Source organism: Myxocyprinus asiaticus, chromosome 35, assembly GCF_019703515.2.
Source record: "Myxocyprinus asiaticus isolate MX2 ecotype Aquarium Trade chromosome 35, UBuf_Myxa_2, whole genome shotgun sequence".
NCBI classification, from domain to species: Eukaryota; Metazoa; Chordata; class Actinopteri; order Cypriniformes; family Catostomidae; genus Myxocyprinus; species Myxocyprinus asiaticus.
The window spans coordinates 35,735,126-35,879,304 of record NC_059378.1 but is presented as its reverse complement, the minus strand read 5'-3'; the positions used below and the strand labels follow the sequence as shown (position 1 = coordinate 35,879,304).

The window sequence follows — 144,179 nt, the reverse complement described above, 5'->3', positions numbered from 1 at the left end:
TCCAAAGAACCCTTTATGCCAAAAAGGTTCTATTTACAAAGATTTACAGAAAAAAGTGTTCTTTGGGTTGACGGTTGCTTAATGTGAGTATGTACGTATGATTGTATGTATGTGTATGCATAAATTACATCATTGGAAGTTTTGTTTATAAATAGTTTTGAAAACTTCACTACATTACTTTTGCATTTGCATTTGATACTGCAGAAAAAAATACTTTTATAATGTACTTATACAGCTTTGGGTTTGATTAGAAAAGCATAAATGACATGATCAGATCCAATGTCCTTTCTCTTTTAGACAACAGAATTTATCTTAGTATTAATATACCGTCTATGGAAGGCTATAGTCTATTCTTGACTCATAATCCAAGAAAAGATGCAAAAACTTTCAAGTTTAGTGCTGTTTTTCCCCTCCTATCAACATTTAAGGTGTATTGCAGACGTGTAACTTGCGCAAGTGATCAAAACGCGCGAATATCCTATTTCAAATTTTAACGGTCACAGAAATTCGGTTGAGCTGAAAGCTTGAGGGTGACATTACCCAAGTAAGAGAAATACATTTATTTTTTGATTAATTTTGTGTTATATTATTTATTATTTTTATTTATATGAACTCCTTGTCATTTATGACTTACACGTTTTTTTCAGCAAGCACAAAGAATAAATGTCGACAAAACAATTTCGTCCAGGCCTGCGATATTCTTCGCCAGGAGGTTAGTAATTTCAAACTTGAATCACTAAAATCTCTGTTGTGGATTTACTACTAATCCTGATACCAGGTTATGTTATAGTTTAATTTTCTTTGCATCTAGAAAACATGGGGGAAAAAGTTTGTAGTTTTATTGTCATGTACAAAAATATGATTTTTATTTTATTTTATTTTTATTTTTTTGTTTATTGAATATGCCAGCTGTTTAACAGCTTGTCATAGTCATTTGTTTTTATTTATTTTTACTTCGTTTTTTACTTGTTTATTAATCTTACTTATGGTTATAATGTTAACTTATAGTTAATGTTAAATGATTTTATGTTTATGATTTTTATATAAATAATATTACTACTAATTAACTTTTAGCTTATTATTACAAACCTGTGGATTTATTAAGTCGATTCTCAACTGTTTCATTATGAATTGTGTTAAGTTATTAAAAATACTTTACTTAATAATACTTAAATGTCTTTTATATGGTTATTTCACTTTCTTAGTGAGTAGTATATGAACTATTCAGTTTGCATATCTATTCAACATTCTCCTGGTAATAAAACCAAAAATAAATTTAAAAACTAAACAAAAAACAAACATTACGGTTGCATGTTGGGAACCCCTAAAAGGTTCTACATAGAACCTTTCCACCTGGCTCAAAGAACCCTTTAGGGTTATTTTGATAGAAACCTTAAAAAGGACTCTACATAGAACCGTTTAGGGGTTCCAAATATGAAGTGAGTGATAGAACCCTTTAGGGTTCTGTATGGAACCTTTTCTTCTAAGATTGCACAGTTCTAAAAAAATTCAAAAGAATCACAAAGTGAAATATGATTTCTGTAAGTCATCAAATACAAACGTTACTATTATGCGATGATCACTGCTAATATAAGCCCCAAATAGCTAAAAATGTTATATCTGCTGTTCCCTTAGGCAGTTTTTTTTTATATATATATAAAAATAAGCAATTTTTTACTTGTCTTAGAGCATGCTTCGCTGAACAATCTAATGTTATATCTTAGATGTCCAGAAACAAAAAAATGCCATCCAGCAAGAAAAGCATGCTAAACAAATTTCAGGAAAATATGTTTGACTACATAAATGTTAAATATGTAATCACAAAAGGGAGGATCTCCGCTTTCTAATGACACTTTGATTGAGCTTCTAGCCCACTCAGAGGCCGAGATATTCGATTAAATACGAGTTTGGTGCATTAACTGAAAATTAGACTGAATGTCTATGGACAAGCACATCTTTGAGGGCTAAAATGCATTATAGCGCAAAATGTACAAAATACATTATATTTTCTAGTGCTTGCTGACATCTAGGGGAATGAATTAAGACTTTTCAATGTGATGTAGAGTGAACAGAACCAGAATTACATGTTTACAAATTTAGGACAACAAACATTTTTTTTATTTATTTTTTTTATTCAAGAAAACTTTCTGTTAATCATAAGGTTATAAACACATGCAATATTATTTATGAATAATTGGAGTCTTGTTTATTTGGAGGGATTTCTGAAAAAAAATTAAACCATTTTTTTTTTTTTTTTTGCAATTAGTCCATAGCATGTGTCAAAATGAACCTTGCTTTCTCTTAAAAAATATAAGCAGCTCGTTTAGTCTCCACTCTGAGGAATAGCAAACATCTCACATCCAAAAATCTATGTTAAATATTACCTAAAACTTGTTTATCTTCCTTTGGTAGTAAGAAGACTCCACCACCTCAAATATGTTAATTGTATTCCTTTCGTGTTTGGAAATAGATTTGAGGATACATTTAGTTGGCTGGGATTTTATTACTGCCACGAGCTGTCGAGATAAGCACAATCTAAACAAAATACAAAAGAAGGTCGCAAACAGACCGAATGAGTGATGATTGTGCATTTACAAGAACAGTAATGTTTCTCTCAGAATAAATCCCCTCAATGTGCTTCTTAATGATGCGTGAAATCTGTGTCATTTATAGTATTTTGACAGATTATTCTCAGACTAATGTTTTTCAGATTACAATGATTTTCAAGGGCCTTGGGCAGTCCTTGAGCAAATGAGTTTGTATTGCTGTGCATGAAAAATGAAACATCTCAGATCAATAGAGGATCACAATGAGCCATTCACAAAAGCCACACTCAGGTTGGCAGCTGCTCTTTTAAAAGCTGTTTACTTTACTGGAAAGGATCTTATTTGAAACTGAAAGGGTTTGCGAGCTCACAGCAGTCTCATTGTAAGGGGATTGGTGGTGTCTGGGGTCATAAGGTCACATGGAGATAGTACAGACCCTGCTGTTGTCCAGTGCAAGTAGGTAATTGCTCTATTGATGGGTTTGGGATCTTTGTTTTTGTTTAGTCCATATGTGCTACTGTGGTTTAAAATTAATTCAGGTTAGAGGCACGTGGGTATATGAGCAGGCATGGACAAACACAGTAACACTCATAAACATTCACATAAACACATGTTTTGCCTTGACCTAGATTTGGTCATTGAGAACATAATCTACCTTGACAAGAGGTATCCTCTTGTCTTGTCAATATCAAGCCAGCCCTTTGTCTCAGATGTTTCACCTAAAATTCCTAAGGAAAAATAGAAATTGACAAATGAGATAACTGCTGACATACAGTAAGAGTATAGAGCTATAAAATCATTTTGGATAGCATGGCTTAGATAATTGGAAGAATTTGATGAGAAATGTTTGAGTTCATATTGAAATCTCTGAATTTTAAATGTTGTGCATATTGAGACATTGTTGAGATCTCTTCTGAAACTCTAGAGGAGACCCATGAGGAGATTACTAGGGTCTTTTCCTCAAGAGAAAAATCAGAGAAGCAAAAGTATTAATTTGCTCATTGCTGTATAAGAAACTACTATTCAGCTATATTAACTCTGTAATATTTTCTCTGATTGGATCAACTCCCTATTTACCCAACATGATCAAACGTGAAAGTTCCTGTACCTTGAAATCAACCCCATTCTGCCGAATTATTGACAAGCGCCATCCCTCATCAGTTTTATGCATCAATTCAGACGTGATCAGATTTCCTCCGAGACACAGGTTCTGGTCCCATGGAAACCAGGAAGTAATAGCGTTTACATAAAGAATGGTTGGCACATTTCAGAGGTTGCATTTTCACTCTAAAAGAATAAATTTTGGACTCAAGATGGCGCCGAGTATGGCTGCTGCGTTGCGAGCTCCGACACAACATAGCAATGGTTTGTCTGTTTTGTTTACAATTCTTATGTTTTTTGTCTTGGATGTTGTCTGCCTTATTGTCTACGACAGACAAACACTTTTGGACATTGGCTCAGCGATCTCACACCGTAAACCGGACTTCACATTCCTCAATGCCGACCCGCTGTTTACAAACACGCAAGCGGAGCCCTTTGTCTGGGCAGCACGGCCGCGGAAACGCAGGAGGAAAAGGGGAAACAGAGCCGGCGTTCTCATCAGAGTAAGACGCCGCGCAAATCGACCCCCGCTACCCACTGTTCTACTGGCAAATGTTCAGTCTCTGGATAACAAGCTCTGCGAGCTGAAAGCGCGGATCTCTTTCCAACGAGAGACGAGGGACTGCTGCGTTATCTGCCTTACGGAAACTTGGATGTCTGCGGAGATTCCAGACTCAGCCATTGAACCCGCGGGGTTCTCCATGCTCCGAGCGGACAGAGCGAAAGACCTCTCAGGTAAAACTAGAGGAGGTGGTGTATGTTTTATGATCAACAAATCCTGGTGTGATCAGAGGAACGTACATTCCATCAAGTCTTTCTGTTCTCCTGATCTGGAATTTCTTATGCTTCTGTGTCGACCATTCTGGCTACCGAGGGAATTCACAGCGGTCATTATCACTGCTGTGTACATCCCACCACAAGCCGAAACAGACCGGGCACTCAAGGAACTGTATGGGAGTATAAGTGAGCAGGAAACCGCGCACCCTGAGGCCGCGTTCATTGTGACCGGGGACTTTAATAAAGCCAGTTTAAAATCAGTCGCACCAAAATATCACCAGCACATTAGTTTCAACACACGAGGGGACCGGGTTTTGGACCATTGCTACTCTCCGTTCCGGGATGGCTACAAATCCCTCCCCCGCCCACCATTTGGCAAATCGGACCACTCTTCCATTCTGCTTCTGCCCGCTTACAGGCAGAAACTGAAACAGGAAGCACCCACCCTCAGAACGATCCAGTGCTGGTCGGACCAATCAGACTCTACGCTACAGGATTGTTTTGATCGCACGGACTGGGAGATGTTCCGGTCCGCCTCTGATGACGACATCGAGCTTTACGCTGATAGCGTAATGTGCTTCATCAGAACGTGTGTAGAGGAAGTGATTCCGACCAGAACTGTGCGAATCTATCCGAATCAGAAGCCGTGGATCAACAGCGATGTTCGCGCGGCACTTAATGTGCGGACCTCCGCTTTTAATTCCGGGGACGCGGAGGAGCATAAACAAGCCAGTTATGCCCTCCGAAAAACTATCAAAACAGCAAAACGCCAGTACAGGAGTAAGATTGAGGGACAGTTTAACACCACCAACTCTAGAAGCATGTGGCAGGGAATTAACATCATCACGAACTTTAAAGGGAATAAAAACTCCGCCATGAACACCGCTGCCTCTCTCCCGGATGAGCTAAATACTTTTTATGCTCGTTTCGAGGGAAATAACACCGCCCTCGCGGAGAGAGCTCTCGCGGCCGAAGCTACAGAGGTTAGTTCACTCTCCGTCTCTGTAGCGGATGTAACCCGATCCTTCCGACGGGTGAATATCCGCAAAGCCGCGGGTCCAGACGGCATTCCGGGCCGCGTCATCAGAGCGTGCGCGAACCAGCTGGCTGGTGTTTTTACGGACATTTTCAACCTTTCCCTCTCTTTGTCTGTAGTCCCCACATGCTTTAAAACATCCACCATTGTGCCTGTTCCAAAACAATCGAAAATAACTTGTTTAAATGACTGGCGTCCTGTTGCTCTGACCCCCATCATCAGCAAATGTTTTGAGAGACTAATCAGAGATTACATCTGCTCTGTATTACCACTCAATCTTGACCCGCTGCAGTTTGCTTACCGCAACAACCGCTCCACTGATGATGCCATTGCATCTACAATACACACTGCTCTCTCCCACCTGGAAAAAAAGAACACTTATGTGAGAATGCTGTTTGTAGACTAGAGCTCAGCATTCAACACCATAGTGCCCTCCAAGCTAGATGAGAAACTCCGGGCTCTGGGCTTAAACAGCTCGCTGTGCAGCTGGATCCTGGACTTCCTGTCAAGCAGACGCCAGGTGGTTAGAATAGGCAGCAACATCTCCTCATCACTGACCCTCAACACTGGAGCCCCGCAGGGCTGTGTTCTCAGCCCACTACTGTATTCCCTGTACACACATGTCTGTGTGGCAACACATAACTCCAATGCCATCATTAAGTTTGCTGATGACACGACGGTGGTAGGTCTGATCACTGACAATGATGAAACAGCCTACAGAGAGGAGGTGCACACTCTGACACACTGGTGTCAGGAGCACAACCTCTCCCTCAACGTCAGTAAGACAAAGGAGCTTGTGGTGGACTTCAGGAGAAAAGACAGAGAACACAGTCCAATCATCATCAATGGAGCACCAGTGGAGAGAGTCAGCAGCTTCAAGTTCCTGTGTGTCCACATCACTGAGGAACTCACATGGTCCGTCCACACTGAAGTCGTTGTGAAGAAGGCTCATCAGCGCCTTTTCTTCCTGAGACGGCTGAGGAAGTTTGGAATGAACCGCCACATCCTCACACGGTTCTACACCTGCACTGTAGAGAGCATCCTGACTGGCTGTATCTCCGCCTGGTACGGCAATAGCACTGCCCACAACCGCAAAGCACTGCAAAGGGTGGTGCGAACTGCCAAACACATCATCGGAGGTGAGCTTCCCTCCCTCCAGGAAATATATACAAGGCGGTGTGTGAAAAAAGCTCGGAGGATCATCAGAGACTCCAGCCACCCGAGCCATGGGCTGTTCTCACTGCTACCATCAGGTAGGCGGTATCGCAGCATCAGGACCCGCACCAGCCGACTCCATGATAGCTTCTTCCCCCAAGCAATCAGACTTCTGAACTCTTGATCTCCCACGATCAAAATACATCAGCACTGCACTTTATTACCCTTACTCTTATATCTCACACCGGACTGTCATAAATTATATTATTATTATATTATGTTCTCTCTTAACAACTGACTATCAACCGACAGCCTGAATGTCAATACAGTACAATACTGTACATTCTATATATATACTTTTTTCATATATATTTTAATTTTTATTGAATAATGTGTATCTATATAGTATCTATATAGTAAAAAAAAAAAAAACAGCATATTGTATACTGTACAATGTATGTTATTATTGTATATTGTTGAGTGTAATTGTGTATAACAGATGTTTAAATTGTGTTGTGTTAATCTGATGTTTTAAGTTGTGTAATTATGTATAACAGATGTTTAAATTGTGTTGTGTTAATTTGATGTTTTAAGTTGAGTGTAATTATGTATAACAGATGTTTAAATTGTGTTGTGTTAATTTGATGTTTTAAGTCGAGTTTAATTTTGTATAACAGATGTTTAAATTGCGTTGTGTTAATTTGATGTTATTGTAAATTGGTATATGTCTCATCACTGTCACGACTGCTATGTTGATCGGAACTGCACCCAAGAATTTCACACACCATTGCACTTGTGTATATGGCTGTGTGACAATAAAGTGATTTGATTTGATTTGATTTGATTTGATTTGATAAATTAAAATTCTACTGATGGTTAGTTTTAGGGTTAGGTGGTATGGTTAGTAAAATATGCATTCTTATTGACTGTATCACATAATTTACAACTAAAAATTCAACTCGGTTTTGGTGCCACTCTGTGGACATTTCACATACGTTCAACGATTCCAGTTTTGGCCACTGGGGACATTCAACTTTTGGGAAGTGTAGACCAGTTGCTGCAGTAAAACTTTTGACGTACTGTTGCCGAATTCACAATGTGATCAGTCTGATTTACTTGGAAATCAGATAAATGGTAAGAGGCGACTTTGTCAGGTGACATTTTATCGTATTTACTCATTCAACTGATTAAATCTTTCACAGATTTAGATAGCAAACCTTTTTTTATTTCAGAACACCTTTAGCATATATGTTTGAAGCATTCCATTGCAGTGGCTCATTTCCCAAGAAGTTATGAAATTTCTTCAATAAACATTCCATATCATAGTGTTTACAGCAGCCTATAAAAAACCTGACACTACATTCATGTTTATATTTCAACACAGTGTAAACTTTGTCAGGTTAAACAGTTTTACTGCTCCAGGAATAAAGAGAAACATCTAAACATGACAGGAATTTTTTAGATTATGGTGTTAAATTGTATGATAAGGACTGTTTTTTTTAGGAATTTGGCAGAAAATAATCAATGACATAGGTTATGTTTCAGCCCCAAATAATATATATATATATATATATATATATATACAGTTGCAATCAAAATAATTCAACCCCCCTGACCAGCAATACATTCTGGTTATGTGAATTAAAACACATCAACTAAAACCTCAGTAACTAGTCAAAGTAAGTTTTTAATACATATGAGTGATTTTGAGAACAAAGAGTTCAGTTTACCCAAATTTTAAAATAAAAAATTACTAATTCTCTCCACAAATGATATGTCAAAAATATTCAACCCCCAAAGTCAATCATTTGTGGAGCATCCTTTACCCTTAATAACATAAAATAAATGTTTCAGGTAAGTGTTCTCAGGCTTCGAACACCTCTCTATTGGAATCTTTAAACATTTCTCATGAGCAAAAGCTTCCAGCTCATTGACATTCTTTGGTTTCTGTGCTGCCACTGCTTCCTTGAAATCCCAACAAAGATTTTCAATGGGATTTTAATGACGGACTGAAAGAGCCATTCAAGGACATTCCACAACACATGCCTGAACCAGATTTTGGACAACTTGGATGTATCCTTGGTGTTATTGTCTTGCTGGAAAGTCCAGTGATCACCGAGCTTCAGTTTACACACTGAAGGCATCACATCTTTACCAAAATGGCCTGATACCTGAAAGAATCCATGGCGTCAGTCACATAGTCAGTATAGCCGTTTCCTGCAGCCGCTTGTCTCATCATTTACTCACACTCATGCCATCCCAGATATGTATGACTTTCTTTCTTTTGCTGAACACAAACAAAGATTTTTAGAAGAATATTTCATCTCTGTTGGTCCACACAATGCAAGTGAATGGGTACCAATATTTTGAAGCTCCAGAAGCACCTAAAGGCAACATAAAAGTAATAAGACTCCAGTGGTTAAATCCATGTTTTCAGAAGTGTAGAGTGGAAATACATCACATGGACTTACCGAGTCTTGTCGGAAGTATGTAATGTGGAGAAGTCCCATGGTAGGTCCTACCCAACAGGGGAGGAGTTCTACAAACACGGTGACCGGGGGTGTGCCTCTGCCCAAGGAAGATGCAGTTTACAAACAGGGAAACGATTTAGCAGAAGATATATCACATGAGGTCACCTATGGGGAACCAGCGCATGTGGAGCACCTACCCCAGTACAGGGCCTCGTTTCCGCTGTCCACCAAAGCAGACAAAGAACTGCTTGGAGCTTCTAAAGCTCTGCATGTGATCCAAATAGATGCGTAAAGCACACACCGGACACAGCAATGCCAAAGCTGGGTCTGCCTCCTCCTAGGGCAGCGCTTGCAGGTTCACCACCTGATACCTAAAAGGGGTCGTGAGAACCTTGGGCACATAGCCCGGTCGGGGTCTCAGGATCAAGTGAGAGTAACCCGGACCTAACTCCAGGCATGATTGGCTGACAGAGAACGCCTGCAGGTCCCCTACCCTCTTGATGCAAGTGAGCACAGTTAGGAGGGCAGTCTTCAAAGAGAGTTCTTTAAGCTCAACTGACTCCAGGGGCTCAAAGGGAGCTCCCCGTAGACCCCGAAGGACTACAGAGAGGTCCCACGAGGGGATGAGGTGCAGTCTGGAGGGATTCAACCTCCTAGCGCCTCTCAGGAACCTGATGATCAAGTTGTGCTTCCCAAAATACTTACCATCCACTGGATTGTGATGTGCCGAAATGGCGGCTACATACACCTTCAAGGTGGCTCCAGCCTCTCCTGCAGGAAGGAAAGCACCGATCGGACTGCACATCTCTGGGGGCCTTCGCATCGGGAAGAACACCACTTAGCGAACAGATGCCACTTCAAGACATACAGGTGCCCCATAGAGAGAGCCCTAGCCTGAGTAATCATGTCTACCACTGTGGGTGGTAGGCCACTTAGGTCTTCCGCATCCCGTCCAAGGGCCAGATGTGGAGATTCCAGAGGTCTGGTAACGGGTGCCAGATGGTGCCCCATCCCTGAGAAAGAAGGTCCTTCCAGGGGGGAGCTGTCGCGAGGAGCGTGAGGTCCGAGAACCATGTCTGGGTGGGCCAGTAGGGTGCTACTAGGACGACCAGCTTCTTGTCCTCCCTGACCTTGCACAGGGTCTGTGCAAGTAGGCTCACTGGGGGCATCTATACTGAGGGGTGCCTCGGTTAAGGCTTACCAAAGTGGGCAGTGGGAGGATTCCCGGGAAGCAAACAGGTCTACCTGTGCTCAACCGAATCGACTCCAAATCAGCTGGACCACCTGGGGGAGGAGTCTTCACTCTCCCCTGAGCGTAACCTGTTGTGACAGCGCATCCGCTGCGGTGTTGAGGTCACCCGGGATGTGAGTGGCTCGTAGCGACTTGAGGTGCTGCTGACTACAGAGGAGGAGACGGCGGGCAAGTTGTGACATGCAACGGGAGCGTAGACCGCCTTGATGGTTGATGTACGCTACCGTCGCCGTGTTGTCCATCCAGACCAACACGTGCTTTCCCTGGATCAATGGCCAGAACCTCCGCAGGGTGAGCAGTACTGCCAACAACTCGAGGCAGTTGATGTGCCAACGCAAGGTCGGTCCAAGGGCTGAAGAGGCGGTGACAGATCGGCGTGATGACCACACGATGTGTCCCGCAGTGCCATGCCCATCTCGGGACTCAAGTATTAAGTCAGTGCTGAAGCGGTTTCATATGCATCAACCCGAGTGGTGTGGCTACTGCTGAGGATGCCATATGCCCCAGGAGCCTCTGAAAAAGTTTCAGTGGAATCGTTGTCTTCTGTCTGAATGCCTTCAGACAGTTCAGCACCGATTGTGCGTGCTCGTTCGTGAGGCGCGCTGTCATCGAGACTGAGTCCAACTCCAAGCCGAGAAAAGAGATGCTCTGAACCAGGGAGAGCTTGCTCTTTTCCCAGTTGACCCGAAGCCCCAGTCGGCTGAGGTGCGTAAGCACCACGTCCCTGTGCGCACACAACACATCCCGAGAGTGAGCTAGGATTAGCCAGTCATTGAGATAATTGAGGATGCGGATGCCCACTTCCCTTAGCGGGGCAAGGGTTACCTCTGCGACCTTCGTGAAGAGGCGAGGGGACAAAGACAGGCCGAAGGGGAGGACCTTGTACTGCTACACCCGGCCCTCGAAAGCAAACCGCAGGAAGGGTCTGTGTCGAGGTAAGATCGAGACATGGAAGTACGCATCATTCAGGTCTACCACCGCGAACCAATCTTGATGCCGGACACTCGCTAAAATGCGTTTTTGCTTCAGCATCTTGAACGAGAGTCTGTGCAAGGCCTGGTTCAGTACTCGCAGGTCCGAGATTGGCCACAACCCACTGCTTTTTTTCGGTATGATGAAGTAGAGGCTGTAAAACCCCTTCTTCATCTCGGCTGGAGGGACAGGCTCTATCTCCGCATGCAAGATAGTGGCGTTCTTGCCCTTCACCGAGGTGAAGCGGACGCCGCTGAACCTGAGCGGGCGCCTGGGGAACTGAATCGCGTAGCCGATGGGACAGTGGACGGCGGTCATGACGACGGCCATGCGTACCTGACATGTGACCAAGGGAACAAGAAAATCACTCTTTTGTTGAAGTTTTGGGTACCACAGCCTCTTGGGCGTGCGGCGAAAAATGAAACAAAAGATTCTCCTCCCGGCCCTCCATCGGGGGATGGAGTGGGCTGTCTACCAGCTCCATAGAAGCGGGTCTCCTCGTCCCTGGGTTGCACATCTCAGGGGCACTTCGATGCCTTCCTTGGGTTCTTGGCGGCCGGCCGTGAGATGGGTGGTGTCTGCTTCCTGCAGTGGGCTCCACACCGGGGCCAGGCCACGGGGGCGGGCTGCGGCGGAGCCGGTGCTGTTGTTGCAGGAGGACGCCCTTGGCGACGAGCAGACGGGGTGCGGGGTCTTGAGCCGAGCCGGGGCAGGATGTGTTGAATAGCCTCCATCTGCTGCTTCACCGCCGAGAACTGCTGGGCAAAGTCCTTGACGGTTTCGCTGAACAGGCCAACATGGGAAATGGGGGCATCAAGGAACCGTGCCTTGTCAGCCTCTCTCATCTCAACCAGGTTGAACCAAAGGTGGCACTCCTGGACCACCAGGGTGGACATCGCCTGCCCGAGAGACCGCGCCATGACCTTGGTCGCCCAGAGCGAGGTCGGTCGCCAAGCGCAATTCCTGCATCAATCCCGGATCAGAACTACCCTCATGCAGCTCTTTTAGCGCCTTGGCTTGGTGTACCTGCAGGAGAGCCATGGCGTGCAGGGCGGAGGTGGCTTGTCCAGTGGCACCATAGGCCTTAGCTGTCAGAGACGATGTAAACCTGCAGGCCCTGGATGGGAGCTTTGGGTGCCCGCGCCAGGTGGTGGCGCTCTGCGGGCACAAGTGCACCACGAGTGCCTTATCCACCTGGGGAATCACCAAATACCCCTTGGCTGCCCTACCATCGAAGGTAGTGAGAGCGGGGGAGCTGAAAGATCGGGATCAGGTAGTAAAAGGTGCCCCCCACGATCTTGTCAGCTCCTTATGCACTTCCGGGAAGAAAGGGACCGGGGCGGGGCACGGCCGTGAGCGGCACTCTGGGCCCAGGAACCAATCATCGAGCCGCGAGTGTTCAAGGGAGAGTGGAGGGTTCCACTCTAGCCCGACGTTCACGGCTGCCCAGGAAAGCATGTCCGTCATCTCCGCGTCGGCCTGAGACTGGGCGACCATACCCGAAGGAGGAAGCCCAGCTGAAGCCTCTGCATCACACTGGATGAGACCGCTCTCTGATGCTGCTCTTGATAACTCATCGTCTTCCCGGGCCCTGAATAAGAGGTTGAACTCGCCCTGAGATGAGCCAGCAGTCTCATCCGAGAGCTCGACCGGGGCAAGCGAGCATGCTGAGGAATGGGAGGTCCGTGGGGGGTTACCCAGCGGAGGAGCTCCCATTGAAGTCCCCAAATCGTCCCCAGTGCTTACCGACGCAGCCTCATACCCGTAGGTAGAAGGACCGAGGCGGGGAGCCATTGGGGTGGCTTGCTTTCTTACGAAGGCAAGACGCGACCGCAATGTTGCCATGGTCATGTTCTCACAATGAGGACAAGACCCATCCATGAACGATGTCTCCGCGTGGGCAGCGCCCAGACACGTAAGGCAGCGATCGTGGCCGTCAGAATCGGAGAGATAACGACCGCAACCAGGAATAACACACAAATGGAAAGGCATCTTTAAAAAGACATTCCGTGTGTGCCGCTCTTTTAGTATTAAAAATCTACTCATTTTTTTAGAATATACTCTTTTGTTTTGCTCTGCCGAAGCGCCCAAGGGCGTTCTCTGTACTCCACGGGTGCAGAGGGGGAGAAGCCACTGAAGTGCACTGTAAAATCCAGCAGTTTGAGTTGAATTTAATTCAGTGCACTGAATGCAATTGCTCGGCTCCGAAGAGAAAATCTGAATGAGTGGTTGCATGCCAGCTCCTTTTATACCCATATGTCCGGGGGAGTGACATGCAAATTCCACTCGCCAATTTCCATTGGCCTTTTTTCAAAAAGTAGAGGTGTTTAGGGCTCCCAAGAGTGACCCCTAGTGTCACTACATCAACACAACGTCGAGTGAGTGACAGATAGGGAACTATTGACAACTCGTTTACACTACATTTGCATTGTGACTTTTCACTCTGAATGGAAACAAAAAGCAGTAAAGCAAACATTCCACTGAAGCTCTATTCTTTCTTACATAATTCATGGCCTATGTATTTCCGCCACCTGTTTAGTGAGCTTGTCCTTTCTTTCAAAAAAGAACGCATTCTCTTGAACACCCTTTAATGCAATTGTCTACCTTTGGCTTTGCAGGCAACAGATGCCACAGGCAAAAATATCTGTACCAGAAAAAGGTAAAGTCCCTGAGCTTTAAATCAAGCATTGTTCCCTCTGTAAAGCAGGAGACCTGCAGGAGACTGGAGGAATAGCAGGTCTGGCAGATTTACAAGGGACTCAGAGGGCCGTTTAAAGTGGGACGTGTGTGGCCATACATTCTGGGTTTTAAGGAATCCAGAGGTGGTTAAAATTACAAGGGCTCGTCCATGTCAAGAAAGAGGGTGAGACACATAAAGGACGATATAAACACCCAGTGCAGATGGCCTCCGGAACTTTGTGTCCATTGAATACAGAGAGAATGAAGCTTTTATGAGCTCTGTCACTTCCTGGAAAGCAAACTGACCTTCAGTGAAATAAACTGGGAAAGTACATGGTGAAATATGGGCTAGAGTGCTTTGTAACAATGTTAAAATAAAAAATTATTCCAGGATTTAAAATCTCAAAAAAGACCTTGAATTAGTTTAATAAATAAAAAATTATTAAACACTAAATCCAAATGTAGCTGAGTTTCCTGATAGGGTTAAGGCTCTGATACACTCACGTGAAGTTTGTCTTTGTTCTTCTCTCAGAGCTAGAAATAAGGTTGAAACAGCTCAAGAATGCTGTACTGTTTGCAATCGTTCGGACAATGCCCATGTCGCTGGGGCCAGCGTCAGGGCCGGACTGGGACATAATTTCAGGCCGGGAGTCTCACACTAATCCAGGCCACCCAGTAAACCCACAACAAATTTTAAAACCATAGCTCACATTGGCAATAATTATTTAACAACACACTTTATGCTAAGGTTGTATACGTTAATGCATGAACATGTAATATTCTAGGTTTAAAGACATAACAATGAATATTTTTGAATGCATTTGTTCATCTTAGTTCATGTTAATTTATACATATTGTTCATTGTTAGTTCATGTTAGTTTTTAATGATGTTTCCATTACCAATTTTAAATATTAAAAGGATAGTTCACCCAAAAATGAAAATTCTCATCACTCACCCTCATGCCATCCCAGATGTGTATGACTTTCTTCTGCTGAACAAATTAAGATTTTTAGAATTTCTCAGCTCTTTTGGTCCATACAATGCAAGTGAATGTGTGCCAACATTTGAAGCTCCAAAAATCACATAGGTCAGCATTAAAGTAATCCATATGACTCCAGTGGTTAAATCCATGTCTTCAGAAGAAATCTGGTATGTGTGAGTGAGAAACAGATCCATATTTTAGTCAATTTTTACTATAAATTCTCCTCCCTGTTCAGTCAACCTTCACTTTAACTTTCACATTCTTCTTCTTGGGTTTTTGGTGATTCACATTCTTCATGCATAAGCCTCCTACTGGGCAGGGAGTAGAATTTCTAGCAAATATGTATTTAAATATTGATCAAATCACTTCTGAAGATTTAACCACTGAAGTATTATGGGCAGGGTTGTGAGGGTTACTTTTAAAATGTATTCCACTACAGATTACAGAATACATGCTGTAAAATGTAATTTGTAATGTATTCCGTTCGATTACTCAAGGCCAGTAACGTAATCTAAATACTTTGGATTACTTCTGCACTGATAGATCTTTTCACTTGTTTTGACTATAAAAAATCTGCCAGTACAGTAAGACAAAATACATCTGTTAAAAATACTTTCTCTGAAAAACCTAAATATCTTATGCAGTGTTGCTTTTAAAACAAGATAAATCAAATTGATCTTGTTTTAAACATTTAGATATTTTAAAAAAATATATTCTTATCAAGAATAAGATTTAATTTCAAAGGTCTTACTAAAGAAAAGAACGTGGATCATCTTGATAAAAAAAAATATGATAATGCCTTGTAACAGGTGCATGAAAAATGGCTAGAAATAGCATTTTAGCTTAGCATAAAGCTAAATGTTCACATGACAATTTACACAAGGTTTATTTCTTTTTCTTTTGCTCCAAACTTACTTCAATTATACTTCTCTGTCTGCTCGTATAAATGTAACACATCATAAGAAAGTGTTTCACCGCTGTTCAAGTGCACTTTGGATCGCATTATTTATATGGATAAATGTTTTCCAATTGAATAGACTAAATATTAAATGGAACAAATGACAATAAATTGAAAAGTAATCTCTTCAGTAATCAAAATCCTGTTACATGTCTTCCATTCAACCCTGCTTATGGGTTACTTTTGTTGCCTTTATGTGCTTTTTGGAGTGTCAAAATGTTGGCACCCATTCACTTGCATTGTATGGACCTGCAGAGCTGAGATATTCTTATAAAAATCTTAATTTGTGTTCTGCAGAAGAAAGAAAGTCATAGACATCTGGGATAGCATAAGGGTGAGTAAATGCTGAGAGAATATTCATTTTTGGGTGAACTATTCCTTTAAACTGTATTAGTATGTGTAGAGATTAACATAAAACAAGATTACACATTCTGTAAAACTATTGTTCATTTTTCATGTTGATTCATTGTGTAATGTTAATGGATACACAACCTTATTTCAACATGTTACCGATATATGAAAAGCAATAAAGCAACTTCCACGCACATCTGATTGACAGGTAAAACACGCTCTCTCATTTCAGTTAATTTTGTGGTTACTTTTCGTTATTTCTGCAGTTAGCATGCTACATACATTCGGATCAATGGCATTAAGTTAAAGAGGGTAATCTTTATCATTCAACTGAACTGTGCACAAGCATTTAGACACTTACGTTAGCTGCGATGTCTATGTACTGAATGAATGCGTGTCCTTGAATGAGCAGGGTTTTCCACTCATTTACTTGAACCGCTCACACAAAGGTATGACCCATTTTAGGGGTGGCCCAGATTAGTCAAAACTAGCGGATTTGTGATTTACTATCGAATGCCAAATTCAGAAATCACTTGGCTGGCAATAATATAAAAAAATTATGAATAAGTAAATAAACAAATACAAGCGGGGCAGCGGGCCAAATCAGTTGCCAGGCCAGGCCTGGCCAGCGTTTAGAGGGCCATTTAAAAAAATAAGATGCACGCTGTCCTGTCAACAGACTATATGTAAAACATTAACCAATGTGACATTAAAATGTGTTATAAATGACTGCATGCCTAATTCTTTGAATAGAATCTACACGAAATGGGTACAAGAAGCTATTTTAACCACTCTGTGATGATTTAAAGTTAAATATATGCAACAGCCTAATGTGTAATTTGTCATGTTTACATTCTGCATTCAAGGCGCTAATGCTAATGCTAACATGCTATACTTGGCCATAATATGCACTGGCTACCCTCTGTTATAGTTCTGTATAGACGTTTGTCAATAAAAAAAAAATAATAATACATGACATGGTGTTGGAAAAATGTTTGTACATGAACGATCGTACACACGTAGTTACGTTTGCACCAGCTCGGCAACTCTGGACTTCATTGTGTTTACGTTGACTGATCTCGACTGAGAGAAGATATCAAATGGAAAAAGATGTTGGCCTCAAAGTAGGTGGAGCCCTACTTGATGTGGACCAATGACAGTAAAAAATTTGTTTAACAGCCAGTTCAAAGTTTTCCTGAAAGTTTGCACTGTCAAGCTGTTTTGAACCAATGCAACAAACTCAAAAACACCTTATTTTGGGCCAGATTTTAGCAAGAACACCCATTCTTTTTTTATTTCTCTAGAAGTATATTGGGGCCTTTATGCCTTTAAGATTATCTGAACTAACTTTGTATGTTATTTTGTGATCGAGTAAAGCCTGTTTCCCCCAAACCAAAATGTAGATTGCTCATTATTTGGTAGAATAAAATGTTTTGTTACAGTACTTTTAACTGCAGGGTCACAAAGCCTATGTCTTCTTGTGAAATGAACATGATTAATTAAGGGATAACGTATACAGACAGCCAGTTGTTAATAAAACACGACAGTGTGATCAGGATCCCGACGCGAAGCTTAGGGGTCTTTTATCACCCTGAAGAGGTTTATTTTAACAACCGGCTGACTGTACATTATCCCGCTTATTACACGGCTTATCAAATAAATAAATACATTGTCATGAAATATTGAGTTGTGAGAAAATGATGTTAGAAGAATGAAATCGCTGAACAGCTGAATTCCACCTCCGGCTTGCGCAAGAGTTCTGTTGGTGTTTATTTTGTGAAAATTACTGCCTGACTGCTTATTATCCAGCTTATTACAAGACTACTTGAGGAATAAATAAATGGTCACAAAACTAAAATAAGAGATGAAATTATTTTATCAGCTTACTTATAAATATTGCAGAGTGATACAAGAAGTAGGAAAGATGACTCGCAATAACTGGTTGACCGGCCTGATACATTATGCCTTAATCCCCGTATGTGCAGTTGTTACTCAGAAATATTAGACCACTAGATGGCGCCATTGACCAATCAAAATGGAGTATTCCAGAGACCCTTGTAATAATATTATATCATCTCTATATTGCCATTATAGTAATGCTTATCAAAGAAAGCCAAAATTATGTTATACTGTGTTATTCGTCATGTAAATTTAGGCCTATCACGTCACAAAGGCTTTCCAATGTCACTTTGTCTCTGATAAACTTTGAAAGATAGAAAAAAGATGATTAGGTAGCAGTGGCACATAGATGATTATGAGTGGTCCCTGGCTCTCGTCAATTTACAAACGTTTTAACATGCTACTTAGGCATGCTAAAAGTTTAAAAACTCTGTTTTCAAATTCCTAATGTCTTCATTTTTCAGAATATGTGGTTAGGGAGAATGTTTTTGAAACGCTTCAGTTTCAGTGGGGAAAATGACGTTCTAGTGTTGATGAGAGGAGCAAACGTAACGTAATCAACATCCACACTAATATGTTTTAGTTTGAAAATGCATTGATTTCGCTACTTTACGTCTCTTATCCACACTGGAATGGCAATGAAAACGGAGACTTTCAAAAACGCTCTCTATAACCTCATATTTTGGAAACAATGTTGTTAGGAAAGTGAAAACTTAAACAGATAAGTGTGGAAGTTATGTGGCCTTAGATAACAATTTCCAAAGAAAATGTGACTTTAGGATAGTAGAATTAAATTAATTACATGAATTTATCATGTAAATAGTTTATGCAGTAGTCCCAAAAAGTATTTGGGCATGCCAAGAAGTCCCAAGTGATGCCAACTGGCATTTCCTTTAAACGAAGCTAGCACAAGCACACTTTTCAGCAATTAATTTCTTACAACAACAACAAAAATGTGATACTTTCTGGTTGTTGAACATTAGTAGAACATGTCCACATTTTGTATGATAAACTACACCTATGGTTACTCTGCTAGCACACCTGTGTGAACTTGAGGAGAACTGACTTCATTAATCCACTAAAAATCACCTTGACACCAGTTGATTAAAGTTAATGCAAAATTGAAAAGGGAAATTTCTTTTGAGAAAATGTCTAGTGTTTGTTGACACACTGTGTGGAGAGATAGAGAGAATGCATGTAAATATTGGTAAACTAAGATGTAAAGTGCACTTGTATGCATGTATATTTGTACGTGTGTGAGATAAGTTAGGGCAAACTGTAGTGCACAAGAAAGTGTCAACATGAACTTTAAAAGGGAATTTGTCTTGGGTGTGGAGATCTTTGGGTCACCAGGAAAGAATAACCTTTTTATAGATGAGCGAACAGGTAATTCATCATGTGTTTAGTGTTTAAAAAAGCACAGTTGGAGGGCAAACATTTCTTGAAGGAGCAACTCTAACAGCAATTTATACACAAACTTTTGCAGCAACAAGTTCAGTTTCCAGGATACACTGACAGACGACCAACCCCCTCAGAAAAATCACTCTTAAAACAACATTCCAGTCCTCAGGAACAATCGAAGATCCCTGACTAAAGAGGAAATAGTAGACAGAGACATGTATCAGCAAGTGTGAAAGCATGATATCAGTGTTTGTGTGTGAGTGAATGTGTACAGTGGCCTACTCTCTGATATGCTTAGTAAAGCATTTAACCTATAATATGATTCCTGAGAGGGATTGTTTTGCTGTTAGAAATGTCAGATTAATTATGATGCATGCAAAATATTGCTCAGCGAAACAAGAATACACTCACTGGTCACTTGTGTGTTGTGCGTGAAAATCCCAGGAGATCAGCAGTTACAGAAATAATTAAACCAGCCCATCTGGCACCAACAATCATGCCACGGTCTAAATGACTGTGATCACATTTTTCCCCATTCTGATGGTTGATGTGAACATTAACTGAAGTTCCTGACCCATATCTGCATGATTGTATATATAACACTGCTGCCACATGATTGGCTGATTAGATAATCGCATGAATAAGTAGATGTACACGTGTACCTAATAAAGTGGCCGGTGAGTTTATATTAATGAAGCTTTTGGTTGTAATCAGTAGCAGTGAGTGCTGAGAAGTAATGGATTACATGTAATCCGGGTTACATAATCAGATTACAAGAATATACACTAGTACTTATAATTGGATTACATTACATTTTATAATGTGTGTAATCAGATTATAGTTACATTTTTATGGATTACATGATTACATTATTGATTACATCATCAATCAGCCAAAAGCAATAACTAGTGCGCACTTTACCAGTTATGCTCCTAAATTTTAAAAGAGCAGTCTGTATTTCATCTGGCCATGTGTGCATAGCAACCGAAATTTAAACACTGCATTGAAAGTATTTAATACAATCCAGGAATAGAGACAGGAATACACACAGGGCATTTGGTTTCTGTTTTAAATTTAATAAATGCCAAACTCTTTGTATTTGTATCCTTCATCAAAAACAATGTATTTTAAACAAACCCTCGTCCAGCTGTCCATAATTCTAGACACTCTTCTATAAAAACACGTTGCAAACAAACATTTCCCAGGTGCCACAACTTTGTGCTTTAGCACCATGCAATTGCACTTCAGCCAGTGCTTCAGAATAGCAGAAAAAGCACCTGTCTTAGGTTAAGGCCACATCTTCTCACAAATTGTACAGTCTCAGTCATATCTAGAGACATTCTCTAATTATTGATTTAAAAACTGGAAAATTAAAAGTCCAGTCTCTATTCCTAATTTCCTAAATAACAGCAATTCCTTTAAAATTAAAAATACAAGAATGTTCTCATTATCTTTTATCTTGAGTAACATTATATTTTATGACCCTTAAAGCAGCATTTTTTTTTTTTTTTTTATCAGTACCACATTACATTACGAAAGTAATCTACCCCGCACTGGTAACAGTGTACTTGGGAAATCTGTAATTCATTCCACAAGGAAATAAATTGAATTTAGAAAGTTAAAAACATTTTCCCCATGCTAGCATCTTTTGAACATTTGGAAAACATTTTAAATAGAGAAAATGCAATGTGAGCTGAATCTTTTGCAGTTAATGTGTCAACTAGGGCTTTGTTCAGAATAGCGCACTACCACGCCATTCCTACTGTAGGGTATGTAATATTTATACTGTGCAAAGTATTACATTTTATGTATGCATGCATGCAAAATGTGCATCTCTTTCAAGACTAACTATCAGTGTCAGAAATGAACTTTTACATTAAGGTAGATTTGATTTTCAGGGGTATTTTTACCTTTATGAGGGCATATGTTTTTCCCACCATTTAAAACATAATCTGTTTTATTCGCATATGTCAAAAACATCAGTTTAATCAATTCATTAATAAAAATTATGAAAACCCTTGCATACTGCATACTGTTTCACATAATATAAAAAATAAAAAAATAAAAAAAAAACCATAGGTAGTATAAGTGTACACTGCACAGTATGCAATAAGAAGTACGCTAATATTCCACTCAGAACAGAGCGTACGAGATAAGGACTCCACATTGAAGAGGTTCAAATTGGTGTGATGACTAAAGGGGGACATCTAGTGGCCAAATGTTGCCTGCAACACTTATATGGACACTTATTTACACTTTACACAACACTTGTAGGGACAATCCTTGCTCAAGGGTACAGTGATGGAATTTGCCCCTTTTGTAATAATATTTATCTCTTTTTATGCATTTTAAATATGTTTTTCACTTTACTAAATATGAATATGTTGTTTGAATAATATAAATGTGTTCTCTGAAAATATTTCAGTTATTGAAAGGGGAAAAAAATTAGTTGTTTCAGCTGAGCTGTGGTTGGGGGAGAGTCCATAGGCTCTTGCACACTAATTTTTAATTATGTACAGAAGGCCTGGGCAAGGTATGGGGGCTTTTTTGGAGTGTAAATAGTTGTTGTTGGTAAGTAAAAGGATAGTTCACCCAAAATTAAAAGTCATGCCATCCGAGATGTGTATGACTTTTTTCTTCTGCTGAACACAAATGAAGATTTTTGAAGAATATTTAAGCTCTGTTGGTCCATACAATGCAAGTGAATGGTGATCAGAAATGTGAAGGTCCAAAAAGCACATAAAGGCAGCATAAATGTAATCCATAAGACTCCAGTGGTATAATCCATGTCTTCTGAAGAGATATGATAGGTGTGGGTGAGAAATAGATCAATATTTAAGTCAATCTACATTTTCACATGCATCTTCTTTTATTTTTGGTGATTCACATTCTTTGTGTATATTGCCACCTATTGGGCAGGGAGGAGAATTTATAATAAAAAATGACTTAAATATTGATCTGTTTCTCACCCACAACTATCACATAGCTTCTGAAGATATATATATTTAACCCCTGGATTCGTATAGATTGCTTTTATGCTGCCCTTATGTGCTTTTCTGAGCATAACATTTTTGGTACCCATTCACTAACCTTGTGAGGACCAACAGAGCTGGAATATTCTTTTAAAAATCTTTGTTTGTGTTCAGCAGAAGAAAAAAGTCATACACATCTGGGATGGCATAATCGTGAATAAATGATGAAAGAATTTTCAATTCGGGTGAACTATCCCTTTAATAAGGGTTGTAGTTCTGTTTACAGTTCTGTTTAGTGTTACCCCTGCTGCATTGTGTTAAATTATTATGCTTTATTTGAAGTCACCATCATGGAGATTAGTGTTCCTTCAAACTAAGATAAACCTTGTTCTCAATGAATTAATATACTTAAATTGAACATGTGGACAGTATGGAAGAGTAGAGACTATAGATCTTATAATATATGACAAATGGAAGTGAGATGATTACCATTCATGTTAAACTATAGTTCAGCCTTGCAAGTTAATGCACTTAAGTTGCACTAAAAAAATACAGAGTTAACCTGAATTACATGAAGATTCATAAATGTAGATAAATCAATTTCTTACAAACGCTTACCTTAAAAAAATATTGGGAAATTCAAAAAAACATTTTTAGTGCAGAGTGCACCCCTGATTAAAGACTGCGTTGCAAACTTTTACAAACTTGAGTGTGTATATTATTCACAGGTTATTTTGTTCTCTAATCTGTTGATATACAGTATAATTCATCATATTTACACATTCTTACCATGAAGCATGAACTTTCAAAGATTGCCACAGAAATGTATGATCTGTGGTTGGCATGGAAGTCTTGAGCCACTAGAGGGCACTATTACTTTTGTAAAAATAAATTACTTGGGACTTGATTTAAATAATTAAAGTGGTAAGTGAGTCTAAGTAGCTTGAAAATGTCTAGATCTGATCAAAAGATAATGATGTATTATTACAAGCAATAGTACTTTTTATTTTTTATTTTTAACCGCCTAATTTGTACAGTACATTGTACACTGCACAGAATTTCCACAGGTTGAATTTTAAATCTTTAATTTTCAGTGTGCATGTGATGTAAAAAGTACCATATCAGATGGTAATAATAGCATGGCACTTTGGGACATACCATGGTATTGAATGATATATTCATATACCATGAATTGTACTTCAAGGTACTTCAAGAAGTACATGGTATTAATATGGAGTATGATAATAAATAAATAAATAAATAAATAACCAAGCATTACTATGGTACCCTGTCCAAATAATATGGAAATACAATGGTACTTTTAAAATATAATGTTTGTATATATTAACTGCACATTTGCACACAAAATAAAAGCTGCATGCAGTGTCCTAAACAAACGAACAAGGTTTAAGGAATCAACATTAAATAATTAATATATAATAATTAAAAATCTTAAATAAGACTAAATACAACAAGAAATCGAAAGAGTAATAAGAGGCCAGCAAGATTATTCTCTCACTCCCAGGCCGGGAATTCATTAAGAATCCTATTATGCCGAAGGTTTGTGTGTTAATATTCATAAGCCAAACGTTCACCTTTGGAAGGCTTCCCATAACGTCAGTATCACCTAATCAATATTAACAAGTCAATGCTTCGCGATAGGAGGGTTATCAAGCAACGTCAGCCTAACCTCATTAATATAAACGAGCTCTCCGGTTATCGGATGATTTCTTGTGGGCGGCGCCTGTGGAAGGAAGAGATGACAGAAACCAACGGCACCGGCACATGAGCCGCTCCTCTCTTCTCTGCATACACCAAAACCGGGCTGGACCATCAGGGCATGTTCTGATAAAATATTTGAATCCCCCAAATACTTGAAATACAAAATTAATACTTATATAGCAGGAAACGTTCATGTCGGGCATTAATAGGCAAATAAACCATATAATGGAGACGGAGATCCTCGTGCCGATCGGGTCGCCGACGATCAGAAAATTCCCGATATTCGTGGATGAACATAATGTGATGGAAGGTGCGATGAAGCTGATTAAAGAGCTCAGACCGGGTTGGGAACCGAACCTGGTCCAGACTAAGGTAGGTGTGACTGTCTTTAGCTTGAGCTAATACACTCCCGGCGTGTTTAGGGCCTTTCAACGTCTAATTGTTACGTTTTTTGTTTATTTCAGTCACGCAAATATTGCTTAATTTTGCGTAGATTTCATTGAACGTTTATTGCTTTATGATGTCAGATAGCGGAATTATGACGGCATGAGTGACGTTTGAAACTAGCCTTGCTAACTTAACCAGTTGTTGGCGAGTTTACCGTTAGCCGCACATAATTGTATTTCCTTGTGCGCTAAAACAGTTTAAAGAAGTTATTTAACTATTTTAAAAGAATTGATAAGTAACATAGTGGTTGAAATTAGCAAGATAAGAAAGGTTTTTAATTATCTGACGTGAGAAGCGACTCCTGTCTACTGTACGTCACTGGCCAGCTGGCAATGATATCATAGCAATGTAGAGCATAAAGCATAAATAAATAAAATCTGTAAACCTGTTTAGTGTAGTATTGTATGATTGATTTAAAAATGTCAGTAATGTGTTAAGGTGTTTTCTGAATTTGACTTTTTATAGAGCAACAGAACAAAGCTAAAGTTGTAGGTAGGAGCTAAAAATGTGTCACTGAGCGGAAAAAAATACTTTATATTTTATATTTATAAAACTGATAGTTCCGGTGCTGGATGCTGATTGGTCAACAGCCGTGCTTTATTCATGATAAAGCACAGCTCTGACCTCTTCATGGAACTTCTTTTTGTATCACTCTACTGCACACATAGCTGACGTTGATTCTTGTTGCCTAGCAACGTTCTGTTTACTCTCTACTGCCAGGGACTATATTTTTCTGGCGGAAGGATGACATTTAATGATTTGACTTACAAAATATAACATTATTTTAATGAACATTTGTGTCCTTAATATTTGATTATGTGGTGACTGTTTTATTAAAGCAATAAGGCACTCAAGGCTGTACCATTTTGTGAATATATATGCCTATATATTCACACTATAGCACTGCCTCTCATGCTTTACTGCTTAAATAATGACAGAAAATATGTACTTTTAATATAAAGATAGCCCATATTTAAATAAGTATATATTAAATTACCTCGCCCTTAACACCAATTGCAATATTATGCATCTTTAATATGTAATATAAAGATATGTAATTTTATAAACAAATAAAAAATGTCAGGGTGTTAAAAGAGTTTAGGTTATGATGATGTGTTATAAGGGCATCTTCTGTACTTCTCTATTATAGTACCAACACAGTTGTGTTTGCATATTCCAGTTCAACCACATGTTGACACTTCAGTGAATCTATGTAAGTATGAAGAAATGAGTTTGCTTAGTGAGGTGCATATTTGCCATCATACTTGTCTAGTATTTGAATAAATATATACATACACCTTATTTAAATAAAGCCAAATATATTTTGGCACATAGGTGGTGTCATGGCATTTAGTAAATGACTGTTTATCTCTTAAAGGGTTAGTTCACCCAAAAATGAAAATTCTCTCATCAGCCATCTCAGATGTGTACGACTTTCTTTCTTCTGCAGAACACAAATTAAGATTTTTAGAAGAATATCTCAGCTTTGTAGGTCCATACAATGCAAGTGTATGGGGTCCAAAAATTTTGAGCTCCAAAAAGCACATAAAGGCAGCCTAAAAGTAATCAATAAGACTCCAGTGGTTTAATCAATGTCCTCTGAAGCTATTCCAATCAGTTTTGGGTGAGAACAGACCAAAATATAACTCATTTTTCACAGAACATCTTGCCATTGGAGTCTCTAAGAACAATCATGATTTCAAGCTCGATTACTCATCCTAGTGCTCAAAGCATACACAAAGCGCTAGATGGCACTAGGAAGTGTAATCGAGCTTGAAATGGCATGGAGTCTCTAAGGACAATCATGATTTCAAGTTCAATTACACTTCCTAGTGCTTGAAGCATACGTAAAGCGCTAGATGGCACTAGGAAGTGTAATCGAGTTTGAAATCACGATCGCCAAGGGGACTGCTGATGTCAAGATTTAGAGTGAAAAAAGAGTTATATTTTACTCTGTTCTCACCCAAAGCCGATTAGACCACTTCAGAAGACATGGAGTAAACCACTGGAGTCTTATAGATTACCTTTATGTGCTTTTTGATCCTTCAGAATGTTGGTCATCATTCACTTGCATTGTATGGACCTGCTGAGCTGAAATATTCTTCTAAAAATCTTTGTGTTCTGCAGAAAAAAGAAAGTTATACACATCTGGGATGGCATGAGGGTGAGTAAATAATGATAGAATTTTCATTTTTGGGTGAACTATCCCTTTAATGTATACATTTTGGTTGAAAATGCTGAATACACTGTCTCATAAAAGCATTTGGACAATAATCCACACTTTGTTTTGTATGAATTTCATTGCTTTTTGATAACAAAGTATCGAGCCATGAGGCATTTATTTTAAAGAAAGATAGCACATACGAGTCATCTAAAATATTCATAAATTTTTTAAGTGTAGCTTAAGTGACCAAATACTTTTTGGGGTCATTGTATGCACATAATTAAAGCAGTGCCTGTTTTGCTATGCACTGGCTCAGTATGCACACATTTTCCTTGTTTTGTCCTTGGCACAGGTCAGTTGTTATTTATTGCCTGTGAATAAGATAACTTTGTGTGTTATCTCGGAAATAGAGCAGCTGTCTTCTGGCGTTCTGGCTTGAAACTATTTTATATGATTAGATTTACATATTCCCAAACTATTTTTGATAACATAATAAGCACAGATGGATTTCTTGATGACTTAATCGGAAAAAGAATGATCTTTTATCACTCATTTATTCATTCATTATACATTTTATCAGGGGTTCACATTTCTAACTTAATAACAGTTAGCCTTATAATAGTTGGATAGCAAGCCTTCCTCACTGTGGCCCATGAGATAATTTGTCCTGATGTAGTTACCTGGTCAGTCAAGTTGAGTCACAAGGACTGACTTGAAGTGCACTGGGTTGACGTCCCTGCCCTCCGCCATGCAAGCTGCATGTTTCGAAACATTCTTTTATTTCACCTATTATCAGCCTCAAATGTTCCATTGCTTATATCTGTCTCCGTGTTATCAGGTGTATGCCTAGGCGCGAAGGTTACTAAAGAACACCGTGTTATTATTGTTATTTTATGTCTTATAGCAGAGACAGTGTGTCCTAGCTAGGCCTTTTTCACGCATCGATAATCGGAAGATTTTCCCGATTGATTATCGATATATATCAGGATTTTTTCAGATATAAATAGGGCTGCTTGTTGCACAATAATCTTTGTCTTTTCAAACATATTTCTCAACACAGCTTTGGGAAAGTGTGAGTGGTAGGGTAAATAAAAGGGGGTCACACACTGGCACGTTCTAAAATTCAAAACAATTATTTTCTACGAAGGTACGAACACAACGCTCAACGTCAAAATTCTGCAGTACCACGGAGCAAAACTCGCATAGTTTTCCATTTAAATTCAACCCAAATCATTATTTAATTATTATTTGTGTGGTTTGACAGCTTGAATGAAAGACCCATTCAATGCTACATACAGGGAAATTGCACAATAAACATCGCCATTTCTAATCGTTTAGTTTGCACAGTTACACCAGTTTCATACACTAACCTGCAAACTCATCAACGTCAATTTGTTAATTCTTGAAGAAGTACAAAAATCTTTGTAACTGGGGGCCTGGGTAGCTCAGTGGTAAAATATGCTGGCTACCACTCCTGGAGTTCGCTAGCTCAAATCCCAGGGCGTGCTGAGTAACTCCAGCCAGGTCTCCTAAGCAACCAAATTGGCCCGGTTGCTAGGGAGGGTAGAGTCACATGGGGTAACCTCCTCGTGGTCACTGTAATGTAGTTCGTTCTCGGTGGGGCGTGTGGTGAGTTGAGCGTGGATGGCGTGAAGCCTCCACATGCGCTATGTCTCCGTGGCAACGCGCTCAACAAGCCATGTGATAAGATGCGCGGGTTGACGGTCTCTGACGCGGATTTCTAAATTTAAACATCCAGAAGCATTACAGAAGTTTTTGGTGATAATTTTCTTAAAGCTGAAGTATGCTTCTTTTTCAGTGTTAAAATAATTTCTTCTATCCCCTTAATATGCGGAGACAACTATTAGTAAGCCATTCATAAGTCTTTTTTTTTTTCTCCGAAAACTGTAAACACTGTCTATGTGTCACTATACAAATTCCTGTGTTTGTTTTGAATGACCCACTTAGACCCGCCCCAACAACGTTACTCAACCAGTGGCGTGAGTTGGGGCGTATTCCGAAAGCTGCTTTGAAAACATTGTTTAATTTTGCAGTTCCATTCAGTGGCGCTATTGTCTCAGAAATTACATACTTGTATGTCTCCATACAAAAAATCTTAATGTGCCTGAAAAAGGATTAGCATTCATTTTCTTTATGCAAAATATAGTTGTTGTTTTTTTCTTATGATTTTGGGGTGAAATATGACTTTGACATGTTTTCGTGAGATTTACACCCATCCTGTTGAATCATAACATGAATGCGACCATAAAATATTTTCGGATGAATGAACTAAATCCTGTTCTACCTTCACACGAATGTTTACAGATAGCCAGCATAGTTTTCATCAATGAAAAACATGCATTGTCCCCAAACGTATTGTCCACAGCTGCTTTGGTACAATCATTTGAATGAAGCCAAAATACTCCAAATAAAGCTTCTGTTTGCACGTGGCATACTGATGCCATTCATGTGACATAAAAAACACACAACCAAGGCTCAATTGTAAACATTTACAATTCAGGCTATTTATAAAATCTCAAAAAATCAATCATAATAGGCTGTGTGCTTCAGAAACCAAACTTTATTATACCTACTATTAAATCCACAGTCTTGGCTGATTAACAAAAGTGTTACCTTCCCCTGGTGGAGTTCTAAAATCTTCTAACAGCCTTGGCAATGGATTATACAATTCTATTTTTATTAATTTCTTTCGTGAATTGTGAGTAAATATTGTGTAAAAACAGTCTTTGTTTAATTTCAATGTGTGTGTGTGTGTATATATATATATATATATATATATAAATCCCATTTGATATAATTAATTAGTATTAGCATGGGCTATATCACATATATATATTTGCATTAAAATTGCCATCGGCCACTCCATTCTGTAGTTACTGGTACTGGCACTGCATGGCCAATGGGAATTTATCAGCCCACCACTAATGGAGATTAGAATGGAGATTATTTGCCATCAGCAGTTATAGCTCGAACCATGTTACTGTTTGTATCACATAACAGGTCCAAACTTTAGGTGTGTAACCGGTTGACTGATGTGAACCTGTTTTTCCCAATACATCATATATTATTGGTTTCCACAAGTTACTGCATGATAAAGGTGGGCCTAGCTGGCACTATTTACAGTATGATCACAATTTTCTGTGTGGATCTATCAAAATAAACACAAAATAGTCTTGTACAATCATAAACGACACCTGGTCAGAGTTTAATTCATCCTCTGCATGTCCATCAGCTTGGTGCTGTTTGTATGTTAACCATTTCAGGAATCTGAGAAATGCGTTGGTGGGCGGTGAGGCCGTTGTAATGAATTGTGAAATACGTTGCCCCAAAGACAAAGCATATTTTAACATCTAGCCAATTTATGATACAGTATGCTCCAGCATTATTGGCATTTAACAGACAACAAATAAAGTACAAATACTGTAATTAAAATTACAGGTTAACATTAATCTATTAAAGGCTGCTGTAAAAAAAAAAAAAAAATGTTGAGCAAACTTAAAAAATCGAGCCAACATGATGAGGACAGATTTGAGTTCACTCAACAACTACATTAATAATTGTCCTCCATTACATTGCTTTGTTTAGTCAATGTGAATTTGTTTGTTCACTAAATGCAAAAATTCTTGTTGAGAGAACTACTAATTTCTTATTCAGCCAATTATACATTTTCAATACGAGAACTTTAATTTTATCACCATTTCAATTTTACTACAAAGTTAACTACAATCTTTGCCTCCTGAAGAGAAGTATGTCTTTCAAGTCAAGGCAGGGTGTACAGTTGTTTGACATAAACACACAAAAGACCTCAATCCTTAACACACAAACCTCAATAACAGTGACAATCAATAAACCTCATTAAGTTAAAAGTTGAGCTTTTAACATCACCACACAACAATGAACTAACAGTGGCAACAAAAAAAGACAATAACAGCATAAAGTCAGCATACAGCAAAATAATAAGCCTATAACACTAACCACATACACTCACGATACACCTACTTGTTCATGCGATTATCTAATCAGCCAATTGTGTAGCAGTAGCGCAAGGCATAAAATCATGCAGATACAGGTCAGGACCTTCAGTGAATGTTCACATCAACCATCAGAAAGGATTTTTCATTTTGACCAAGGCATGATTGTTGGTGCCAGACAGGCTGGTTTGATTATTTCTGTAGCTGCTGATCTCCTGGGATTTTTACACATAACAGTCTCTAGAGTTTACTCAGAATGGTGCCAAAAACAAAAAAACATCCAATGAGTGGCAGTTTTGCGGACGGAAACGCCTTGATGAGAGAGGTCAACGGAGAATGGCCAGACTAGTTCGAGCTGACAGAAAGGTTACGGTAACTCCGATAACCCCTCTGTACAATTGTAAAAGCGAATGGGCTACAACAGTAGATGACCACATCGGGTTCCACTTTTGTCAGCCAAGAACAGAAAGCTGAGGCTGCAGTGGTCACAAGCTCACCAAAACTGGACAGTTAAAGATTAGAAAAACATAGCTTGGTCTGATGAATCTCAAATTCTGCTGAGGTACATGGATGGTAGGCCCACTGCAGCTTCAGCTTTCTGTTCTTGGCTGACAGAAGTGGAACCTGATGTGGTCATCTACTGTTGTAGCCCATCCGCTTTAAGGTTCGACTAGTTGTGCATTCTAAAATGCTATTCTGCTCACTACAATTGTATAGAGTGGTTATCTGAGTTACCACCTTTCTGTCCTGGTCAAAAAGCCTTCTTAAAAATATCCACTGCAAACTAGCATTCAGGTGTGGCACCATTATGACATGGGACCCTCACTTTTCACAGTCCCAGCAATTTCCACTTAATAAAATGTCATTTCTGGATTATATTAATCGGGAATAGATTGGATTATGAAAAATGGGTCCGTCTCACTTGGAAATACATTAGGTTGTTGAAGCAAAATGGATTGAAAATGCCATTTCATGCTGACTTTAATGTTTATTCATGAATGCAAAAAAACCCAAAAAAACATAGCATTTAGCAGCAGAGAAATTGTAATCGCCATCCATATGTTTAATCTGTTTTGTCTCTCCACCAGCTTTTCACAGATGGCACGACTAACAAACTTATGGGCTTTTATATGGAGGACCACCCCGAGGACGTGGTGCTGGTGAGGGTGTACGGCAACAAGACAGAGCTGATCGTGGACAGAGACAATGAACTGAAGAGCTTCCAGGTTCTACACGCCAACGGTTGCGCGCCCAGGCTGTACTGCACCTTCCAGAATGGCATCTGCTACGAGTTCATGCAGGGACATGCTCTCGATACTGAAGACGTCAGGGACCCTGTGTTACTCAGGTGGGTCCATACGGTACAGAGCACAAAATAGAGGAATCCAAATGACTGATCTAGGGCTGCAACTAACGATGATTTTGATAATCAATTAATCCTTGATTATTTCTTTGATTAATTGATTAATCAGATAAATAACGGAATTTCCTGTATTTTATTAAAATTGTATTTTTTAGAAACAGAAATTACAAAGTGCGTAAGGATTTGGTTTGGTTTACTGTGCTGAACGATTCTATACTCTCACAAAACTTTGAACAAAGCCTGAATAGTTATGTTTGATTTGTATTGGGGTCCAAGCACTGAAAGTGCAGAGGCCCTATTGTTCTTCTAAGGATTATAAGGGCCCAAGCACTGAAAGTGTGGAGGACCTATTGTTCTTCTAAGGATTCTTCTTCTTCTTTTCAAGGTTTTCGGTACTTTTGGGGTACTTAACATGCGTGAAAACTCTTGAAAGTTTGCACACACATCAGAGTCGTCAGCCATTAGGGCTGGGCAAAGTTGCAGGGGGCATGCAGAGGAGGCTTTGTAGCACCACCTAGAAGATGGGCATGTTCAGGGGGCTCTGTAGCACATCCCTTTTGAGCTACCATCACCAAACTTTGTACACATATAGATCTCATCAAGCCGGACAACTTTCACACTGACAGTCATAAGATCCACCCAACAGGAAGTCTACCATTTTGGATTATTTGAAAAATGCATGCTCTGGAATTTGAAATACTTCTCCTAGGTATTTCATGTTACAGGTACCAAATATGGGCGACATCATGCCAAGACATTGACAATGCTAAATTGCGAGCGGATTTTTGATATATCGAACGGTGTTGCCATAGCAACACGGTAAAATAACGTCACAAAATTGGAAAAAGGAATTGTCTTATCTTTCGCGTGCATCGTGTGATTTACATGAAAATTGAGCCAAATGTTTGGCATTGCAGGCTGATCACATTAATATGGCTATTGTGGGTCACATTCGTAGCGCCACCAACAGTTGAATGCCACTTTCGTGAATAAAAGTACCAATTTCTTTCCATAAGAGCAAAATCTGTACAATTCTAAACTTTTGGCTGCCAGTGTGTATTTATTATTATTATTATTATTATTATTACTTTCAGGACATATGCAAAACAGTTCCTTTCCTTTACTTGTAAAACTTAAAAAGTACTGTTTATTAAAGAGTAAAATGTTCCATCAGTGATGGAGTGGGACAAAAAATCAGCCTAGCAGAGGGCAATGATGTTACTAGAATAGAAATATTATTAATTCTGCCTAGCTGAAAAATACATAATTATGTTAGATACATATGCTTGTACACTGTCACTGATTACATACATTTTAAGTATTTTATATTAATTGTAAGTTATAAAAGCATGTTGTCACTGATTACATATTTCTAAAGTATTCTTTTCAAAAATAAATTTTTAAGGGTTGTGCATGCTTATCCAGTAAAATAATATTTGTCATAGTATAAATTTATTGGTGAAATCAGGACTATCAAATATCAGGCCCTTAGCATTATTATACATTATATTCAGTATTATATACAGTTTAACATAGTACAATCATCTGCAAACGCAGTGCAGATTCACTCTTGTGCTGACAAGTCCCATCCTGGTGCTCATTGTATTACATGTGGTTACATGATGCGAAACGATCTAAAACACTTCAAAAACCGGCACACATGATCATGACATCCATGAAAGCTGCACGATTGATTACATTGAAACTGAAAGCATGGTATGATGTTGCACTAGTTTAATCAAAATGATGGCGCTCCCTTTCTCCACTGTGATCGGTTTGATTGACGCGAATGCACACGCTCGTTTGCTCATTGAAGTTTAACAGAGACTCGCATGTGGTAAAAACATACAGTTTTGCAAAATACGTGCCTGATTTTGAATTCATAACATGTATACATTATTGTGGCTCTCGTTCATCGGGAAAGGAAGAAGCAGGAACGGGACTAGCAATCAAAAAGGTTTTAATTCAACATAAAACACAGAACTGAAACATAACAAAAGTGCACACAAAACACTGCTGCGTGCGTGTCTCTCTCTCTCTCTCTCTCTCTCTCTCTCTCTGGCGTCCCTGGCTCCTTTTATCATCTCCTGCTCATTGGGCAACTCAGCGCCATGCGTGAATCCTCTCGTCCCGGCCATGCCCTCCTCCTCGTCACAATTATAAAACATAGAACATAACAGTAAATTGTAAGTTATGCGCTGAAGAGAAACAACTCTTAAGCGCATCCAACAGCACACGCCTTCTTTCAATGCACCTGATGCAGCAACAGCTCCACATTAAACTGTATGCTTACTATGATTTCTTTGAAGTGTTTATATAGTGCTCTCATGCGCTGGACAACTTGGGTTGTGTTTTTTCTGCATCAACTTGTCTCCGTCATTTTTCAAATGAGTTTCATCATGCAACACATTTTCACTGGGCTGTAAAGTGACGTCACTGGCGGAGCTTCTCCATGCTGGCTGCATATATTCAACGAATCGATAATTAAATTAGGTGTCAATGATTGTCATTATCGATAATTATCGATTGTATCGATTAGTTGTTGCAGCCCTAGAGTGTTCATTCTAAAAATAACACTTTAAGAGGGTCCTTTGGCTTCAAAATTTAGGTTAGAACAAGTAGAGTACTTCATTGTATTTTAGCTTAAAGACGCTGTTTTGGTTCTTCCTTTTTGGGTTGTTCATACGTTTTAACCAATTCCAATCTTGTCCGTGTTTTAAAGGACACTCGGTACGCTTACATGCACAGTTATAATAATAATAATTTTTACGCAGTCAAGCTACTCAATCAAAAAAATTAACCTTCTGTATCGTTAAGTTTACTGAATCTTCCTTTGTTCATAGTACTCCAAAATACATGTAACCACATAAACTTAATTTAACTTGTTTCTATGAAAAAAGTTAACTTTAATCCATTTGTGTTGGGACAACAGGAATATTTTTTGTTTGGATAACTGAAACTGGGCAGGTGATTTCTAGTTCCCAGCATGCTTTGCATGGGACTTGAAAGGGAGAGTAAATGTTGAAATTAAGTGTTATTTTATGTGTTTTTGTGCAATATTGTTTGTTTAATGTTTGGTTATGTTGAGATTTAGAAGAGTTTCTGTTGTGTTGGTGTTTTGGGAGTTACCAATAGCTTAAGCTAACGATGAGAACAGATGCATGTGGTGCACGATACTTATTGCACTCTTTATTTAACAATTACTGTGCTAATCATAGCATAGTTACCAAGCTGCACTCTGAAGTGCTTCCCACCAGCATGTATTTAGTGTGCTAACATTCATTGTCACTTGTTAGTGTATAAAGAAATAGAAAATGTCTCTTGAGTTACTTTTGGCATATCTAAGTTTGTTGGGTTTTCCCAATTCAATTTGGTTCTCTCTTCACAAAGTATTTGAGTTGAGATTATTCACTTCAAACATGTGGAACCAGTATTCACGATTGAATCAAGTTCAGCCAAAGAGTCCTGTTTTTTGAGTGCAGTCCTCATTTGTCTGTCCAAATATACACATCTAGTATTTGATGTAAAATACGCTGAGGCCAGCTGTGGTCCAGTTAAAAGTTGGATGAAGCCGAGCTACAATCACATTATCTAGGGCTGTTAGTCCGACTTGGCAAAAAGTGGATCGTACGTTTTCAGTCGGACTGAAGCTTTTACATGATATTAAAAAAACAACATATTATTGTTTAAATCTGATGTAAACATACTGAATATGGTGTATGTTGTAGGATAGTTTTCGATCCCATTTTATGCCATTTGTTTTCACTGTGGTAAAATCACCTACTTCAGTGTTTTCTTAAAGGAATAGTTCACCCAAAAGTCACTCTAACCCTATATATTTATTTATGTTTCTTACGGTTTGTTGCATTCTTCCCCTAGTAAATGGGTAATGGAACTGTTGAGCTCCAAAAAGTAGTCCATAAAGCCATACAATAGTTTTGTGTGAGTAACAGAAAATATTCCACTCTACCAATGCTTAAAGACCTTATTCACGGGAGCGCCATCTTTGATTTTTAATGGGAATGACAATGAGGCTGTGAGGGATAAACTTACATCTCTTCAATGGCACGCACGCCATAAAGCTGTAAAAAGCTCCTAGATCACATCTGATTTTCCACAACTCATGTTGTCTGGAGTTTTTGGTCTACTGAATGTTCTTGAAAATATATTTTTTTCAATGTTTTGTCCGCAGAACGATCCAAAAACACTTTAAAATGAAGTAGAACCCATTGAAGAGACTGTACGTCTATCCCTCACATCCTCGTTGTCATTCCCATCAAAAATAAAAAATGGTCGCTGCTTTGAATTTCTATAAACTAGCTTTTATAGCAGTAGTATAATGGAAATTACATTTTTGGACTCCTTTTAAGATCAAAAGCATTCAGTCATTCTTTCATTATGCAATAGAAGATATGTTTGTATAAGTTTGAGTATCGCTACCTGAAATCAACTAAATAGTCAAACAGAATTAGCAAAAACGTCATTTAAACCTTGACCATTATAATAATAAATTATACTACATTATATATTACGTTGTAAAATGTATATTTGATTTGAAGTGTTTTTAAGAATTTGTGAGACTGTGCTTTAAATATTGAAGTAGAAACATTCCTTTTAAAGTCTAAAGCTAACTAAAAATGTCGAGTAAAGTTCAAATGCACCTGATGTGTTCATTCTCTTTGTGAGGGTCATGTAATCTCAGTGAACCATATCAAAACCACACCAGTGACCTTGGGATAATGTCCATTTTTCCACACACACCGCTTTTTCTAGGTATTGTTTTTAAAGGAATAGATCACACAAAAATGAAAAATCTGTCATCATTTACTCACCCTCATGCTATTTCAAACCTGCATGATTTTCTTTCTGATGTGGAAGACAAAATGTTGAATGTTAGGGATTAACAGCCTCAGTCACCATTCACTTTCAGTGTAATGTAGAAAAAAGATGCCATGAAAGTGAATGGTGACTGAGGAAGAAAGTCATACGGATTTATACAACATGAGGGTAAGTAAATTATGATATTTTTTGGTGAACTTTCCTTAGTATACCAGCCTCCTTGTCTTGAAAAGTATTACTTTTTGTTTTTATTTGTAGACTGATTGCCGGAGAAATGGCCCGCATTCATGCCATCCATGCCCACAACGGCTGCATTCCCAAACCCAACCTGTGGATCAAAATGCGCAAGTACTTCTCGCTAGTCGCCACGGAGTTCACCGACCAAGCCTCCAACCTCAGGTAACCCTCTCAGAGTACAGAGTACAGCATGCAGGGCTCCAGACTGCGACTAAAATGGTCGCAAATGCGACCAAAAATAAATGATTGCTACAATAATTTAAAATCAAGTCGCCATTGTGAGCCATGATGTCCAAATTGTGAACAAATGACTCTTGAACCGGATCTTTATAATGAATCACCCGACAAGAGCTTGTTTGAACTCAGGAGCTCAGGTTAGCTTGAATCAGATTAACTTTCTCAGCAAATCAGCCGTCAGTGAGTTCACAACTGGGAGTGCAGACATTTCAAAATATTAGTCCCATGTGTATTTCTGGCTTGTCAATATTTAAGTCCCATGTTATGTACCAAATCTTTTTTTCTCCTGGTAATTATTGATTGGGATTGGAGTAGCACAATAAACTGCATCTGGGATTTCATTCAGTTTGCACTCTTGTAGTCTCTGTGTCTGGGCCATCTAGTCACAGAAAAGAAAGACTAAGATTTTTTTATTTTATTTTTTTTATTATATACAGTACTGTGCAAAAGTCTGCACATAAGAAGTTTCACAAAAGCATTTGTCTTAAGATGGTTATTTATATCTTCAGCTTTAGTGTGTCAGTAGGAAATACAAATGTTAGACTCCCAAACATTACTTTGCAAATAGAAAAGATTAGAATAGAAGAACAGGGTGTAAAAAGGAAAAGGGTATTGCCCAAACTATTTTTCCGATGTCAGATTCCAATAGAATGGCCCCTGAAGGTTTCTGTGTTGTTCTGTCTTTTCTGAGCGCTGAACTTATTATTAATTGACTCTGTTATCAATTTTATCTGACTCCAATTTTATATTTTTCTGACTCCAATATTAGTTGACCTCTAATTTAGATAACAACTCTAATTCATTTCTGATCATTCTTTTAATTTGGTCTTTTTAAGTTATTGATTACTCTGAATCATCTTAATTTTAATTTGTCCTTTCGATCAATACTTGAATGTCGCTTAGAGTCTCACGCCGGCTGTTACTTCAATTATGTGGATCTCACGTCACAAGATAGCCAGCTAAGTTCATAGTCAGAGGTTGCAGGGTAATCTAAATATCATCTGATTTGGCTTCTCTCATAATCAGATGATACCATCGCTTTAGACACGTGCACACAACTTGCTATGACGGACGATAAGCAGTGACTGAAATCTTACATGGATTCTCCTATCATTAAGCTTCAGTAATGGTCTTATCCTGGTCTCATACATGTGGTAACAAACAGTATCTTAACACAATCTACTGGTCACAAATGATTTTGCAAGAATTCAGAATAAATCAAATAATAATTTATTTGCCAGGTAGGATATAAAACATTGTTACAAGAATTCAATCAAACCCAATTTCACATATGATCAGAATATATAAGTCAGAGGAACATAGCTGGCAATAAAACTAACACACAGCGGGAGATCTGATTACAGACTGCTGGTACACAAAACTACACACAACAATTGTGTGGGATATCTGACTACAGACTCCCCGAGCTCTTGGCCAACCTTCCTTAAATATCCAGACAGAAAACATTGTGTACCAAATGGTATTATCCTTTGAACAATGAGAATTTGGGGGTGAATCGGTTCTTGGCTTCTTGGGGTTTAACCTTATAAACACACAAGAGATCATTTAAATTGTAGGTCAAGGAGGGGGATAGACCTCCAGAATTATGCAGTATTTGGCAAAGACCTTATAACTTTGTCACCATTAGTTTTACCAACATGGGAAAGAGACCATTATACCAGTCGCACAGAGACCTCTAAAATGATATCAAACACATACAGTTGTTTTCATGGTATTTGGTTTTACATATAAATCTTATGTCTTTGTATTGGTCCTGAGCTGTTGAAGGGGGAGAGAGAGAAGAGGGGGCAGCAAGGTGATTTGCAATTTATTACACTGTGGTGATATTCAGGTGAAGATTTCAGCTTTGTAAAACAATGCAAAGGCGATTTGCAATTTATCACACGTGGTGATATTCAGGTGTAGATTTCAGCTTTTGTGAGAGAGTTCTATGACGTTTTGATTTTTACCGGAAATGGCGCCTTTTGTGTGTAGACATCCTTGTGCCAGCCTTACAAGGGAGCCCTGCAACAGATGTCATGGCCCCCACAAAGCCCCCCACTGAACATCATGTCAGTCTGAGATTAAATAAAGAGACAGAAGCAACTGAGACAGCCTAAATAGATAGAAGCTAGGGCTGCACAATTAATCGAAAAACTAATTTCGATTACGATTACGGCTGCCTCGATTATGTAATCGTGAAAACTGACGATTACAGCGTTCAGTGTAAGTCTGCTCGTGTTGCTTCAATTGTTTCTATTTACAGCGTGTTTTTGCAGCGGTTGAGTATTCTAAGCAATCACTAACATGTCCATTGAGCAAAGGATCTCTTTCCAACGAGATACAAGGGACTGCTGCATTATCTGCCTTACAGAAACTTGGATGTCTGCAGAGAATCCAGACTCAGCCATTGAACCCGCGGGGTTCTCCGTGCACCGAGCGAAAGACCTCTCAGGTAAAAGTAGAGGTGGTGGAGTATGTTTTATGATCAACAAATCCTGGTGTGATCAGAGGAACGTACATTCTATCAAGTCCTTCTGCTCTCCTGATTTCTCATGCTTCTGTGTCGACCATTCTGGCTACCGAGGGAGTTCACAGCGGTCATTATCACAGCTGTGTACATTCCCACACAAGCCGACACAGACCGGGCACTCAAGGAACTGTATGGGATTATAAGTGAGCAGGAAACCACGCACCCTGAGGCCGCGTTCATTGTGACCGGGGACTTTAATAAAGCCAGTTTAAAATCAGTCGCACCAAAATACCACCAGCACATTAGTTTCAACACACGACGGGACCGGGTTTTGGACCATTGCTACTCTCCCTTCCGGGATGGCTACAAATCCCTCCCCTGCCCACCATTTGGCAAATCGGATCACTCTTCCGTTCTGCTTCTGCCCGCTTACAGGCAGAAACTGAAACAGGAAGCACCCACCCTCAGAACGATCCAGTGTTGGTCGGACCAATCAGATTCCATGCTACAAGACTGTTTTGATCACACGGACTTGGAGATGTTCCGGTCCGCCTCTGATGACGACATCGAGCTTTACGCTGATAGCATAATGTGTTTCATCAAAAAGTGTGTGGAGGACGTGGTTCCAACCAGAACAATAAGGATCTATCCGAATCAGAAACCTTGGATTAATAGCGATGTTCGCACGGCACTTAATGTGCGGACCTCCGCTTTTAATTCCGGGAACGCGGAGGAGCATAAACAAGCCAGTTATGCCCTCCGAAATACTATCAGAACAGCAAAACGTCAGTACAGGAGCAAGATTGAAGGACAGTTTAACACCACCAACTCTAGAAGCATGTGGCAGGGAATTAACATCATCACGGACTTTAAAGGGAATAAAAACTCTGCCATGAACACCGCTGCCTCTCTCCCGGATGAGCTAAATACTTTTTATGCTCGTTTTGAGGGAAATAACACCGCCCTTGTGGAGAGAGCTCTCGCGGCCGAAGCTACAGAGGTTAGTTCACTCTCCGTCTCTGTAGCGGATGTAACACGATCCTTCCGACGGGGGAATATCCGCAAAGCCGCGGGCCCAGATGGCATTCCGGGCCACGTCATCAGAGCGTGCGCGAACCACCTGGCTGATGTTTTTACGGACATTTTCAACCTTTCCCTCTCTTTGTCTGTAGTCCCCACATGCTTTAAAACATCCACCATTGTGCCTGTTCCAAAACAATCAAAAATAACTTGCTTAAATGACTGGAGTCCTGTTGCTCTGACCCCCATCATCAGCAAAAGCTTTGAGAGACTAATCAGAGATTACATCTGCTCTGTGCTGCCTCTATCTCTAGACCCATTGCAGTTTGCTTACCGCAACAACCACTCCACTGATGATGCCATTGCATCTGCAATACACACTGCTCTCTCCCACCTGGAAAAAAAGAACACTTATGTGAGAATGCTGTTTGTAGACTACAGCTCAGCATTCAACACCATAGTGCCCTCCAAGCTAGATGAGAAACTCCAGGCTCTGGGCTTAAACAGCTCGCTGTGCAGCTGGATCCTGGACTTCCTGTCAAGCAGACGCCAGGTGGTTAGAATGGGCAGCAACATCTCCTCATCACTGACCCTCAACACTGGAGCCCCGCAGGGCTGTGTTCTCAGCCCACTCCTGTATTCCCTGTACACACATGACTGTGTGGCAACACATAGCTCCAATGCCATCATTAAGTTTGCTGATGACACGACGGTGGTAGGTCTGATCACTGACAATGATGAAACAGCCTACAGAGAGGAGGTGCACACTCTGACACACTGGTGCCAGGAGCACAACCTCTCCCTCAACGTCAGTAAGACAAAGGAGCTTGTGGTGGACTTCAGAAGAAAAGACAGAGAACACAGCCCCATCACCATCAATGGAGCACCGGTGGAGAGAGTCAGCAGCTTCAAGTTCCTGGGTGTCCACATCACTGAGGAACTCACATGGTCCATCCACACTGAAGTCGTTGTGAAGAAGGCTCATCACCGCCTCTTCTTCCTGAGATGGCTGAGGAAGTTTGGAATGAACCGCCACATCCTCACACGGTTCTACACCTGCACTGTAGAGAGCATCCTGACTGGCTGTATCTCCGCCTGGTATGGCAATAGCACTGCCCACAACCGCAAAGCACTGCAAAGGGCGGTGCGAACTGCCAGACACATCATCGGAGGTGAGCTTCCCTCCCTCCAGGAAATATATACAAGGTGGTGTGTGAAAAAAGCTCGGAGGATCATCAGAGACTCCAGCCACCCGAGCCATCTCACTGCTACCATCAGGCAGGCGGTATCGCAGCATCAGGACCCGCACCAGCCGACTCCATGATAGCTTCTTCCCCCAAGCAATCAGACTTCTGAACTCTTGATCTCCCACGATCAAAATACATCAGCACTGCACTTTATTACCCTTACTCTTATATCTCACACCGGACGGTCATAAATTATATTATTATTATTATATTATATTCTCTCTTAACAACTGACTATCAACCGACAGCCTGAATGTCAATACAGTACAATACTGTACATTCTATATATACTATATATACTTTTTTATATATTTTTATTTTTTATTTTTATTGAATAATGTGTATCTATATAGTGCGTATTGTATACTGTACAGTGTATGTTATTATTTGTATATTGTTGAGTGTAATTATGTGTATATCAGATGTTTAAATTGTGTTGTGTTAATTTGATGTTATTGTAAATTGGTATTTGTCTCATCACTGTCACGACTGCTATGATGATCAGAACTGCACCCAAAAATTTCACACACCATTGCACTTGTGTATATGCCTGTGTGACAATAAAGTGATTTGATTTTTTTTTTTTTGAAACGACAATGGCCAATCAGAGCTTCTTAAATTAATCCTCAGTCCTGTCAGTAATGACAACTGATCCTAATGTGCAGGTTTTAAACCGTCTGAATGCCCAGATGCTTACTTTATGTTCCACCTCTGTTTGTGGTGGCACACGAAAATTAATACTGAAGAAACATCACCTGACACTTGAAAAAAAGCTGTAGAACGAGCGAAAAGCACTTTGGAATTATTTTGGATTCATTGCATATTGCACAGCCCGCTTTGAACATAGATGTTAAATACACTGCAAATGAGCAACACGACAAAACTAAAATTCTCCCGTTCTAATCAAGGCATAGACGTGGTGTAAATAATTTATTTATTATGCTGAATGGACAGCTTTGTTTTTAATGAGCGCATTCGCGAGAGTGCAGAACTTTGTGCGGAGCGTCACTGAGCTCGCGTTGAAATGCAGATCTCAAACAGTGTAAACCTGCAGTGAGTGACAGCAGTCATTGTAATGGGAGAGTTTGTCATGTTGCTGGATTTCTGTGTACAATTTATTAAAAATCTTATACCAGTTTTTTTTTTTTTTTTTTTTTTTTTACATTTTTTTTCTCACCCAATTTGGAATGCCCAATTCCCAATGTGCTCTAAGTCCTTGTGGTTGCATAGTGATTTACCTCAATCCGGGTGGTGGAGGACGAATCCCAGTTGCCTCCGCATCTGAGACCGTCAACCCGCGCATCTTATCACGTGGCTTGTTGAGTGCGTTGCCACGGAGACATAGCGCGTGTGGAGGCTTCACGCCATCCACTGCTCAACTCATCACGTGCCCCACCGAGAACGAACCACATTATAGCAACCACGAGGAGGTTACCTCATGTGACTATACCCTCCCTAGCAACCGGGCCAATTTGGATGCTTAGGATACCTGGTTGGAGTCACTCAGCACGCCCTGAGATTTGAACTAGCAAACTCCAAGGGTGGTAGCCAGCGTCTTTACCACTGAGCTACCCAGGCCCCCCTAATACCAGTTTTGTTTTGTCTTGTCTTGTCATGTTAGTAACTAGGCCAATGTGAATTTGATTTGTACAAAATAGCAATAAAGTCATTCAGCTTAACTGTTCTAAGTTTGTTTTGGAGGTGTAGCCAACATAAAGAATATGGCATGAATAGCATATTCAGGAATCACCATCATTGTTATCGCATCTGCTCTAATAAGACCCATTTGCCACGCAGCTGGTATTAGTAGATTTAACATTTTCACGAATTGCACAAACTCCGATCACAAATGACTGTTTTTAATTTCCAAAATGCACCCACTGAGACTAAAAATTATCTAACGATGATCTTACATGAACAAGATCACCATTGAAGATCTAACAGGATGAATGGTACCCTGTCTCGCCACTAAAGGGCTTACTGAACGCAGTAAGTAACTTGGTCAATTTAAATTGGCTGTTAATAAGTTTGAAAATGGAATATGTGTCTTTATTTACAGTATGTGGACTAATAATTTAAGAAGTAATTTAGCAGTAATTTAATTTATTTTATACCATAGATATCCATTTAAAATAAGTTTTATATGCCCTAACATTAACAAATATTATTACAATATTTAATGCTTAAAAGATGCTTAAAAGAAACTGGAGTGCAGCTCATATCCACCATTGAAATCTGCTACTTTGCTTACTTTGTGACGTCACGGTAATTTAATATTTTAATCGACATTAATAATTGCGATTACAATATCAAGGGCAATAATCGACAATTATGATTTTTGCTATAATCGTGCAGCCCTAATAGAAGAACTGTGGTGAATTCTCCAAGATGCTTGGAACATCCTATCCTGCCAACAACCAAGAAAAGCTGTGTCCAGGTGTACCTAGGAGAATTGGTGCTGTTTTAAAGGCCAAGGTGGTCACACCAAATATTGATTTAGCTTTTTTTATGTTTACTGGACTTTGTATGACATTAAATGATAAATGAAAACTATTTATGTCATTATTTTTGAAGACATCCTCACTATGCAACACTTTTCACAAGTGCCTAAAACTTTTGCACAGTACTGTGTGTGTATATATATATATATATATATATATATATATATATAATTTATTTATTTGTGATGTGAGATCCAGCTTTTGATACTTAAGACCATTTAGGGACTCGTACACAACTATTACACAAGGTGCAAACATTCACTGATGCTCAAGAAGGCAACACTATTATATGCAAATATTTTGTGTAAATACCTGTTATGTAGATTCTGAAGGGCAGTACTAATATATATATATATATATATATATATATATATATATATATATATATATATATATATATATATATCTTTTATCTCTTATATTTGTATAAATTCTGAAAGGGTTTTGAAAACTTATGAGACAAAAGGGGAATGCACATTTGTGCACTCAACTATACAGTATATACATTAAACACCCGATTAATTAAAGTCTTTTCTTTGGCTTTCTATCTTGTTTTTGAACAACAATCTGAATTGAGCAATTCTGTGATGTGGCAACTAAAACAGCCATTTGGCTCCAACTTGTTTCAATTTAGGAGCCATTGGCTCCTTAGTCATTTTTTTTTGTCTGGAGCCCTGGCATGGGAACACTTTATATCATAAATACTTCAATGAAGGTCAAGCAAAAAGTTTCATGTGGCCAGGTTGTTGGGCAATATTCATAGAAATCTTTATAGAAGACATGTGCTTGCATGCTTATCAACCAAACACAATAAAACATAGAAAGGGGGCACAGTCTTTTTAATCATATAATAATATTAATTGTTGCACATTAAATTGGTAACACTTTACAATAAGGTTGTATTTGTTAACATATACTGTACATAACTTTTAATAAAAAATAAATATTAGTATATATTACAATTAACAATAGCCAAGATTAATGAGTTATTATATTTATAAAATGTAATATTTAGAAGTCTGTTTTTCCACCGTTGAAAATTTCCCCTGAACTTGTATAGCAGAATATGGTGTAACACCGCTGCTTATCTGTTTATCTTGACTTGGCAGTATTAATATAGTCAGCATTTGACTGATAATAAACAGTAATACTGATGTTTATTTAACTATTTATTGTATTTTTATTTATTCTTTATTTTAATGGTCAGCATTTGACTGATACTAAACGTACAGTACTGATTTTTATTTAGCTATTTGTTTTATTTTTATTTATTCTTTGTTTAAATGGTCAGCAATATTTGAGCGCTACTCAAGAACAGCATCTCAGATGTAGATGCTCAATAGTTCGGTTCACTTATGATATGCATTTAGAATGGCACCGGAGGTGCATTTTACCAGAATTTGAATAAGAAATGAATTAAACTGCTGTGAACTTGCCCACAAACAGACACATACAGGACTTCCTGGAGAGTTCAGAATGTCAAAATAAAAGCATGAGGGTTTAAAAAATGCACGATTTCAATATATTACTGTTGTATTTCAAATTAAACGTCAATAATAATAATATTAATAACAATTTATTATTATTATTGTCATCATTAGTATTTGTTTACAATTTATAACAATATTTGAGTTGAATGGGTTCCAAAAATAACTGTGTGAATGAAAAGTGGACTGATGTCTTACAACTAAATTGAACAAAAAAGAGATCTGAATCCTTTAAAGTCCAGATGCAAGTTGAAACATTTAAAAAAAAAAAAAAAAAAAAAAGGCAAAAATAAAACACTTTTCTTTTCTACTGAAGACTTGAAGACTGGAATTCCTGTTAATTTTGCTGCTACATTATCCAGTATACTAGTTAATAATAAAGTGTTTCTTAATAAGCTATACATTTATATTGAAATAATGTGTAGTTAGAGGTTTGTGTTTCTTTGCATATTAAAGAGTACTCCCAATTAGTTCCACACAATAATGTAAACATATTCTAAACTGATTATGCAAAAAACAACAACACTGGTATCGGCTTGGGATCGGTATCGGCCGATGCTGAGATTTCCGATATCGGAATCGGATTGAAAGAGAAAAAGTGGTATCGGTGCATCCCTAGTTGTGTCTGTAAGCATTAGGTACGTACATACAACTGTATTTAATGAAAACACTGTGATACCGGTGTTATTATGAAGCTTGAGTCCGTGGTAGTACTATGGCACCGGTATAGGCAACTGTGCAATGCTAATTTAACATAGAACCGTCTATTGAAGCGTTTCTTTTTTCGTTTTACTTTACTAAATATTTGAAAATAAGAATTGGCTAAATCTTTTATCTTTATCGTTTTACGCACATTTGTTAACAGATAGATATGTTCTTTACAATAAACAATCACTATAACACTGTGCTGATTGGTTTATATTGATTTATTGCACCCTCTAGTGGATGTAGGAGACATTGTTGATTTAAAAAAAAATCGGATGTCTTGTAGATTTTCCCCCTACCTGAAACGATGTCTTTAAAATTCAAATACAATTAGAATTTTGTTAATATTTCAGTGGAAATTTCGAATTTAGTTTCTCAGCCCTCTTGACAGCCCATTTCTCATAAAACTAAGTTTCTTGACTAAGAGCACTTGTCAAGATAACATGCTTTTGCAATGAAATGCTGAAAGTAAAATTAGTCTTTAAAAAACTTTATCACATAACCCCGATTGCATTCGTTTTTCTAATTTCGTACACTAAGCTGCGATGTACTGTAATCAGCTTCATTGTCAACGTTACCATGCTGCTTGCCTTTACGAGCTGCTGAGTGTTTGCATTCTGCCATTTATCACAAACCACAGATCAGACACAGGCAAAGTGATTTACGTCATGTGGCTGTGGCGCTATCAGCCATTAGAACATCTGTGTCACAAGGCTCACTGGCTAGCGTCTAACAGGGTGATTTAAATCCATTGTGTTCTGTTACTCTATCCTTGTTATAAATGTATGCAAAAAAGTATGCAACAAATCACAGATCGGTTTGCAGAGTTGTAACTGAGCCGCTGCAAGTTAAAAGAAGATTGTAGTAATAGCACTTTAAGCCCATTACCAGGAGAGAGTGGTCACACAGATGGACTGGCCCACATTATCAGCCATCTTAATTTCTCTTTGTTAATCTCTCCTTTGTTAAGTTAAAAGCCTGACGAAGCGTTTAGTTACATTTGTTTTATTGGAAAGTGTATTAAAGCATTTAACTGGATGAACTATCATTACAATCAAATAATTTCATTGAAATAGCTTGTGCAAAAATAAGTGATGTTTGCAAGGGTAAGATCATTTTGTGTTGGTGAGATTTGAAGTGAAATATATTTGCTGATTTGTAATTTCATTTTGACATGTGAGAAAGTAATTTTTACTTTCCTAGCACTATTGATCTTTTCTAAAAAATTTCTTTAGCTTTATGCTTTAATGATTTTACAGCATTTATTAGTCTTGGTTTGTTAATTTACAAGATAACACTTTACAAAAAGGTTCCATTCGTTAACATTAGTTAATAGGGATGCAATGATATGAAATGTTTTTGGCCGATATTGATACCGATTTTAACAAAAAACAATAGGCCGATACCGATATATTGCCACTTACCTTATTTTGTCATCAGATCACCGTTTTACTTTGGAATTATGCTTTAAAAATGTAAAAAGTGTTTTAAAAAAGTTTTCACATTGTTCTAACAATAATTAATTTCAGTTGAACATCGATTGGATCTGTTGAACATATGACAGGCCAAAATTAAGAGAGCCACAATGATAAATAGATAAATGGAAGATAAATAGAAGATAAAAAGAAAAATACCTATATATGATAACAAGTTTATTTTGTACTTCTAAAACATTTTTGCACTTCGGTTTTTGCAGTTCAAAACAACAGAACTCACATTTTACTTGTATGTACTGTATATGATAGAACATTACAAATTCATACTATGCATATGCAACCACATCATGGAAATTAAAAAGTTTTAACCAAAGGAACAAAACCTTCTTTTAAATTCTGTATTATAGTGGTATAATAGGCAATGAATAATGCCATGCAGACCGCTAGAGTGCACCGCTTGCTCATACAGTGCTGAGTGATGCGCTGAATGCAGAAATGCAGCCTTCTAAGGTTTAGTTATCGCGCAAGGCCATATTGCGATTTCAATCATAATTCAATCAATCATGCAACATTAATGGGTATCATGCCATCAGAAGTCAAAGTCTGTTGGTTTCAAGCATTTTGAATGGTTTCCCTCATCATGTAGACTATAGGTTTTCACAGCTGTCACATCCGTTTATTCATGTTAATTTTCTGTATTAACATGAGAACGAGAAAGAATATGAATATTTTCTCAGGAGCGCCAACCCTTCTACATCTTGTGGCTGTTATTATTTCTGGATTGTTCATTTAAATTCACAGAGTTTTAACAAAGTGTTACTAATTAAAGGTGCACTCAGCAACTTTTGTCTTTGTGTCATCTTGGACTTCCACTGACACCTAGTGGCTTGGCTGCAGCATCATTTAAAATCAATAGTTTTCAGTTTCAGATGCCATTGTAGAAATTTAGTATTCACTGTCAGCCATGATTACTTTAATCAATGAGTGAAAGTGTCAAATAACAGGATGGTTACTGAGATTAAGCGAATAGTATTCGGCCGGTCATGTGATTCTAAAATGGCAGCCCCCATGTGCGGACCCTCTCCATGTAGAATAGAACAGCTTTTATAAGGTTACTGATATGACTGGAGTCTTTATTTTAATGTGAGTGGTCATGATTTCCTTCATATAATGCAAAATTACAATTCATGTCTTTAGGAGTTAAAGTTTTTTAATGAGGAAAAAATTACTGAGTGCACCTTTAATTATAAGTCAACCATTAGTTTTTCATATCTGCATTTTTATGCTTAAAACCGATATACTGATGGTTTTAATTTGGTCAATAACTGGCCGATAAATATTGGCAGCTGATACAATGGTGCATCCCTATTAGTTAATGCATTAGGAACCATGAACTAACAATGAACAATATATTTTTACAGAATTTATTATGTTAGTTAATAAAAATACAATTGTTCATTGTTAGTTCATGTTAGTTCATAGTACATTAACTAATGTTAACATATACAACATTTGATTTTAAAAATGTGTTACTATATTTTGAAATTAACCAAGATTAATAAATGCTGTAACAGAATTGTTCATTGTTAGTTCATGTAAATTAATGTTATGTCCGAGGAGCTTTTTAAATGTGGTTGCGTTGCGTTTCACTTGTTTTCAGCGTCTCATGCCATAAATGGCGTGTTTTAAGTTGTGTAGTTTGAAACTTTCAAAAACTAAACTTTAAAACATCTCAAGACCACTGCATTCTGTTTGGCGTCGTGCAGCTGTGAGTTTGTTGCATGTGCAGCAGGAGTTGCACTAACTGCCCTCTGCTGACTGCGACTTGCAAAAACATGAATGTTTCAAGCTTGAATCAGGTAGCATATGAATTTCTTCATTCATAGGAAAATCTCTTATTATGGAATCAAGGGCATGATAAATTGCATTAAATTCTTTTGAGGAGTTATTTTTTAATATAATTAATCGCACTGAATTCTTATAATGTAAAAAATGTTAGTATATGCACAAATTAGCCAGCATTAATAAATACTGTACAAGTTATGTTTCTTATTAGTTCATCTAAACTGTTGTGTTAACTATTGGTAACATATGCAATGTTATTGTAAAGTGTTACCAAAATCTTGTTTATTTATTATCATATTTCCCTGCTGGCAAAATCAAACTTCCCATAGTACATTTTTTTTTATGTTAATCTGTTTGTGTCTTTGTTTTTCCACAATGTGCTTGAATCTAACAGATCTGGGGGTTTTTTTACATTCTCTCAGAATTCAACAGGAAGTGCCCAGTCAGGAAGTTCTGGAACAGGAAATGGCATGGATGAAGGAGCACCTGTCGCAGCTGGGCTCTCCTGTTGTGCTCTGCCACAACGACCTGCTCTGCAAGAACATCATTCACAACGAAGAAGAAGGTGAGTTTTGCTCGAAGTATACACTATTTACTTTCGTCAAATGTCCCTGGATTCATTGTGCACAATTCATTAGGGCACAGTACAAGGGGGATACAAATCTATTAACAGAATGTACACATTTTTATTTTTAGCTTAAAGACGTTAAGTTTCTGCTGATGAAATCAAAGCCACATGAGAAGGGAAAAGGAATATTAACCAATAATATCAAGACTTATTACACAGCTTTCTGGAATACTTGATACTGATTGGTTAATCACTGCATTCTGCATCAAATATTTTTGTATAACGACCGTTTAACAGTACTTAACTGTGCTAGTTTCATGTATCACACTTTCTTCTCACGTAAATGAAGTTCCTAAACGTATGTTCGGGAGGAGCGAGTCCATCTAATCTTTCAATTAACAGCTGTTAATTGAAATGATTCTTCAGTCTCAGCTGTTTCCAGCATTCCTCCACCTCCCCAACTCCACCTTTACCCTAGGCATCTTGCCCCACGTAATCATCTCCTATTAATAGTCCCGGGGGGATACTTCAGAGCTCGAGTTGAAGCTGCTTCATCGAGCCCCTCCTCCGTGGACAGCAAGCCAAACAGGTTTAACCTTAATAGCTTAAAGATTATATGGGCAAACAAACTCGTGAATAAAATATTTTATATCCATTTATTTATTCATTCATTTATTTGGTAAATAGCAGTGTAATAAGCAGGATAATGTACAGTCAACCTCTTCATGTCATATGCAGATCACATTTCTCCCCTAATGGGCCGTTTACACGACAACGTTTTCAACTAAAAACTGAAAACTTTTTATGCGTTTTGGCTGTTCGTTTACACGACAAAGGCGTTTTGGGGCCTGAAAACGCAAACTTTTGAAAACGGGTTTCAAAGTGCAAGTTTTTGAAAATGATGCCGTTATCGTCTCCGTGTAAACATACAAAAACGCGAATTTGTGAAAACGATGACGTCATGCGCGCGTATTACGTGTTCAGTCTATAGGCATGCGCGCAAGACATTCAAATCTACAATGGACTGTGTTTGTGCTGCTCAAGACTTGTAGTAATAAAGCAACATCATCGTATGTCCAGACAAAATTGCTCGATGCTTTTGCCATCTTCATGGTTGTATTCACCGCTCTGTGGAAGAATGCTTATGTGCGCAGGCGCGTAGTGTTTCTTTACAAAGTGACATCAGCAACTACTGGCCTGGCATGCATAATACAGCGTTTTTAGTCGTTTTCACAGATCCGTGTGAACGGGGATCATTTTGACAACGTTGTCGTCTGTACGTGAAACATTTCAAAAACGCAAAGGAAAAACTTTTCAGTTTTTAGTACATCGTTGTCGTGTAAACGTATCCTAAGGCGTAAAAGTTTAGGGTTCGCTTTCACAAAAACAACTAATATTTTGTATTGTTACTGCAAATCAACTTGGCCACACTTGTTTCTTTTTTCAGGTCATGTTCGGTTTATCGATTATGAATACTCAAGTTACAACTACCAAGCATTTGACATTGGAAATCATTTCAATGAGTTTGCAGGTGAGCAGAACCATAGTCGTGGAAATATCAACCTTATAAACAAATATCCTCTATGGGATTTGTTTTGCATTACATTGTGTTTAGCTAACACTACCTGTGTGTGTGTGTGTGTGTGTGTGTGTGTGTGTGTGTGTGTGTTCGTTCTTTAGGCATGAGTGAACCAGACTTTAACCTGTATCCCAGTCGAGAAATGCAGTTGGACTGGCTACACACTTACCTGCAGGCCTACAAACTCTTTACTAAGAAAGGTGAGGAGGTGAGCCAGCTTGAACTCGAGACACTCTACGTGCAGGTCAACAAATTTGCTCTGGTAAGTGATGCATGGGTACAGGATCATTGGGGAAGTATTTTACAAAAACATATCCAGGTCATTTACATTTCACCCCATAATCATAAGTAGACAATATTAATTGTGGGCTGTTAAGATTTGTTTTTATTGCAACATTATTTTCATGATAATTAAACCCATTTCTACCCAAACTCTCATAACTGTAATGCATTTGTACATTTTCTGTACTTTTTAGGTTATTTTGTAATTCCAGTATTCTCATTACTGTAGTACAGTTCTTTTTACAGTATTACAGTAAATCAATCATTTAAAATAATGTTTTTATTTTTATTCAAATCAGCATAGATTAAAAGCAGTACAACAAATGCTGTATACAAGTGCTGTATATGTTATATTTTATAATATATTTTATTTCGCATTACAGATTTTTTTTAAGATTGTGGGGGAATGTGCTTCACTTTCATGAAAATAATGTCACTATACAAGAAAAATCTTGGTCCTAAAAATAGGCTTTAATTTTTTTTCACGGGAAAACCACCTAAATATTTTGATAATACTGGATTTATGTAGTTGATTTATGGCTATTTAGTTAAGTGCTCGGATTACAAGCTTTTTGCAAAGTGATCGTGTCAGTGATATGTTTGTGTGTTTTGAGTGAGCTTGAAGGCTTTGCCGTTAAGTTCTTATTCTTTTGCTTTGGCAGGCCTCACATTTCTTCTGGGGTTTCTGGGCCCTGATCCAAGCCAAGTACTCCTCCATCGAGTTTGACTTCCTCGGGTAAGCAGCCTACCAACACAACAAACCTTTCATCTCTGTGATGGGGGAGTATCTATTTACAGACATAAAGATCATTGTCAATTTTAACTCCCACTGTGTTAAGAGATATGGGTGTTAAATGCAGATAAAGAGTGTACTATCACATGCTGATAATTAATTGAATAGCTAATACAGACAATAAACGGGCAAGTTTTGGTTCCAGAAGATGTTAAGATTTTGTAACTTAGCATAAGTTTTGTGATATTATATTGTTCCAATATCAACCAAATCAGACCTTTCCTGATTAAAAACAAAACAAAAAAACTCTAATGCTGTTCAGTTCTAATATGCTGACCAACATATTGTGCAATTTAAGGTAAGAGAAAATAACGCTTATTAATACCCTGGAAAGAAGATTGTTAAAATGTCAGTTTTACATATTACACATTACAATAATGATAAAACAAAGATTTATTATTTTAATTGTTTAAATTGTTCCAAAATGTACATTTTGAAATATATAACAAAAATTATTAGTTTATATATATATATATATATATATATATATATATATATATATATATATATATATATATATATATATATATATGTATATATATATGTATATACACACACACACACACACAACCTTAAACACTCTCTTAATTGTCCTCTTCAAGTTGCTCTTGATTTGGCATTTAGAGGGGAAGAATAAAGGTTACGTCATCCGTAGGCTGAGGATATTTTAGTAGGCATCATGTTTCACTCTATGAAACTGGCTTAAAGTAATGTATTCTGTAAACTTCCTACATCGCCAGTTTCCAAGCAACAGGTCATGCTTGCTCTCAGGCTGCACCTTTCAGTAACAAATCACTTCCTGCGCATCTCAGATAAGAAGTGCACTTACATTCTTTCCAAAAAACATGCATGCGTTTAGAAAAAGATGAACAAAAGGATATATATTTTGCATGTCATCCAGAAAAAGGGAACAAACTGCCACAGATATTTAAAATGATGTGGCATAAAATGGCCCTGTACTGCCCACTTTTGTATCTGTCATCTAAAATTGTATTATATTTTTGTTTATTTAATACATGAGAAATGGCACACGGAGACTTCAATGAACATTTTTGAGTAATGACGAATCGTTAAATCAGAGTTGAGAATCGATTAATTAAAACAGTGTTTTAGTTTAAATCTGAGACACTATTAAAGTAATGTAGGTGCCAAATCATACTTTTTTAATCTCCTTACAAATAACCAAAAGTGCAATTTTAAACAATAATGAAAAGAGGTATTTTATTTAACTTTTATTTTATTTAACTTAAAATTTCCTCAGCATTTTAAACGGGTTCAAATATGCATTTTTATTTTTTATTTTATTTGATCAAGTGGTACCTCCATAGCTACCGCTCACCCTATGTCTAACGACGTTGCTCTGGCAGTCACATGACAAAAATGGTCAGAGGGGCAATGTGTTCTGGTCTGGGGCGCAGAACAGAAAAAATAAGATGGAAAATGAAAAACAGTGCATTAAAATGAAGAAAATAATGTCCAAGTGGATAAAGAGAGATTGGTAGGCTTAACTAATCACTTTATCACTGAAAATCTTGAAGAAAGGCGTGAAGTTAACTGACATTTAAGGTTGCAGAGAGGTGCAAATGGCCAGTATCTTTTCCTGCCATGTGTTTGGGAATGAGCATTCAATGGCTTTACATTTAGAGAGAAAAGCTTGTTAAAAAAGTTGTTAACTGACCCTCCGCCCTGTCCAACTTATACTTGGGCTCTTCTTATTAACCATAACTAATGTTGCTGCACTTTGATACCTCGCCTGTTGTTGTCTCGCTGTCAAACACAACGTGAGAAACCACTGAATGTGGTGTGAGTAAATTACCTCAGGAATGATTAAACAACACCTGGATTAATTATTGACTAAATCCAAAAAAAAATGGGCAAAGAAATGTGTGATGGAGAGGCTTGCTTCAGAATCAGTCATGTTTGACAGTTAAGCCTCTATTTTCTTTCTTTTTCTGTTGAGATGGAAAAAACAATTGCAGATTAAATTAAATAATCGTTTTTTTATATAACTTAACTGTTTCATTGCTATGTACATGATTGTTCATAGTTAAATTCTAAATATAAATTTTTTAATTAAATAATTGGCTTCAAATATTATTGGAAAAAAAAAATGTATACATTTTTTTTTTCATATGTACCAAACTGTAATATTTGTTACATTTTGAAGCAGTCTGAAAAGTGTTGAGTTAACACTGATTTTGCATACCCCTCAACAAATGTTTAGTTGCGCCCCTGACTACAAGTTAAAGTCAATCAACAGCATATGTGGCATAATGTTGATTACCACCTAAAAATGATTTTAACTTGTCATTTTGTTTATATATATATATATATATATATATATATATATAGCAGATTACAGTAAGGAGCTTACAGTGAAAGTGAATGGGGCCAGTCCATAAACATTAAAATATACATTGTTTTAAAAGTATAGCCACAAGACCTAAACATTATACATGTTAACGTAATTTTAGTGTGATAAATTCGCTTTCTAGCCTTATGTGTAAAGTTATATACAATATATCATGATTATATTATTATGCAAGAAGAATGAAACTGCAGAATAGGGTGGGGTGATATACTGAATTAAGTCAAAACAAAATTTCATATCCATATGTTATAAGTAGCAGTGGTATAATGTAAAATCAGACAGTCATTATCACACAATGTTAAGGGTGATACAAGATTCCTTAAATTCAGAACCCCTTTATGAAGGAGTTCATTTCTGAAACTGTTGTCTACTAATTATATCCCATTCTAAATCTGATTCTGTTGTATTCTTTTTGCTAGGTATGCCGTGCTACGTTTCAATCAGTACTTCAAGACCAAACCTGCTGTAATGGCCCTGGAGATCCCCAAATGAGAAGACCAGACTGAGGGAGCGGAGATGGGATCTTCTGGCCTCTCCGTTGGTTGTTTGAATGTGGAATCAGAGGCCTTTTCAGACAGGGGAGGGTATGGGGTACAGCAAGGGCAGGTACTGGGCCCTCTTACATTTGACTGACAGCATGTCTGCCAAGTCTCAGTTCCACAAATTCTTTATTCCTTTCTCAAATACATGATTCATCTTTTGGGAGTCCACTTTTAGTTGATCAAGTTTCCCATCAAATGAGTGTGTTTTGATGTTTTAGTTACACTTTATTTATTAATTGTTATAGGGCACTTTGCACCAAAGCAGTCCTTGTGTTCTTGGAGCTGGGACTTTTGTGGAAATTCTTGTTTTGGGTTTTGCAGTGTAAGTGTAGATTGTCAAAAAGGAGGCCTATTGTGATGTTTAGCAAGGGGATATGTTGATACTGCAGGCTTTGGTTAAAACAATATAAATACAGAATGCTGATTCTGTCCTGCTGTGGTTTCATAATGCTTTTGTTAGACTGATTCGGCCCACCAAATGGCCCACAAATGCTCAAAATCAGATTTATTTTAGAGTACTGTAGACAAGAGTGAATTGGGTTAATGGGTAAAAATCTGGGTTGCTAATGCAAAGGTTTTGATTTAGAGCCAGTTAGGGGTCACTCTGGAACTAGACAGTTACTGAGGTCAAAATCCTGCCCCTATCCTGCACTATTAAGCACTTGAGCAAGTTACTAAACCCACAATTAGTGTCCCATAAGTAACTTTGGATAAGGTCGCTCCTAAATGGCAAGTAACCAAGTAACCAGTGATGTAAATCTGAGTTCAATCTAGACATTCCCAAGAAGTCAGGACCACGAGATCCCTCGCTGTCTGCAGGACCATGTTTCTGCCTCTTTAGCTTTTATGGCTGTGAGGAGTTCTGTTGAATTTTCCATTCATCACAGGCTGTGGAATATTACCACCTGCTGTCACCCCCTCCTTTTCTAAATGTGTGTTTGCATTACCTGGCAGAGCTTAAACTGAGATTTAAAAGTCATTATCTGCTCAATAATCATCTCTAATGTCAAAATACCCAGAAGACGGGACAAAATTATGTGACAGTGTTGCGTAGTTTGATTCAGGTCATCAGATGTGCAAACTTCAGTAGGGACTTTTTATTTTTTATTTTTTATAATAGTTCACTCAAAAATGTAAATTGTGTAATTATTTACTCTGAACCTATTTGACTTTCTTTCTTCTTTGGAACACAAAAGATGATTTAAAAAAAAGTTTGTTTCCATATAATGGAACAAGCTCAGAAAAGTACAAAACACATAATAAACCATAGTAAAAGTTAAAGAATGAAAACTATACTCGTGAACTATATTCTAAGCCTTTAGAAGTGGTACAGTTACTTTTACAGTTATTCACTCTCAAATCAAATCATTAATAGAGCGTTTATTACATATTTATACAGCTTCATCAATAACATCAAACCTTTTCATTCCGTCTCGTGATCAAATGTACAACATCATGTCATGAAGGCAAATAACCAAAGAAAGTCATACTGGTTTAGAGCGACATGAAGGATAATAAATACATATAAAATTTTTATTTTGGGTGAACTATTTCTTCAAGCAGAAAGAACAAGATTTTTGTATTTAAATTCAAAATATTGATTGCGGACTAGAATTGAATAGGCGTCTCACTGACAAAAATCACCCATTTTAAAACATGTTGAATTTCATCTTCTAGTTTCAATACTGTCAGTCTAGAATTCTGTTCCCTAATAGACCATTTCACATTTACCAGTCTCGTGTTGTTTTATTTCTTTGTTGGAAATATTATGCTATTTCCAGAATTTTTTTTCTGAATAAAACATTCCGGTAGAAACTTGCTAGAGCCACACAGTCATTTTTTTTATTTTATTTATTTATTTTTTGTTTTTTGTTTTTTTTTTTACCAAAGATGTTCACAAATATATCATTTAAGTCACTCCTGCTGTCATGTTGTACTGTATATTTAGAGGATATACATTTGAGTCTGTAAAGAACATGTCTGGGTCATATATCAAATAATTAATATTTTACTTAAAGAAAACAAAGCCTATTTTTTTTTTTTTTTTTTTTTTTGTGACACTAGTTCAACAATTCAGCACATTTTCCCTCAAATTCTCATTTCCGTAATGCAAACATTTCTCATTCCCTTTACTGTTATGTGAAAAAAAGATTTTCTTTAAAATGTAGTTTTTATACATCACTGTAGTTTTTGTTGTACTGAATTTAATATGTTGATTTAAAAATGAAAAAGTAAAAAAAAATGTCGTATTAAAGTAATGAGAATCTAGCAAGAATCACCATTGAGAATAATGGGAATTATGAAAAAAACTCTCAAGTAAAACTTCCAGAACATTTGGGAGGAAATGTGCTTAACTGTCCAAAAAAATATTCTTAATGGTCCTAAAGTAGACTTATGGTGGGGGGGAGGGGGGTTTGGGGGTTCTGTATAACCGAAAACACTATCTGTCTGGCAGCTTTCTGAACCCACAAGTGTCCTTTTCTGTGGTCAGTTAGTATAGCAGATGAAACTGTAACTGGTCGTTGTGTTTGAGCAGTTGGGGTCACATTGTAATCTCTGAGGTGTCTCTGGCTCTGTGTCAGGTGCATGTTAATAATGAAACCGTTTGAGCTGTAGGTGACGACTGAAAGCAGGAGAGGCCCCTCAACAATACTATGAATAATTCTGTAGCCAATGTTTCTCAAATGAGGTTGGACTGACTGATCTGTGCTGCTGGTTGTTTCCTTGTCTGATCCAAAATGAACTGATTTGCAGTTTTAAGTTGAATCTCATAAGGAAATGTCCTCACAATAAAAGGGAAAAAATAAGAAGTTATATTTGCATATGAAAATTAAGCCTATTTTTAGGACCATAAAAAAAGTGATGCTTCACAAATTTTTTTATATTTAAATCTTGATAAATTCAGTAGTCTACAACAAACACTACAATGACATATAATTAAAATTGTACTTTTATGAAAGTACTTTACAATTTGAATATATATATATATACACACATTACTAAAAGTAATGGTCCTAAAATATGTTTTTTTTTTTTTTTTTTTTTCCTCCATTTAGCAAAAAATATAGTTTCATATTTTTCTCTTGTGATTTTGGGGGAAATATGACCTGGACATTTCTACCCACAGTTTCCATGAGATTCACCTCAATTTATGTGTATGTCACTGTGTGGTCCTGCTTGTAAATGAGAAAAGAAGTGAAAAATATTCACATAGGTTGCATATTGCATGAAGAATGCTATGAATTTGAACGACATGTTCAGAGTGCAATGGCAAGCTATCTGTGTAGATGTACATATGTGAATGTTTCCACCAAAAAAAAAAAAGGCAAGACAACCACTTCGATTTGAAAATATGATGTAATTTATCAGTTATTTTTTCTTTGTTATGATGTGAAGGATTTGTAATGTGAAGGGGGAAGTGTTAACAAGCACAATTCCTGTTTCCTGTACAGTTTAACTTTGTTGATCTGAGATTATCATGTTTTCCACTTTAATATCAAGATCCAACATTTCAATGTGGCCACATCTTTTATTCCCTTTGGAATAGATGTTTATCATGGAACCATTAAAGCAAAGTTTAAAATCCTGTAGATTTTGGAGCACCAACACTGTATATTATCGTATATACATTAGTTATCTCTTTGATTTGAAATAACCTTTTTCAACATCTTACTCTTAAGGGGAATGTTTACAGGAAGCATCTTGGGGATTTTTTTGTTTTTTTTTGTTCCTGTTGCAAACATACCAAATAAGTCGGCTTCGCGCTTTGAGATTTTTTCTTTTGTGAATTTACTAAAAAGCTGAACAGAACCTTTTATTTATTATACTGTATCTTTAATATTTCTGCTTTTATTTTGTATATTTAACTGAACTGGGAGTTTGATAGGCTGTTAGGTTGACATGGACCAGCAGGGGGCGCTACTGTAGTGCAGTGATGCTTATATGGCAACAATGAGGAGTTTGTAAATACTGTGAAATTGTGGGGAAAAAGAAGAAGAAAAAAAATACTGTACAATGTTTTCAATTCTATTCAAATGTGGGGGAGAATATTTAACAATTGTTAAATTTTTTTTTTCAATAAAAATGTCAGTTGAATATGTTGCACGTCTGTCGTTGTAAACAAATTTGCTGATTAAAAATAGATTTGACATGCTAGGAATAACAATGAATAAATCTGTGCGCTTCAAAGTTTGTATGATTAAGAAAAACACTTTACGAAAACCTTCAAAAACATCGCCTACAATCAATATAAATTGTGTTTGTGTGTGTGTGTCTTTCGTAAAACCCGGTCAAACACTTTCGTTTCCTCCTCAACCTGTTGCTTGTCTCCAGACCTGCATTCTGTCCCATGATTCGGAAGGTGAACACAGGAAGTCTACTGTTGAGGATATCCTGAAGCACGCACATTCACACCCTTCTTAGGGTCAATGTACAGGAATCAGATTTCCGCAAGTCTCCCATTAGGGTACATGAATAAAGGGGGTTTTTGCAAATATATTTAGTAAGCTGACCTTTTAACCTCACCATAAATGATAACCTGCCTAAATGCATGCTTGAGCAATCAGATATTCAGCAACATTTTATATTTAATACAATAAATATAACAGATCATTCAGTTCATGAACAAATAAACCATTACAAATGCCATAGAAATCTTGATTAATAATTTTGAGGATTAATATACAGTGGGTTCCAAAAGTCTGAGACTTCAGCGATAATCCGGGATTTTTTCTATTGAAAAAATAATATACATATTATATATATATATTTGTTTAAACACTATAAAAATATAATCTTAAATCAAATTTGTTTCGTTAAAATATATATATATATATATATATATATATATATTTTATATACACATACACAGGATATATGTGAAAATTGTTTCATGAAAAATACAATTATATTATTTAAATATAAAAATATTTATAAATGCATATATTTATACATTTATATTGGAAAAAAGTTTATACCTAAAAAAATAAATATTTATTCCTATATTTTAATCATATGTATAAACACTTTTTAATAAAATATTATTTTTCATTAAATATAACAAAGTATATATAAAAATATTTATATTCATATATATATATATAGATAGATAAATAATAGTTTTTAATATATAATAGTTTTTAAAAGTTTTAAGATTAAAAACTATATTGAAATATTGACAATTTTTAAAACAAAAGTATTTGAGGGAAAAGAATGTATCAAATTAGAGAAGGATGCAAAACAGAGGCATTTTTAATATGTAATATGTAAAGTTTTATGAACTGCTGATCAGTTATTATATTATGTTACCAGATATTAATGGACTGTGTTCATACCAAATTGTATAAACTCTTAAAATATAATAAACCTGAACTGCAAATGTACACATACATTTTATTATGCTTCAAAAAACAAACCACAAAACTTACTTGGAAAAATGCAACATACAGCCAAAAAAAAAAAAAAAAAAAAAAAAAAAACCACATGTACACCTTTAAATTATACACTTTTTATAGACAAAAAAAAAATAGTCTATATCTATATTTTACAACAGCTGGTTTTGCAACAGTTGTCCAAATGATAAATCTCATTTTTCCCACCTGGTTCATTCTACAGATAAAATACAAACTGTATATCCAGTTATATACATAATTTCCTTTAACACATTAGCTTATCGTAAAAGTCCATTTGCTGGCAAATTTTGTTTAAAAATTCCTCTTTAAAATATAAATTTTCATAATTTTTTAAGAAAATGTTTACATTTCAGCTTAACTGTAAATTGACAAGTAGTGGCCCAATAATATGGACCCAGTCAAGAAAACTGGAATGATAACTCAAAATCTTCTCTTAAGCATCTATGAACACACACTAAAAATAAAAGTAAACCAAGACTTAAAAAAGGGAGTACATTCCAGAAAAGGGCATTGTTATTTTCCACAACTCCTTTCACAAAATGAATAGTAGAAATTGTTTGCATATGTACATTAAGTGCAAAATTCTACTTTGAAAATTTTTTCTATTTTGAGTAATGAGTACTGTGGCCCAGGGGTGCACAACACAAGAAAATTAGCGAAGCAAACAAAAGTTGAAAACACAACGGAAATAAGCCACAACAAAATTAACAGAAAATAAATATTTGTTCACATTGCATTTTAATTAGTGTGGCAGTTCTGACTAAATGCAGGCAAGATCATGATTTGTTCGAAATTAATTCCGATGTGTTGGGCCACCAAACTGAAGAATGACTGCAGTTGCCTTCGCGGTCTTTAACAACAGTCGACAGCATAAGAACGCCATTATCTAGATATAATAAAATGGACAAGGAGTTCAGGAATGTTCCTTCCCTTGTCAAAGTCCACTTGTTTTTTGTTTTGTTTTTCTTTTCTTTGCTCAGCCCTGGAGCTCGGGAAAGTACTTTGGCACAGTCTTAACAGGAACTTATGCAGGAAAAACCCTCAAGAGGTATAACGAACAGACACTACATGAACGGTTGTTTTTGCCGTATCTGTATACATATGGTAGTATTTGATTCCGAATTCAGTTTTTTTTTTTCCCTCTCAGAGCTTTCCGTGCATTGGCTATGTAAAGGTATATTTCACCCAAAAACGAAAATTCTGTAATTATTTACTCACCCTCACGTAATTTCAAACATGTACACTTATGTTTTCAGTGGAACACGTTTTCTTTACGTAGACATAAGATGGAGACAGCGTTTGTCAAAAAGGAAACAGAAACACCATAAAAGCACCATAAATGAATAAATATGATAACTTTGTGTGAGGATTGGACCGATATGTTAATTATTCATTTCAAACCTTCCCCTCAGCCGCAGCTTGCAGGACTGAAATGACATAAGAGTAAATAAGGACAGAAAATTCATTTTTGGATGAACTCTTCCTTTAATACATCCTATTATTGCCAATTCATTGACAAAATGTAAAAGTTGGATTGTTGAACCAACATTCAAAACACTTATCTGTACCATTTCTACATAGCAAAGGTTATTTAAGTGCACTTTTTCTTAAGCACGTCTCAGATAACAGTTATTTCATTGTAATATCTGATTTTTCAGATCAGAAATTTGATAATGCGAAATTTGCAGAACAATTTTTGCATACTGGCTACACAGCACCTTCAAAAGACTGAAGATAACATTGGAGACTGAAAACCAAGCCTTGCTTTTTCCATACTGAGGTCAGTTTATTAGATGTATCCTGGATACCCAGAGTAAACCAGTGAAAAAATATAAAAAGTGAAGATCTGACCTATGTTTATCCATCTTAAAACTGCACATCACCACAAAAACACCTCTGCTGCCTAAATCACCAACCATAGAGGACTGTCTAATCGAACTGCCTGGTTTGAAACCACTTTGCCAGGTCTCTCTTACAGCTGGATCGGAAAACATTGACCTATACCATTTTAGGACACCATCAGATTGTAGGGATTCCAAAATGTGCCTCTAATTTTCTCCAACTCATTGCCTCTCTCATTTCTTGCTCTTAACATCTCCCTCTATCTTTCCATCAGTCTCCATCTTAGTCGGTGAGGACAACCAACTCTCCCTCACTGCGTTCCCCTGCGTCGCTCTCCTCCCCTTCGCTGTAGGGTTGTCTGGGTTGCGTCTCGCCGCCTCTGCCTTGCGGGGGCTCCAGAGTGCGGGGGAGGTAGTGCTCCAGCAGGGCGGGGTGTACGGGCAAGGTCGCCATGGACATGGCCGTGGTTGGGTAATGTCCTTCACTGGAGGGGTACGGTAGCTGCTGTTCTGATTGTCTGTGGGGATAAATGTCGAGTGTAAATGTCGAGGCTTTGACGAAATGCTGAACGAAACATCCAGTTGCCAGAAAGCATTTTAGAGAAGGTGAGTGATTATTTTGTGGTCCTTTTACTAAAATGACTGTCATTGTGTGATTTTGGTATTTCTGGAAATAGCCTTAAAATGGGTATTGATGGATTCAAGTACAGATAAGTTGTCAAATAAGGCAAAAAACTGCAGCTGAAATTTCTTTGGCTTCATTCGAGTTGAAATTTTGGACTAAAGTGTGAAGAATCAAAATAGTTTCTCCAAATGGCACGTGCAGGTGCATGTTGCAGTTGAAACATATGAGAATCAAATGAAGACTATCCCTGTGATCCCAATCCACACCCTATTCGCTAAATAGGATCACGAGAATGGAATTAGAAGGTGTCCCAAATCATAGTATGTTGAAATGAGTATCCCAAAGTTGCCCGGATTGTCGAAGTATAGGTCTCTGCGGAACAATAATGGGCGGTCCCAATCTGTGGGTGTTTTCAAACCGGGATGGGAGTTTCAACTATCCAATAAAAGTAGGGTACCTCAATGTAGTAGGCAAATCATGTGAAGTGGTTGAAATATGCCCATCCTGGTTTGAAAATGCCCACTGATTGGGAAATGCCCATTTTTTTTTCCTGCAGAGACACAAGTCTCGGATGGTCTACCATTTCTGTTAGATTTTTGAAGTGTGAATCTGTGAAAATATTTTCACTTACTTATGGGAATGACAACCACATTCTTCTATCACTGAATTCACATCTCAAAAAGTCAGGTAGTGGTAACATGATTTACTGTACATAAAATCTGTGTAGTATGTACAGATCTTAACTGAACAACAAGCCTAATGCAGTGACGGCAAAAAAAATGCAATTTGGTGGTGACTCCTGTATTCCGTCCACATAGAATGATAATTTAATGGATTCACTCCCATATTTAAATGAGGCTGTCACTCCAAAAACTTTGCGGAGTGTACATAGTCTGTAAAAACTACAATGTAATAATTTAAAATACAGTATGAAAATAAAGATTTATATACAATCACTGTGCACTTTATTAGGAACACCTGTACACCTACTTATTCATGCGATTATCTAATCAGCCAATCGTGTGGCACCAGTGCAATGAATTAAATCATGCAGATACGGGTCAGGAGCTTCAGTTAATGTTCACATCAACCATCAGAATGGGGAAAAAAAATGTGATCAGTGATTTCGACCATGGTATGATTGTTGGTGCCAGACGGGCTGGTTTGAGTATTTCTGTAACTGCTGATCTCCTGGGATTATTATGCACAACAGTCTCAAGACTTTACTCAGAATGATGCCAAAAACAAAAAACATTCAGTGAGTGGCAGTTCTGTCGACGGAAATGCCTTGTTGATAAGAAAGGTCAATGGAAAATGGCCAGACTGGTTCGAGCTGACAGAAAGTGAGCAGAATGTCATCTCAGAATGCACAACATGTCGAACCTTGAGGCGGATGGGCTACAACAGCAGAAAACCATGCCAGGTATTTTATTAGGACCATAGTGTTCCTAAAAGTGCTCAGTGAGTGTGCATCATTTTATATATATCAAAAAAATAAAAGATTAATTATTTTAATCTATTAATACTCCTAGTTTCTGGGGCAGAGAGGCCTACAAATACAGTTTTGGACCCATGGAGTCAAAAAGGTTGAGAACCACTGATGTAGAAGACATTGTGTCTGCGAGTGTTACCTTGGAGGGTAAGGAACTCTCTGTTCTTGTCGTCTACTCTTCATCATGGCTTTGTACTCTCCCACCCGGAGTCTTCTGCCCTCTACGATACAGGTGCGCTTTGGCCGTGGTTTGTACTTGTAGTCAGGGTAACGCTCCAGGTGCTGGCGGCTGAGTCTGGCCTGCTCTTCATAGTACGGCTGCTTCTCCTGATTGGACATGGACTTCCAGCGGGATCCTGACAGGGGTGACAAACAGGTGTAACAGAGATTCGAAAAATGAGAAAAGGCAGAGCTTCAAAAAGGTAAGTGTAAAGGCCTATTGAGCTGGTCAAATTGTAGACCAAAACTCAGAAGAGAATTTGCCATGGGTTCCCTCGGGATTTTCCTGTGTGTTTTTATAATGAGATTTTGAACTTTTGAGTAAAATGAGGTCTGTGGTAAACATTACTTGACAATATGTGGACATTTTGTTCTACAACATAAATTACACACCGTCATACCTCAAATGTGAATTTTGAAGCTGTATTGAATTACATCGTTTTTTTTTTTTTTTTAAATACATGGCAGCTTCAAAATTCGCATTTGAGGTATGACGGTGTGTAATTTATGTTGTAGAACAAAATGTCAACGTATCATCAAGTAATGTTTACCACAGACCTTACTGAAAAGTTCAAAAACCCCATTATAAAAACCCATAGGAAAATCTCAGTGGAACATTTCTCTGATAAGCGTTTACTTTTTTCCTATGAGAGCCTATGGGAGTAATGTGTGGTTTAAAGCTGAATTTTATAGAAATTATCCCCCCCAAAAAAAAAAACTTTTAAAAAGCATTGTTGCTGGTTAACTTGTAATAGTGACATGAGGTACCTAGAGACGATACATGCAGTGCTTTAAATAAATCTCAAGAAGAGCATGCTATGGATTAAACTGTGTCAGCCCTCATTCCCATATGAACATGTATAACATCAGCAAGGACACCTACATTTCCTCCACGGTAAATTAAAGCGAATAACTTAACATTCATGTTTTGATTCAGGTCGAAGATAATGACATCATAGTGAGTGTGTTATGAGACGTTATGAGCAGTTATGTTCACTTATACTGATGTTATCAGGTGTGTAATCGCTATTGAATGACGCTTTTCTGTGAAGTGACTGTGAATCAAAATTGCGGCAAAGTTTTCAATCAAATTACTGCATAGCTTAATTTCTTTTACACAAAAAAGGTCAGATAAAATGTTACTTTATTCCAGCTTTATTCCGTTTGTGAGAATATTTTGCCAAAAACTGCACCGTTCACGGCACTCTCTCATTCATTCCTATGGGAAGCCTGTCAGAGCAAGCAATTTTCGAATTTTCGGTGCAAATGTTCGTAGCAAACAAGCTATTAAATAAGAACAATGGATTTCTATGCCGATATTTACACCTGGTCTGACAAATCGTCTGGTGGGAATCCAAAGGTTTTTTTTATGGAGAGTAGTCCACAGAGAGGAAGGAGTTATTATGGCAAGGAATTGCAGAAAAAAAAAAATAGATGGGAGAGTTTTTAAAAAATATTTATTTTAATTTAAGTAGTCTTGCTATTATGAAATTGTACGCAGGCTTTTTACTAATGTTTTCATTAACATTTGTGTGTTGTGCAGTTAAAGACATGAAATTAAAAAGGAGAAACTTATTGTTCATCTGATTTGGAGTGAATAGGCCTTAAATCTGTAGCTATAAGCAACTGATACATTTAAAGTAGTTACTACTGTAAATCTACCCTTTTAACAACACTGAATCTATTTAAGAGGGCAGTATCTTTTTTTAAATATACCACTATGATTAGATAAATACATCTGTGATTGCAAAGATAAATATTATCTGGCACAAAAACACAAAATATCTACATTAGAGTTAGTCTAAATTAAACTTGAACAGAAAAGTTTAAATTAGTGGGGCTTTTGAGTCATCCTATTAACTTTAATCTTTTTATTCATTTTACCAAAAAGAATTGTTCAGATTTTTTTCTATTTTCTAAACTGGTAACACCCCAACTGATATAACTTTTTGAACAACAAAAAAAAAAAAAAAAAAACACACACAAAACAAAAAGCCACTTGAATGAATCGGTGAATCATTTTAAATCAGAAAAAGTTCAATGAGTCAAATTTCCCAACAGTACTTCAAAGAGAGAACGGTTTAGGAGAGCGCATTTGATCACACCGTCAGCTTACTTGACTGTAAAACTTCTTGCACAATATAATGTGACAAAAACTAGCGATTTGTCTTACTCGACCACCACTTATTGGAAAAGGTAGCTTGTTACTGGAGGGTCTATACATATTGTTACAAGGGTCTATACACTACTTTGAAAACAGCTGAGCTACTGTTACACTACTAAAAAAATGTAGTTAAGTTAGTAGCATTGTTACTTTCAGTACAACACTGAAAGCAAGGTATTTGGAACAGGTTTTTCATCGGTATTTTTGAGCTTTCCACAATCTTTGGCGTCAGTGAGGGTTTAAATTCCACTACTTACAGGAAGTGAGAGATAATTCAGAATGAAAAGTACAATGCAGTACAAATAGAAAAACCAACCATTGACCTAATTTTGTTAGTCGTTGGGAATGTTTGACATTGCAAGATTTTGGTTTATTGACTTCATGCATGCAACGCTCCTGTCACTTAAAAGTGTGCTCTGCAGGCAACGATGGTGGGAACTGACACATGTAGGTGTGTGCAATGCATAGCCATGAGGAGCCCTGCAGGCCATGTTGGTTAGAAGAAAAAAAGCTTATATCACGCTGGTGTCGATGTCACCACAACGGAATGGAATGCGCATGTTTTGTAAAAGGAAAGAATTGAGGAAGATAAAGGTGAACCAAGGAATGGGGGAGTGGTCAGTGGCAGCTGTTGTTGTGGGTGTTGTTTTCCTGTCACCCCCAGAGCCAGATGGGAATTTGCGCCCTACTGTGACCCATTTCTCTATCCTCCTAACCCCTTCTGCCTTTCCCTATGCTCCAGAGGGCGATGGCAAGTGACACACCCGAAAACAGATACCCGTTTCCACAACGGCCTTGGTTGCTCTTGCCCCCTTTAGATTTTTGAGACAAGCTGATGATTTTGAATGCTTCAAAAACTTCTAAAAAAAAAAAAAAATATATATATATATATATATATATATATATATATATATATATATATATATATATATATATATATATTTTATTTTCCTCCCCAGAATTAGGACGCGTGATTATGTTAAATTATTTATTTATTAAGTGTTCTAAAATGGTCTATAAATGTGATTGAGTCCAATCAAGTCTCTCCTTCTGCGGTTCATCCGCTTTAAATAGAAAATTCTGTAATCGTCTAGCAACCCTTTTTGCTCAATCCCTCAAAGCTCTTGACTTTTCTCTTGGAATGCAAAAATAATTAAAAATGTCAAGGCTGATCTTTTCCATACAATGAAAGGCATATTTGTCTGGTAGTTAGTAAACAAAAAGAGAACAAAAAACACAAAACTAAAACAGAAAAAGAAAAAAAGAAAAAAAAAATACGTTTTGGATTTGAACCCAGGTCCCTTTGCACACGAATTGAATGGCCATGATGCCCTTGCTTGGTTGATTGTAGGATTAGCTACGATCAGGACAAACCCACCAACAATTAAGAACAGCTGATATCACTGGGGCCTGGGTAGCTCGGTGAGTAAAGACGCTGACTACCACCCCTGGAGTTCGCGAGTTCGAATCCCAGGGTGTGCTGAGTGACTCCAGCCAGGCCTCCTAAGCAACCAAATTGGCCCGGTTGCTAGGGAGGGTAGAGTCACATGGGGTAACCTCCTTGTGGTCGCTATAATGTGGGGCGCGTGGTGAGTTGCGCGTGGATGGAGTGAAGCCTCCACACTCGCTATGTCTCCGCGGTAACGTGCTCAAAAAGCCACGTGATAAGATGCGCGGGTTGACGGTCTCAGACGCGGAGGCAACAGAGATTCGTACTCCACCACCCGGATTGCGGCGAGTCAACACGCCAACACAGAATACAAACGAGGGAGGGTTAGAGACACTACAGCGTTAATTTTGTTTATGGAAACTGTAATGAAAAATATTTTGACAGCAACTTTTTTTCTTTGACAAGAAAAAACAATGCCTAAAGCTATTTTTTTTTAACTTATTTTATCATTAAATAAAGACAATTGAAAAAACAGCATAAGCTGATGATTGGACTATTAGGGAGATGTTTACTGTGTTACTTGTCAACACATTTCCAATCGTTAACGTGCATCTAACATGCAAAATTTGCAAGCTGTGCATTAAAGGTTTTAATTCGATAATGTTCTGATCATGAAAACTATGGCAGTCATGCAGCTAAGTGGACCTAATTTCAAAAATCTGTAATACAAATTAAGGCTAAGGTATACTTCGTTTTTGCATGTGCCATTCCAACTCGTTCATGTTTAAGGATTCTTTTGACCGCATGCCTGTATGGACGTGTTTGATGCAAGCACACCATGACTGCTTTGTGATCCTCCTTAGGACGTGGACTGTCCACATGTCTAGAAATATTGGGCTGCACACCACCAGTACGCCTGGACTGTGCTCCACATAAAAATTTTACAATTAAGCGAGCAACCGCAGAATACTTTAGACTTTAGGTTTATCCTCTGTCTTTTTAAATCAACAAAAAATTCGAACTTTGTTGCGAAAACAAACTTCGATAACAATAGCACCCCCTATCTCTCTCACCGAGGATCTTGCTGATGCTGGAGTTGTGCATGTCAGGGAATGCCTGCAGAATTCGTCGTCTCTCGTCTTTGGCCCACACCATGAAGGCATTCATGGGGCGTTTAATGTGGCCAGAGGAGGGAGTCCGGGTCTCACCATAGCTTCCCACTCCAGAGATTGCCATCTGCCCAGCTGAGAACAACAAGATTAAAAACAAACAAAACATTTTAGGAACATAACTTCCTTTTGTTTGATGAAACACCCTGCAGCAAACTGCAACTACCCAGGCAAGTGAAGTGCAGTACATTGCACAACAAAGGTTTAAAAAAAAATAAATAAATAAAAAAAAAAAAAAAGAATATATATATATATATTTATATATATTTATATTAGAAAAGAGTCATACACAGTCAGTCAATAGCAGACACGTACCCTCAGAATCACTGCTAAGATGATCCTCATTCGTCCGTAAGGAGTGTCCATCATCTGTCCGGTCTCGAGACACCTCCTTATAATTAATCAATAGAAAGCTTGTGTAAGACATACATGTACATGTTGTATATGATATACTAACCTCCATCATTCTTGCTTTCAAGGAGGTCTATAGTACAAAGAGAAAGCCCTCCATTAGCATTCCCAATTATCACAATGGCAGTTGCTCGGCTGGTACGAAACCCACCAGAAGTACATGATTTGAAATGTTGTTTGCAAAAAACACAGCTACTTTTGAATGGCCATCAAAGGAGAAAGATTGTTTTTGGTCCCATATGTTATAGTTACAGGAACTACTACCAGGGGCTAACAGGACCATGCCAACCAGCCAAATTTTAACCACTTGATTGTGTTCAGGCTGCACTCAATTGTCTGCAATTAGTTTACTGCATTAGCACTGTTGCTACAAATGCAAGTCAATGTTACAAAAGTATCTCGTCCACACCTGCTGGAAAACACAAAAGGCCTTGGGGACATTTCTGATCATCAACTATAATTTTGAAATAGAAAAAAAATAAAAAAGGTATACACTTCCCCCTTCCAGCTACCTCTGCATTGTTGTCAGTCTACCTGCATAAGACTGTCTTTAAAAAGTGCAAGTGTCAAGCTGCAACAACAGGTTTGAGTGGAATGCTTAAAAATCTCACTGACAACAAAGGCGAAATCACTGTCATATTTCCTTGCAATTAAACTGAACTCTAAAGGAGCAAAAAAAGTGGCTGTCGAACAGGTGCCTACAAAGACTTGAGGTCATATCACAATTGCTGCATTCAAACAATGGGACAAAAACAGTTGCGGTGTGACTCCAAGAGCAGCTGTTCTTGCCTAAAAGGAGAATGAGCCCCATGTTTAACTGATAACATTAACGACTGTAAAACAATATCCATCGCCGACCCTGAAACCCCCTTCTCCCGTAACTCGGTGGGTGTTCTAAAAGAGGGCCGTTTCAAGTGTAAGGAGTTAATGGAGTCTTGCCCCAATTCTCCGGCCTTGAAGCATGACCGATGGTGACAAACAACAGGGCCCAGGTGTCACCGAGGAACCTTGAAGAACTAGGGTGTGAAGTATGTGAGAGTGTGTTAAATGTGCGTGTTAAGACATTGAGGGGGGAATTCTCCAAGAATAAATTGCACCCGCTGAAAGCAGCGTTTATTTGCCCACGTTGTTTTAGGGACCGATGCATTGAAGGAAATATGCAAATCAAACAACAGCGCAAACATGCCCAGAAAATCTGTGCTGAACACGATTTGCATAGTGCAATTCCTGATCCTGCAGGCCGGTTCTGATCGCTATATACATGCAGAAGACAACCGCGATCTGGCACACACTCTGACGGGACTGTACAGCATCACTCCACTACTGTGATCTGAATTGGCAGAACGCCTGAATCTGCACTTTAAAATGACGAAAGTGTGCTTAACTACTGGGGATCCTGGATAAATGCCCGGTTATAATGCTTTTCTCCATCATTTGACTAATTACTACTGCTATGATCAACTCAACCTGTATACAAACGTCTCTTTTAAATGAAATTCCATTTAACGCCTATGTTCCACGGGTGGCAATAGAGTGATGTTAATTGCGCCTGGGCAAACTGGACAGAGTTTTAAAGTACAATCTGTAATAAGCTAAATTTACATAGAAAGGAGGCGTGTTTACACAGAATAACTTAATTTAAATACGGTGCAGCACGGATTTTGGGTGGTTAGTGAATATGTTGTAGTTTTTTGCGTTCAAATACTGCGAACAAAAATAGTGCAACTGTTTAGAGCAGGGCTTTTCAAATTGGGGCCGCAAGGGGGTGCTAGGGGGTCCACAGAAAAGTTCAAATGAAATAATTAAAAAAAAAAAAAAAAAGTTAATTTACTTGCACTTTTGAATTTTTGTCAATTTTGTAAATTTAATCAAATGCTTCTTTTTAGCTTTAACAGTCTAACATTACACCAAATTGCTGGTAGTCACCCGTGTCAACTTATTACAAAAGTAAATAGATTCTAGATTATATTTGAATCATTTCTTTTGGCTTTAGTACATTACAAATATAATTGGTCTTTATACATGACACTATATAACTGCCTTCATATTTCAGGAGAGAGGTCTCTTACAAGGAAATCACTATATATAGAGGTCCTTGGCATATTAAAAAAAGTTTAAAAAAAATAAATAAAAAAAAAACCAGATTTAGGGAATTCGCCTGACTCACCAGCCTTGCGTTGTTGTCCCTCTCTCGCCCTGTTGGGCCTTGTCCTCCACGCAACAGCTGCTGGGCATCATGAATGGCTTGTGTGACCACGTCACCCTCTCCCAAGAAGCCTGGAGAAGGAGAGAGTGAGAAAGAAAGGAAACTTTAGACAAGGTCAAGGGAGATACATTTATCCCTCTCTGTCTTATGAGGCACAAATAAAGCACTTGGCTTCGTGTCAAGTATATGATGCCCAGGACAAGTCCTCGATCTTCAGTCCAAAGGCTTAAGACAAACAGTCATGTCCAAGGTGCTGACGCATTCTCAGGGGCTTCATGGCGAAGGGGGAACAGGTTTTCTGAACTGCTGACAACTGCCATTAATACTTGGGATAGAGGCATGTTGGCAGTCAGGACACTAACAAGAGTCCTTTCTAAGAGGGTGCAGAGAGTCCATCTTTCTGAACATGAGCCAAACTCTCAAGGACTTCCTTTTCAAACAAGAACATGAGACCACAACAGGTTCCACTGTGGGGGGAATATTCAGAAAGAGGTGGATTTCTAACCTTGTCACAGCACAACACAAAGTCTTACTTCCGTAGAACACAAAAGAAGAAATCAATACCTAATAGTAATTATATTACAAGGAATGGGGACTGAAGCTTACAAGCTTCAAAGAGGACACAAATGCACAAGAAAAGTCCTAATTTTTGGATGAACAATTATTTGGGTTGGACAAAGGAGGAGGAACTTCCACAACTTTCATGTACCACCAGGACAATGTAACAATCACAATGATGCCAATGTAAAAATCACTAGATGCCAATAAAGGAGAGTGCAATTGCTTGTGGAATAAAAGGGACCAAAAGAAGAAAAATCAATGCTGATGACACAGTCTAAATCTACTAAACAATTCTGTAGTTGATCTTGCAGGGATACAAGATCAATTCTAACAAAACCACAAAAAATAGAAGTCAAATCAGCTTAAAGCATAATCCACACAGCAACCTTTTTTAACCTTCCAAGCGCAATGTTACTATTGAAGACTGGATGTGTTGGTGCAGTGTCACATACTCAGGCTGAGGGCAGATCGAGAGGGGCTGTGGGGCAGATTTCTGGGCCGATACGCTGTCTGCAGGTGGGCCGTGGCCAGTTCCATTGCCTGGGGACTTGGGGTCTTTGGTTTAGCCGTGAGGTTGAGTGGCTGACTGGTGTCCTGGAGAACAAAGACACTGTGATGTTTATGAATATAGACAACAAAGTGAAACACCTTAAATGAACTGCAGAGTGGCGCTAGAGGAAGGAGATTTCGCACTACCTGCCGATAGACTGTCCCACTGGACCTTTTGACAGGAGTGGAGTGTGGATTGGGAAGCAACTGCATGGGATATTCCACTAAAAATGAGGAAACAACAAAATTACGCTCAGAGGATTGCAACTTAAAGCGAACTTAAATCAAAATCAACCCTATTTACTTTCCTAATACACACTCTGGGTCTTTTTGTGAACAATTCATTGATGCACATTAATGCAATTAGAAAAGAAAATGTTTGAAATGTTTTTGTAATCATCTATATTTAAGAACTTGCTCTACCTCTATATGACAGGTGGATGAAGGAAAGTCATTTCAGAGACCACTTTTTAAGAACCAATTAGTTCCCGCTCGACATTTTAGGATATCCTGTTTCACTCGGAAATACATCACATTATGGAAGTCATTATTTTCACAATGACTTTAGAGACTTACAAGCATAAACGGAAATATGTTCATTCAACAAATCATTCACTATCAAATGTTTTCAATGTTGAGGAACAATGAAGTTGTTCGCAAGTACAAAAAAAGTAAGAATAATATTGTACATTTTCTTGGTGTTCAATGTTCCTAAGAAAGAAACATGTTTGTCTTCATAATTGTAAATAAAAATGTCCTAACTTGCTCTGCCTCTTGAAACAACTTTTCTCCAACCACTTCTCATATAAAGACCACTTTTCACAATCCAATCAATTCCCAGTAAATAAAATAAAGTTCCACCCTAAAATTTTTTTCCTCACTGAATATCTCGTTTTACTCGGAAATGCATTATATTATGGAAGAAAATGGGTTGAGAACACCATTTTATGTTGACTTTAAACATAGTTGTACGTATACCCTAAAAATTGCTTATACAACAAATTGTTTGGCATCAAATTTTGTGAATGTTAAGGAACAAGTAGTTCGTGAGTACTAAAAAAGTAATAAAAAAAAAATAATATTGATGGTGATTATTTCTTGTCATTTTTTTGAAACTATGGAGAAGGGGAAACGGTAAAGAAATGACGCAAGTCAAACTCAAACTTTTATTGCCGCATTGAGCACCATGGCTGAATGCATCTGCTAGGCCATAGCTCCAACCTTTAAAAAACATTAAAGACTTAAAAGAATAAAAGAAAAATCTCTGCTATTTATTCCAGTGCCCACCAGTCAATATGGTTGGTACATCTAATGATGTTAGAATATAAGACAAAGCATTGCAAAGCATGTTTGTTGTTTGAGAGTGCCTCTAATTCACCAGTCAGATAAACTCTTTGAGCTCAGATTCACATGTGTCCTTGGCCCTCTGCTCCAGGTTTCTGTCCAAAGACGGCTTGATTGTGTTAAGCACGCTGTTAGTTGACTAGCTCATACACTTGTTCTATTGTTTTCTGTTCTTTCCATCTACCCTTCATCTTCTATATTCTTTTCATTGAGAGAGCATGCAGTGCTATACAGTGCAGACGACAATGCAAAGAACCTGCTCTGGATTTTACCGGATCAATCTGCACTCTAAATCAATGGTCAACCCTGAGTCTTTAGAAGCTGTTATTCATTGTATGTATGTTTGAGGAAATCAATCTACACTGGCCTTTCGATGAGTCTCTCCTTAAGAAGTATTTGTAAGTGGACCAAAGAAGTGCACAAAACCTTCAGGACATCAATTCAGAGAATAACCACTTATATTATAGAACAGACCTTCAGACAAGCATTAATGCACATGGAGAAGAAAAGTCCTTGGAGGACAGTTAACATGTTCAATGTCTGGGGCAGTTCTAGGGTCAGTGGATATTCAGGGCTTAGCCCAGACTTCTGTGGATGCTTATGGGGCCATCCTTTGATGAAATATCAGAATATAACTTTACAATTAAAGTTTAAATGTTACATTTGTGAGGAGTCATTTAATAGTATCTGTTTTCAGGGTTATATATCTAAATATTTGGTACTTGCTGTATCTGGATGGACCAACTCAACACAGTTTCCAATATCGCCAAGCCAGGCATTTAGACCATACACCGATTAGCTACAACATTAAAACCACCTGCCTAATATTGTGTAGGTCCCCCTCGTGCCGCCAAAACAGTGCCAACCCGCATCTCAGAATTGCATTCTGAGATTATATTCTTCTCACCGCAATTGTACAGAGCGGTGGTTATCTGAGTTACCGTAGACTTTGTCAGTTCAAACCAGTCTGGCCATTCTCTGTTGACCTCTCTCATCAACAAGGCATTTCCATCCACAGAAGAATGGCCAGACTGGTTCGAACTGACAAAGTCTACGGTAACTCAGATAACCACTCTGATCATCTCAGAATGCTATTCTGAAAAGAATACTATACATTGTTTACAGCATTTATTAATCTTTTATAATATTAGTTAATAAAAATGCAGTTGTTGATTGTTAGTTCATGTTAGTTCATAGTGAATTAACTAATGTTAAACACTTTGATTTGAGAAATGTATTTGTTGAAATTAACATTAACTAAGATTAATAAAAGCTGTAAAAGTATTATGCATTGTTAGTTCATGATAACTAATGTTAACAAATGGAACCCTACTGTAAAGTGTTACCATCTTTTTTTAATGATTTATTCGTGTGCCACAATGATGTAATGCAATTTAGTTATCTATATTACTATTTTTTATATTAGATATAAATAGTTATATTTAATAATTATAAATAAAATATAAGTATTTAATCATTATATATTGAATTATTGTTATATTAGGGGCTTTCTTAGCAAATATTTATATATGCGATTAATTTGATTAATTAATCGGCATACTATGTATAATTAATTCGATTAAAAATATTAATCGATTGACAGCCCTAATTAAAATACGAATATTTAATAATCAACTTGATACCAAAGCACTGGTAATTTTGACTCTCTACAAGAAGATAAAATATTCAGGGTTTTACTGAAAACATTTGGGGCTTAAGACCTGGAAACCCAGCCCTAGCACCACCCATGATCAATTTTACAAACGTAATTATTTGATTAGTGACCAAGAAATAGCATAGAATCTCATGTATAATATTTTTTTTTCTTCTTTTTTTTTTTTTTTTTAAATCCACTCTTTCTGGGTCACTAATTAAAATGTAAGCAAATGTGTGACATTAGTCAGGTTTGCAAATTAAGTAGTGTTTCCATCTCATGAGTTAAAGAGAACAAACTTCCCAACAAAACTGGTGCAAAATAGAAATGTAAATGGAAGTTGCAGCCACTGGGAAAGCCACTGTGGCTCTTTTATTAAATGTAATAATACTTTCGGTTTAGAGCGCGCATAAAAATTGCTTTGACGAACTTCACGTTTGTGATCAGCAGAATTTCAGAATGACCAGACCACCATTTGCGATGCTATACGATGATATTGGTCCGTTGGTTAGTGCTATTATGTGCGAATTATTCAGTCACATTACATTTTTTGATGCACATCTATGAATTAATTCAGTATATGTGCAAAATGCGTGTATGGAAACCCAGGTTATGACCATGTTAACTCCTTTGCACAAAAGGTCAGATTTCTTTGCTTCCATAAAAGCACACAAGAAGCTCTTTGGAGCATTCTCAAATCATACTGGGATGGCATGGATCATCAGGTTAACAACAACTTTTGGAGGCCATGTCAGCTTGAAGTATGTATAAGTGGTTATTAAACCACAAAGGGAACAAACCAAACACTATGAAATTCTGAAATACATATATATTTTTCCACCTTTTACTCATTGTTATGCTGGCAATTGAGATTGCATTTACTGCAAAATAGAAGCATTAGTGGACTTTTGCACCTGACTGTACACTTCTGGAAGAGCAAGTTTTTGTTTCCTTTGTATAGAACGGCACATTAACTCTTTCAGATCGGCTTTGCAATGTGCTACTCATTAACTAAAAATACAAACCACAGCTGATAAGCTCGAATGGCAAGGCACAAGAGCAAACAAGGATTTCAATGGACAGACAAAGGATAATATTTGAAGTAAATTATTTAGAGATTTTTGACAGATGTCATTTGATCAATCTGAAGATAACCGATTGCTGAATCCTGTGTCTTGACAGACTTTTATTGTAAAGGCTGAGAGTTGCTCAATGTGGCAATACGTAGGTCTTTTATACTGTTATCAGGATATGCCAATTCACTCCATTGGCCAAGGGGAGGGGAGTTAACTAAGGTGTAGGGCTGGGTTTGATTTGGCTTACCTGGTTTGCAGGGGATTGGCTGCAGTGGTAAACCCATCTGGGCCTCAGAGGTGAGCTGTTGGGCATTGGGATGAAATGCGGGGATCATAACATACGGCATGTTTACCTGCTGGGTAAAGAGTCAAATGTTAAAGAGAATTCAGCTTATTTGTTGTATTTTTCTCTGTCATAACCATTTCGTTCCAACCCAGTATTATTTTCTTTCTTTCATGAAAAACAAAAGGAGATAATAGGCAGAATTTCCAAGCTTCTATTTTTCGTACAACAAAAGTAAGCGGTGATTTTTAATTGCAAGCTCCAAAAAGGACAAAAGAAAACACCATAAAAGTAGTCCAGACTTAAATTCAAGTCATTATTCACTCATAACCTTCCCCTCTGCTTTTGCCTTAATGGAAGAAAATAATACTGGGTTGGAATTTTTGGCTCTGGTAATTCACACAGGAAATAAAATTGAAATTGCAAAAAGAGTTTTGCTGTCATCTCACCTGAATTTGTTGCTGCAGTAAGTTGATTTTATGTTGCTGTTGTATCAGCTGCTGCTGTTGTTTGGCAATCTAAAATAAAGAATATTCATTAAACCAAACCAAATCCAATTCATGTATAGAACGGTATGTTTACTCACTAAAAACGCATGAACCCTTTTTACAGACTGTGATGACACACTTCCGCCTTAATTTAGCATGGTAAATAGTTTTTATTATTATTATTATTATTATTATTATTTAATGCTGTTCAAATTTTCAAAAATGTTTTCTAATTCCACCCCTCCAATAGACCTTTCTCCTCTCCATCCGTTCACTAGAAGTTTCTCCACACCTGTTCTTGCTGTTGTCTAGCCAGTTCCATCTGTTGCTGCTGTTTCTCCAGCAAAAGTGCAGCCATGTTCCTCTGCTCAGAATGAGCTCCCAGCAGCTGCTCTCTCAGACCGGAGAGCTGGTTGATCATCAACAGCAACTGAAACTCTTTCTCTGCCAGACTCTCTGGGGTTCCTGGAAACACACACACACGCAGGATGGTGGTCAAGCAGAAGATGTCTTTTCAAACACCAACATGAACTGATCAGGAGGACGATCAATGGAGAGATTAAATCAACAACACACAAGGTTGCTCCAAAACACTGTACTTCAGCAGGCATTAGAAGTTAAATTCACCTTTAAGATTGACACTGCCCTGAAGACCTTCCCCAAAAAACTTTTCTTTCCAGTCTGTATTCAGAAGCTTTTCAATTGTGGGCATCACTGAAAAAATAAATTAAAAAAAATAATAATACATTTTTTCAAAAGCAATAAAAAACAAAAAAACAAATAAAAAATAAAAAAAATATTTTTTTTATAAATGCCTCCCTGGACAGAAGAAAAATATTATTAAAAAATATATCTATTATATATTTATAATATGATAATAAATGTAATAATTAAATACATAATCAAATTTAGTTTTTTTTTTTATATAATTTTATTAAAACATATTTTAAAATATACAAGATGCATACAGTGGCATTTATTTTAAAGAAAGATTTAAGCACTTTTCAAGCAAAACATTTAACAAAATGAAGCTTAAAATAATAAAACAATACATATACTGTTGAAAATAAAGTATATAGTTTGACACTTTTTGGTTATCAAAGATTAGTGGAACATGTCCATAGTTAACGTGATGAATCAAATTCGTACATTCACTAGGAATCACCTTGACACCAGTTGCTTAAATGTCTAAGAAAGTGAAGTTAGTTCTGAGAAAAGGTCAAGCATCATTTGATTGCAGATGCCACTTGGTTTGATATTTTGCCATCTAATGCGATGACACTCGTACATTTTATGCATGGTATAAGATTCCAAATACTTTTTGGGGCCACTGTATATAATGCACTTTTAAAAATATAATGATAACAAAGATGCAGAATGACACAATAGATGCACAAAAAGAGAAGACTTGTTTCATCTAAATGAAGGCTGTTCTAAAGACCTTGAGCTGAAAAGCCCAGTTAAAGAGAGAGAGGAATTACACAATTCAAGGGAAGTGGTGAAAACAAAGGAAAAGGCTTTTGAGAAAACACTTGAAGACTTTTAGTAACTCTGTAATAACCACTGAGCATTTCACAAGGGCTATAAAATGTATCATACAAATGAAATTAGTGAAAAGCTTCATAGAAATTGAAACAAAAAAGAAAACTTGGATGACAGCGATCGCCTCCTAATTGCTGACACTGCTGTAGACAAACCACTTGATTCTAAAGCAATACATGATTGCATGGGCTTTCTTCAAAATTCAAGCTCCAAAATTTCTTTCAAACTCGTCTTCGGCTATAAAAACAGCAGCCTTGAAAATGTTTTTGCAAGTCTATATGCGCCATGAACCAAATGCAGTTGGGTTAACAGGTTAACCTTCACACTTACCATCACTGACGTTGGGTTTGCCGTCAGAGTTTTCGTGGGCTCTGTTGCCTCCATCTTGACTAGAGGGTGTAAATGATCGAGGCAGTTCTTTACTGGGAGATCTCACCTGAGAAACACAAAAACTATAACATCAAAGAAATACTCACTAAAGATGCATCACATCATCAGTTTTATGGCAAAAGTAAGGTTTTAGCTGACAAACCATTTTCTTCACTGCAAAAAAAAAAAAATACAAAAAAAAAAAAATAAAAAAGCATCCTGATTTTTCTTTGTCTTCCAGTAAAACATCCTTAAAAGAAGATACACTCACTGAGCACTTAATTAGGAACACCTGTACACCTGCTTAGTCATGCGATTATCTAATCAGCCAATCATGTGGCAGGAGTGCAATGCGTAAAATCACCCAGATTTGGGCCAGGACCTTCAGTTAATGTTCACATCAACCATCAGAATGGGGAAAAAATGTGATCTCCACGATTTCGACCGTGGCATGATTGTGGGTGCCAGACAGCCTGGTTTGAGTATTTCTGTAACTGCCGATCTCCTGGGGGTTTTATGTAGAATGGCCAGACTGGCTCGAGCTGACAGAAAGGCTACGGTAACTCAGATAACCACTCTGTACAACTGTAGTGAGCAGAATAGCATCTCAGAATGCACATCATGTCATACCTTGAGGCAGATGGGCTACAACAGCAGAAGACCACGTTGGGCACTTTATTAGGACCATAGTGTTCCTAATAATCCATAATCTTTTTGATCTACAGTACATTTCTTAAATCCTAAAACTAGATATAGGTATTGCACTAACTGAAGAGCCACGTGTCGCTTATTCTTAATAATAGTGTATTTTTGTCTGATTTTGTTCATTGTTTTATGTAAATAAATAAAAGGTACATTTCTTGTTTCAACATTATTTGTACTTCAGATCTTTGTTTTGCTGGACAAGAAGAAAAACTAGCTTCATAACGTCACATACATTTGAACTGACCACAGAAAATGGGTAAAATTTTCGAATAGAGCCACATTTGGGGGGGGGTCCATTTTTGTACTTACACCATTGGCATATAATGCAACAATGGGTGCAAAAGTCAACTGTTTTCGTGACAGATGTACCAGTATCTATAAAATAATGATACTGCCACTTTCGAAGGTTATTTTTTTAACTGTAGTTTTGCTCCAAAATCATAGACAAAAATTGTCATTTTAACCCCCTTCTACAAAGTAATGGATTACTCCGTAAATATTGATCCATGGCATTTCATATTTTGGCTTGCATTATCACTTTCTTTTGTCTTCCTCCAGACTACGTATTAACAAAATCTAAAATTTCAGCAGGGAAGTTTCTGAAATTTGGTTGATTTGATAAAGAATAACCCAAAAGAAGTTTCCCAATGGGGTGAGGAAAAACAAATGAAGATATATTCTCTGAAAACCTAAGAAAAGTCTGAATATTCAACACAATTTAGCTTTAAGTGTATTTACCTTAAGGATGAGTGGATATTTTTCTGGAAAACAAGACAAAAATACTGGACGAAAAAAAGCTACTGTAGAAATCTATAAATTTTCATGATTATTACACAAATAAGATCCTGAAAAATCTTTTGAAATAAGACTTCAATGTACTCCAAAGAGAAACTTTCAGAACTCAAAAGACAATGTCAAAGTTACAAAGTTACAGAGCGACTGGTTATACCAAAGGAGATTGGGAGTTGGGTGGGGGCGCTGACTTCTCAGGGTCGTCTCTCTCCAAGGGCAGCCGAACAGACCAATCACAGACTGGAGAGGATTTCTTGGATTCTCTGTTGAAGGCTCCACCTCCCGATTCGTCGTCTTCAAGCTTGATACCAACACCCACCATGGTCACATTGCCCTTGGCATGGGGATGCAGAGCAGGTGGACTGGGCTCACACATTCTACAAAACCAAAAAGGAAGTCAACACGAGATCAAAATCAACAAGAGATCATTCTATTGGACGACAATGTGTCTGTGAGCGTAAGATGAGTCATCAATCATTTTGGTCTGTTTTCCCGGAAGAGACAAACTGTACATTTCAAATGTGTATTGCCACTAAAAGTGAATTTTATCAACATTTAGGAGTATACTATCATATATATAGCCTCAAAGCTAACACACAAACAAAACGACAAAACTCCAATTTTGGTCTCAAAGCCAGAATTCAACACCCTTCGGCAAATAGAAGTCAAACTGCATTTCTAATGAGGGTATTCCACTCTTGTAAGGCTTCTGTCTGGGTGTAAATAAAGACCCAGGAAATCAGCTGACTACTTTGCATAAGGAACAGAAGGGTTTTTGTGAAGTCCAGACAGGCCGCCCCATTCAAACTTTTTCACAAAAGCCACTTCTTCGAAGTCTCTCGGGCTCCAGAAACGACTGATGTGAGGAGAGGATATTTGTTTGTGTTGTGTGTGTACATGTTAGAGTCGCTCCAATCTGTAAATACATGGGCACACTAGACATGAGTCTTGCATCTGTTTTCTGCCAATCAAAAATCTTGCTGTCTCAAGTAGCACGCCAAACCCTAATGCAATGAAAGACAAGAAGAAGAGGAAGAGAGAGATGGATTGATTGAAAGGAAATAAAGACAAGGCTATATAAAATTTAACCAAGGCCAAAATTTAGAGTTTGTTTGTTTTGGGGTTTTGGGGGGGGGGGAGTGGTATTTTAATATTTTACCTTGCAATACTGTATCAATATTCTAACACCAAGAATCAATATTTGTGACTATTTTTAATTACCATTTTTTGGAGAAAAAAAATTCATTGACCACCAGCTCATGCAAGTTCGTGAGAAGACAAAACACTTTTGTCAGCAACAACTTTATTTCAATTCCACCAAAATGAAAACTCTGAATGCAAGTCTATAACCCATTTCATTTGTTATGATGTTTGTACAGAACTGCAAGGGTTTGCGCAATAATAAACATGCTGAGACCATGGTACACCATTCCTTCATGTTTTTATTTTTTTTTTTATTAACACTGGCATAAATATGCTCTTCGATGAGGTAAAGCAGGAAGTTCGGCACTTTTGCGAAATCCAATCAAGATAAATGACAAATGAGTGAGTAAATGATCGCAAAATATCACTGTTTTGAATCGCAAATATTATAGTATTGCTACCAAGATTTGATATTGTATTGGAAGTAAAAAAACGCTAAATCCAAATAAAGAATTATAACTAACCATATTAAATCGCGCATAGGTAGGATAGTAAAATAAATAAGTTTATCAACATTAAAAAAAGGAGAAAACTTTTTCCTTATCTTTTGTTGTTGACGTCAAAGGCTGTGTGTGCAATTAAACTATCACTTGGCAGAAGTTAACCAAATTAGGCTACCATCTGTGTAACTCAGCAGGGATTCAGACCGGGCTTTGTTTTTCCAGTCTTTAACTGTCCAGTTTTGGTGAGCATGTGCCCACTGCAGCCTCATCTTTCTGTTCTTGGTTGACAGAAATGGAACTCGATGTGGTCTTCTGCTGTTGTAGCCAATCCGCCTCAAGGTTCAAGATGCTATTCTGCTCACTACAATTGTACAGAAGGGTTATCCGAGTTACCGTAGGATTTCCATCAGCTCAAACCAGTCTGGTCATTCTGCGTTGACCTCTATCATCAAAAAGGTGTTTCCATCCACAGAACTGCCACTCACTGGATGTTTTTTTTTTTTTTTGGCACCATTCTGAGTAAACTAGAGAGACTGTTATATGTGAAAAATCCCAGGAGATCAGCAGTTACAGAAATACTCAAACCAGCCCGTCTGGCACCAACAATCATGCCATGGTCTAAATCACTGAGATCACATTTTATCCACCATTCTGATGGTTGATGAGAACATCAACTGAAGCTCATGACCCATATCTGCATGATTTTATGCATTGCACTTCTGCCACACGATTGGCTGATTAATAATCGCATGAATAAGTAGGTGTACCTAATAAATGGTCAGTGAGTAATATGTCTGATGAGCCAAAACATTAATTACCATTATGCCTAATACGCTGTTGGTCCTTCGCCTGCCGCCAAAACAGCCCCAACCTGCCGAGGCATGGATTCTACAAGACCCCTGAAGGTGTCCTGTGGTATCTGGCCCCAAGACGTTAGCAGCAGACCCTTCATGTCCAGTAAGTTGTGAGGTAGAGCCGCCGTGGATTGGACATGTTGGTCCAGCACATCCCACAGATGCTCAATCGGATTGAGATCTGGGGAATTTGGAGGCCAGGGCAGCACCTTGAACTCTTCATCATGTTCCTCAAACCATTCCCGAACAATGCGTGCAGTGTGACAGGGCGCATTATCCTGCTGAAAGAGGCCACTGCCATCAGGGAATACCATTGCCATGACGGGGTGTACCTTGTCTGCAACTATGTTTAGGTAGGTGGCACGTGTCAAATTGATGTCCACATGAATGGCTGGACCCACGGTTTCCCAGCAGAACATTGCCCAGAGCGTTACACTCCCTCCACCAGCTTGTCGTCCTCCCACAGTGCATCCTGGTGCCATCACTTCCCCAGGTAAACGGTGCACACGTACACGGCTGTCCACGTGATGTAAAAGAAAATGGGACTCATCAGACCAGGCAACCTTCTTCCACTGCTCCATGGTTCAGTTCTGACACTCGCATGCCCATTGTATGCGCTTTCGACAGTGGACAGAGGTCATCATGGGCACTGTGACCAGTCTGCGGCTACACAGACCCATACGCAGCAGGATGCGATGCACTGTGTGTTGACACAATCCTCCCATAAACTTCATTAAAGTTTTGTGTGACTTGTGCCATAATAGACCTGTCATTTCTAACCAGACATGATAGCCTTCATTTCCTCTCACACAACGATGAGCCTTGGGTGCCCAAAAACCCTGTCGCCGGTTTGTGGTTTGTCGCTCCTTGGACCACTGTCGGTACACTCCACTGCTGGCCGGATGCACCCCACAAGCCTTGCCATTTCAGAGATGCTCTGACCCAGTTGTCAGGCCATAACAATTTGGCCCTTGTAAAAGTCACTCAGGTCTTTACTCCTGCCCATTTCTCCTGCATTCAACATGTTGACTAAGAGAACTGATTGTTCGCTTACCATCTAAATCTACCCACACCTTAACATGTGACCTTGTTAGGAGATGATCAACATTATTTGAGTGGTCATAATGTTTTGGCTCATTAGTGTATATAAACATACACTTATACAGTATTTTTATTATTTGAATACTGTTGTTTATATTGTATTACCTTTGTTTGGGGTCCTTAGCAAATACTGAAATATGCAATAAATTGCAATTAATTTGAATAATTAATCGGCATGCAATTAATTTGATTAAAAGATTTAATCAATTGACAGCCTTAAAAATACAGGTTCACTTGCAGCAAGGAAAACAGTGCTAACAACAATTTTAAGGATAATTTGCTTTTTTATGATAAATGATTCTGGGTCACCACTAGATGTCCATTGTAAAATCTGGGTCCAGAAGTAAAACCAGTTGAGAACCACTGCACTAGTCTATAAACATCTCTCTGCCTCCTTTGCTCTGCACAACAAAAGAAAAATAAGACAACCCAAAGAACACAAACACAACGGAAAATGCATCTTTCTCTCTCCATCTATGTGTGTATATATATAATGCCCATTGTTACAGAGAATGAACAAAGGAAGTTTAAACAATGGGCATGACATGGACAAAAGCAATAGGCTGCAGGAAACCCAGCAGGGTAACAATACAAACGGAATGTGCCGATGGTCCGTGGCAAAGTAAAAAAAAAAAAAAAAAAAAAAAATATATAATAAAGTGAAATACTCACTGAGCCCATTCCAGTTCCTCCTGTACTTTTCAACCACTTTTTAAAACACAAAAGCAGCCTGTATGTTTACATTAAGGCATGAGGAAAAGGTCTTACTCTTGGCTCAAACATCGTTTTCTGTTTAGTTGAGCAACATAATTGTACTTGCTTGCATTGTTTGAAAAAAGAAAAGAGAACTCAAGAGTACAGGGAAATCATTCTGTTCTTTTCTGCAGGAAAATGGCCAAGCCTTGGGTAGGTTTGGGTAAAGGGTGTAGTTTTTTTTTGTTCGTATATTTGCCTGACTTCTAAGCAAACAAAATCTTGCAATTAAATGTGAGGGACTAGGATATGGTTGTTCAATCATGAAGGTGACAAACTAAAATTCAAGCAAAAAGGTTGGGATTTGGGATGGGTCATGATGATCGACTAGTCGCCAATCTCACTAATCATCAAGACACTACTTTTAATTTTGATATTTTTAGCAGTGGTACTTGAATTAGCATGCTAACTGTATGCTGTGCTTCACCCTACATTCGTTCCCATTCCATTGGGCTATTTCTAGCTGTTTATGAATATAAGAATACGTCTAACGTAAATGTCCCATAAGAAATGTTGAAACGTGTCAGGTGAACCCAAAATCAGCTTTAAGGCTAGAGTATATTTAACTTTTGGGTTTTGACCACGTTCGGCGCATGCACACTACGACTGTTTTGCAACACTTTTAGCACTCTTCAGGCGCATACACCGATGATGCACAAAGGTGCGGACTGATCACGTGAGTAGAAACATTAGGCAGCACATGGACAGTCTGCATGTACTGTGCTGTTAACAACATTTTCCTGCCACATTTAGTTAAATACTGTTGTGAAAATTACCAGCACACAGAAAAACCAAGTATACTTTGGCCTTTACTATACAGGACTAAAAGACATATCAGTCGACTAAATAGTCAATTTAGAAAACATGTAGTTTTACACATACCTAGCTTAGCTACTGTGGTCTAACTGCGTCTTTTTTCGGTACACTAAGAAATGAACAGCAAACGTTAGTATGGTCTTCACAAAACAAATTTAGCAACCATAGGCAAGACCCCCTCCTTTCCCTGGGAACCAAGTATACTCAAGAAGATCCCTCTATCTTAGTGCCCATCATTGGTCTACTATAAATAAACACTGGTGAGGAATCTCTGCTATTAAGGTCCTATTGTGACACAGCTAAAGATATTTCTGTTCCCTGCAGATGAGGAGTGCTGATCCACAAACCAGGTGCAGGAAGTGAGAACTTGTCAGCTCATTCCAAGTGCACTTGTAGTTCTGGAGATATTCCAACTATTGGGGGGTGGCAAAACCTGAATTGTAAATGGACTTGTGAAGATTAATGCTACGCTCATCCAGCACAAGTGTTCAAAAAATGCTTTGTCGTAAAAACAGATGGATGGGTAAATCCTTAACCAACAAAGCTGAGTAAGGAGGCCTAAAGACTTTGCAGATTATAAATTATATATTACTATATGGTACATTAGACCAGTGTTTCCCAACACAACTTTAAAATTCCCTGAATTTTAAAAACCCTGTAAAAGTAGCAACGCTACTAACTTAGCTACTGTAACGCTACTGAAAAAGGTAGTTAAGTTGTTTCAAAATAGTACAGCTTTTCCAGCAACAAACTACATTTTCCAACGATTAGTGACAATGCTACATCGTTATTTTTTGTCTTGCACACAGGTTTAAAATGGAGCGAACCAAGGCAATAATCAAACGTGGTTGTTCTCTCTTATTGGGTACGGGAAAGTCAGATTTATTGTATTGAATTTAAGATTTAAAAAACGATACATGGATTCATTTGAGTCCCTGCACTGAATTTTGTATATTTTTTGCAGTGACATGCATAACAGAATTATAATCAGTGTATCCGATTACAAAGTTATTAGTTACTGTATTCTGGTGTTGTTATGGTACCAAAATTCCAGTGAAATTTCACGGTTCTCGATACCAATTTCAATACCACAGCAAAAATATGCTAATATTATAATGTGTTATTGAACACACCAGTTTAGTTATTTTTAATTATTTATTAAAAAAAATTATAGTTTTCCAGAACTTTCCAGAACATTTTTTAAAGTTTAATTTAATTTCATCATCAAAATGAATGTGATTATCATACAGATATAGGTCAGGTGCTTCAATGTTCACAACCATCAGAATGGGAAAAAAATGTGATCTCAGTGATTTGGATCTTGGCATGATTGTTGGTGCCAGATGGTCTGGTCCTAGTATTTCTGTAACTGCTGATCTCCTGGGATTTTTCACGCACAGTCTCTAGAATTTACTCCAAATGTTGCCAAAAAAAATAAAACATTTAGTGAGCGGCAGTTCTGTGTACGGAAATGCCTTATTGATGAGAGAGGTCAACGGAGAATGTCCAGACTGGTTTGAACTGACAAAGTCTACGGTAACTCAGATAACCACCGCTCTGTACAATTGTGGTAAGAAGAATAGCATCTCAGAATGCTATTCTGAGATGTGGGTTGGCGCTGTTTTGGCGGCACGAGGGGGACCTACACAATATTAGGGTGGTGGTTTTAATGTTGTGGCTGATCGGTGCAGTGTAGCATACCTTCTGGCTATTTTAGTCAAGTGTTTCCCAACCTTTATGTAACCCCCACAGCCCTTTAGTAAGGTTGAAGTAACCCTTCATCAACACTAAATCAAAAATATGTTCCTTTTAACTGGATACTTAAGTATCTCGTAATAATAGTGTACATTATTACGATGATTCACTTTTAAACTAAAACAACCAATACTCTGGATGAAAAACAGACTTACCCAGTAGCTCTGTCTCTCTTTAATAAGACACCTGAGCTTGTTTGTCTTTCACAAGTTCTGACAGTACTGGGGGCCATCAAAGAGAACATTTCTTTGCGAAAGACTTAACGTGAATTTGTTCATAAAAGACATCCAAATGTGACGTTTAATAAAAGTAAAATCATTTGCACCCTTTGTATGATATTTAAATACCACAGATGCTCAACAAGTATGAAATATCACCAACAACCAAAAACACTATTTTATGAATTTGTGCAAATGAGAAGTTACAACTTACAGGTTCCCCTGGTTGGGAATCACCTTATTAGACACAAACAAGCGTCAACTGTTTGCAATGGTTGCGTGCAATTGAAAGAATACAATGCAAAAAAGAAAGACTAGTTTCTCCATAACATTTCATAATGTTTGACAAAAGACAGTACTGAAGGTATTGTTGTTAATGCCTTTTAAACTTGGCTTAGGGCAAAACGTGCATGTGTCATATCTCAGCAATTGTGATAGCAATTATTATTGTGAGTTCTTGTGTCATCACATGCAAAAAAGCCAACAAACCAACAGTACAACTGATGATAACAAATGCAGAGTCTTACTAGAGTTAATTCTTACCTGCCGTTCGGATGTGGACCCATAAGATACTTTTCCAAAGAGCTCTGTACGTTTCAAAAGACTGACTTTTGCGGTCTTAGATAACATCAGCCTGGAGGTTCTTTGCTTTTGAGCTAGAACACCTCTGAAATCAAACTCTTCCCATGGTCACGGGCGTGCGAGACAAAAGCGCAAGTTGCCTTGCAAGTTGTAACGTGTCGAGTTGGCCTCTGATGCAAATACGAGTTTTCTTTTGTTGTCTCCAACTCTCCCTTATGATGGTATTGAAGTAGCTAATTTCCGCATTGTGACAAGTTGAGCTTTCAAACGTTGTCAAAAAGCACAAACAAAACTTTCAGGAGTGGCAAAAACAAGCCTGTGCGCGTAAAGACGTTATTGTCCGACATCCAAGTAATGATTAAACCAACAGGACACAGTTTGAACTTGTAGTAGAAGCTGCTTTTTTCTTTTAAACAGCCACAAACAGCACATATCAATTAGACACTTTGCAATTAGACATGATTTAACTTTACAAAACACCTGTCTCGTAAACCAGCACTTGACATTGGAGTAGACTGCACTGGCTGATGGTAGGTTCCCCTTAAGACAAGACAGGTGGACAATTTTAGATCTTCAGCTAAAAGCAGAAACGTTTAGAAGCTTAGAGCCCAAGAGCATGCGATACAAAGTCCAATCAGCTGTTGGAACCCAGCAACAAGGACTTCCAAACCCACCTGCCAGTAATTGTACTCTTAAAACGCTATGGCTTGACCTACACAGGCTGTCTACCAACCTCAAGAGTGTCTGGCCGATTTTCATCATCTCTGTGTAGTCTCGTGGAAACCGCTCCACTTGCCAATGTGGGAGACTTAGGAAGCAACTCATGTTGTTATATGGACAACGGTGGACACCCCCTTTGTAAAAGTGGCCAGTGACCTCCCAGGAATGGAGGAGTCTCTCTCTCTCTCTCTGTTTTGGCTGGCGTCTCTAAGCCATATGCACCAAGCTGAGGTCACAAAAGTATGCCCTATAGCGAAGGCAAACAGTTGCATTTGCATGATGTTTGCCTCTGATATAACTTTCCACAGAGTCCTTTGCACAGATATGAATTTGATAACATTGTAAGAGAGAAACTGGAAAGGAGCATCCAGGAATAAATACGAACACAAAACAAAACCCGACTGCACATACGCAAAACTTTTTGCTTGTTTTGATTTGGCTGCCGATAACATTCACTTTTGGTCGCACCTGAAACAAACAACTCGCACCAAAAAGATACTTATCTACAAGTGTAAACATAATAAAGATTTGTTAAACCCAAACAGATAGCAAACAAACCTGTTTTCACTAGACAGAACAGTTTTGGTTTTATAAAATATCAAACAAATGCTTTTTGTTTCGAGTTACGGTGGTATTGACAAGCACAAGACAAATTTTTCTAAAAAAACCCCAATATCAATTCATACTTCATGAGAAAACATACCTTTAAATTATATAGGATGTGTGTTATGCAACGCATTTAACAATTGCTCTTGCACAAGCTTCACAACCTATAAAAGGAAATGCCATAAAATTACTTGCACACTAATTAGTATATAGAAAATGCTTTGAATGCAAGCATTCATTTTAGCCGTTAACGTCATTCCATCATGACGCATAACTTTTAAGATGCTTGTCAGATCACAAACAAATGAGTAATATGAAATGTTACATTATTCATTTGTGTTTTGTTTTGACCAGATGAAACACTATAGCGTGCATGAGTGTCTAACAACTGCGGTTGCGGATTCTGGCTCGGCTATCGTAAACTTGTGGCAAGTCTATAGTCAAAATAACTTGCCCATGAGATACAATACCAGCTCTAACACAAGAGACAAGGAAATATATTTTTTCATCAAGTATTGATGGCTGAGGTTTGCACAATAACAGGTCCTCTTTGATAAACTTTCCTTATTTGCGCGAGGGACAGTCCCTGGTAGTCCCTGCCTAATCTCACCGGTCTTTGGTGTTTTGAATGCAGGAAGGAAAAAAAACCATGCAAATCAACAGGGTTTGCACAAAGAAAACGCAAGTACACAGACTCAAGGATTCATGACCAAAGATGTGCCATTGCTCTGACCCATACACACGCGTTTGATTTGACTAAAGACCTTGCTAAAGTTATCAATCCATAAAACTTTCTTGAAATCTTACTGGAATTTAGGGAAAAAGGGATAGCTGTCATTTACATAAAGTGAGTCCATGTGAAAAAAGTTATTTTATTTGTTTTTGTAATTTTTTTTTTTCAATACAAATTGTCACCAGCATAACAATTTGAGTGAGAAGTAAAAAATAAAAAATAAAAATACATTTTTGAATTTCTTACTATTTGGCACTTAAGCTGGCATGTACTCCAGGAACATTTTGGGTCTGTTCCAAAACATAATATGATTTTCCATGGGATCATGTTTAAAAAAAAAAAAAAAAAATTGTTTATTAACTTTTACCTTTTAATTAAGTTACCATTATTGTCTAAACTCTAAAGTTGTCATTAATAAAAACATTTAAGTGGTCCTAATTAAACATTACTTGAAATGTCACATTTTGGAATCATAACTCAAATATATGTTCTTTAAACTTTGGCTTGGAGTACCAACTCAAAATCATCAAGTACAAAATTGCGGCCGTTTTTGCGCTTGCACTTGTATAAATTATATGCGTTATGTCAAACAAGGGAACTTATGTAGAAAAAGAATAATTGTTATTTTAAAAAGTATATCGTTTTAATTCTCATGACTACACTGTAAACTCTAATGCTCAAATGAATTCATTGTTTTGAGTGGGGAAAAATTAAAACATCCAAATTAGTTCAAATAAATAACCTTGAGTCTTAAGTCATGAAACTGACACCTTTTAAGTAACCTGAATTGTTTTATTGTTTTGAGTTTAATGAACTTCTCTCTGTACATTTACACAAACTACTAGCTAATTCTATCTAGCTAGGTTTCTTCTACTTGAAGTATTTAAATTGAGATTACTTGTTAATTTTAAAGTTAAGTGCCATCAAAATGTATGAGTTAGCTTACTCGATATTTCAAGTTAAGAGAAATTAACATGCTTGTGTAGTACAAACTTAAAATCTGAAAGTTCTGTTAACTTAAACTTGGGAGATAATTTACTTTAAAAAAAAAATGATATAACTGATTGTCTCAAATTTTGAGTTCTGCTAACTTATTAGGGTTTACAGTGTATTGTTGTTGTTTTGTTGTAGCTGGTTGATAGATGTGATTTGTGTGAAGTCACCATTAGGGTGATTAGTGTTAACTCTTGTGAACTTGGAGCTTTTTTGTACTTTAAAAAAGTGCAGATTTATGTATTAAGTACTGAAGTGAATCCATTGTTTGATATGGCTAACTGAGATTCCTATCATAATTTCCCTTATACTGTATAAGACGTGCTATAACCCAATTTAAATTAAATTAAAATATGCTACTTTAAAATCACAGATGAGTTACATTTACTTGTAACTAGTTAATGTTACTTAAAATTAAGTTGTTTACTTGAGCCAAATAAGTAAGTTTACTTAAAGCATGCAAACCAAGTGCCTTAAATCTACTGTAACGTCAACTAATTTGATTTTACAGCGCAGCTTGACATTTTTAATTAGACATTTAAATTAGATTTTGAGTCCCAGATATTAAATGTGTATTCAGACTTTTGTACCCCACTGTATTTCCCATAAACTGGCACAAGTCAAAACATACATCACCAGCAACTTTGGCCAAACGACCAAAATCTTTTTCCCCCCCAACAAAAGCAGATGAAAAGATCAGAAATTTGGGCTCATGTTCTTTTGAGACCTTCTAAATAAGACACATAAATGGGATGATGGTACGACCAAGCTCTCGACACAAGAGAGGGAGGGCAGAAAGAAAAGAGAGTGGGCTGCTGCAGTTTTTTTCTTCCTTGTGCTTTTGAGAAACGCAGGTTAAAAAGCAGCCTCTTTCATTGTGGCTTTCTGGGCCTAAAACAGTCCGGTGATTGTGGAGCCAAGTGAAAGGCTAGTGTGGCATTTATCTGAGAGACAAGAGGAAGGGGCAATGAAAAGAGGCACAGCACAAAACACACTTCGAATAAAGAAATATAACAAGAGAGAGGGAATAAAAAAAAAATGTTAGTGAAGGGCTCCCTTTGCACATAAAAAAGCAGCAAAAAAAAAACACCACCCCCTTCGGGCAAAGAAAACAAAGTCGAAAGACATTCAAATGTGCTGTTTTCTAAGCCTGGCACACTTTTATGACCAATCTTGAATCAGATGGACATTTTCATTTGTTATATAAGCTTTGGAGTGCATGTCCAGGCAGTCATTTGTGTGTGTGATGCATTAGGCATTGTTATCCGAAGGTCCAGATCATAACGTCATCGGCTTTAGAAGGACTTGCTGGCACGTCCTTGAACCGCCACATCCTTCAAGGAGTAGGGGTCTTTGAAATGAGTTAAAGGTCTTTGAGAAGAGGCCATGCAAGTTTGGGGTTGTCATGGAAACCAGACCAGGCTGATTTGTGCTATGAAGAACACAACAGGTAATTACAAAGCAACCGCATGTCCAAGTATTGAGGCCAAAGTGAAGATCTGCTGGGAAGCAGCAGGCATGAAGGATAACCTCATTGCTACTCTAAATCTGAGTGTTCTCCATGCGGAAAGACATTTTAAAGGGGTAGGTCACTCAAACATGTATACATTAGAACATAAGTACAATATATATACAGTACTGTGCAAAAGTTTTAGGCACTTAAGATGTTTCACAAAAACATTTGTCTTAAGATGGTTATTTATATCTTCAGCTTTAGTGTGTCAATAGGAAAAATATATTTTAGACTCCCAAACATTACTTTTGCAAATAGAAAAGATTAGAATAGAAGAACAGGGCGCTCTGCAAGAGATGGCATTGCCCCCATAGAGCCCCCCCCACTGAATATTGTGTCTGTCTGTGATTACATGAAGAGGCAGAAGCAATTGAAACAGCCTAAATAGATATAAGAACTGTGGTGAATTCTCCAAGAAGCTTGGAACCGTAGCGGTTCTAGCTTGTATGGCGCCCTGGGCAAAACCCGCTTCAAGACGCCCTGGGGGTTGGTGATTGTAAATGAGAATGCTCCCAAAGTTGTTGACCAGTGGGGGGGGGGGGGGCTTTCATGACTCGTGCCGCCCCTCCTCAAGATGCCGCCCTGGGCAACTGCACATGTCGCCCATGCCTAAATCCGCCACTGGCTTGGAACATCCTATCTGCCAACAACCAAGAAAAACTGTGTCCAGGTGTGCCTAGGAGAATTGTTTTAAAAGCAAAGGTGGCCACACCAAATATTGATTTAGCTTTTTTATTTTTACTGGACTTTGTATGATGCTAATTGATAAATGAAAACTATTTATGGCATTATTTTTGAAGACATCCTCACTATGCAACATTTTTCACAAGGGCCTAAAACTTTTGCACAGTACTGTGTAATATATAATGTGTGTTTGTGTAGGTCCCCCTCATGCCACCAAAACAGCGCCAACCTGCATATCAGAATGCCATTCTTCTCACCACAATTGTACAGAGTGGTTATCTGAGTTTTCGTAGACTTTGTCAGTTCAAACCAGTCTGGACATTCTCCGTTGACCTCTCTCATCAACAAGGCATTTCCATCCACAGAACTGCCGCTCACTGGATTTTTTTTGTTTGTTTTTGGCACCATTCAGAGTAAATTATAGACTGTTGTGCATGAAAATCCCAGGAGATCAGCAGTTACAGAAATACTCAAACCAGCCCATCAGGCACCAACAATCATGCCATGGTCCAAATCACTGAAATCACATTATTAAGCAGGTGGTTTTAATGTTATGGCTGATCAGTGTATACACACACATTATTAGAAACCCAATCCTCATAATAAAGGCCCTGATGTGGTCTTCTGTTGTTGTAGCCCATTTGCCTCAAGGTTCGATGTGTTGTGCATTCTGAGATGATATTCTGCTCATTACAGTTGTACAGAGCGACAGCCTTTGTCAGCACAAACCAGTATGGCCATTCTCCGTTGACCTCTCTCTTCAACAAGGCGTTTCCATCCACAGAACTGCCGCTCATTGGATGCTTTTTGTTTTTGGCACCATTCGGAGTAAATTCTAGAGACTGTTGTGTGTGAAAATCCCAGGAGATCAGCAGTTACTGAAATACTCATCCAGCTCGTTTGGCACCAACAATCATGCCACGGTCAAAATCACAGTTTTTCTCCATTCTGATGGTTGATATGAACATTAACTGAAGCTCCTGACCTGTATCTGCATGATTTTATGCATTGCACCGCTGCCACACGATTGGCTAATTAGATATTCACATGAATAAGGTGTACAGGTGTTCCTAATAAAGTGATTGTGTGTGTATATATATATATATATATATATATATATATGGGTAAATGATAACAGAAGTTTCATTTTTGGGTGGAACCACAAGACAAGACTAAAAGACCCTGATAAGAATAGTTCTACATCCAAAACTATATTTTAATTGCATCAAAAGATGGCAGAAATTCAAGACTGCAGAAAGGAACAAATTTAAGCTAAAACTAGCCAGAAACTCAACCGCTCTCACTCCAACATGTTGCCACCTGGAGATATTCTCAGATGGAGGCGATAGCCAGGCTTTATCGCTCAACACGAGGAACCAGACAGGAAAAGAAGATGAAACCTTCACCTTTCAGGACATCCTGAGACCCAGTGCCTCCCTCCTCCCCACCCAACCGGCCACTTCACCGGTACGGGTCGGAGCACATGGGCTTCGGCTGTCAAAAACAGGATATACACTCACCACATGGCTGGAGAACAACAGCTAATAGAGCAACAAGAGTGGGAAAAGTAGGTATGACAGCGGAAGAGGAGAAGGATATGATGGAATTTTAGAGAAGAAATTGGAGGGATTTTGTGATAGAAAATCGATTCAAGGATGAGAATTAAGTAAGTAGAGTGGATCAACCTCCTGGATATGGAAAAGTTTCAAGGAGACCAAATTTGCTCATGTTTCTGAGTAGTTTTAGAGAACATTTCTCTACTTTTCTTTTAGGAAGAAAAAAAGTAGTTTAACTACTCAGCTGAACACATTCATAATATAGTTAATGTAATAATCTATATGATATAGTATATATGAATCATCCTCATCTTGTTAAAAACCTGTATGCTGGATTTGTTTTTTATTTTTTTTAATTTTTTTTATATCACAGGACTCAAAAAGGAGAATTTGATGAATCTTAACATCTCTCTTTTCCATACAATGACAGTTCATGGAGACCACCTCCATCAGGCTTCTCAAAATATCATAAAAGCACAATAAAAGTCATCAATATGACTTTATGATAACTTTGTGTGAGGGAACAGAGAAAAATACCATTAATTAGAACAAAACTTATAACATGTATCATCCAGTAATTACTCTGATTTAAAGGAATATTCTGGGTTCAATACAAGTTAAGCTCAATTGACAGCATTTGTGGCATAATGTTAACCACAAAAAAATAATTTAGACATCCCTCTTTTTATTAAAAAAAATAAAAAAGAGGTTACAGTGAGACATTTACATTTAAAGCTGTATGTTTTGTGCTGCTGATTCAATAGTGATGTTGCAGTGCTGCTGAATAGTAGCAGAGGAAATACTGAGTAATTTAGCATGGTGTCCCACCCGCATCAGCGGAAGAATGCATATTCTTGAAGCATTTACGGAACCGAAAGTCATGAAATCAAAAATCAAGTACTGATTGTACTCAGCTGATTCACCCTTATTCACTGAAAATCGTCTCCTCCAAATTGTCACTTGTATCCGTATTCACATTTAAAAATAGCACATTGACTTGTCATGCCAAGCTTGACATCACTGACGCCAAACGCTATTGGTTTTCATGTGTTGTAACTACATGCAAAGCAGCAGAGCCTGATTTTGTCACTACACTGGATGTTTTTTTTTTGGCACCATTCTGAGTAAATTCTAGCGACTGTTGTGTGTGAAAATCCCAGGAGATCAGCAGTTACAGAAATACTCAAACCAGCCCATGTGGCACCAACAATCATCCATGCGATTATCTAATCAGCCAATCGTGTGGCAGCAGTGCAGTGTATAAAATCATGCAGATACGGGTCAGGAGCTTCAGTTAATGTTCACATCAACCATCAGAATGGGGAAAAATGTGATCTCAGTGATTTGGACCAGGGCATGATTGTTGGTGCCAGACGGGCTGGTTTGAGTATTTTTGAGTATTTCTGTAACATCAGTAGTGTTTTGCCTCCCATTCAGCTGATGAAAACATGCTGCGTGATCATGAGGAAGAATTACATCAAGATGTAGATTGGAATGCAGGTGCAAGGAACTTCATATAAATAAAATAGCCTGCTCCTCTCTTGCTGTTGATTGCGTGCTAGTGAATACCCCTCTATGTAATTTAGAAAAATGTATAAGAAATATTTAAGATTACTCAATTTCGTGATCAGTAATCAAATAAGCAAATTTGTGACATTAACTTAACTTATTTTGTACAAAGGTACAGGTTATCTTTCATTAAAGCACTTTCATGAGATGCTCTGTGAAAATTCAAATGCAGGATCATGATTATATCATAATCAATGGGTTTTGCACAAATGTTTCAATCAAACCATTATGCTGATAGTATCATTTGTAATTAAAAATAAACAATTAAATAGAAAAACGCAAAATAGAAACATTTTCACCAGTGGAATCAAACTTCAGAAAAATCACATACAAGCGCATGTATGTGGGGGGGGTTGGGGGTTTACAAGGTGTCAGCACAGCCACTGACCAGCTAAATTAAAAAATGGCACTCCATGTCAAAATGGTTGCCGACCCCTGCTCTACATCAATAATAAAAGTTTAACCTAACCCTAAAATGTGTTTCATGCCGTCAACTCCAAAAAACCTGAATGAGAGGTAAATGCAATGACCGTGAATGAGCCAAACACATAAACACAAGCATGAATAACGGAACAGTACATAAACTACGAATACAGAAAGAACGCATGAAGGAGCGATTAGATAGTGTTTCTGCTAAGAAATGTCAAGCTTGCTTTTTAAAATCCACATCAATATCACACTTTCTGATAAAATCTCATAGATGCTCCTTAAAGTTCTTACACAAATAGAGGCGAGAAGACACACTTCCACACAGACGTACACCCACACATACACACACACACAACCTTCATTACCAAATTTTGCTGCGACGGTTCAACAATCACAATTTATTCTTGAATACCAAGTTTAAACTTAAATATAATAAGCAGTTAGCTGCAAGGGTACTTAAGTCAGCAGTGTAATTATGTAATTTTCAGTGTTGCTTTTCTCTTTTGAGAGATATTCAATATTTCGGTCTGTTAACTAAAGTTCTAAAGTTCCGCGTGCACAATCAGATCATAATTTATTGATGCTCCCCAATATCTTACCAACACAAATATGAACCCTTAAAGTTTCGTTCTTGTTTCCAAGGGAAAGATGGCATAGAAAATTGTTTTCCTTACATTTTAGCTTTAGTTTTAATTTAAAAACAAAACTGTAAAAAAACAGGTTTGAATGTCAAGAAGTGATATTCGTAGGCTCTTACGCAGGGTGACGTAAATTGATGACCTGTTCATGAGAACACCCCACCTCCCCCACGCATTTGCTACATTAAATAACTCACTTTCCATGAAAGTTGTAAATGATGCATTTCAGCAATTCTATTTTACTGTTAGGAATGACTCAATCAGGGCCATCAAAGACAAACGCAAACATATTTTCTCTTTCAATGAAAAACTCAAGCTTTAGGTAAAATAGCGTGAAGTTATTACAATGGCCTTAATGTCTGTCTAGGAATTTCCAATGATAGTAGCAATGGGACAATTTCATAAAGTTTTATTTTTTTTTACAAAAACTCATTTTCAATGAGTTACCATGCAAACATTAAAATAATAATATAAAGTGCACGGTGCAATATGAAAGTGGCTTGCTTGTGCATGAATTAATATATAACAATCCTTGATTAATTTGCAAAGAAACAAATCATGAGGCTATGGTGGTCTATTAAAATATCAACCCGCAGAAAGATTTCACCGTTTTCTTGGTATAGGCCAGTGTAGTTCATGCAAATAACTGCAGGACTCTTTCCTGATTATGTTCATTACGAGTGAAAGCACCTTTACTATCTTAAAATGACAGTTGTGAATTATTCAACTGTGGAAAAGCACACACACACACACACACTTATCACGTTCTGATGCAAAGAGTTACATAAACTATCAGTCAAAAGTCTGGACATACTTGACTGAATTTATTTCTCATTATCTTAAAAGCTTATGTTAAATGTTTGAGATAAGGTTAGTAAACATATAAATTGCGACTATATATAAATGTCTTCACATTGTATTCATTTATATTAGTTTAACTGGATAGTGAAGGACAAGCAGCCTCTACAAGTTGCAAAGACAAAGGGCGGCTACTTTGACAAAGCTAAAATGTAAGCGTTTTGATTTGACATTTTTGCTATTTCGATATTTCATAGTTATAGTGACTTCACTATTGTTCTAAAAGGTGGAAAATGGTAATAATAAGTAGTGTAAATTCAGATTAATTAGACATAATGTAGGAGATAAAATTCACCTATGCAACTTGAAAATAAATGAACACTAAAGATTTCTAAACTACCAAAGCAATTTCTACCAAATATAAATACATTTAATTTTTTAATATAGGCCTTAATATAATCAAATAAATAAATAAATATATATATTATTATTATATATATTAGTTGTCGGGGATTAGCCACAAAAGAGAAACTATTGACGTTTCTACTACTTTTCTCTAGAATCTTCCAGATTCTACAACCTACATTACAGAGCCATTAGAACCTTATTATTATTTTAAAAGGACTTAAATAGTACATATATGATTGATCTTTCCTTTTTGTCTCCATTTAATTTCCATTTCATTCATCATAATTCTTCCCCTTATTTAAATAATTACAGATTCCGGGATTTAAATCCGCCCTGCAATTTGCTCCTAATACTTCTGAGTGAAGCCCTTTGTTCAAGCTCACACCCAAACCAGCACATTCACTCCAAATCAAAGTCATGTTCAAGCCTGTAAACTTCACCTTTTGCCCATCACACAAATAAACCTGAGAACAAAAATCACATGCTTAATAAATTCAAAAGTCCAGCCATTGCAAAAGGAATCATACCCGTTTTGGTAGTTGCACATGGGAATTCAAAGAGAAAGTTTCAAAAAAATGGTTCACTCGTGCAGACTTAAAATTTAAGTTTTTAAACACGTATACAATACATAAGATGTGTACATAAATGTATAAATAGGTTAACGGCAAATTAAGTAGAAGGATATTGTTAAATCAAATGGCACTAGGCACAAAATAATACTGCAGCGTAAGCATGCACTCTTTTCCCTCTCAAAGTAAATAAGGATGCAATCAAGAATACTTTCGTTGTTGTAAAAATATTGTTTTTGTTATGCAATATAACTTGTAATGCTTAAAAAGCAATAAAGAAACATTGTAAAAGCCAATATAAAATGTAACGCAACGCAGCTCAACACAAAGCGCACAAATTAAAGTAGCTTAACAAAAAGTGAGTCTTACCTAAAGTAGAGGTGTACACCGTTATGATCAAAGACAGAGAGGTATGCTTGTTTTGTTGGGTGACTCAAGCTTGTCTGTGCTGAAACTTTTCTCTTTTCTAATGTTCTAATGGAGGCCGATCTAATTTCCGCTGTGGGTTTGGGCTCACTTCATCTCATGGTAAAGAGAGAGGGTAGGTGGAACGGTGAGGTTTTTAGGGAACATGTAGGCGAAGAGTGAAAGTCTAATGGCACTTTCCAGTTGACACCTCTCACGTGCGGAAATCGGTTTTACCATTTTGGACAAGATAACCAGCTGATAAGGATTATTCATAAAAGTTCTGCTAGATCTCAATCTGAAAATCACTGTGAATTAATTCTTCCTGTACATGTTTAAAAGTTTAAGAATGCAGCAGACCTCCATTAGATTGTTCGGTATGCTTTTGCAGATGCATTTTAAACGTATAAACACGAACAGCAGGCTAAGTGTTTAAAGTTTTGTAAATAAAAAGGAAACCATTTCAGACAAGTCAGAAAGTCTTCTACATTCTCAAGCATCAAGCGTTTAAGACGCCTCAACAACAAAAAAACTTGCCTAACGTTGCAATAGAGATCTGTCATGTCCTCAAACAATTAACATTTAAGACAAAAGATAAAGAACAAAGATATTTATCAACAAAAATGTGCACAATGCTTTTGTATGTCTCTTGAAATAAAAGAACATAGATGTTCTATGAGAACACAGAAGGTCTTTTATGGTCTCAAACATTAAACATTTAAGAAAAAGATAAAAGGTGTTTATTACAAAAAGTGTACATTGCTTTTGTATGACTTTTGACTATTTGAACTGTTTACAAACAGTTATCCAAGGTGTTTTAGAAGGTTTTAGAAGTTTGTAAACAAAAAGAAAACCATTTCAGACAATTACAAGCTGTTAGGGATTATTTATAAAGTTCTGCAACGTTCTCCAACATTAAACTTAAGATACGGTATATCAACAAACACATGTATAAGATTCTGCACAGCATACTGTTTACAAACAATAATCAAAAGGTGTTTTAGAAGTTTTTAGATCTTTCCAAACAAAATTAGAGAGTTTTTTTTTGTTTTTTTGTTTTTTTTATCTTTAAAGTCAAAATTACATTCCATATGTTTGTTTGACAGGGCCCCAAAACACGGAGTCCTTCAACCTCAAATACAAGCAGCAAAACAAAGTACTAGTGAGGTCCACTCAAATCACAAAGATGATTTGATGGACAGCTGCAATGATCGAACACATTTATCTTGGTGAGCTTCTCTGGCCTGCTGTTTTATTTCATTGATGTTGTGGCAAGCCCTGAAAAACTCACTTAATGACCTATTGTTCACTCGCTCTCATCAAACCTCGGCTCAATAGGACACATGAAACAAAGCAGGCCCGAACAGAGGTCAGATTTTGAATAACAGAAAGAATAGACTTTTGTTCCCTCGCCTGCCCTAGCTAAACTCTCTACCCTATGGGAAATAATGTCACAAGGTTGTGCGTCTATCAAACACTGAGCTGTAGAGCCTCCCTGCACATTTGGCGAACTTTTCCATGCAGGTTTATACTCCATATCTAGGTGTGCATTGTGAGATTGACATTTCATTTTTGAACCTGGCTTCTTTACCTCAACACTGACAAATGTAGTATTGTCTGAGCAGAGGCTACAGTCTCAGCGTGCCTTAGAAAAACGTATACAATCATCAAGGTTAAAAGATGACAAGTTATAAAGAAAACTGCTTTTTGATGACCCCCTCTAAACGAATTTCAAGTACAAGCTATTTATTTGAAAAAGAAGAGGCCAAGCTATTGAATCATGTGTTTTCAGTAGGTCTGCTATCCAAAGCCATATAACAGAAGTGTCTGCATTGACTGTCAGAATAGAAAAGTGATAGACTGATATGTATCAGCTGATATTTGGCCATTAAATGTGTTCACTTGGCTGATTACCAGAAGTGTTAGTTCCCCTTTGAGTCCATTCCAAAATACTGACAGCAAGGTCAAAGGTTAATAGAAATGTTACATTTTTGGTGTCATTGAATTGCATTTCTTTGTATAAAATCACATTATATCGGCCATCTGCTCTATAAATAATGGTATCGGCAGGGCCATAAACACCACAGACATTGGTGGGGACGTGTCCCCCTCAATATTTAATGGTTGATCAATGTGTTATTCAATAGCAGATTCTTAAACTTTTTTTTTTTTTTTTTTTTACATATAAATCTCCCACAGTCCCAAATATTTGGTTACATCCTTGGTATCGATCAATGCCACCAATAGAAAAGAGCAACCAAAGTGCATACAAATCAGCTTGTGAACTAGGCTCAAAAATTTGCAATGACAAGACGTATAGACTCGCTGAAAGCTTGAAAGAATGTCCATTGGTTTCCCCTTCTCCAAACAGGTTGATTCTGACCTCTCAAACTGTGTTTAAGAGCCCAAGTACTCAAAGAGGAGGACAAGATTGGAGATGAAATGGACTTGGACGGAAAGAAGGGAGAAAAAAAAAAAAAGGCTGAGCGTAAACACAAGGATATAAATAAAGAAGAGAAAGGTCTGGGAGTGCCTCCTGACAGGCAGCTTTGTGCACAGTCAGCCACTATGAAGCCAAACACTTGTGGCCACTTCGTAAACTTCCCGTTGATATGCCCGGCCACATTGGAGGTGCACAACTCAGGTGCAGGGACGGGATACGAACATATACACTCCCTACACTGACAACAACAACAGGACTATAAGAGGTCTACATAGACATCATTATCAAAGTTAAACACCTATTCACCCGATTGCGCCACACAGTTGATTTGCCCTGAGGAGCCCTGCTTTCTGGTTATTCCAGAAGACTGATATTTTTCAACGAAGGGATCAGTGGAGTTCATCTCACACAGAGAAGTCTGTCAAACATGTCAGTTGCCTGAATAGCAAGTGTCCACATTTGAAAAAACTTGTTCATACTCAGAAAACACACAGTAAAACACAATGAAGTCAGACACAATTGGCTACAATGAATAGAAATCTTAATATCCAAGCTATCTTTCACTTTTAAAGTGAGCTATACATTTCTTTAATTTGATCTGAAAGGTTCTAAAATTATTTTCTCAACATTGGGAGTTTTTAATATTTTTAATAGTTTTTGGAAAGTGATTGTTTAATGCACTAAAAATTCCTTGTCATATCAGGTCTATCATTTAGTATTACGTACACTTTCGTAATTTGATGAGAAAACTGTCAAAACAAGCAAATAAAGAAAAGCATAATTAAAATGACTTTAATATTGTCCTGGGAATTTTGCCAGTGTATGCCCACCTCCAGATCATTAGTGAGAAATCTATTTTTCTGAATAGCTTGAATAGGAAATGCATTCAAGTCATTTCCTTCTCAACCACATGCATAAAAGTTCATGTCACATTCACCAGACACTTTTCCAAAATAAAATAAGACAATTAAGAACTTCTCATAATTGTAAAAATAGTTCAAGTCCCTTACAAGGACCACATTTTCAACTCATATTAATAATAAAACAAAAGTGTGCGTTGAATGCTGGTTGTTCCTATTCAGCCATATGCGCAAACATGCTGTCTAAACAAACACACATCACAGAACAAATCTCGTGAAGACAAACGAATTGTTTGCTGCTGAATATATTCTTCAAATTGAGTTTTTTTTTTTTTTTGTTTGTTTGTTTTTTTCACACTGGGGGTTCATGAAACCGGGGCATTTTTGCTTTCAGAGGTTCCACCGATGCGTAAAAGGCACGCCAAGGTATCGCAAGTATATGGTCGTGGATTAAACCACCACTTTTAATAACATTCTGCACTTATAAATTACATTCTGTTATACATCTCGCTACAAACACGCACCAACCCGAACATCGCGCCAAAGCTCCGTGCGTAAAGTTTCAAACAAAGCGCCACCTGATCACTTACCAACTCCAGAGCTCTGCGCTTCACCAAACTTTATTCCTTCGCTCTTTCCGTCGTCGCTGGGCACCACAGAAGCGATAACACCGCATGCAAAACGTGGTTTCCACTGGTGTCAAATAATAATGCGCCTCTGTCTATCAATGGCATGCAGCAAAACCTGAGACATCAATCGCACAGCTGATGAACGCGGTACACTCGCTCCTGATCTAGCCTGCCTTCGCTCCAGAATGACTTTCTGCTGGTGTTCAGTTTCCAACCTTCTCAGTCCCGCTGCTTGTTATTCACATCCTCTTAAAGGGAAAGCGCATCTCTTCTCTCTGGGTTTCTCAAGGCAAAAGAAAATACTGGGACTCCTCGGAAAATGAGATGTCCCATGTCTCTCTATTGTTTCAAATCTTTTGGTTTATGTAGCCTTAATGCACACAGTTTAAAAACAAATAATTATCAATAGAGTTTTTTTTTGTTTTTTTTTAGGAAAGAATCACAACAGGCATTTTTGATACTTAATAATAAATAAAAAAGTTCACTATAGAAATGGACATTTGAATTTCTGTCTATTCCTCACACAAAGCTACTGTATGGCTTTAGAAAAGTTGGAATATCATTTGAACTACTTTTTATGGTGCTTTTTTCTCAATTTTGGAGCTTTACTGTCTGGAAAAGAGCAAAATATGGTGCCTTGACCCTGTCACGGAATAAAAAATAAAATACAAATGTATTTCTGACTTTATATCTCACAATTCTGACATTGTTTCTTGCAATTGCGTGATATAAACTTGCACTATAAAATGCACTCACTGAGCACTTAATTAGGAACACCTGTACACCTACTTATTCATGTGATTATCTAATCAGCCAATCATGTGGCAGCAGCGCAAAGCATAAAATCATGCAGATACGGGTTAGGAGCTTCAGATAATGTTCACATCAATCATCAGAATGGGGAAAAATTTTTATCTCAGTGATTTTGACCATGGCATAATTGTTTGTGCCAGATGGGCTGGTTTGAGTATTTCTGTAACTGCTGATCTCCTGGAATTTTCACGCACAACGGTCTCTAGAGTTTACTCAGAATGGTGCCAAAAACAAAAAAAACATCCAGTGAGTGGCAGTTCCGTGGACGGAAATGCCTAGTTGATAAGAGAGGTCAACGGAGAATGGCCAGACTGGTTTGAGCTGACAGAAAGGCTATGGTTACCCCTATGTACAATTGTAGTGAGCAGAATTGTATCTCAGAATGCACAACACGTCGAACCTTGAGGCAAATGGGCTTCAACAACAGAATACCATGTTGGGGCCTTTATTAGGACCATAGGGTTCCTAATAAAGTGCTCAGTGAATGTAGTTGCAATTGTGAATGTAAGTCTTTCAACTGCAACTTTTTTTCTTGCAATTGCAAGATATATAGTCACAATCCCTATATATCTCCCCCCCCCAAAATCCCAAATGTAAAATTTAAACCTATAATTGCAACTATATTTCCTGCAATTTCTGGTTATATCATGCAACTGGACAAGTTTATATATCACATTTGCGAGTTTATTTCTTACAATTGCGAGAAATAATGTTGTTATTGCAATATATAAAGTCGCAATAGCGAGATATAAAATCGTTATTCCAAGAAAAAAAGTTGCAATCACAAGATGCAAAGTGCAACTCTAAATCTTTCAATTTCTCCAAATTGCAACTTTTTATTCCGAGAAAAAAGTACAAATTGAAAATGCTCTGAAACCTGACATGCAATCCTTCAACATTTTGAGTGAACAGTCAATTAAGACCTTTGCAACAGCAGTGTCATTGTATTAAACTTCTCACTAACGAGGGGCTCAATCACATTCCCCGAATCCTTTCACCCCGTGTGTGATATTTGCTCGGAGGCCCCGTCAGCCAATGTGAAACATTTAGTTGAAGCAAGTCTTCTAGACCTGTGTTTTTACATCTTTTTCTCTCTACCCTTTCCCCTTAGTGCACATACAGCTAGCCACAGCCACGCAGGGGTGAAAGCGTAAAGCCGATGTGCCATTTCTAATCCCCTCTGTTCCTGCCTTTGTGTAGTGGCCCAGCAGGAAGTAGGAGCTGGGCAGACAACAATTAACAAAAGAGCTGTGAAGAATACAATTAGCCATCAATAGGAAACCACAGGCCTTTGTGCCTGTTTCCATGGAGATGCTTGAATACTACTATTCCAGGATTACAGAACCATACCCCGCCTCTCCACAACACCACCATCTCTTCACTGTTTTTTCTTTAATGCTCTCCATCTCTTCTTTTCTTCCTCTGCCATTTATATCCACCTCTCCTTTCTCCCCATCCACTTTCTTTCTTTATTTCCATGTTACTCTCTTGTCACTAAGTAACTCTTGCGGCTTTATACGCAGCTCACACCTTTGTTCTGCTCAGCGCTTTTCAGGTCTTCTACCTTTGTGTCCCCCACTGGGCTGAGTTGAAGGTGGCGACTTTTTTCTTCAATACTCGCTCCCATTTTCTTAATTTGTCCAAAGGATTACCCAGACTGTGGCTTTGTAAGGGTTCAAAAAGACCTGCACTGATCTATAACGCCCCAGTATTCTAACCATTCATGAAAAATACGTCATTTGGGCACTGCAAACTTCAGCATTGAACCTGCAACTATTGTCCTGGAGTCCATAGTGTTTATTAATAATTCACACAGTTGATTGTTCTGAGCTAACAAATTTATGTTCAAAAACAGTTTCTAAACATTTCATTTTGGTTGTAGGAATGTTAAAATGTTCTAAAAACGTGACAATTTAAAGATTAGCATTACATTCCTGAATTTTTTTTTTCTCAATTTCATTTGTTCACTATCATCATAAAAACGAAATTAGGGTGTCATTCATAAAACACAAGCAATTTCTGTCTAAATCATTCACAAAAGCATTCTTGCGTGAATTGTTGCATGAAATTGAAGTGTGGTGTGAAAGTGCTATTAGAGTGGATTAGGAGTTGGTAAGTTTACGATAGTCTGCTCCAAGCCTGCTGTTGTTGTTAATTAACTCCTAACGCTTTAGCCTAGATGTTACACAGAGGTGTCAGGCCACCTAATTAACATCCACCAAGGAGAGGTCGCAGTGAAATTTGAACATTGCATAACAGTAACTCGTAAGCCACAGGTCGAAGCCTCTCACCTGTGCATTCGTGTCAGCATTATAGCAACTGTAACACAACAAGCTATCAGAGCCACTGTGATGCAAGCATTTTACTGACCCTGTAAGATGAGTTGCCAATCCCCCCACGTTGTCGGAGCTGAAGCTCCTCAGAGGTCAGATGACCCAGCACTGCAAGATGTGGTCACCGCTATCCTCCATCTCTCCGTAGAGGAGAGAGATAACCTCAGTGGTTACAATGTTAGTCATTGTAATGAAGCTTTGCAGGAACTAGTTGATTATGTCAACAACCCAGAACAGTTCGCCAGCTTCAGATGGACAAGTCGCCATCATCCAGGAGTCCAGAGGACCCCTACCAATGATCATGCCTCCTCTAGAGCCTGGCTCTGATTCCTCTATACCACCTGCGAGCACACAGCCACCACAGGCTTTTCCTTTGTTCATTGAAGAACACAAACTTAACCCTGTACAGCCCCTACATAGTGGGAGGCGTGCACATCAACGGTATAGCGACACCTGAAGCGCTTGTAGCGCTCTGGTCAGAAAAATCCTCTATGAGCCAGGACCTATTCGACAACTTGTGTCGACACAGTCCTCCTCTGCTCTTCACACCGCAAAGTCTCCGCATCCTTTCGGCAGGGTCACCACAAAGTCTCCTCAAAGCGATTGGGGTAAGCACCCTCACCGTAGGGATTGGGAAAAGGCAGGTCATGCATTACAGGAGTATAGTCCCTCAGCTCAAACCCCCGTTTTTCGTGGGGGCGGACCTTGTGGTCAGACTAGGTGCTCAGTTGGACACAGTCAACCAGGTTCTGTGGTCCCAAGCCCAGGTCAAAAGGCATTCTCTGACAATTGATGTAGAACACATGATATCTGGCCAGACCATTCCCCAGGCGTGCCAGGTTGCTAGCGAGGTAGATTTGACTATCCACACACGAACAGCAGGTGTTCCCATCCACCTGGTGATCTCTAAAAGACAGAAGATACCTGGCCCACAGGCATTCTATGAACTCAATCTGACCATCTGCGGCATGCCCCTGCTCAAGTTGATCCAGCGCTCACACACGTCCCGATTCAGGTGACGGCACGGCGACCGCTAGGGATGTTGGTCGATAACTCGTTTCATGATTTCAAACTTACAATGCTAGTGATAGGAGAATTACCTCCATCACTAGCCAGGGACAACAACCTGGACGTTGTCCTGTCCACTTTCCCGACCAAATTGATCACGGTGGCCCGCCACGAAGCGCTACAAGGCAAACCAATCTGCAGCGCTACCCTGGGCACCAGAGGTGACATGGTCGTATACTCTCTTGTGACTCAGCCCTGAGACACAACCCCTGATGATGACAGAACCTGACCCTCACCAGTGGAACCCTACGTTGGCTTTGAGGCCGAGGTCAATGAGCAGCTTGCCAAAGCAGATGCTTTAACAACAGAGGATCAGAGAAACGCACTTCGGAAACTCTTTCATGATTTCCAGCCAATCTTCTGGAGAGATTCCCATGATTGTGGGGTCACCGACCTCCACACCGTTTGCATTCCCACTGATCCAAATGCGCCACCCACATTTGTACACCAGTACAAATTCCCCCTGGCTGCCTATGAGTCGATCCAAGGGATCCTCGACAAGCTTTTGCAAAAGCAAATCATTTGGGAATGCAACTCAACTTACAACTCGCCTATCTGGCCAGTGTTAAAGCCGACCGGCAAGTGGCGTCTCACCACTGACTGTCACCCTCTGAATAAGCGGGTACCACTTTCCCTCTGGCCCATGAACCATTTGGACCAAGAACTGGCCAAGGTCAAAGGGGCCACTTCTTCTCTATTGTGGATGTGGCCAACGGCTTTTGGACAATGAGAGTCGACCCAGCTGACCAGTGCAAGCTGGCTTTCTCTTTTGGTAACCGCCAGTAGACCTGGAACCGTTGTCCATTCGGATATTTGAACTCCCCAGCCGAGTTCAATAACTTCCTCCATAAGGTCATGAGTGACACCGCTGGCTGCGGTAACCTCATCTACGTGGACGACATCCTCATGAGGAACCAGACCTTTGAGGAACACTTGACTGAGATCCGACATGTACTTAACCAACTCCCCACCGCTGGAGCCAAGCTTGCACTAGCCAAGGGCCAGTAGTGCCGCACAAAGGTTGAGTACATGGGTCTAACAGTGAGTGCAGATGGCATCGAATCCCAAGCTGGGAGAGTTCGAGCCATCTGTGACATCAAAGCTCTGACAGGTTTGTTAGAACTCAGAAGCTTCCTAGGTGTCTGCAACTACTCCCGACAGTTCATCGAGGACTATGTGGAGATAGCCAGACCCCTCACAGAACTACTCTATAAAGACAAGACATTCGAGTGGGGAGAGTACCAGGAACAGTCTTTCCGCCAGATGAAAGACAAGCTCAGCTCTGCGCCCTGTCTAGCCTACCCAGACATGTATAAAGAGTTCCACCTCGAGCAAGCTTCTCATCCCACTGTCTCAGTGCTGCCCCGACAAAGAAACAAGACACAGACAAACGTGTCATTGCTTACACAAGCTGACCTCTTAGTGTTGTTGAGATTAAGTTCTCTGACTGCGAGAAGGCCCTCCTGGCTACCCGCATGGGCTGTGGAACTCAATGAGAAGACAGTCATTGAGACTTGCCACCAACCTGTCACCTTCCTGAACAGCCAACGGCTGAGGGAGGGGCGGGTATCCTTCAGCCGCATTGCCACTTGGATGATGACACTGCAAGGCTATGACATTGAGGTCAAGTATGTCCAGAACCATAAAATGGCCTCGGGCCATGGTCTGGCTGAATGCCAACACCGTGACTGCGAAGGGCAACCGAGCCCTGAATCCTTACTTGTCACCACTCTGCTGCTCCCGTCAATTCATTGTTATTATGATAAGAATACCTCCCATTAGGACTACTCTGCACCGCTCCACAGGAATCACACCGTTCAAAATGATGACTGGAAGAGAAATGACCCTTCCGCTACACCTTCTGTACCGCCCTGAATACGTCAGTGTTGCAACCGCCTATTCGGCGCACCAATACGTGACGGACCTGTGCGACCATCTTCGGGCCACATTCGCGTGAGCTCAGAAGAACTTGGAAGCCAGCGTCAAGGGATCCAAGGCCTACTATGACAGGAAAGCGTCTCACCACGAGTACCAAGTAGGCGACAAGGTACTCTATTTCAGGTTCACCAAACAAGCAGGAATCTCTAAAATGTTCTTACCAAGTTGGTCAGGCCCCTTCGAGATAGTGGGAAAGCTCTCACCAGTAGCCTACTGCATCAGGGTCTCAAAACCAAGCCAAACACTGGCATACAAATGGGTCCATTCGAATCAGATTAAGCTCTTCAAGCCGTTTTCACTCCAAAGGGGAGGAGACGCACCACAGTAGCGTCATAAGGATAGCTGATGGCATGCACTAACTCCTAGCACTACTCCACTTTCATACAGAAATCCAACGGAGACTCCTCCTCCAACAAGAACAATTACAGGGCCTGGGTAAAACCCTTCAGGGTACTATAGTCACTGTAAATTTGCACTCTGTTCTTTTCAATAACACTTTGCATGCTTTAGGGTCTTTGTCAGAGGTTGTCAGAGAAGATAGATATGAAGTGGTTAATGTTCTGTAAAAATATTATTGTATCATTCATAATGTTTTATTTAACATCAAGGCTATTTAACACATCCAGATATTATTTTTGTTCATATTATTATTAACTACATTGTAGCAGTTGATCATTTTAGTGCGTGAGCATGACACCGAACTGCTGCAAAGCATGAGAAGTGGAGTGCCCACCACTGACTCGGCAACATCTGCACAACGGACGGCATGACACAAATAATGTTCATCGAAAATTCAAATGAAGAACGCAATGGATATATATATATGGAACTATATCAGACTGCAGGTGGATTTTTTTTTTTGTCCAGAGCCTCCGTTAATTTCCTACCCTGGATGTAACTAGAGATGGAGATGAGAGATGTAACAGGTGTTTAAGTGTCTCTCTTCATCATGCAGCTGGTACATTACACAAAGTATTTTTGCTATTTCTGCCTTTCTTGCAAATGTGCTGCATTATGAATAATGAGGGAGCGCCAAGGTGTGAAAGACCCACGCACTTGCAATGTTAACAGCTTTGTTGATTATAAACACAAACAATATAGTTTATTTGCATCGCTCGCTTATGGAGACGTGGTATAACATCATTTGCATGTCGAATTAACAGGTTTAAAAAGTTTTATACATCTGTAACATCTTAAGTTCAGTATAAATGCGACAAAGCGCTTTTTCACTTCACGCACTCACACTGCTGACAGCTGCAAGAGAGGGAGAGACAGAGCGGATTTATTTGTGCAGCTTCTGGAATTACAGTTTGATACAAAAACAAGTTTATTGATTTGATTTGTTCATCTGCATCTATTAGTTTACTAATTTTATTGTACTGTAAAGTGAATAAAAGTGTGCGGGAATTTCCCGCATTATGAACGTGGAAATTGCGGGAATTATTAAAATCGTGTGCAATAGTTGCAATCCAGCGCCAAATTTCAGGCTCTGCAAACTGTTTTATATTAAAATATTAAAGTTGCCCTGGTTCCCTTCCTTTATAATTTCATTATACATGTTTGTTTTTTTTTAAATACAAAAAACATTACTCTGCAATCTGTTAAATTAATGCAATGAAAAGCTGCGTCAATAGCATTTTTTTTTCACACTGTCATATACTTCAAGGTGGGCCAAATCAAAGGTCGGGTCCTAGTTTGGGCATCTCTGTGTTACAGAAATACTCAAACCAGCCCGTTTGGCACCAACAATCATGCCACGGTTGAAATTACTGAGATCACATTTTTTTCCCTATTCTGATGGTTGATGTGAACATTAACTGAAGCTTCTGATCCGTATATGCGTGATCTTATGCATTGCACTGCTGCCACATGATTGGCTGATTAGAAAATAGCATGAATATGTAAGTGTACAAGTGTACCTAATAAAGTGATCAGTGAGTGTATATTATTTATAATACATTTTTTCTGCCAAGCAGAGAGAAAATAATTTAGGCATTTACTGTATGCTTGCTCTTGAGTTGCTTAAATAATAAATAAATATTTTGCATATTTTTGAAGCTCCGTGCTGAAAAAAACCCCCATCAAATTAATTATAACTACTCGCTTTACCAACACATAATGGGTGTTGTTTTAAAGCTTAAAGCTTTTTTTTTTTTGTAATTAACATTTTTTATTAAATCTTATAATAACAAGAAACACACACACACACACACACACACACACATACACATATATATATATACATACATATACACACACAACATTTAAACCCCCCCTCCCCAACCCCCAACCCCGCCTCCCCAAAAAACAATCCTGTGGTCACACATAAGTAAACATATACATACACATACACACACATACATACATATATATATATATATACAGGTGCATCTCAATAAATTAGAATGTCGTGGAAAAGTTCATTTATTTCAGTAATTCAACTCAAATTGTGAAACTCGTGTATTAAATAAATTCAATGCACACAGACTGAAGTAGTTTAAGTCTTTGGTTCTTTTAATTGTGATGATTTTGGCTCACATTTAACAAAAACCCACCAATTCACTATCTCAAAAAATTAGAATACATCATAAGACCAATAAAAAAAAACATTTTTAGTGAATTGTTGGCCTTCTGGAAAGTATGTTCATTTACTGTATATGTACTCAATACTTGGTAGGGGCTCCTTTTTGCTTTAATTACTGCCTCAATTCGGCGTGGCATGGAGGTGATCAGTTTGTGGCACTGCTGAGGTGGTATGGAAGCCCAGGTTTCTTTGTCAGTGGCCTTCAGCTCATCTGCATTTTTTGGTCTCTTGTTTCTCATTTTCCTCTTGACAATACCCCATAGATTCTCTATGGGGTTCAGGTCTGGTGAGTTTGCTGGCCAGTCAAGCACACCAACACCATGGTCATTTAACCAACTTTTGGTGCTTTTGGCAGTGTGGGCAGGTGCCAAATCCTGCTGGAAAATGAAATCAGCATCCTTAAAAAGCTGGTCAGCAAAAGGAAGCATGAAGTGCTCCAAAATTTCTTGGTAAACGGGTGCAGTGACTTTGGTTTTCAAAAAACACAATGGACCAACACCAGCAGATGACATTGCACACCAAATCATCACAGACTGTGGAAACTTAACACTGGACTTCAAGCAACTTGGGCTATGAGCTTCTCCACCCTTCCTCCAGACTCTAGGACCTTGGTTTCCAAATGAAATACAAAACTTGCTCTCATCTGAAAAGAGGACTTTGGACCACTGGGCAACAGTCCAGTTCTTCTTCTCCTTAGCCCAGGTAAGACGCCTCTGATGTTGTCTGTGGTTCAGGAGTGGCTTAACAAGAGGAATATGACAACTGTAGCCAAATTCCTTGACACGTCTGTGTGTGGTGGCTCTTGATGCCTTGACCCTGGCCTCAGTCCATTCCTTGTGAAGTTCACCCAAATTCTTGAATCGATTTTGCTTGACAATCCTCATAAGACTGCGGTTCTCTCGGCTGGTTGTGCATCTTTTTCTTCCACACTTTTTCCTTCCACTCAACTTTCTGTTAACATGCTTGGATACAGCACTCTGTGAACAGCCAGCTTCTTTGGCAATGAATGTTTGTGGCTTACCCTCCTTGTGAAGGGCGTCAATGATTGTCTTCTGGACAACTGTCAGATCAGCAGTCTTCCCCATGATTGTGTAGCCTAGTGAACCAAACTGAGAGACCATTTTGAAGGCTCAGGAAACCTTTACAGGTGTTTTGAGTTGATTAGCTGATTGGCATGTCACCATATTCTAATTTTTTGAGATAGTGAATTGGTGGGTTTTTGTTAAATGTGAGCCAAAATCATCACAATTAAAAGAACCAAAGACTTAAACTACTTCAGTCTGTGTGCATTGAATTTATTTAATACACGAGTTTCACAATTTGAGTTGAACTACTGAAATAAATGAACTTTTCCACGACATTCTAATTTATTGAGATGCACCTGTATACATACATATACAAACATAATAATCATACTCACTTAAAAACTATATTACAATACTCTCTCCAAACCCCACCCGAGAGCCCCCCAAAAATTCAAAATATCTGCCCCATTTCCAGAAAAACAAATCTAAATCACCCCATCTTCCCAATGACACCTCCTCATAAGCCGCTACCCTCCCCATCTCCGTGCACCACTCCGGATATGGGGGCTCACCTCCAACCCCTCAAAATAACCTGCCTGGCAATCATCACACAGGTCAGAACCCAATTCTCAGTATGGCCATCCCCCACATCGATGACCGCCCCATCGCCAAGAACACAAAGTCTGGGGCAAAACGAAACCTGAGTGCCCACCACGTTGCACACAAAATTCTGAACCTTCGACCAGAATTTTTGGATCTCAACACACCACCAAAAAACATGGGCCATGTCTCCATCCTCCGATTGGCATCTCCAGCAGGTGGGTGTGTCTTTAAGACCAAGCCTATACAGTCTAGAGGGGGTCCAATAAAATCTATGCAAAATTTTGAATTGTATAAGATGCATCTCTGGATGCAGACTTAACGTTTTTAAGAATCTTAACCCACACTCCTTCCTTTAATGCCATGTTGAAATCTTTCTCCCATACTCTCTTGAGAGATGTTAAGGCTCTGTCCCCCAGACTCTGAATTAACAGGGAGTAGTACACTGATGCCTCATGACCTTTTCCAAAAGCTGCAATCACCTCTCCCAAAGCATCTGCCTCCTTAGGGGGGTGTGTGCTACTCCCAAGAATAGTACAAAGCAGGTGGCGCAGTTGTAAATACCTATAAAGCTGAGGTCTGGGGATCCCAAAATGTTGGAACAAGTTTTCAAACGACCTCAACACTCCACTTTCATATAGGTCACCAAGCGTAGCAACCCCCCTCACAATCCACTCTGGCCAGCAGAAAGGGGACTTTCCAATACACAATCTTGGGTTCTGCCACATGCTCGAGGCAACATTTAAATAAGTGTCCAATTTAAACAATCTGGACACTTTAGTCCATACCGAGTGTAAATGCGAAATAACGGGGTGTAGCTTAACTTTTCCGATTAGTTTGATAGAGATGCTTTGTAATGACAAAATAGGGGCAAGAACTGCCTGTTCAATAACAAACCAGGGAGGGGCTCTCTCAGGTGGAAGTGACCAATGAACCAAATGTCTGAGACTGAACGCATAGTTATAAAACAAAAACTTGTGTAGGCCTAGCCCACCTTTGTCTATCGGCCTATGTAACTTATTAAAATGCAATCTGGGACGTTTACCATTCCAAATGAGAGGGGGACATCTACAGGGAGAGATTGTAGCATGTAGTTAAATTTTGGAATACAATTCATATTAATAACATTAACCTTCCCAATCATAGATAAATGTAATGAAGCCCACCTGCCCACATCGCTCGAAAACCTTTTTATTAAAGGGTCAAAATTAACACTAACTAAATCAGACAAATTTGTTAGGAATAAAATCCCCAAATACTTAATGCCCTGTTTGGGCCACTGGAAGGTGTCCGGCTGGAAAGCTGTTACTGGACAGTATGCTGTCAGAGCCAAAGCTTCGGATTTAGACCAATTGACTTTGTATCCTGAGAACTTGAAAAAAGGAATTAATAATTCTGTGGAGGCAAGGCATAGATCTAGTAGGTTCAGAGACAAATAATAAATTATCATCTGCGTAAAGCAGAAGCTTATGCGCCACACCTCCCATAACCACCCCTGGAAAATCCTCCTCCTTTCTTATCATGGCTGCTAATGGTTCCAGGGCAAGACAGAACAATAATGGGGAAAGAGGGCAACCCTGCCAAGTGCCCCTATCCAGAGTAAAATAATTTGAAATTAATCCATTTGTTTGTACCGCTGCTACAGGGTGTTTATAAAGTAACTTAATCCAACCAATAAATGTACTCCCGAACCCATACATTTCCAAAATCTTAAAAAGATAATCCCATTCTACCATATCAAACGCCTTTTCGGCATCAAGTGAGATGGCAGCGACCGGAGACTGATCATTCACTACTGACCACATGATATTGATGAGACGCCTGATGTTATCAGAAGAGCCGCGGCCCCGAATAAACCCCACCTGATCTATATGTATAAGAGATGTCATAACCTTACTTAATCGGTTAGCCAAAATTTTTGACAAAATTTTTACATCTAGTTGGATCAGGGAGATTGGACGGTAACTTTTACACTCGCTTGGATCTTTGTCCTTTTTAAGAATCAGACTGATCCGGGCTTGTGTCATGGTTGGAGGAAGCTTTCCGTTCTTTAATGATTCAGTATAAACTTCTAACCTAAGAACTGCCTTAAGTGCCTCCCAAGCCACGCCCACAGAGGATACCGAGGACTAGTTGGTCTCCATATAAACACTGATTTCAGTCTTTAACATTTGTTGAAAATCAGGATTTTGCAAAAGAGATACATTAAGGCGCCAACTATATGATTTCTTTTTCTCTATATGTGGCAACACCTCTAAACTCACCAGGGCGTGATCTGAGACTAAAATGTTTCCAACTGAGCAATCAACAACAGATGAAATGAGGGATTTGGATATAAAAATAAAAAAAAATCTATTCTATAATAAATCTTATGGACTGATTAAAAAAAATTTATAGTCTCTACCAGATGGGTTCAAAAGCCTCCAAATATCTGTAAGACCAAGATTTTTACACATCCTGTGAAGCATCAATGTTGCTCTAGGGGGCTTACACATTTTTGCTTCACAATGATCAAGGACTGAGTCCATCAAAAGATTAAAGTCTCCTCCCAAACTTTTATCATGAGGGGTGCCAGCGACTTGCAACATCCCTTCAAGATCTATAAAAAAGCCCTGATCATCAGCGTAAATATTAGCCAAAATCAGACTTTGCCCCTGAATTTCTGCTAAAATAATAATGACTCTTCCTAATTTATCTTTAAGCTGTTTGAGACATTTGAATTGTAAATGCTTATTTAACAATATAATGACTCCCTTGCTCTTACTTGAGCCAACACTAAAGAAAACATGTCCACCCCATATCTTCCCAAATTTTTCAGCTTCCTGCAGGGAAAGAAATTTCCTCACAAATTTGTAAGGCAAAATTACATAACATCAAATATTTTGTAAAACAAACCACAGCCAATAGGCAGAATAAACACAATGAACGTGTAGACTCATTCACAGAACTGTCTCAAAGGTGTGTTCTTTCACAAAACAAATTCCAGCCGATATAAAGCCGGTCATTTTCCTTGGACAGACAAACGAATCTTCAGTGAGCCAGCTGATGAGTGCAGCAGATGACATAATCATTCCAATGTCCCACGAAAATACTCCACAAATCATACTCCAGCCAACAGCAGGCATAAGCACAAGGAACTGACAGATTCATCCATAACTGTCCCGAAGAAGTGTTATTTAACAAAACAAGCTCCAACCGTTAGGCGGAACCAGCACAAAAAGAAACGAAACACGCATCCCGGTTCCTCGGATGGTCAAGAGTCAATTCACTCGGAGGCCGCATAAAAGTATATCCCATGATTTACACAGTGCGCCAACTTTATAAAAGACATCCTTTGTGTGGGCATGTAGATATTTTGCGGTCATCCATAGTGTCTATTCTCAATCTGCCCGGGAACTTCATTGTAAAAGTGATCTTCTGTCAATGCAAACGTTTCTTTAAGGAAAAGTGTTAATCCACAAAACAAAACAAACTCCAACCGCTCGGCGGAGCCAATGCAAAAAGAAAAAAATGCCGCCCAGCTTCCTCCGAAAGCCAGAGTATGTAAAGTGAGTCAATCCACTCACAAGAAAAACACCCAGTGGTTACTCACCCATTGCTTCAATAAAAGACATTGCCTGATTGGGACATGTAAATACTTTGCTGCCATCCTTGGTGTTTATTCTCAGTCTGGCCAGAAACATCAGAGCAAAAGTGATCTTCCACTGATGTAAGAGTTTCTTGCATTCCTTGAACTGATCGCGTTTCACTCTTCTCGAGTTCGCAAAGTCCGGGAACAAGAAAATATTATAATTCTTCCAAGAAAGCTTTCCTTTCAGTTGACGCTGGATTCCTTCTCCCGCCACGCCATCCAGATCGAGTCCCCAGTCCACAGGCCTATCTGGGCTTTATCTTGAACCCGAAAGTGTCTTTTAATATCTCCAGAGCCCGAGGATTTTTACTTCTTTGCCATGTTTACCTCAAACAGCAAATGCGTAACTGGGTGTGTCATATTTCACCGGATTATATCATGAAAATAATTTTAAAAATTAGCAAAGTGCGCAGAGCTGTCTCTCACACGTCTGCCCTTCGCATGGCGTCACATGGACTTTTTAATCTGCTAACAAATTAGAAGTGTTCAGTTTTTATAACTTATGAAATATAATTATGTACTGTACATCTTACTGTCAAATATGGTCAAAACATTGTACAGATCAGGAAGTTCTTGAGTACAATACAACAAATATTGTATCACTCACATACCAAATATATAATAAGTAAAAGCCTTGAGAAAAAAAAAGTTCATAAGTTGTAAACAGATGTCTTTTTGTCATATTTTTGCTTGTAACTAACTTCATGAAACATAAATAGAATATAAAAACAGCAGATGTTCCTGACTAAACGCTCCCATGTCCAACTACAATCTGATATGATGCATAGATCTTAAAATAATCTTAAAATATAATGTGACGCTGCCTCAGATATCTGTTTTTCATCCTGGGGGACAGTCTCTGGTAACCAACCAATCACAGCTCTTGAGGTCTAAGTCGACCCAATGCGTTGTACATTTCTGAAGAGGTGCACATCAGTCTATGGCGTAGGCTACGCCATAACCGCTGTAGCTACGAGTAGCCTACACTGTAGGTTCGACTCAGAAGTATAAATCGGCCTCAATGCTTTTAGCTGTGCAAGCTCGATTTTATGCATTGTTGTGTTCCAACTGGTGTCAGAACACAATTCATGGTACAACACAAGTGCCTGTTGCATTCTCAAGGTTGAAGCCAAAACAGATTCTACGCAAGTACGCGAATGCAGATGCTTCTAGCTACAAGCGCTCAATTCTGTGCATTTTTGCGCACACGTTGCAGTCTCAATGATGCAATAAGGGGTGCTGTAGCGAGATTAGTGTAAACTGTCCGGTTCAACTGTGTTTTCTCTTTCAAGCCAACTACTGTCACAGCAGAGCAACAGTTTAAAGATAAAATTGAAAATATTGTTAAGCATGTTAAACCGGATAGCGTGTTGGCAATGCATTGGCCAAACACTCACACCTGCATACGTTGTTTCTTGCACTATAAAACATTAGCTAAAGTTGTTGGAACATACCAGGGTATGTTGGAACATAGTTAGGGTCCCGTTATCACAACAGGCCTTTGTGCATCAGATTGGCAAACCACAAAACAATACATCTTGCATGCATTGCAGCAGAAGTGGTCAAACCCATGGCATTTACAAATGCAAATGACTCCATAGAATGAAGACATTAATTCAGTATTTTGGAATACAACCAAAGGCTCTTTGGACCCCTTGTCTGCATTATAACACTGCCTGCTTGTCAGGCCTATAAGAGCCACTTTGTATTCTCTGCGCTATACACTGGCAATTAGGTGATCATGGTGACTAATAAGATAAATCTCATATTGCGGTTGTGAAAATGACACACATTATAAAAAGAACTTCAGGAGCGGATATGCCTTTGCTCTGCCTTCCTGTTTGCTTGAGCGTGGCTGTGCTGTTGTACCCACCGCCTCCCCTTTTAAAGATTTTTATCAACACATGCAAATGCATCTCATTAAAAACATTTTTAATGAATGTTATTAATTGCATTGTGTTCCCTTTTGTAGGATGTCACAGTGAGTCAGTCATTTGTACCCTTAGATTATCTGAATACAGATATTTTTGCTTTGTTTTGTTTTTTCAATATGTGGGAATTGTAAAACTTAACTAATTGGGGCAGATGCTGATTTTAGCTTGTGGTCCCTCCCTCCGGGTGGAAAAGTTACTCACACTATGCACATTATGAAGTGCCACCGCAGATCAGTGGTTTTATAAGGCAAACAACAGGGACATTTAGAACACAAAATAATAAATTCTGATGATTTACTCATCCTCATGTTGTTCTTCACTGGAACAAAAAAGGAGATCATTTTTATTTTTGAGTAAACTATCCATTTAACTAGTTATTAAAGGGATGGTTATATGATATATATATATATACTGTATAAGTATACACATACATACATATTATACATTACATATATACTGTATATATTATGGAGAATACATTGTGCACAATTAATCAATAAATATTTAATAAAGCCATGATTAATATATGTCAATATATCTTTCAATGAATAAATAAATCATTAAATGTGTCAATAAATAAAATGTCAAATACATTTTCGTATATATATATATATATATTGACACATTAAATGGAAGAGTTGCTTATTAATATGGACCACTGAGTCCTCCATTTTATACTGAGTACATCCTATTATATATTATATACTGTATATATACATTAGGGATGTCAAAAGTTCCGGTACTTCTGTACCAAGTCAATACTAAAATAAAAAAGATGTCATAATACCAGTGTTTATGGAGTACCAGTAGAAACAAGCACCGACTCAATTCAATACCTGAGCGCTGTCAGACTGCAACAAGACTGCTTTCAAATACTCACACACAAATTTGACATATTTTGGAAAAAAAAAACAAATGCACAATTATTCTAATTAAAATTGTAATAGGTCCTAGTATGACTATTAAACTGCAAAAGGATATGATTTAATTAAATTCAATATACTGTCTGTATGTGCTGCATGCTTTACAGTGAATATGTGAAGCTGCTCATATGCTAAAATCACCACATTAAGAGCATCACGCACGCTGTGTGTGTTGTAATAGATAACAGAACAGAGCACTTATTCACTGTGAATTACATAGTGCCTGAAGATTATGGGTCTCATTCACTAGTTCTTGATTCACCAATAAGTTTGCACTGAAATTTATTCTAAATTTATGATCAAATTTAAAACCAACTGAAACCATGTGTACGCAAAAAACACATACTTCCGTTATCCCTCATAAACGATATATATATATATATATATATATATATATATATATATATATATATATATATATATATATATATATATATAAGTGCTAGTATATTGAGAAAATGTCTTTATTTGAGATATAATTATACATTTCATAAATAAACAAAATTGATGTAATCTGTGGACTCAAAGTATTTCTTAATGTGTTGTAGCATTAAAAACCCCTTCATCAAAGTATGTGAACATGTTGAGATTTAGATATATACTCACTGAGCTCTTTATTGGGAACACCATTGTCCTAATAAAGTGCTGACGAGGTCTTCGGCTTTTGTAGCCCATCCGCCTCAAGGTTCGACCTGTTGTGCATTCTGAGATGCTATTCTGCTCACTACAATTGTACAGAGTTGTTATCTGAGTTACTGTAGACTTTCTGTCAGCTCGAACCAGTCTGACCATTTTCCATTGAACTCTCTCTTCAAAAAGGCGATTCTGTCAGCAGAACTGCCACTCACTGGATGTTTTTTAGTTTTTGGCACCATTCTGAGTAAACTCTAGAGACTGTTGTGCGTGAAAATCCCAGGAGATCAGCAGTTACAGAAATACTCAAACCAGCCCATCTGGTACCAACAATCATGCCATGCTCCAAATCACTGAGATCACATTTTTTTCCCTACTCTGATGGTTGATGTGAACATTAACTGAAGCTCCTGTATCCCGTATCTGCATGAATTTAGGCATTGCACTGCTGCAAAATGATTGGCTGATTAGATAATAATATGAATATGTAAGTGTGCAGGTGTTCCTTATAAAGTGCTCAATGTGTGTATATTACTTATAATACATGTTGTCTGCCACGCAGAGAGAAAATAAATCAGGCATTTACTGTATGATTGCTCTTGAGTTGCTTGAATAATAAATAAATATTTTGCATAGCTCCGTGCTGAAGAATGTATTCACCCCCCCCCCCATCAAATTAATTATAACTACTCGCTTTACCAACACATAATGAGTGTTGTTTTAAAGCTTAAAATCTGGACTTTTTAATCTGCTGACAAATTAGAAGTGTTCCATTTTCATAACTTATGAAATATAATTATGTACTGTACATCTTACTGTCAAATACGGTCAAAACATTGTACAGATCAGGAAGTTCTTGAGTATAACACAACTAATTTTGTATCACTCACATACCAAATATATTATGAGTAAAAGCCCAGAGAAAATAAAGCACAGAGTTCATATGTTGTAAACAGACGTCTTTTTGTTGCATTTTTGCTTGTAACTAACTTCATGAAACATAAATAGAATATAAAAACAGCATATATATATATATATATATATATATATATATATATATATATATATATATATATATATATATATATATATACAGGGTTGGAAGGGTTACTTTTGAAATGTATTCCACTACAGATTACAGAATACATGCTGTAAAATGTAATTTGTAACATATTCTGTTAGATTACTCAAGGTCAGTAACGTATTCTAAATACTTTGGATTACTTCTTCAGCACTGGCAGATTTTTTCACTTGTTTTGACTATAAAAACTCTGCCAGTACAGTAAGACAAAATGCACATGTTAAAAATACATTCTCTGAAAAACCTAAATATCTTATGCAGTGTTGTTTCTAAAACAAGATCAATCAAACTGATCTTGTTTTAAGGATTTTTAGATATTTTTACAGGAAAACAATACAAAAATTATTATCAAGAATATGATTTTTGCCCTAATATCAAAGGTCTTACTAGAAAAAAAGAAATTATGATCCAACATGAATTTTCTTGATAAAAAATTATGATCGTGCCTGGTAACATGTGCATGTAAAATGGCTAGAAATAGCATTTTAGCTTAGCGTAAAGCTGACAATTTACACAAGGTTTATTTCTATTTCTTCTGCTCCAAACTTACTTCAAACGTACTTCTCCGTCTGTTCGTATGAATGTAACACATCATAAGAAAGTGTTTCACCGCCGTTCAAATGCACTTTGGATCACATCATTTATATGTATAAATGTTTTCCATCTGAAAGGACTAAATATTAAATGAAACAAATTACAATAAAATGCAAAGTAATCTCTTCAGTAATCGAAATACTTTTTGAATGTAACTGTATTCTAATTACCAAAGATTTAAATTGTAACTGTAGTGGAATACAGTTACTTATATTTTGTATTTTAAATACGTAATCCCATTACATGTATTCCGTTACTCCCCAACCCTGTATAAATATATATATATATATATACACTGTATATGTATACACATACTGTGTATATTGACGACTTAAATGGAAGAGTTACTTATTAATATGGCACACTGAGTCCTCCATTTTATACTGAGTACATCCTATTATATATTATATACTGTATATATACATTAGGGATGTCAAAATTACCGTACTTCTGTACCAATAAGATTTCACGATACCAGTGTTTATGGAGTACCAGTAGAAACAAGCACCGACTCAATTCAATACCTGAGCGCTGTCAGACTGCAACAAGACTGCTTTCAAATGCTCACAAACAAATTTGACATATTTTGGAAAAAAATGCACAATTAATCTAATTAAAATTGTAATAGGTCCGAGTATGACTATTAAACCGCAAAAGGATATGATTTAATTAAATTAAATATACTGTCTGTATGTGCTGCATGCTTTACAGTGAATATGTGAAGCTGCTCATATGCTAAAATCACCACATTAAGAGCATCACGCATGCTGTGTGTGTTGTAATAGATGACAGAACAGAGCACTTATTCACTGTGAATTACATAGTGCCAGCAGATATATATATATATATATATAGTCTTATTTAAAGTAAAGTAACAAAAATTATGTGCGTTACAGTTCGGGCAGGGATAGGTTCTGTTCATGTGTGTTTAGTGATAGAGCACACAAATGGCTAAAGCACCTGTCGTGCCGATTTAACACCATGACCGACACCTCCCAGAGAACTGGGTTGTGGACAAGCGGGATGCGTGCATTTATCAGACCCAAAACCCATCAGGCGAGGGAATCAAGGCTCGTCTAGGCCACTTTGATGACTCTAGTTACCCTCGGGCTGATCGTGCGCCCTCCGCGGCAGCGATGACTAATTCAAATGTCTGCCCTACCAACTTTCGATGGTACTTATGTCGTCTACCATGGTGACCACAGGTTACGGGGAATCAGGGTTCCGATTCCGGAGAGGGATCTTGATAAACAGCTACCGCATCCAAGGAAGTCAGCAGGCGTGAAAATTATTGATTTCTACTTCGAGCACTGCCTTATGGGCCACACCCACAGCCAGAACCTGCGGACGATGACACAGATAAATGCTCCTGTACAAGCAGCGCTTCAAGCATGCCTTCAGTTCATCCAGCGTCTATAGTGGTACATGTTATGAAATCATTCTAAATTGTTTTGCTGTACTGCGCTGTTTTATGGTGTGATGGTTTTTCGGCAGCATCCTTTTTTTGCACATTTGCAACTTAAATGTGCGGTGGTGCTGAAAGCCCTTATATTAACTACTGCAGGCACACGCTCCTTCATTTACAAAAATCCTGATTCATTAACATTAGAATGAGGGTAAGAACAAATTCATGTGTGTACGCACCTGCTGTGAATCTGTCGGACATTTTTCTTGTGCATATAAGTACACAAAATCAGTGAAACCCTATGTTTATATAATTAAATCATAGTATTTTGTGCATTAATAATTACACTGAGCCATTTAAACAACTGCTTATCTGGAGATGTGAAGCTACGTTAAAAACACCCACACAAGTGGAAAAGTCAAAATAAAAGCTTGATTCAACTTACAACAGAAATATGTTTGTACTGTATAGTAAAGTGTAATATTCACTCAAATGTATATTCACAACAATAATAATTATACTGTAATACTAATGTTATGCAATATCTCACAAGCAAGAGTGCTGTTGTAATGAATACAAGTTTTTATTAATGTTTTCATTTAAAATGTTCTGCTCTGTTGTGCAGCACTTTATTTGACAAACAATAAGACCAGTGTTGTGTTTTAGATTATGCTGAGGATCTTTACAGAAGCACTTTATTTGATAAAAAAAACAAAAATGCAATGGTATTTTGAAAAGCATCTGTTCCATTTTCATTGTATTAATTAATTTGATTAGACTTCATTTTGATGCTGAAGTTGAATTAAACTACAAAACATGGAATAAAAATGGAAAACATAAGATTTTAATATATATATATATATATATATATATATATATATATATATATATATATATATATATATATATATATATATTATACTGTATATTACACACGTATCCTGAATAAGTGATTCAATTAATGACATTTGACATACTATTGATGAACTAGGCCACCAAACCAGTTGTGGCTGTTTCAATGTGGCAGCAGTGTGGAATTGTGGGAAAATGACACAAACCACTGTGAAATGATCATTTTCCTTTGCAACAGCTATTTACGCTGAAGCTCCAACCAAAATGCCATTTTTGTCTATGCATGCATTTCACAACAACCAATGTGTCCTCTTAAAAAAAAAAACTGCAAAAGAAGTTGATGAGGAAATAATACTGAGCCAGATAGTCACCTAAACCGCATGGTATGTAACCAGGGCTGATACAGAACAGCAACTATGACAGATTTTTGCCCAAAACACATACGCGATAATGTCAAGTTCATTATTTCTGAGAATTATCGAAAGGCCGCAACACGTTCCGAATTTCTTTTCCGTCGATCTCAAGCAGCATGCGCGCTTTTGTGATCGTTAGTGAGAAAAGTGTGATGCAAAACATTCCTTTGTGACCGCAAACATTTTGCAAAATTGCAAGAATTGGGTCTGGACAGCCTAATTGAGGTAAAAGCAATAGCAAAACAGCGGGTGGTTTGACAACCAAAAGGTTTGAGTGGCAAGTTGGACCTTGTTTATTTTCGGGCCAATTCAAAGCATTTTGTGTAACTTGGCTTTTACCGAAAACCTCGCACCTGAACAAAATGGGTTGAGAGGAACTATACAAGTGTATCTGATGATGCTTTCTGGCTTAAGGCATTTCAACAGTGCCAGAATTGTCTTTATAAACAGGAGGATATGGGCAAAGGGCATCATCCTTGCCTGGTTCATGTCTGCTTGTTTGGATATCACATTGTAGAATGAAAAACCCTACAGACACAAAGCATGGAAGTACAACAGCTATGCTGGTAAACATAGTAAATTATAAAAAGGAGTATACATGACAGAAAGGATATTACAAACACACAGCAAAGACTTTGCATGCTAAATTTGAAAGGAAATGTTCACCCAAAAATGAAAATTCTGTCATTATTTAATCACCCTCATGTCATTCCAAATGTTCATACTGTTATTTTATACTTTGGAAAACACAAGAGGATTTTTAAAGAATTTCTTCATACAGTTCTTTCCATTTAACAACAGTTTATAGTGATTATAGTGATTTGTCAAGCTCCAGAAACCACAAAAAAAAAACAAAAAACATCATAAAAGGAGTCAAACTGACTAGTGCGCTAAATTCCAAGTCTTCTGAAAACATATGATAGCTTTGTATGAGACTCAGATTGAAATTTTCAGTGAATAAAACTTAAAGGTATGTTCCGAGTTCAATACGGAACATTTTAAAAGTTAAACTCACTCAGCAGCATTTGTGGCATAGTATTGAAACCACATAAAAATCATTTTGACTCGTCCCTCGTTTATTTGAAGAACAAAAAACAATCGCAGTTAATGTAAGATACTTACAATGGAAGTGAATGGAGCCAGTCCATTAACAATAAAATACACACTTTTTAAAAGTGTATGCGTTATATTAACATGATTTTAGTGGGATAAAATCGCTCACTACACTTATCTGTGTAAAGTTATATCCAATACCGGGATTACAGGGTTTACCAGCGCTACAACGTCATGACAACGATGTTTTATATTCAATATAACTTTACACAGAAAAGCTAAGTGAGTGATATTATCACACTAAAATATTGTTAGTACATACAGTGTAATGTTTAAGTCTTATGGCTAAGCTTTTGAAACTGTGTGTTTTAATGTTTTTGGACTGGCCCCATTAACTCCCATTGTAAGTGCCTTAATGTAAATGTGGATTTTGCTCTTTTTTTTAAATACACGAGGGAGCAGTCGAAATTATTTATTATGGCAATCAACATTATGCCACAAATTCTGTGGATTGAGCTTAACTTGTTTTGAACACGGAACACTCCTTTAAATTTTGGTATTTTACTCAAAGCTATCATGTGGCTTCAGAAGACCTGGAATATTGGACATTGCAAGTCACTGATGGTACTTTTATTATGTTTTATCATGCCCTTTTCGGAGCTTGATAGACGTGGAAACTGAACTGTCGTTGTATGGAAAAGAGCCTTGTGAAAATTCTTCAAAAATTCTCCTTTTGTGTTCCATGAACAAATATACTGGCATACAGGTTTGGAACAACATGAGGATAAGTCAATAATGAATGGAGCAAGACCACGATGGCCGCCAAGCTCACCAAATTGCAAAACACACACACACACACGTAATGCATGTCAAATTGGCATTGCATTCAGGTCTGCCAAGAGATTGTAGCTCTGGATGTTTCCAATTTGCCATAGTAAACTCAGGTGACAAGGCACAAGTCATAACCCACTCCCCCTCTTTCTCCTTTCACATGGCTGTCTGGTCCAAAACCACCCACATTTCTACTTTAGCGATTGAGAAAAAAAAAAACAGTAGCAAGAATAAAGGGCCCGCTCACGGCAGGGGCTAGAGGGAATATTGGCAGTTCCGCACACAAAGGTGGCCCTGAAAATAGCCCCCTAGTACAATGAAACCTGCCACTCTGTCTATGAGATAATGTCTAATTGAAAACAGTGCAGCCATTGTGCCGCTGTCACCGGCCTATTGTCCAAAGCCTCCTCCCTCCCTCCGCACACACTTTTTTTTTCCATTGACGCGGTGTGATTGTTCCCTGCCATTGTGGCACCCGCACCCCTCACTCTCTCTCTGTATTGTTATAATTTCATTACTCGTTTGTTTTTTGTTCCACATCTCCTTTTGCTCCCCTGCAGGTCTTTTGTTCAATACATTTAGGCACTTATATTGAATTGCCAACACAGGGTGTGTGTGTGCGCGTGTGTTTGTGCATGCAAAAGTCTACCTCACGGACAAAATCTACCATTATAGGTGGAAAGTGTCCAATTTAAGTTAATGTAAAGTTTGAGTTATTTGTACAGTAACAGAAAGAGCAGAAACAAATGTAATGTAAATAGTGAACACAAAAGATAATACATTTTGAATGGTACACCAAAGCAATAAGCAACAAAAGATGTTATAGTGCGCTACATTTAGGCTAATGATATTACTCTGCAGAAGAATTGTATATTCTAATAATTATTATTAATTAATGTATTAAAGCTGAAGTGTAATCTTTTTCGTTACTAAAATATTCAGAGACAACTATAAGTAAACAATTCATAGGATGATTCCTCGAAAACTGTAAACACTGTGTCTCTGTCGTGCTATAAAAATATTTTCAGGGGCCTGGGTAGCTCAGCAAGTAAAGACGCTGACTACCACACCTGGATTCGCAAGTTCAAATCCAGGGCATGCTGAGTGACTCCAGTCAGGCTTCTTAAGCAACCAATTGGCCCGGTTGCCAGGGTGGGTAGAGTCACGTTGGGTTAACCTCCTTGTGGTCGCTATAATCTGCTTCTCGCTCTTGGTGGAGTGCATGGTGTGTTGTGTGTGGATGCCGTGGAGAATTACGTAAAGCCTCCACACACGCTACATCTCCACGGTAATGCGCTCAACAAGCCACGTGATAAGATGCACGGATTGATGGTCTCAGACGCAGAGGTAACTGACATTCGTCCTCCGTCACCCGGATTAAAGCGAGTCACTACGCCACCACGAGGACTTAGAGCGCATTGGGAATTGGGCATTCCAAATTGGGGAGAAAAGGGGAGAAAAAAAATACAAATATATATATACATATATATATATATATATATATATATATATATATATATATATATATATTGTATATTTTCAAAATGTAGGATGGCAAGGGAAGAGTCATTTATATTCAAGACGAAAGTTATATTAACGAAATATTCATTAGTAAAGCTCTATGTAATTGATCGGAGAAATTATAACCCAACTCTAACCCTATCCCTAAACCTAACCTTAAAGGTGCACTCGGTAACTTTTGTATTTGTGTTCATCTTGGACTTACACTGACACCTAGGATGCAGCATCATTTAAAGTCAATAGCTTTCAGTTTCAGATCCCATTGTAGAAATGTTGTATTCACAGTCAGCCATGATTACATAAAAACAGCTTTTATAAGGTTACTGATATGACTGGAGTCTTCATTTTAATGTGAGTGGTCATGATATACTACATATATTGCAAAATTACAATTCATGGCTTTAGGAGTTAAATTTTTTTTTTGAGGAAAAAATGTCTGAGTGCACCTTCAAAGAAATATGCCAGGTTCAATACATGTTAAGGTCAGTAGACAGCATCTGTGGCATAATATTGATAACCACAAAAAATACTTTCGACTCGTCCCTCCTTTTCTTAAAAAAAAAAGCAAAAAATCAAGGTTACATTGAGGCTCTTACAATGGAAGTGAATGGGACCCATTTTTTGGAGAGTTTAAAGGCAGCAATGTGAAGCTTATAATTTTATAAAAAGCACTTACATTAATTCTTCTGTTAAAACGCATGTATTATTTGAGCTGTAAAGTTGTTTAAATCATCATTTTTACAGTTAGGTTAGTTGACATCACATCGTCACCGCAATGCAGTAGTAAAATTTGCTATAAATACACAGAAAAGGTTTATAAGTGATTTTATCACACTAAAATCATGGTAACACACATATTGTTTATGTCTTGTGGCTTTGTTTTTGAAACAGTGAGTTTTCCTGCATTTAGAGATTGGCCCCATTCACTTCCATTATAAGTGCCTCACTGTAACTCAGATAAATGATTTTTTCTTTATTTTTTAAGTATGCCAAAATATTTATTTATTTTTATTTAAACGAATCAAGAGCAAGCATACAGTATATGTCTAATACATTTTCTCTCTGCATGCAGGCAACATGTATATTAATATGTACCTAAATTTGATGAACTCAATAATTTAATAAATACTTTTGAATACACAAATGACATTGCCTTTGTTAATTTACAAAATGTCATTTTAGAAATGAAGGTATTTTGATGATCAGTGGCAGACAGGGGGGAGTATTTCTATACTATAAAAATATTAAAAGTAAGAAATAGTCTATTAAAAGTGACTTTTATCATGTTGCAGTTGCCGCCGTTTTATAGCTAAATGTACAATTGTTTTATCCAATATCACACTAAGTATGCTGTCTGCATATTGAGTGCTTGCAAAATAACATAAGCATCACTTTGTTGTCTGGCTTGTTTAGTGCCAACAACGTGTGATTGCCTTCATGTTATCGGCTATGCATTCCTATAGCTGTTGAAAAGAATACACAAAAAAGTGCATTGCAAACTATACCCTCTATCAACACCGATCATCTGATGATGCTGAATCACGGAAACATCCGGAGCTTGTTCGTTCTTCCTTTGCACAGAGTCCGATCTGATTTGGGTCCTTTTTACTTTCAGGGTCTGGATCTTTGCCTAACATTGCCACGTCCATTTCTGCCAAAGTGAGTCACAATGAAAAATGCTGCAAATGTTTCCTTGGGTGAAAAAGAGAAACAAAAGCCCTTATCGGGCTTGCATATTATTGTACGTGTTTATAGGAGAAAATTTGAGGCATTATGTATAACGACCAGACTGTTAAAACAAGATAAGCAACATGTTCACAGGTTCACGCTCAGAGCATGCTTTGGTGGAGTGTCACCAGAGTTTGTGCTTTCATTTTGCCATCTACAGTGGGGAAGGTATTTGCCATCCTAGTGCTGGAGTCTACCATAGAGGAAACCCGGCCATTTGTAAAATGGGGTAAGTTGTCACAAGGGCTAACTATAAGCTTTTGCATCAAAAGTCCAATTTCAAAGATAATTTTTAGGTCACTTTTCTTCAACTTAAGCTGCAGTCTCAATAAACTTTGCAGTCCATTCACTTCCATTCAAACGCATCTGAACATGGGAGTCCGGAAACGCAAGCTCATGTGAAGAAATTTCACAAAACCAAAGTTCAAGCTTGGCCGCATGACGAATAGAATATCACACACTGACCTCTTGGCTCAATACAAAGAATACATATTTCAAAGCTGCATGTTTTGATTGTTGCAGGAAAGTGAGTAGATGGTATATTTTGATATTTTGAACATTACAGTTGTTGTTTTTGTTTTAGAATTTATTAAAATCAGAAACCATTGAGTGTGACATTATCCTGTCCATTGCAGTCCAAAATAATTTTGTATGCTCAAAGCCATAGTGTGACCACGGGTTAGTTTTAATTACAATATTGTCTTATTTTTCTAATAGCTGTTGTGTTAATTAGTGAACACAAAAAACAAACCACACTAGCATGCATTCATAAAGGCAAGGGCAGTGTTGTAGTCGAGACCAGCTCATCCAAGTCCAAGTCCAGTACGAAACCAGAATAGGTTGAGTTTGAGTCTAAGACAAGAGTTTTTCATGAATGTATTAAATGTATAGTTTAAAGGACTATTGACTCTAGGCGCATATACCAAATAACCCTCATTTATTATTTTCTTAAGCTTATGTTGGTTAAACAATATTACCAGTTGAGAATACAAATTAAATAAATGACAGGTTAAGGGAAAAATTTGTATTACAATTATGACATGTCAATGTTAACAAAATATCAGTGAAAAACTTAAATTAAAGGTTCAAAGTGCCTATGTGGCTTAGTATGGCAATACAAACTACTAGCTTCTGTATACTATTATATTCCACTCAAGTCAAGTAAACATTTCTGCTTTACTAAATACAGTATTACTGTCCTATAACTAAAATGGGCCTAATAACCAAACAAAATAATGTATTATATTTGACAATGTTTACGTAGAATGTGAATATAAACATTTACATTCAATTTGTTAATAATTTCTTCAATCGCACTACTATATTTCATTGTAAGTCAAGTAAGCATTTTAAAGTATGCACACCTCTTCAGACACTACTACACCACTGGGTCAAACATCAAGATCTCTGATATTGTCAGTCAAAAATATGTGTTAGATAAGTCGAAGCTTTCACTGTATATTTTTTTAAAAGGGACTCGACAGGACTCGGGGTTAAGTCTGAGTCCGGTCTCGAGTACTACAACACTGGGCAAGGTTCACCTATATAATTAAGGTAAATTTTAAGTGAAAGGTTCAACTGGGTTCTCAGGACAAGAGATTTTTTTATACATTTCAGGTCAGGGCAGATTGTAGCTAGAGGCAGTTTTACCTTTTTGCTTTTTAATGAAATATTTTGTACTTCATAATTGTGTTACTGTTTAAATGTGTTGCTGAAAAGTCATAAAATAGCTAATGAAGGCAATTTAATTGCAAGTTTCCCTTGTGACAACTTACCCCACATAGTGCCTGCTATTGGGGCACATTGTCACAAAAGGTAAACATTTAAATTAACTGTATACACTGATGAGCCAAAACATTATGACCACCTACCTAATATGCTGTTGGTCCTTCGTGTGCTGCCAAAACAGCGCCGACCTGCCGAGGCATGGACTCTACAAGACCCCTTAAGGTGTCCTGTGGAATCTGGCACCAAGACATTAGCAGCAGATCCTTTAAGTTGCGAGGTGAAGCAACCGTGGATTGGACTTGTTGGTCCAGCACATCCCAGAGATGCTCAATTGGATTGAAATATGGGAAATTTGGAGGCCAGGGCAACACCTTGAACTCTTCATCATGTTCCTCAAACCATTCCCGAACAATGTGTGCAGTGTGACAGGGCACATTATCCTGCTGAAAGAGGCTACTGCCATGAAGGGGTTTACTTGGCCCAGCATACGCAGCCCCATAGACAGGGGTGCGATGCACTGTGTATTGTGAAACATTTCTCCTGTAACCATCATTAAAATTTTCTGTGACTCATTCCACAGTAGACATTCTGTCAGTTTGGACCAGATGGGATAGCCTTCGTTGCCTTCGTGCATCAATGAGCCTTGGGCATCCAACACCCTGTCGCCGGTTTGTGGTTTATCCCTCCTCGGACCACTGTCGGTAGGTACTCACCACTGCTGACCGGGAGCACTCCAAAAGCCTTGCCTTTTCCAAGATGCTCTGACCCAGTCGTCTGGCCATAACAATTCGACCCTTGTCAAAGTCGCTCATGTCTTTACTCCTGCCCATTTTTCTTGTATTCAACACGTTGACTACAAGAACTGATTGTTCGCTTACCATCTAATTTACCCAGACCTTGACATATGGCCTTGTTAGATAATGATCAATGTTATTCGCTCATCTGTGTATTTTTTCCTAGGCAATAATGGTGTAAATGTTCATAATGGAACTGTTCATAGATTTTTGGTAGCCAAAACTGTAAGGTCTGTACAGAAAATGACATTCAAAAATAAACCCTGCCTGAGAAAATTCAAATGAATAAAAAGTGTGACAACTAGCCACAATCTTATCAACACGGCTCAGAATGTTTAACTTCAAACCGTAAACAGGCATGCACACAACCCTTGTGCACACTGGATAAATTGGTAAAGGCCCGGGCATACTAAGTTTTTCTGTGTTCCGTTTTTTCTTTCTTCTGCTGAACACAAACAAAGATTTTTAGATGAATATCTCACCTCTGTAGGTCCATACCATGCAAGTCAATGGTGACCAGAACTTTGATAAAGGCAGCAAGTCTCCAGTGGTTAAATGCATGGCTTTAGAAGCTATATGATAGGTGTGAGTGAGAAACAAATCAATATTTAAGTCCTTTTTTACTATAAATTATCCTCCCTGCCCAGTAGGTAGTGATATGCACAAAGAATGTGAATTGCCAAAATAAAAATTAAAAATTAAAAAACAAATGTGAAAGTGAAAGTGGAGATTTATATTTATATAAAAATGGACTTATATATTGATCTATTTCTCACCCAAACCAATCATATCGCTTCTGAAGATGTGGATTTAACCACTGGAGTTATATGGATTACTTTTACGCTGCCTTTGTGTGATTTTTAGACCTTCAAAGTTCTGGCCACCATTCACTTGCATTGTATGTACCTACAGAGCTGAGATATTTTTCTAAAAATCTTTGTTTGTGTTTAGCAGAAGAAAGAAAGTCATACACATCTGGGATGTCATGAGGGTCAGTAAATTCTGCATTCTTGCATTAGCATGGCGGGAACAAACCTCAGTATTCAAAGGGGTTATTGAGTTACCTTCAGACGTCTGTGCCTTCAAACTGGATGTGTTATTATTCAGGTGAGTTGCTATACAGTAAATATAATGACTTTAACTTACTTGCTCAGCAATATTCTCTTCAACTGTTGCCCCTCCATGACAGTAGTTGAGTTGAAAGAGAAAACTCACTGTAGAAACTGACAGTGCACATTAAACTTGCTTTAGTGCCCCTTCTGTATTGCGGTCTGACACATTTCAGAATGCAATAATGCGTGAAATCAAGCTTGCGTTGCAAGATGCATCTGCGTTAACGTACTTGCATGGAGTATGTTTTGACCCTAACAGTGTTATTTCTCATAAAGGAGTGCATGCAGTATTATCTGTGAAAAGAAAAGCTAAGTGACATCCTTTTATTAAGGAATTACAAAAGTGAAGCTCAATTCATTTACAAAGAATTCACTTATCATTTTGAAAGGTTAAAAGTTTGTATTAGAGCTAGATACTACAGTTTCTATATTATGTTTTTCGTCCTCATCAATCTTTCCATGCAGAAAGGATGACAGCCAGACAAACTGCACAAAATCTTTTTAAATCCCTGCTATTATATGTAAAAGAATCTCCTGTTTGGATATGCAGACACCAGCCTTAGGGTGTACTAAAACAACATCCGAGTTCAAGCAAGTGTGTTTGAACCAGAATTTCAGGGGTTATAAATACAGATCGAGTTGATGGTGTGGATGTTGAGGGCAATGCAAGGATACAGGGTGAACCTGGCCTGTTGGAGCTGAGGTAGCAGGCAGGTCGGGTCTGGTGGCGGGGGAGGGAGAACAAAGGACATACTCACAACAATCACACCCGCAGGAACAGGAAGGCCCCTTGTGAGCACCCGGACAGCAATCTGACCTGGGCAGCGTTTCCGGCCACTAAACCCAGCAAGGGATGACCTAGCTGCAAAAGGTTTGGTTGGTTTCCCACAGCCTGGTCATGGCAGAAAGGGTCTGTCTCTGTGGTTTATGCCTGGAGTGAAGGGAAGGGCTCCTTGGAAGTGCTTCTTCTTACTGACGGATGGGATTTGCGTAAAAAAGGAAACTGGGTGGTATTAAACATGGAAGTGACAGTGAAAGTTTATAAGAAAAAGACCACAGTGGCCACATCATCTCTCACTGATTCATGTGATATGGGACGAAACGTGTCCAACAATTTTACTTGACACTCTGAAATTAATCAGAGATTCTCACTGAAATGTTGTTAAAGGGATAGTTCACCTATTTAATAACCATTTAATAACCTCTCATGTTGTTCCGAGCCCGTATGACTTTCTTTCTTATGTGGAACACAAAAGGAGCTATTTAGCAAAATGTCCAATCTCCACTGTCCCTGGTCAACATTCACTTTCATTTAAATTGAAAAAATTGACAGTAAGCTCATTTACATGGAAACTAGAAAGGCTTTTATTGCGAGAAAGCTGCTTAAGGCTGGTAAGTTGCATTCCCATTTACATGCACCGTGTTCGTGACTTTCTCTTTACTCCCATATACATGTGGCTCGGTCGGTAAGCAGCTTTCTCCACAGCAACGTGATTTCCTTTTGATGCTTGTATAAATAACAAACATGGGATTCAAGGAAGACTTCGTTATTTTTATCTCTGTTGCTTCGCTTTATTTCCAGGTATTCCAGAGTTGTTGCACTGTAAAAAAAATCCTGTTGTTTTTACAAAACAAATTTGGCAGCTGTGGTTGCCAGAATAATTATGTAAAAAATACAGTAAAAATGTAAACAACTTTACAGAACAACCTGTTCTGTTAAATTTACAGTACAATTTACAGTAAAAAAACATCATAAACTTGATATTAGCCTTCTTGAACTGTAAAAATCTGCTTTTTACTTTATAATATATTGTTAATCACTGTAGTAACTACAGAACAGCACATGATGACGTGAAGTTCACCAATAGTGGCTCTTACAGGAGCATTGACCAATAAACATGTAGAGACAGTGCTCAATGTCACTCACTTAATACCATCAGGGTAACGTGTGAAATTAAAATAATGTAATAAACATTAACTAAACTACATTAAATATAAAACAGAACACCCCAGTGTATGTAACTGATATTAAAAATAAGAAGAAAAGTAATGGGTCACGCAGGGAATTGTGGGAACGCCCGATTACTGCTTTTTACTGTAATATTAACAATAATTTACTATAAAAAGTAAAAGTACTCTCTTGTTAAACATAATGTAATTTTTTTTTTTACCATTAATTATACAGGAAAATCATACTTTTTCAATCTAAAAAAATTAATTTTTACAACATTTTATTGTAAAAACTACTGTATTGTCTTTAAAAATATATAAAAAAACATTTACTGTATATTTGAGTTAATATTCGTTAATCAATTAACGTTTTATTTCTGTAGCATTTTTATAGTCTTTTACTGTTAAAATTACATACATTTTTTTCAGTGTGCTGTTTTTTTTCCTTATCTTTACATCAAGACCTTCAGAAGAATTGCACTGCAATAGTGGGGTTTCCCCTCTTATGTCAAACTCATGGATTCCACCAGTGTACTTGAGCACATATATGCAGTCATGAGGGAAAATAGTCGACATTTTAAATTGTTGTGTATAAATGAGTATATTTTATAATCTATGTGTTTTTCCCATTTCCCTCTGTACTCCCAGAAATGTTGAATTCTTTCCGCTGTGTGGACTTGTTGATATGATGTATGGCTCCATCCTATAACGTTAGTTATCCGGTTTGTTCTCACGCATGCGCACTCCTCAAAAACCTGTTTGAATGGATCTTATATGTTTACATGACCACATTAGCCACGTTCTCCGGGAGAAACCCATGTGTGTTGAACCACTTTCTCTTAATCCCTTGAACGGCATAAGAACAACGGCATTCTCGTTTACTTGATGTTTCAAAACGCCACTTTCTGCAAAATCCCTAAAATTAACAGTTTTCTTACGTGTATGTAAATGTGGTCAATAAAAGTGCATTTTTATCAGGGACAGAGGAGATTGGAGGAAAAGGAGGACTGGAGGTTCCATGGAGGAAAGAAAATCATAAGGGTTTGGAACAAAATAATGGTAAATGAAGACTAGAATTTTCATTTTTGGGAACACAAAAGTCCCATTTCATTTGATTTACTCTTTATTTTATCACATTTTGACATTATTAAAATAACAACAAAAAAAATAATTAGATTACTGTACTAATTACTCTGTCTGAAAAGTAATTGCATTATTTATTACTAATTACTTTCTAAAACACTTATCAACCTCGACCAGATGAAAAATACAAGGATAGGCATGAAAATGTTCTTTTAATTCTTTCAAATAAATCATATAAAATGTATAAATTATTCATGAACTGGCCAAAGAATTTAAGTGGGCAGCGTTAAATTAGAAAACATATATTTTAACAATAGATGTTCAATTTCTATATTAAATTCACTATTGTTTTATATAGAATTGTTCTATAGTCTATACAGTATTTAACACAATTACATCAGAAGTAACTGGAATTAAATTACTGAAAAATTTACAGTAATCCTTTATTTTTTTCAATGAAAAAGTAATTAATTTCTTAGTAATGCATTACACCCAACACTGGTGCATTCAGAAAATATTCAGACCCCTTCATTTTGTTCACATTTTGTTGTTGCAGCCTTATGCTAAAATGCTTTAAATTATTATTATTTTCACATCAATCTACACTCCATACCCCATAATGACAAAGCAAAAACCAGATTTTTGATATCTTTGCAAATGTATTAAAAATAAAAAACTGAAATAACACACTGACATAACAAATTCAGACCCTTTGCTATGACACTTGAAATTGAGCTCAGGTGCATCACATTTCTCTGGATCTTTGAGATGTTTTTATACTTTGACTGGAGTCCAACTGTGGCAAATTCAATTGATTGGACATGATTTGGAAAGGCACACACCTGTCTATAAAAGGTCTCACAACTGAAAATGCATATCAGATCAAAAACCAAGCCATGAGGTCAAAGGAACTGCCTGCAGAGCTCAGAGATAGGATTGTGTCAAGGCACAGATCTGGGGAAGGCTACAAAAAAATTTCAGCTGCATTGAAGTTTCCCAAGAGCACAGTGACCTCCATAATTCACAACCAGGACTCTTCCTAGATCTGGCCGCCCGGCCAAACTAAGCAATCGGAGGAGAAGGACCTTAGTAAGAGAGGTGACCAAGAACCTGATGGTCACTCTGGTTGAGCTCCAGAGCTCATGTGTGGAGATGGGAGAAACTTGCAGAAGGACAATCATCACTGCAACACTCCAGCAATCTCTTTATGGCAGAGTGGCCAGACGGAAGCCTCTCCTCAGTGCAAGACACCTGAAAGCCTGCTTGGAATTTGCAAAAAAACACCTAAAGGACTCTCAGACTCTGGTCTGATGAAACGAAGATTGAACTGTTTGGCCTCAATTCCAAGCATCATGTCTGGAGGAAACCAGGCTCCGCTCAACACCTGCGCAATACCATCCCAAAGGTGAAGCATGGTGGTGGTAGCATCATGCTGTGGGGGTGTTTTTCAGCGGGAGGGACTGGTCAAGGTTGAAGGAAAGCTGAACACAGCAAAATACAGAGATATCCTTAATGAAAACCTGGTCCAGAGCACACAGACAAGACAATGCAAGAGTGGCTTTGGGACAGTTCTGTGAATGTCCTTGAGTGGCCCAGCCAGAGCCCGGACTTGAACCCAGTCGAACATCTCTGGAGAGACCTGAAAATTGCTGTCCACCAACGGTCCCCATCCAGCTTGACAGAGAGGATCTGCAGAAAATCCCCAAACCCAGGTGCGCAAAGCTTGTCGCATTATACCCAAAAAGACTTGAGGTTGTATTCACTGCCAAAGGTGCCTTAACTAAGTACTGAGTTAAGGGTTTGAATACTTATGTCAATGTGAAATTTCAGTTTTTTCTTTTTAATAAATTTGCAAAGTTATCGAAAATCTGTTTTTTGCTATATATTGGTAATAATGCTTATCTTTCTTGGTCAAAACCATGATTTGTCAACTCCATCATCCATATTGTAAAGAATTTGGGTATTATTACACAAAACACAGTATTTTTTAGATATTTTCCCTCATTTAAAGTTTAATAGATGTGTGATATGCAAGATGTTTTCATTGTCAATTTCATCAGCTGTCAACGTCTTAAAGATGAATGCTAGATATTTATTATGTCAGTTTATTAATAATAAATATTTGACCTGATAGTACACATTATTTTGTATCTAATGGTGTTGACCCATAAGAAACTGACAAAAAAAAATTATATTTCTTTTGAAAGAAAATGGAAGCAGAAAGCAGGAGGTTGTGCCAGAACATAATCGAATACCTCTGAACATATTTAACAGATTTATCCATAATCAATCTTTTATATATATATATATATATATATATATATATATATATATATATATATATATATATATAAACACTTTTATTTTCACAGTTCTGAAGCCTGTTTGTCGCCGTGTACTCAAATGCTCTACTATGATGTCCTAAAAAATACATCCTACTTTCAAATCAAATCAAAACATAGAAACGTTGCACTCAAAACTTTGAGCAGATCAGTTTGAATACTGTTATTTACATTAATAATTAATGTATTAAAAAGACAGCAAATTGCCCCAATTTAATCAATCTGATTTTGGATATGCCACCTTTAAAGGTCCCCAGCAAAGACTAAAGATGCACACCAAAAGAAAAGGAAAAAATGTACTAAAATATTCACAAGGGAATCGACTTTATGCAACATTACTGCGGTTGAAACCCACATTGAACAAGTAAAAGCGTGTGGTCACAGTTATGAAGTGAGCACTAAAGAGACTGGAGTCAGCAACTGACTTCCTCCCGATGAGCTTCACAACTGCATCTGGTTCTCCAGCTCTGTGTGCAGACATGCAAAGCTCTTACTAGTGATTTAGATACCGCTTCCTCCACAGGTTGCATTGAGTTCCTATCTAGAGAATTCACCAACCACTACCTCTGACTTCAAAGGGAAAGCACTCCTGCTCTCTGGCAAACCCATGTGAGCTCTGCTGACTTGATGCTGTTTTCATATTTCCAGATTTTTATCTTACTTCCCCTTGAGGAAGACAACCGTTATTGAAATCTAATGGTTAAGCTTCAAATAAGTTGTATTTTTAAGTAAACACAAAAAGGGGGGTTTGTGAATGTGAATTTAAAATGAATAGACTACTGCAGCACGCAAGAACTCGCTTTCTCTGGTTTTTAGGTAAAGAATTATGCTGGTGTGGTGCATTCATCCCTTGAAAAAGCATCATATATGGATAAAAAAAAAAAAAAAAAAGAGGCTTTGTTCTTATCAAACTACTTCACAGTTGCAAAACTGGACAATTAAGTCTTGTAATTGTACTACATATTATTATGTAACAGAATTATTGTTAAATTGTTGTATAATTATAGTATGCAAAAAGATAATGCATTTACCTATCTTTCTACTTCTTGGCACAAACTAAATGGATATTAAATTTAAAATACTATTTTATAACATAATAATTTAAGTTCTTTGACCTGTACACCTTAGTTTATTTATTGTATGTAACATTTCTTTATCAAACATGCCATATAAATTAAAGGAATAGTTCACCCAAAACTGAAAATTCTCTTATCATTTACTCACCTTCATGCCATTCCAGATTCTGTCTTTCATGACTTTCTTTTTTTTTTTAGAAGAATATTTCAGTTCTATAGCCCAATACAATGCAAGTCAACAGGGTCCAAAACTTTGAAGCTCAAAAAAAAAAAAAATATGAAGGCAGCATAAAAGTAATCCATACGACTCCAGTGGTTAAATCCATATCTTCAGAAGCAATACAATAGGTGTGGATGAGAAACAGATTAATATTTAAGCCCTTTTTTTTTTTACTATAAATCTCTACTTTTATTCTTCATGCATATCGCCACTTACTGGGCAAGGAGAATTTATAGTAAAAAATAACTTAAATACTGATCTGTTTCTCACTCAAACCTATCATATCGCTTCTGAAGATATTTATTTAACCACGGGAGTCTTATGGATTACTTTTAAGCTTCCTTTGTGTGCCTTTTTTAGTTTCAAAGTTCTGGGCACCATTCACTTGCATTGTGAGGACCTAGAGAGCTGAAATACTCTTCTAAAATCTTTGATTGTATTCAGCACAAGAAAGAAAGTCATACACATCTGGGATGGATTGGTTGAGTAAATGAAAATTTTAGTTTTTTTGGGTGAACTATTCCTTTAAATGCTATTCGTTTTGGTCAAATACATTTGCATAAATTTATAAAATAATTATTTTGGTATAATGTATACATACAGTATATATATATTAAGTAGTCGTGGACATTGAACAGTATTGATAATTTAAAATAACAATTAAAATCAATTGTAATGTTATGATTTTAGTCTTTTCCTCATCTAAAAAACAAGTTTATTTTTGATGAAAAGATGCATAAAATGAGGTTAAGACAGATAAACCACATATCATCACCCAAAGAAATAAGTACGAACAGTTACAAGAATGCACTGCCCTCGTGTGGTTACACAATTTGCTGCAGACGTGTCAAATTGGACTTTTTTGCGTTACCAAATACAACAAACGATACCTTTAACAAATGCAAAACTATTAAAATGCAGAGATGCAAACTTATGAGACGT

At 37.8% G+C, this 144,179-nt stretch overlaps 2 protein-coding genes across 7 annotated transcripts; one reads left to right on the top strand and one right to left on the bottom strand.

Annotated features, from left to right (window-relative positions):
* The first annotated feature begins 24,333 nt into the window (after window positions 1-24,333).
* On the top strand, window positions 24,334-60,606 carry LOC127426097 (ethanolamine kinase 1-like). Of its 2 annotated transcripts, XM_051672620.1 has the most exons (9): window positions 24,334-24,647; window positions 25,873-25,935; window positions 31,967-32,226; window positions 37,339-37,479; window positions 50,691-50,833; window positions 52,284-52,367; window positions 52,517-52,677; window positions 53,360-53,433; window positions 56,281-60,606. In XM_051672620.1, the coding sequence occupies exons 3-9, from the start codon at window positions 31,997-31,999 to the stop codon at window positions 56,351-56,353; spliced, it is 906 nt and encodes a 301-aa protein (XP_051528580.1). In that variant the 5' UTR covers window positions 24,334-24,647; window positions 25,873-25,935; window positions 31,967-31,996; the 3' UTR covers window positions 56,354-60,606. The 2 variants fall into 2 exon arrangements, with proteins under 2 accessions (XP_051528580.1, XP_051528579.1); XM_051672619.1 differs by lacking the exon at window positions 25,873-25,935.
* Window positions 60,607-61,656: 1,050 nt separating this feature from the next.
* On the bottom strand, window positions 61,657-106,170 carry LOC127426083 (transcription factor SOX-13-like). 5 transcript variants are annotated; one of them, XM_051672596.1, is made up of 14 exons: window positions 105,934-106,170; window positions 82,852-83,071; window positions 81,159-81,264; window positions 79,914-80,000; window positions 79,579-79,751; window positions 79,248-79,316; window positions 78,763-78,871; window positions 74,589-74,665; window positions 74,345-74,486; window positions 73,293-73,402; window positions 71,030-71,105; window positions 70,619-70,789; window positions 65,912-66,128; window positions 61,657-64,173 (listed from the first exon to the last, which is right to left on the bottom strand). In XM_051672596.1, the coding sequence occupies exons 2-14, from the start codon at window positions 83,068-83,070 to the stop codon at window positions 63,939-63,941; spliced, it is 1,791 nt and encodes a 596-aa protein (XP_051528556.1). In that variant the 5' UTR covers window position 83,071; window positions 105,934-106,170; the 3' UTR covers window positions 61,657-63,938. The 5 variants fall into 5 exon arrangements, with proteins under 5 accessions (XP_051528556.1, XP_051528553.1, XP_051528554.1 ...); XM_051672593.1 differs by lacking the exon at window positions 105,934-106,170 and adding an exon at window positions 91,153-91,201; XM_051672594.1 differs by lacking the exon at window positions 105,934-106,170 and adding an exon at window positions 91,153-91,201 and having other exon boundaries at window positions 78,763-78,868.
* Between the last annotated feature and the right edge of the window lie 38,009 nt (window positions 106,171-144,179).

Coding starts and splice junctions, on each gene's coding strand:
- LOC127426083 (XM_051672593.1), bottom strand. CDS start 91,181: ATGATGAAAATCGGCCAGACACTCTTGAG. Junction 73,403..74,344: donor TCGATCTGCCCTCAGCCTGA/GTATGTGACACT, acceptor CTCCTTCTCCAG/GCTTCTTGGGAGAGGGTGAC. Junction 70,790..71,029: donor TCTTAGCAGTGATTCTGAGG/GTACGTGTCTGC, acceptor TGTTGTTCTCAG/CTGGGCAGATGGCAATCTCT.
- LOC127426097 (XM_051672619.1), top strand. CDS start 24,468: ATGTCGGGCATTAATAGGCAAATAAACCATATAATGGAGACGGAGATC. Junction 52,368..52,516: donor TCATTTCAATGAGTTTGCAG/GTGAGCAGAACC, acceptor TTCGTTCTTTAG/GCATGAGTGAACCAGACTTT. Junction 53,434..56,280: donor ATCGAGTTTGACTTCCTCGG/GTAAGCAGCCTA, acceptor TCTTTTTGCTAG/GTATGCCGTGCTACGTTTCA.